Raw genomic sequence first — 144179 nt, 5'->3', positions numbered from 1 at the left:
TCACGCACCTATCAATTAACACGTAATCCAATAATGCTCTTTGGGTATCTCTTTTTCTTAAACACGTATAATCATGTATATCTCTCTTTTTGAACCAGGTATTCCCAATCACCAGTCTTTTTTTAGCGCACAGATCTACAAGCTCTTCACCATTTCCATTTACAACACTGAACACTCCATGTACACCAGTTATACCCTCAACTGCCACATTACTCACCTTTGCACTCAAATCACTCATCCCTATAACCCGGTCTCGTGCATCAAAGCTGCTAACATACTCACTCAGCGCTTCTCACAAAACATTTGCCTCTCATGATCTTTCTCCTCATCACCGGGTGCATTGGCAACAATAATCTCTCATCTCTCTCCATCCTTTCTAATTGGAGGGACTTGAACTTGGGAGCTTTGATCGGCTATGATCGCCCCAAGTAGGGAAATGACTATTTACTAGTAATCGAATACTATTTGCCTTCACATCCACGAAGAACTTGGTCTAGACCAGTCAAATCCCATCAGGCTCACATTACAAGTATTAAGCAATTTTACTGAACATGCTGTCAAACGTGGAGGTAAATGAACACGAATATAGTGCATATGAACGCGCTCTTTTCACAGAACATATAATGCACTCCAAAAGAAAGGATTCGAATCTTTGAAAGCAATTCTGTAAAATTGCTAATTACTGGTGATGTGAGCCTGAGGGGATTTGACCAGTCTAGACTCTCATCTCGGTGGGGATAATGTGGACTTTAGTCTCACGCGGCTCCGATGGTGTGACAAATATGTCGATGGACAGACATATGCATATACACCAACAGAGGGATACGAACTCTGGGTAGGGCGCTTGACTGCCTTAGCCATATGGACGTTATAAGGCAAATGCACCAGATTTCAAGTATTTTTACGTGTATCCTAACCTCATCTCTGTAGGAGTAGAATGGACATTGACCTCACCGCGATGGAGTTGGGACACACGTGAAAACGCTAGAAATATAGTGTGTTTATCTTTTAACCTCAGTGTGGCCAGGACAGCTAAGAGCACTACCTAGGGTTCGTATCCCTCTGTTTGCGTCTATATATTTGTCTGTCCATCAACATATTTGAAGTTCCGGGTACCCCAGCCGAGATGAGGTTGGGACACACGTAAAAACACTAGAAATTCTGTTATGTGTGTCTTTTAACCACTGTGTGGCCGAGGCAACTAGGCGCTCTATATCTCATCCCTAGGACCAGGGGAGAAAGAAACACTGTCCACGTATTCCCTACTTATCGTAGAAAGCTACTAAAATGGGTGGGAGCAGGTTGGAATTCCTCCCCTTCAGTTTTTGCTTTTTCGAAAGAAGAAACAGAGAAGGCGGCCAAGTGAGGATTTTTCCCTCAAGGGCTTAGTTATCTGTTCTTTACGCAAGAGTTCTAATTGTTTATTAAAACTTTTCAAGCTGCTACATGTTTGGCGGAAGAAATCTGCCTCATCACTTATGTACCACCCACAAAGCTTCAACAACCAACACAAACACACATACCTGTAGACCCTCTTGCCACCGTTACTGGGTAGAAATTGAGATATTCATGACATCTTTATAGAGAGTAGGGGATGGGGTGCTAGTGTAAGGTCACGAGGTGATGGGCTGATTTTGTGGGAAGTAGTTGACCTGGGTAGCAAGGTGGGTGTTCATTTAACTTCCTTATGCTCTCCTGTTGGGATTGTTCATTTACAATGATTTAGCTGATGATAGTGTGAGGTTTAATTGCCAATATTGGTATGATGTGTATCAAAGGGTGAGGGAAAGACAGAATTATCATTGATGGAGTTAGAGGAGACAAGAAAACCGAAACGAGTGAGTATGTGAAAGGGACAGCTATCGTTTGGTCAGAAGGGAAAACAAAGGAAAGGTAGAACACCAGAAATTGTTAGAGATACGTTCGGATAAAAACCAAAAAGACAATTGCAAATGATGAGGAGAGGCTGTCCCACTTCCTTTAGATGAAGGAAGATTTTGCTATACAGATACAATGATTTCGAGGAGAAATCAAAGTTGAATATAGATTAGAGAAGGTAGAGTTATTGCAGATTGATGAGCCAAGTCTCGCGCCCAGACAACCTCAGAAAAGTGATGGTTGAACAGCGGATGAGAAAAAAGGTGCTCTTGGAGGAGGGCAGGATATATGTTTCCATCCCGGCATCTGTACCTTTTATTAAACGTTCAGCAGAGATAGATACATCACATGTGGAAAGGCAGTAATCTACACATGGAAAATAACATAGAACGAATTTTCGAAAGTTAATCCGGTCAGTGCTACTAAAGTTCCAATACATAGTATGTTTAAAAAGGTCAACAGGAGGTAAGTGTGTGGTTGGTAAGGAGTTGTTTACGGAAATGCCGTAATGTGAATCTATTGGGGGCGGGACTGCTCAGTTACAACACAAAGGATTCGAGGGTGAAAGCAGATTCATTGTGTCAGAAGAGTGTTTGTGACAGTTTCAAGTGTAGGTAGGGTGAATGATTATTTTCTTTAGATTTTTAAGAATATAGAATAGGAGGGCTTCATTCCCCCACCATCAGTATGAGAGAGTTCAACCATTCATTGTGGGGTGTTCCTTTGAAGTCACCTAAACAAATGTATCACAGATTGAGGATGAGCGGATGTTATGGCTTCCTGGCAGAAATTTATATATCTGAAGAAGGATATAAGTTTTGTAGAGTTAGGAGAGCAATTGGTACAACAAAAGGAAATAGTGTTAGTTAGGACACAAACCAAGGTCTTCGAAGCGTGGAAATGGTGTGATGGGATTCGTGAGAAAACAGTTCGACAGAAGTGTCTCGGAAAGGAATAAAGATAGCAAAAGAAATACTAATCAGATATTGTTATACATAATAGAATATACTTGAGGGACGATAAGCGATAGGAAATGAAGGGGAAATGAGTGAGGTCTATTACAAGGGCAACGGTCCTTTGGGTGGCCGGCAATGCTATTACCTCTGCCCTCTCTCTCACTTGAATACCGTTTGAAATAAGAGGAAAAAAAAAAGACATCGGACGATGTTGGCATTTAGCGAGAGACAGGTGGAAATAAGATAGCGGTACAATTAGTATGTGAATAAAGAACAAACGATGTAAAGGATAGGTGTATGGTGGATTAGGGAGAAATCATTAAGTTTAGCCCGATAGTTTTCTCTACTGAGAGAGAAAGCAAGACCAACAACTCAAATATGTATGATCTCGGGCTCTACTAAAACAATCACAGTGAACTGGACTAAAGGAGAACTAGGTTCCTTCCCTGCAGCTGACGACAACATAGGAAAATATAGACAGGCTCTTGTAATGTGGTATTCTTCATTTCACGTTTGCTTCACATTGTCCCTTTGTCTCTTTCACCCTAAAAGCGTTTCTTGTGCAGGAACAATGCACCTGTCCCACTCAATTGATGTTTTGTGAATGTAGTTGTCTGTTCTGATTTGCTCTCTTTGTGTTCCCTTCTCTTGTATCGCCGACAACCTTTTACAGTATGTACGACAATTACGTGCATGCATGTGTATATGTAGCGCAAGAAAACAGACGAAAGAATGGCCCAACCCACCCACATATAAATGTATATATATATATATATATATATATATATATATATATATATATATATATATATACATACATATATATATATATATATATATATATATATATATATATATATATATATATATATATATATATATATATATATATATATATATATATATATATATATATGTATGTGTGTAAATATGTGTATTTATTTACTTATTTATTTATTTTGCTTTGTCGCTGTCTCCCGCGTTTGCGAGGTATATATGGAGTGAAAAAGATTTTGAGTGATCGGGGCCTGAACATGCAAGAGGGTGAAAGGCGGGCAAGGAATAGATTGAATTGGATCGATGTGGTATACCGGGGTTGACGTGCTGTCAGTGGATTGAATCAGGGCATGTGAAGCGTCTGGAGTAAACCATGGAAAGCTGTGTGGGGCCTGGATGTGGAAGGGGACCTGTGGTTTCGGGCATTATTGCATGACAGCTGGAGACTGAGTGTGAACGAATGAGGCCTTTGTTGTCTTTTCCTAGCGCTACCCCGCACACATGAGGGGGGAGGGGGATGGTATTCCATGTGTGGCGAGGTGGCGATGGGAATGAATAAAGGCAGACAGTGTGAATTGTGTGCATGGATATATATGTATGTGTCTGTGTGTGTATATATATGTGTACATTGAGATGTATAGGTATGTATATTTGCGTGTGTGGACGTGTGTGTATATACATGTGTATGGGGGTGGGTTGCGCCATTTCTTTCGTCTGTTTCCTAGCGCTACCTCGCAAACGCGGGAGACAGCGACAAAGCAAAAAAAAAAAAAATTTTTGTTAGATATCATATACACGTGTGTGGCGGGGTGGCTATGGGAATGAATAGAGGCAGACAGTGTGAATTGTGTGCATGGGTATATATGTATGTGTCTGTGTGTGTATATATATGTGTACATTGAGATGTATAGGTATGTATATTTGCGTGTGTGGACGTGTATGTATATACATGTGTATGGGAGTGGGTTGGGCCATTTCTTTCGTCTGATTCCTTGTGCTACCTCGCAAGCGCGGGAGACAGCGACAAAGCAAAATAAAATAATAATATAACAAATAATATATATATATATATATATATATATATATATATATATATATATATATATATATATATATATATATATATGTATATATATATATATATATATATATATATATATATATATATATATATATATATATATATATATATATACATATATATATATATATATATATATATATATATATATATATATATATATATATATATATATATATATATATATATATATATATATATATATATATATATATATATATATATATATATATATTGAGTATATATATATAGAGTATATGTTGAGTATTCCTGGTAAATTATATGGGAGGGTATTGATTGAGAGGGTGAAGGCATGTACAGAGCATCAGATTGGGGAAGAGCAGTGTGGTTTCAGAAGTGGTAGACGATGTGTGGATCACGTGTTTGCTTTGAAGAATGTATTTGAGAAATACTTAGAAAAGCAAATGGATTTGTATGTAGCATTTATGGATCTGGAGAAGGCATATGATAGAGTTGATAGAGATGCTCTGTGGAAGGTATTAAGAATATATGGTGTGGGAGGCAAGTTGTTAGAAGCAGTGAAAAGTTTTTATCGAGGATGTAAGGCATGTGTACGTGTAGGAAGAGAGGAAAGTGATTGGTTCTCAGTGAATGTAGGTTTGCGGCAGGGGTGTGTGATGTCTCCATGGTTGTTTAATTTGTTTATGGATGGGGTTGTTAGGGAGGTGAATGCAAGAGTTTTGGAAAGAGGGGCAAGTATGAAGACTGTTGTGGATGAGAGAACTTAGGAAGTGAGTCATTTGTTGTTCGCTGATGATACAGCGCTGGTGGCTGATTCATGTGGGAAACTGCAGAAGCTGGTGACTGAGTTTGGTAAAGTGTGTGAAAGAAGAAAGTTAAGAGTAAATTTGAATAAGAGCAAGGTTATTAGGTACAGTAGGGTTGAGGGTCAAGTCAATTGGTAGGTAAGTTTGAATGGAGAAAAACTGGAGGAAGTAAAGTGTTTTAGATATCTGGGAGTGGATCTGGCAGCGGATGGAACCATGGAAGCGGAAGTGGATCATAGGGTGGGGGAGGGGGCGAAAATTCTGGGAGCCTTGAAGAATGTGTGGAAGTCGAGAACATTATCTCGAAAAGCAAAAATGGGTATGTTTGAAGGAATAGTGGTTCCAACAATGTTGTATGGTTGCGAGGCGTGGGCTATGGGTAGAGTTGTGCGCAGGAGGATGGATGTGCTGGAAATGAGATGTTTGAGGACAATGTGTGGTGTGAGGTGGTTTGATCGAGTAAGTAACGTAAGGGTAAGAGAGATGTGTGGAAATAAAAAGAGCGTGGTTGAGAGAGCAGAAGAGGGTGTTTTGAAATGGTTCGGGCACATGGAGAGAATGAGTGAGAAAAGATTGACCAAGAGAATATATGTGTCGGAGGTGGAGGGAACGAGGAGAAGAGGGAGACCAAATTGGAGGTGGAAAGATGAAGTGAAAAAGATTTTGTGTGATCGGGGCCTGAACATGCAGGAGGGTGAAAGGAGGGCAAGGAATAGAGTGAATTGGATCGATGTGGTATACCGGAGTTGACGTGCTGTCAGTGGATTGAATCAAGGCATGTGAAGCGTCTGGGGTAAACCATGGAAAGCTGTGTAGGTATGTATATTTGCGTGTGTGGACGTATGTATATACATTTGTATGGGGGTGGGTTGGGCCATTTCTTTCGTCTGTTTCCTTGCGATACCTCGCAAACGCGGGAGACAGCGACAAAGTATAAAAAAAAAAAAAAAAAAATATATATATATATATATATATATATATATATATATATATATATATATATATATATATATATATATATATATATATATATATATATATATATATATATATATATATACATATATATATATATATATATATATATATATATATATATGTATATATATATATATATATATATATATATATATATATATATATATATATATATATATATATATATACATAATATCCCTGGGGATAGGGGACAAAGAATACTTCCCACGTATTCCCTGCGTGTCGTAGAAGGCGACTAAAAGGGGAGGGAGCGGGGGGCTGGTAATCCTCCCCTCTCAATTTTTTTTTTTTTTTTTTTTCCAAAAGAAGGAACAGGGAACGAGGCCAGGTGAGGATATTCCCTCAGAGGCCCAGTCCTCTGTTCTTAACGCTACCTTGCTAACGCGGGAAATGGTGAATAGTATGAAAAAAAAGAAAGAAAGATATATATATATATTTTTTCTTTCAAACTATTCGCCATTTCCCGCATTAGCGAGGTAGCGTTAAGAACAGAGGACTGGGCCTTTGAGGGAATACCCTCACCTGGCCCAATTCTCTGTTCCTTCTTTTGGAAAAAAAAAAAAAAAAAAAAAAAAAAACGAGAGGGAAGGATTTCCAGCCCCCCGCTCCCTCCCCTTTTAGTCGCCTTCTACGACACGCAGGGAATACGTGGGAAGTATTCTTAATCCCCTATCCCCAGGGATAATACATATATATATATATATATATATATATATATATATATATATATATATATATATATATATATATATATATATATATATATATATATCTTATCCCTGGGGATAGGGGAGAAAGAATACTTCCCACGTATTCCCTGCGTGTCGTAGAAGGCGACTAAAAGGGGAGGGAGTGGGTGGCTGGAAATCCTCCCCTCTCGTTTTTTTTTAATTTTCCAAAAGAAGGAACAGAGAAGGGGGCCAGGTGAGGATTTTCCCTCTAAGGCCCAGTCCTCTGTTCTTAACGCTACCTTGCTAACGCGGGAAATGGCGAATAGTATGAAAAAAAGAAAGAAAGATATTATATATATATATATATATATATATATATATATATATATATATATATATATATATATATATATATATATATATATATATATATATATATATATATATATTATATATATATATATATATATATATATATATATATATATATATATATATATATATATATATATATATATATATATATATGTATATATATATATACGATGACCAAACTTGTCCGTGAATGTGAAATCGCCCATTAGTAGGAGTTCATACAACTTTATTCAAAATTTAATTTTTGTTATACATGCGGCACATGTTTCTAGAGATATTCCACTTCATCAGGTGCCAGTACTTAACAAAGTTATTTGAATATCAGCATCATACTACAATCTCGCTTTTCAACACCAATCCATATAGATCGAGCACCGTCTGCTTTGTCTGACCATAACCGTTGTAAGGGAGAGTGATTAAAGCGGGTCACGTCTCGAGTGTTGACCTGTGTAACTGGGTGTGTCTTGAACACCTTTTTATTATTAGCTAGGTGTGTCTTGAACAACTTTTTTATGATTAGCTGGGTGTGTCTTGAACAACTTTTTTTGATGTTTTCGTACTCTGTCAATTCTCTCATAATGATTTAGTCAATGCTAATATGCGCTTTAAAATTGCCTGGAGACATATAAAAGTTCTTGATATTAGCAATTACGACAGATTTAATGACTTTGCGTGTAGCATAACCAGCAGAGTAGTAAGCAATAACGGGTTTTTCAAGATCCATTGCTTGGTCATTTTATAACAATGTTTAACGATCCCAATTTTGTGGTCATCCCTTTGCACTGAATGTCGGTGCCAGTAACGCCTTTCCGTTACAGTTTTACCTGTCTGGCCAATATGAATATATCTACATACCTTGGATTTGATGGCGTAAACACTTCCAATTGTGTGCATGATTTGGCCAACTATTCATTAAGGTCTTACTGTAGGTGTTATTGTACTGAAAAGCTACATTACAAGCACTCTTTTTCAGAACATGTCCTCAATTAGCTAAATTGGGAGAATAGGGCAACACTAAACATTTAGACATATCCTTATTTGTCACATTTTTGGTACAAGGTGTATACCTTCATCCATTTCTGGCACTACCCTGCCCCACAGGAAACAGCATCGTTATCCCCTGATTCAGCGAGGTAGCGCCAAAAAAACATACAAAATAGCCACATTCATTCACACATTCTCTAGCTGTCATGTGTAATGCACCGAAACCACAGCTCCCTATCCACAACCAGGCACCACAGACCTTTCCATGGTTTACCCCAGACGTTTCGTATGCCCTGGTTCAGTCCATTACTCCAATTCACTCTATTCCTAGCACGCCTATCACCCTCCTTTATGTTCAAGCCCCAATCAATCAAAATCTTTTTCACTGCATCCCTCCATTTCCAATTTGGTCTCCTGCTTCTCCTTGTTTCCTCCACCTCCGCCACATGTATCCTCTTTGTCAACCTTTCCTTACTCATTCTTTCTATATGTCCAAACCACTTTAACACACTTTTCTTATTTTCACACATCTCTCTTACCCTTTCATTACTTACTCGATCAAACCACCTCACACCACATTATCCTCAAACATCTCATTTCCAACACATCCACTCTCCTCCGTACAACCCGTACAACCTTATGTATAGCCTTCGCCCCGCAACGATATATCATTGTTGGAACTACTATTCGAGTGACAAACTGTTTATGACCTAGAACTAACCAAGTTTGTTTAAACAGATTAAATTTACATGTCGGTTTTGTGGAAATCCTTCCTATAATTGTTTTAAAAAGGAACGCATTATCTCTGTTCTGTTCTTGTTAAGAATGATTCGACAAATCTAACGTTTTGATGGAGAATGTTCATAGATTTTCGATGATCGGTAGGTTGTCTTATTAGCAGCTTCAATGCATCATCTATCACCGCTGCGTTAGCATCAGGATCATTAACGCAACCACAGTATAATGGGTGACGCCTTTAGTTACCTCCAGAGGGATATTTGGGGCGTCTTCAAGTCGGGCAATCAGTCGTTACCAGGTATGATTATGCGGCAAGATTTGCAAGCGGATTATCTTGCTGCTCTCTCTCTCTCTCTCTCTCTCTCTCTCTCTCTCTCTCTCTCTCTCTCTCTCTCTCTCTCTCTCTCTCTCTTGCAAAGCTTATACAGAACTGCCTAACGTAAATAATTCACGGTTTAAGCCTTAGGTAATCCATCGCCAACTAATTGTTTATTTAGTCAGCGCAAGGATTCCAATCATGCCGAGAGTTTTGAATTCTAAATCCATGTGGTGATTTGGAAATAATATGTCAGAGCTACCATATATCAACGAAGGAACGATATGAGATTAAGACAGAAAAAATAACACCAGAGACAAAATACTATCATGCAAAAGAAGAATAACATGAGCATGTCGGAGCAAAACTATTTCAAATGATTGATGCTAGGAAGGTCATTTTCCACCTGGTTTCATACCAGGCTGATCCCAGAGGAAACTCAGTTTAACTGCTTTATATCACGAAAAAGAATTAAACTTGGGTATAACGCCAGGACCTTGGTTCACACAGGAATGATTCTTGTGCACTGCAGTATCTCCTTTGAGCATCCAGGCGAAATCCATGATGGGGATCTGAAAGAATGAAATGGAATTTTGAGTGCTTGAGAAAGTGAAAGTTTATGAGAGGGTGAAAGACATAAGAGATAGCAGATATGAAAGCAGTTGGCGATAGTTGGAGGGGTTTGAAGCGGTCTCCTTTGTTAGGAATATGGTGAACCAGGATTTGCTTTCAGGTGGAAGGGAAATTCTTTGTTATTAGAGGTGAAACAGTATAACAAGAATTGGGAGCAGCACTGAGGTACGTGAGCTGGGGATTAAAAACCCTCCCCTTCTTGTATTCTAACTTTCTATAAGGGGAAACAGAAGGAGTCACGCGGTGAGTGCTCATCCTCCTCAAAGGCTTGATGTAACCGAGAGGAGAAAGGTAGTATGTTTGAGGAAAGGAGCCTGCATGTTTTGGCTCTGAGTTAAACGAAGCTCAAGGGCAAAGGGGAAGAGCGGTTAGGGAATGCTTTGGAAGTGAAGTCAGGGGTTGGTGAGAGGACAAGAGCAAAGGAAGGAGTAGCACTACTCCTGAAATAGAAGTTGTGGGAGTATGTGATAGAGTGTAAGAAAGTAAACTCTAGATTGATATGGGTAAAACTGAAAGTGGATGGAGAGAGAGGGTTGATATGGTTGAGTGTTCAAATTAGAGAGGTATATGTTTGCTGAGGTATTGATTGAGAGGGTGAAGGCGTGTACATAGGATAAGGTTAGGGAAGAGCAGTGTGGTTTCAAAAGTGGTAGAGGATGTATCGATCAGGTGTTTGCTTTGAAGAATGTATGTGAGAATTTCTTAGAAAAACAAATGGATTTGTATGTAGCATTTATGGATCTGGAGAAATGCTTATGATAGAGTTGATAGAGATGCTCTGTGGAAGGTATTAAGAATATATGGTGTGGGACACAAGTAGTTGGAAGAAGTGAAGAGTTTTTATCGAGGATGTGAGGCATGTGTCCACGGGGAAAATGAAACACGATAAGTCCCCACGTGGTCAACTAAAGTACTGTTAGAGTTAAGATCACAAATGTTAGAGAAAGTCATGCATAAAGAGCCTTTTTAACTTGAGGTTCTTTCATAGACAGAAGTCTACATCGGTGTAGGCCCATAACTGTAATATAAAAAGATTTGATGAAGGGGAAGAGGAAAGACAAGGGAAAATATCTGTGAATTTAGGTAGAAATGAAAAACCTGTCTTTTTAAACTGGGAAAGACATTTTAGGGTAAAGAGTTCTAAAGCACTGAGGTGTAGGGAAGGAAACAGTTATCAAATTGGCCCATACTTGAAATGCCAACGGCATTATGACGGTCTAGTGGAACCATGGATCCACCCAGCTCCTCGACTGGTGGCACCGTTCCGAATTGGCCCAAGAGTTCTGATATGGTTGTTTTGTTATGAATTATAGAGTTTACAAAGTAACAAATAATCAAAAAGAAGCTAAAGATGTGTATGTGAATTATATGTTGTCAAGCGTTGTGTATGAGAGAAAGAGTCTGTAGGATTAGGGTTGTATGACAGGAAAAAATATATGGTTGAGGTCAGAAAGATGGTAGGTAACAAACGTTGCGGTGCTAGCTCACTGTACCACAGCCACAATCCTTTCCGAAACCCAGGCGTTAATACCTCCATGGTCAAGAGATGCCTGCCATCCATTACTACAACAGTGGATGCAACTCAATACACCTATTACATATGAGTTTACTATAAAAAAAAGTTGTCGGATACTTCCAAATGACACCACAAAATGTTATTACTGTTCTTCAAAACTATACTTAATTCCCACATATATCTTATAATTCTGTCAAATGTCCTCATTGAATGTCTCACCATCATTGTAAATAAGTCCTCATTGTGTAACCTAAGGTATCCATGAAACTTATTGATGACCCAAGCAGGTGGTTATAGCAATTATCAGTAGACAAGTGGTGCATATTTTAGAACGAAATGTTTAACGGAATCATCCTCTGGCTACAGTTGTGACCTGGACGCATTCTTTCTACACTGAATGAATGTTATGTACAACCTCACATTCCTAACGCTGACATTTTCCATCGTATCATTTCAGGAATGTTGTCTTTGGCATGCGTTAACCAATATCCATTATAAAAATATCATGAAATACTGACGATCCATAATACGTTTTCAGATAAGCAAATTTAGATTAATATTCATGAGGATATTGGGACATAATAAATCTTAGGCTAACGGAGGCAACAGGCTTTTGAAAATTACTCATAAATCTCAAAAAAAATATATTTGTTTTACGTTGAAATATCTGAATAAACAAAGTCCTGACTGTATAATGTCAACTGATATCCAAATAGGTATAAAAGAGTTCCTTATGAATCATTGATACGTCAACATATTCCTATTTGCCTGAATGCTAGAGAGTTAGAGCAAGTGTGGGGTTTCATTTCCTCTTCCTGACACATGACATGGTGTCCGGTGAAATATGGAAGAATTTCGCTAAAGTTATTTACCCATGATTCGTACACACTCAGAGAGAGAGAGAGAGAGAGAGAGAGAGAGAGAGAGAGAGAGAGAGAGAGAGAGAGAGAGAGAGAGAGAGAGAGAGAGAGAGAGAGAGAGAGAGAGAGCTCTGGTTCACGTCTCGGTCGTCTATTCATGGACTGAATCCTAAATCTACATGTGCCTATACTAAGTAGATGAAGTAATGATGTAAGAGTTAGAAGGCTTTCTCATCACTCTCCACTGCCTCTGTCAACAACAACCGGTTGGCAGGGAAAGAGAATGAACAAAATATTCATTCTCTTTCATAGATCCTTAGGGTTTAGAAAGAGAAAAAAATGAGTGTATGGGTATGTATATACCTATTATGTTTCCTGTGTTCTTTTAAGTGATAACTGAATCGATGAAACACACATCTAACCAGTTTTTGAGGTTATTACTTTCGTTGCATTTGCAAAGTTTGATGTAACTTAAATGTAGTGTTCATCGCATCTACATGTAAAGAAACTTTTGCCACATAGAATTACATATATAGCTTAAAACCTCATTCCATTTGTCTAAGTAATTATTCTCATGTTTCGAGTAATTACTATGATATGAGTTGTCGAATCTATTCAAAATTCTAAGAAATGGTGTTAAGTCTCCACGATACCTATACATTTCAATAAAGAAGAGATTTCATCTTCTTAGGTTCTCTACATACGCCAGTTTTTTTTTTTTTTTTAAAGATTACATCAGTTTTGTCGCCCGTCTTTGTACGTTATCCAGTTTTTCTTTATCTTCTTGTTGTTTGGGGACCAGAATGAGACTACTTAATCAAAATAGCTCAAAACTTTTTCTGGTGTTTTGTAGCTGATAGATTCCAAACTATGAATTCTCATATTCATTTGTTGATAGATAATATTAAGTATACTTCAGATTATCGCTAATAACAATTCCAAGATCCTTTTCTTCATTTATTTTAATTAGCAGGTATCTTGATATTAGCAAGTCATAATTTGCATTTTCATTTTCAAGATACGTAACCTTGCATTAGACTACATTAAATCTCTCATTTGTCTGACGACTCTGATATTTTGCTGAGATCTTTTTGAATTATCTCACAATCCTGCATCTTTACAGCTCTGCATCCTATCTATGTATCATCTGCACATCTGGAAGGCTTAGATAAGGGACCAAATTGTAGATCATTAATGTGTATAATGAAAAAAAAAAAAACTCTGGTCGAAGATCGACCCTTGTGGCACAACACTCGTCATTTTCATCCAGTCTGAGGCTTTGCCCTTTAAGACTACACATTCAATTTTGTTAGTGAGCCAATCTCACTAATCCATGTACATTGATCATCCACTATTCCACGTGATTTTAATCTACATAGCAATATTTGTTGCCGAAGCCATTGTTGGTTGTCTAATATCATTTCGTAGTCTGTTAGGAATGTCAAAAATTTTGTCTCATTTTTTCCATCGCTTTATACAGAACTGACAAGAGGCTAATTGGGCTATTATTACGATTTCATTCTTTATTTCCTTTCTTACAAATAGAGGCGACATTCGCCAGTCTCTAGTCTTTTAGCATCTTACCTTTCATTAGCAATTTGCTCAAAATTTTACTAATGTCTGTATAATCAGCTCGTTCCGAATTCATACAAAAACGAAAACATCACAAAATTAATATCATATATTTTCTAGTACGTTTCAGACTATCAGTAATGAGTAATAGAATCATAACGACGAGAAGTATTCAATAAAATGATAAGATGATTAGATCAAATCTAGGAAACCTTGACACTTTCCACCCGGACTCTGGCAATTACCCTCTAGTCAGTCATACCCATCATCTTCCATAAGGACACAGGTAATTATGCGATTTGGGTTCTATTGTTATTTGGGCACAATTGCCATCCAGATACATCTGTCATTTTGAACAATTCTGCTGAATCTAAAAGAAAATTACTCGGATATATTTCCCAGTTCAGGATAATTGTGATTAAAAGATATCCATTGTAAGGAAAGATTTGTTTTACAGAAACACTTGCTGTTGGGACATATAGGGCATAAAGATTTATCCTACCGTTAAGACATATCTGTCGTCCGTAACTCCCTACTTAAAGGAGTGAAATAGCTATATAACTCTCCTGACAGTGCCTAGGAAGGGGTTCAGTTGTTGTTGGTGGCACAGCACTGGTGATGGATTCGTGTGAGAAATTGCAGAAGTTGCTGAGTCAGTGTGTAAGGAGAAATTGAAAGTAAATGTTCCATGTTCCATGGAACATTTCTGTGTTTCATGCGGTGCACCATACTTACTGGGAGTGAAATGAGAATGGATGAACATGTTGATCTGAAAATATTAAAAACCCCTTTACTATATTCTATCGCCAATTTATCGTCCAGTGTGAATCTCTCTACGTATAGACGTCAGGCAATTTCGAAACAAGATATAGGGATTTTAGGCCAATGAATTTCAAGTTATAATTACAGTGTGACTTCCGACGAAGAACGGACGAACGGACGACAACATTTGGTAAAGCGGACCCAGCACCGAAATAGAAAAAAAAAACGAAATGTAACGACAACACGGCCTTTGCTCATTTTGCAGGTATATTCCCTCCAAATTTCTAGGATGAGCTGGCGTCTAAAACCCCCCTCAGTCCCAAGTGAGACCCTCTCTCCGTTTCCGGGAATTAACTAGCTTTTACCCATCATCGTCCAGACCCATCTGGCCTTCGCCCTCCACCACCACATTCATCTAGTCCTTCAAACGTATCTTTGCACCCACTCATTCAGCACAGGAAAGGGGATTTCCTCGGTGTTCCCTCCCCGGTGAATCTGGAGCCTTCAGAATCTTAGGCCAACTTTCCCAAGAAAAAGTTCTTTTTGTGTAAGAGGAGAGAGGAGAGGCGAACCCTTGTTTCCTTGAAAATGGATATATACTTTTCGACTTTAGGGAGTTTCCTCTTCCTCTTTGATGCGTCCTGTGGAGGTGGCCTTCGATGGTGAGTTTCTTTTGTGTGAGTTTATCCGCCTCAGTAATTACTTTCCTACACACAGTGATTCTATATATCTCCCAAACTGACAATAGAAAACTCACAATCAAAATATTCGTTTAGAATTAAAAGAATGTAGCAGAGAAATCATTGACCCCACAAAAACACACGCAGATATATATATATATATATATATATATATATATATATATATATATATATATATATATATATATATATATATATATATATATATATATATATATATATGTACATATATATATATATATATATATATATATATATATATATATATATATATATATATATATATATATATATATATATATATATATATATATATATATATATATATTTTTTTTTTTATACTTTGTCGCTGTCTCCCGCGTTTGCGAGGTAGCGCAAGGAAACAGACGAAAGAAATGGCCCAACCCCCCCCATACACATGTATATACATACGTCCACACACGCAAATATACATACCTACACAGCTTTCCATGGTTTACCCCGGACGCTTCAAATGCCTTGATTCAATCCACTGACAGCACGTCAACCCCGGTATACCACATCGCTCCAATTCACTCTATTCCTTGCCCTCCTTTCACCCTCCTGCATGTTCAGGCCCCGATCACACAAAATCTTTTTCACTCCATCTTTCCACCTCCAATTTGGTCTCCCTCTTCTCCTTGCTCCCTCCACCTCCGACACATATATCCTCTTGGTCAATCTTTCCTCACTAATCCTCTCCATGTGCCCAAACCACTTCAAAACACCCTCTTCTGCTCTCTCAACCACGCTCTTTTTATTTCCACACATCTCTCTTACCCTTACGTTACTCACTCGATCAAACCACCTCACACCACACATTGTCCTCAAACATCTCATTTCCAGCACATCCATCCTCCTGCGCACAACTCTATCCATAGCCCACGCCTCGCAACCATACAACATTGTTGGAACCACTATTCCTTCAAACATACCCATTTTTGCTTTCCGAGATAATGTTCTCGACTTCCACACATTCCTCAAGGCCCCCAGAATTTTCGCCCCCTCCCCCACCCTATGATCCACTTCCGCTTCCATGGTTCCATCCGCTGCCAGATCCACTCCCAGATATCTAAAACACTTCACTTCTTCCAGTTTTTCTCCATTCAAACTCACCTCCCAATTGACTTGACCCTCAACCCTACTGTACCTAATAACCTTGCTCTTATTCACATTTACTCTTAACTTTCTTCTTCCACACACTTTACCAAACTCAGTCACCAGCTTCTGCACTTTCTCACATGAATCCGCCACCAGCGCTGTATCATCAGCGAACAACAACCGACTCACTTCCCAAGCTCTCTCATCCCCAACAGACTTAATACTTGCCCCTCTTTCCAAAACTCTTGCATTTACCTCCCTAACAACCCCATCCATAAACAAATTAAACAACCATGGAGACATCACACACCCCTGCCGCAAACCTACATTCACTGAGAACCAATCACTTTCCTCTCTTCCTACACGTACACATGCCTTACATCCTCGATAAAAACTTTTCACTGCTTCTAACAACTTGCCTCCCACACCATATATTCTTAATACCTTCCACAGAGCATCTCTATCAACTCTATCATATGCCTTCTCCAGATCCATAAATGCTACATACAAATCCATTTGCTTTTCTAAGTATTTCTCACATACATTCTTCAAAGCAAACACCTGATCCACACATCCTCTACCACTTCTGAAACCACACTGCTCTTCCTCAATCTGATGCTCTGTACATGCCTTCACCCTCTCAATCAATACCCTCCCATATGATTTACTAGGAATACTCAACAAACTTATACCTCTGTAATTTGAGCACTCACTCTTATCCCCTTTGCCTTTGTACAATGGCACTATGCACGCATTCCGCCAATCCTCAGGCACCTCACCATGAGTCATACATACATTAAATAACCTTACCAACCAGTCAACAATACAGTCACCCCCTTTTTTAATAAATTCCACTGCAATACCATCCAAACCCGCTGCCTTGCCGGCTTTCATCTTCCGCAAAGCTTTCACTACCTCTTCTCTGTTTACCAAATCATTTTCCCTAACCCTCTCATTTTGCACACCACCTCGACCAAAACACCCTATATCTGCCACTCTATCATCAAACACATTCAACAAACCTTCAAAATACTCACTCCATCTCCTTCTCACATCACCACTACTTGTTATCACCTCCCCATTTGCGCCCTTCACTGAAGTTCCCATTTGCTCCCTTGTCTTACGCACTTTATTTACCTCCTTCCAGAACATCTTTTTATTCTCCCTAAAATTTAATGATACTCTCTCACCCCAACTCTCATTTGCCCTTTTTTTTCACCTCTTGCACCTTTCTCTTGACCTCCTGTCTCTTTCTTTTATACATCTCCCACTCAATTGCATTTTTTCCCTGCAAAAATCGTCCAAATGCCTCTCTCTTCTCTTTCACTAATACTCTTACTTCTTCATCCCACCACTCACTACCCTTTCTAATCAACCCACCTCCCACTCTTCTCATGCCACAAGCATCTTTTGCGCAATCCATCACTGATTCCCTAAATACATCCCATTCCTCCCCCACTCCCCTTACTTCCATTGTTCTCACCTTTTTCCATTCTGTACTCAGTCTCTCCTGGTACTTCCTCACACAGTTCTCCTTCACAAGCTCACTTACTCTCACCACCCTCTTCACCCCAACATTCACTCTTCTTTTCTGAAAACCCATACAAATCTTCACCTTAGCCTCCACAAGATAATGATCAGACATCCCTCCAGTTGCACCTCTCAGCACATTAACATCCAAAAGTCTCTCTTTCGCACGCCTGTCAATTAACACGTAATCCAATAACGCTCTCTGGCCATCTCTCCTACTTACATAAGTATACTTATGTATATCTCGCTTTTTAAACCAGGTATTCCTAATCATCAGTCCTTTTTCAGCACATAAATCTACAAGCTCTTCACCATTTCCATTTACAACACTGAACACCCCATGTATACCAATTATTCCCTCAACTGCCACATTACTCACCTTTGCATTCAAATCACCCATCACTATAACCCGGTCTCGTGCATCAAAACCACTAACACACTCATTCAGCTGCTCCCAAAACACTTGCCTCTCTTGATCTTTCTTCTCATGCCCAGGTGCATATGCACCAATAATCACCCACCTCTCTCCATCAACTTTCAGTTTTACCCATATTAATCGAGAATTTACTTTCTTACACTCTATCACATACTCCCACAACTCCTGTTTCAGGAGTATTGCTACTCCTTCTCTTGCTCTTGTCCTCTCACTAACCCCTGACTTTACTCCCCAGACATTCCCAAACCACTCTTCCCCTTTACCCTTGAGCTTCGTTTCACTCAGAGCCAAAACATCCAGGTTCCTTTCCTCAAACATACTACCTATCTCTCCTTTTTTCACATCTTGGTTACATCCACACACATTTAGACACCCCACTCTGAGCCTTCGAGGAGGATGAGCACTCCCCGCGTGACTCCTTCTTCTGTTTCCCATTTTAGAAAGTTAATACAAGGAGGGGAGGATTTCTGGCCCCCCGCTCCCGTCCCCTCTAGTCGCTTTCTACGACACGCGAGGAATACGTGGGAAGTATTCTTTCACCCCTATCCCCAGGGATAATATACATATATATATACATATACACATACACACACATACACATACATACGCACATATACACACACACACACATACATATATATACATATGAAAAATGTAAGAAACAATTTAGAAAACTGAAACTTCTAGCTTGAAATGAATGAAAAAAAATGAAATGTCACAAAATGGTTCAACCTCTGGCTATGGAAAAAGGGAAATGTATAATTTATTTATATATATTTATATATATATATATATATATATATATATATATATATATATATATATATATATTTTTTTTTTTTTTTTCTTTTCTTTCATACTATTCGCTATTTCCCGCGTAAGCGAGGTAGCGTTAAGAATAGAGGACTGGGCCTTTGAGGGAATATCCTCATCTGGCCCCCTCCTCTGATCCTTCTTTTGGAAAATTAAAAAAAAAAAAACCAGAGGGTATGATTTTCAGCCCCCCGCTCCCTTCCCTTTTAGTCGCCTTCTACGACACGCAGGGAATAAGTGGAAAGTATTCTTTCTCCCCTATCCGCAGGGATAGAATAATATCATTAGAAATATCATCATTAAAGGGGGAGAACTAAAAGATTCTTGGTGTCAAATGGGAGGTTTGGGCTCAACTCTACAAAATGATTTCTTTGCTAACTTCAGGGATTTATCAATGAAAGATCTAGAGTAGAATATATCTTCTCACACTTATCAAAAAACTCCGGACGACTAATAATTAATGCCCTAAGGAACATAGATTAAAAAGATGATAATTCAACTCTGTCATGTTGAGATGAGTAATAATAGATATATGAGCATACATTGGTAGGGTTTCTGTATATGCTAAATCTAAACTTGTTTCCTTGCCTAGGGAGAAGAAAAAGATTCTTTTAGTTCTCCCTTTCAATAATAATTTTACTTTACTTCCCATGTTGCTTAAATCCTTTAATGTAAATGTTGCCTTCAGCGACAATAATACTATGAAAAATATCTTAATCAGGAGCTCAACAGAAAATTCTCCTGGGTGCATCTATAAAGTGCCATGTAGAAATTGTGATAAACGTTATGTTGGGCAGACTGGTAAGGATCTTTCTGTTAGACTTAAGCAACATAAATATAGTATAAGATCGGGACAAGAATCAAATGCCTTGTTTTATCACGTTAAAAACTATGATCATTGTATTAACTGGAGTAATGCCATCTCAGTTAATAACTCTAACTCTATACCACAAGAAATATCGTTGAATCTTCTGTTATCAAATACACAAAGAATTATAATCTTAATATTACTGATGGTCTGTATAAAGTAGATAGCTTTGTTGTTGATAAAATTTGTAAAATGATAAGTTTATGATGCGCACGTTGTTTGTCTTGGACAATCGCATGTTTATCATGTGGCGCCCTAGCTACGTCCATTCGTTGTATATCAACTGACTGTTATATTTCTCTCTTGTGTCTCCCCTGATGATGTGATTATAACACGAAAGTAAACTTGAGAACTTATCGTGTTTCATTTTTCCCGTGGACTCATAGGAATATCTTGATCACGCGCAAAATTGTGATCGTTTCCAATATATATATATATATATATATATATATATATATATATATATATATATATTTTTTTTTTTTTTTTTATACTTTGTCGCTGTCTCCCGCGTTTGCGAGGTAGCGCAAGGAAACAGACGAAAGAAATGGCCCAACCCCCCCCATACACATGTACATACACACGTCCACACACGCAAATATACATACCCACACAGCCCTCCACGGCCCACCCCGGACGCTCCACATGCCCTGATTCAATCCACTGACAGCACGTCAACCCCTGTATACCACATCGCTCCAATTCACTCTATTCCTTGCCCTCCTTTCACCCTCCTGCATGTTCAGGCCCCGATCACACAAAATCCTTTTCACTCCATCTTTCCACCTCCAATTTGGTCTCCCTCTTCTCCTCGTTCCCTTCACCTCCGACACATATATCCTCTTGGTCAATCTTTCCTCACTCATTCTCTCCATGTGCCCAAACCATTTCAAAACACCCTCTTCTGCTCTCTCAACCACTCTCTTTTTATTTCCACACATCTCTCTTACCCTTACGTTACTCACTCGATCAAACCACCTCACACCACACATTGTCCTCAAACATCTCATTTCCAGCACATCCATCCTCCTGCGCACAACTCTATCCATAGCCCACGCCTCGCAACCATACAACATTGTTGGAACTACTATTCCTTCAAACATACCCATTTTTGCTTTCCGGGATAATGTTCTCGACTTCCACACATTTTTCAAGGCTCCCAAAATTTTCGCTCCCTCCCCCACCCTATGATCCACTTCCGCTTCCATGGTTCCATCCGCTGACAGATCCACTCCCAGATATCTAAAACACTTCACTTCCTCCAGTTTTTCTCCATTCAAACTCACCTCCCAATTGACTTGACCCTCAACCCTACTGTACCTAATAACCTTGCTCTTATTCACATTTACTCTTAACTTTCTTCTTCCACACACTTTACCAAACTCAGTCACCAGCTTCTGCAGTTTCTCACATGAATCCGCCACCAGCGCTGTATCATCAGCGAACAACAACTGACTCACTTCCCAAGCTCTCTCATCCCCAACAGACTTCATACTTGCCCCTCTTTCCAAGACTCTTGCATTTACCTCCCTAACAACCCCATCCATAAACAAATTAAACAACCATGGAGACATCACACACCCCTGCCGCAATCCTACATTCACTGAGAACCAATCACTTTCCTCTCTTCCTACACGTACACACGCCTTACATCCTCGATAAAAACTTTTCACTGCTTCTAACAACTTGCCTCCCACACCATATATTCTTAATACCTTCCACAGAGCATCTCTATCAACTCTATCATATGCCTTCTCCAGATCCATAAATGCTACATACAAATCCATTTGCTTTTCTAAGTATTTCTCACATACATTCTTCAAAGCAAACACCTGATCCACACATCCTCTACCACTTCTGAAACCACACTGCTCTTCCCCAATCTGATGCTCTGTACATGCCTTCACCCTCTCAATCAATACCCTCCCATATAATTTACCAGGAATACTCAACAAACTTATACCTCTGTAATTTGAGCACTCACTCTTATCCCCTTTGCCTTTGTACAATGGCACTATGCACGCATTCCGCCAATCCTCAGGCACCTCACCATGAGTCATACATACATTAAACAACCTTACCAACCAGTCAACAATACAGTCACCCCCTTTTTTAATAAATTCCACTGCAATACCATCCAAACCTGCTGCCTTGCCGGCTTTCATCTTCCGCAAAGCTTTTACTACCTCTTCTCTGTTTACCAAATCATTTTCCCTAACCCTCTCACTTTGCACACCACCTCGACCCAAACACCCTATATCTGCCACTCTGTCATCAGACACATTCAACAAACCTTCAAAATACTCATTCCATCTCCTTCTCACATCACCACTACTTGTTATCACCTCCCCATTTACGCCCTTCACTGAAGTTCCCATTTGCTCCCTTGTCTTACGCACCCTATTTACCTCCTTCCAGAACATCTTTTTATTCTCCCTAAAATTTACTGATAGTCTCTCACCCCAACTCTCATTTGCCCTTTTTTTCACCTCTTGCACCTTTCTCTTGACCTCCTGTCTCTTTCTTTTATACTTCTCCCACTCAATTGCATTTTTTCCCTGCAAAAATCGTCCAAATGCCTCTCTCTTCTCTTTCACTAATACTCTTACTTCTTCATCCCACCACTCACTACCCTTTCTAAACAGCCCACCTCCCACTCTTCTCATGCCACAAGCATCTTTTGCGCAATCCATCACTGATTCCCTAAATACATCCCATTCCTCCCCCACTCCCCTTACTTCCATTGTTCTCACCTTTTTCCATTCTGTACACAGTCTCTCCTGATACTTCTTCACACAGGTCTCCTTCCCAAGCTCACTTACTCTCACCACCTTCTTCACCCCAACATTCACTCTTCTTTTCTGAAAACCCATACTAATCTTCACCTTAGCCTCCACAAGATAATGATCAGACATCCCTCCCGTTGCACCTCTCAGCACATTGACATCCAAAAGTCTCTCTTTCGCACGCCTGTCAATCAACACGTAATCCAATAACGCTCTCTGGCCATCTCTCCTACTTACATAAGTATACTTATGTATATCTCGCTTTTTAAACCAGGTATTCCCAATCATCAGTCCTTTTTCAGCACATAAATCTACAAGCTCTTCACCATTTCCATTTACAACACTGAACACCCCATGCATACCAATTATTCCCTCAACTGTCACATTACTCACCTTTGCATTCAAATCACCCATCACTATAACCCGGTCTCGTGCATCAAAACCGCTAACACACTCATTTAGCTGCTCCCAAAACACTTGCCTCTCATGATCTTTCTTCTCATGCCCAGGTGCATATGCACCAATAATCACCCACCTCTCTCCATCAACTTTCAATTTTACCCATATTAATCGAGAATTTACTTTCTTACATTCTATCACATACTCCCACAACTCCTGTTTCAGGAGTATTGCTACTCCTTCCCTTGCTCTTGTCCTCTCACTAACCCCTGACTTCATTCCCCAGACATTTCCAAACCACTCTTCCCCTTTACCCTTGAGCTTCGTTTCACTCAGAGCCAAAATATCCAGGTTCCTTTCCTCAAACATACTACCTATCTCTCCTTTTTTCACATCTTGGTTACATCCACACACATTTCGGCACCCCACTCTGAGCCTTCGAGGAGGATGAGCACTCCCCGCGTGACTCCTTCTTCTGTTTCCCATTTTAGAAAGTTAATACAAGGAGGGGAGGATTTCCGGCCCCCCGCTCCCGTCCCCTCTAGTCGCTTTCTACGACACGCGAGGAATACGTGGGAAGTATTCTTTCACCCCTATCCCCAGGGACAACATACATATACATATATACACACACACACACACACACGCACACACACACACACACACACATACACGCACACACATATATATACATAGGGAAAATGTAAGAAACAATTTAGAAAACAAAATTTTAACTTGAATGAAAAAAATGAACGTCACATAATGGTTCAACCTCTGGCTATATATATATATATATATATATATATATATATATATATATATATATATATATATATATATATATATATATATATATATATATATATATATATATATATATATATATATATATATATATATATATACACACATATATATATATATATATATATATATATATATATATATATATATATATATATATATATATATTATTTTTTTTTATTATACTTTGTCGCTGTCTCCCGCGTTTGCGAGGTAGCGCAAGGAAACAGACGAAAGAAATGGCCCAACTCCCCCCCATACACATGCATATACATACGTCCACACACGCAAATATACATACCTACACAGCTTTCCATGGTTTACCCCAGACGCTTCACATGCCCTGATTCAATCCACTGACAGCACGTCAACCCCGGTATACCACATCGCTCCAATTCACTCTATTCCTTGCCCTCCTTTCACCCTCCTGCATGTTCAGGCCCCGATCACACAAAATCTTTTTCACTCCATCTTTCCACCTCCAATTTGGTCTCCCTCTTCTCCTCGTTCCTTCCACCTCCGACACATATATCCTCTTGGTCAATCTTTCCTCACTCATTCTCTCCATGTGCCCAAACCACTTCAAAACACCCTCTTCTGCTCTCTCAACCACGCTCTTTTTATTTCCACACATCTCTCTTACCCTTGCGTTACTCACTCGATCAAACCACCTCACACCACACATTGTCCTCTAACATCTCATTTCCAGCACATCCATCCTCCTGCGCACAAATCTATCCATAGCCCACGCCTCGCAACCAATAAACATTGTTGGAACCACTATTCCTTCAAACATACCCATTTTTGCTTTCCGAGATAATGTTCTCGACTTCCACACATTCTTCAAGGCTCCCAGAATTTTCGCCCCCTCCCCCACCCTATGATCCACTTCCGCTTCCATGGTTCCATCCGCTGCCAGATCCACTCCCAGATATCTAAAACACTTCACTTCCTCCAGTTTTTCTCCATTCAAACTCAACTCCCAATTGACTTGACCCTCCAGCGTTGAAGGGCGCGCGAGGTAGCGCTAGGAAAGGACAACAAAGGCCACATTCGTCCACACTCAGACTCTAGCTGTCATGTGTAATGCAACGAAATCACAGCTCCCTTTCCACATCCAGGCTCCACAAAACTTTCCATGGTTTACCTCAAACACTTCACATAACCTGGTTTAATCCACTGACAGCAAGGCGACCCAGATATACAACATCGTTCCAATTCACTCTATTCCTTACACGCCTTTCACCCTCCTGTATGTTCCGGCCCAGATGGATCAAAATCTTTTTCATTCCATCTTTCAAACTCCAATTTCGTCTCCTACTTCTCCTCGTTCCCTCCACCTCTGACACATATATACTCTTTGTCAATCTTTCCTCACTCATTCTCTCCATGTGACCAAACCATTTAAATACACCCTCTTCTACTTTCTCAACCACCCTCTTTTTCTTACTACACACTTCTCTTACCCTTTCATTACTCACTCGATCAAACCACCTTACATCACATATTGTCCTAAAATATCTCATTTCCAACACATCCATCCTCCTCCACACAACAACATTTATCGCCATGCCTCACAACCATATAACATTGTTTGAACAACTGTTCCTTCAAACATACCTATTTTTGCTTTCCGAGATAACGTCTTCGCCTTCCACACATTCTTCAACGCTGCCAGAACCTTCGCTCCCTCCCCACCCTGTGACTCATTTTCGCTTCCATGGTTCCAACCACTTCCAAATCAACACCCAGATATCTAAAACTCTTCACTTCCTCCAGTTTTTCTCAATTCAAACTTACCTCCCAATTGACTTGTCCCTCAACCCTACTATACTGAATAAACTTGCTCTTATTCACATTTACTCTCAGCTTTCTTCTTTCACTCACTTTACCAAACTCAGTCACAAACTTCTACAGTCTCTCAAACGAATTAACCACCAGCGATGTATCATCAGCGAACAACAACTGACTCTTTTCCCAAGCCCCCTCATCCACAACAGATTGCACAATTGCCCCTCTCTCCAAAACTCTTACATTCACCTCCCTAACAATCCCAGCCATAAACATATTAAACAACCATGGAGACATTACTCGCCCAGGCTGCAAACCAACATTCATTAGGAACTAATCACTTTCCTCTCCTATTCTTACACATGCCTCGATAAAAACGTTTCACTGCTTTTAGCAACTTACCTCCCACACTATATACTCTTAATACCTTCCATGGAACATCTCTATCAGCTCTATCATATGCGTTCTCCAGATCCATAATGCTACATATAAATCCACTCGTATTTCCAAGTATTTCTCACATACATTCTTCATAGGAAACACCTGATTTGAACACCCTCTACCACTTCTGAAACCACACCGCTCTTCCCCAATCTGATGCTCTGTACATGCTTTCACCCTCTCAATCAATACCTTTCCTTATGATTTCCCAGGAATACTGAAGGAACTTATACATTTGAAATTTGAACACTCACTTTTACCCCTTTGCCTTTGTATAATGGCACTATGCATGCATTCCGCCAATCCTCAAGCACTTCACTATGAAGCATACATAAAAGGAATATCCTCATTACTAACCAGTCAACAAAACAGTCACCTCCAATCTTAATGAATTCCACTGCAATGCCATCCAAACCCATCGCCTTGCCGGCTTTCATCTTCCGTAAACCTTTCACTACATCTTCTCTGTTTACCAAATCATTCTCCCTAACCCTCTCACTTCGCACACCACCACTCTATCATCTAACACATTCAACAGACCTTCAAAATACTCACTCCATCTCCTTCTCACCATCACCACTACTTGTCATTACCTCCCCATTAGCCCCCTTCACCGATGTTCCCATTTGTTCTCTTGTCTAAAGGAACTTATTTATCTCCTTCCAATACATCTTTTTATGCTCCCTAAAATTTAATGATTCTCTCTTATCCCAACTCTCATTTGCCCTCTTTTTCACATCTTGACCTCATGCCTCTTTCTTCTATACATCTCCCAGTCATTTGCCTCTTTCTTCTCTTTCGCTAATAATCTTCCTTCTTCAAACCACCACTCACTACCCTTTCTAATCTACCCACCTCCCACGCTTCTCATGCCACAAGCATCTTTTGCGCAAGCCATTACTGCTTCCCTAAATACATCCCATTTCTCCCCCACTCCCCTTACGTCATCTGCTCTCACCTTTTTTTTTTTTCCACACTCAGCGTCTCCTGGTACTTCCTCACACAAGTCTCCTTCCCAAGCTCACTTACTCTCACCACCCTCTTCACCCCAATATGCACTTTGTTTGTATTCATATACCTCAGCATTGTACGTTAGGTTCGGTAAAATGCTATTTGCTGGCTGAGAGCCTGATGGGAACTGACCGGTGTAGACCCCGTTGCGCACGAACGTGTGATGAAGGGTGTTCGAGTACATAGTATTTGAATAGTCATTTCTCTTTTAGGGGCGATCATAGCTTAGCGGTAGCGCTCCCACCTGTTGCACAAGGGTCTCGGGATCGATCCTGGCTGTTGGAGGTTTGTATTATCTATTTAGATGCGCATTCAAATGCACTTATTCGTATTCATGTACCTCCGCGTTGTACAATTAGGTTCGGTAGAATGTTATCTGCTGGCTGTGTGAGCCTGATGGGAAATGATCAGTGTAGACTCCGTTGCTCACCAACGTGAGACGAAGGGTATTCGAGTACATGGTATTCGAATTGCCATTTCCCTAATAGGGGCGATCATAGGCTGGAGGTAGCGCTCCAGCCTGTTGCACAGGGGTCCCGGGTTCGATCCTGGCTCCTGTAGGTTTGCAAAAAAAAAAAAAAAAAAAAAAAAAAGTATATATATATATATATATATATATATATATATATAGATATAGATATAGTAATGGCGTGCAGAAAATACGCCTGTGGCATGAGGAAGGTGGGAGGTGAGAAGATCAGAAAGTGAGAGTGTTAGTAAGAAACAGATGAGAGAGAGGCATTTGGAACATCGGTGAACGGGGCAAAAGGGGAGGTGATAACAAGTATTGGTAAAGTGAGATGGAGATGCAGTGAGTATTTTGAAGGTTTCTTGAATTGTTTGATGATATAGTTGCAGATATAGGGTGTTTCTGTAGAGGTGGTGTGCGAAGTGAGAGGGTAAGGGAGAATGGGTTGCTAAAAAGAGAAGAGGTAGTGAAAGCTTTGCGGAAGATTAAAGCCGACAAGGCGAGGGGGTTGGATGGTATTGGAGTGAAAATTTACAAAAAAGGTGACTGTGTTGTTGACTAGTTGGTGAGGATATTCAATGTATGTATGCTACATGGTGAAGTGCCTGAGGATTGGCGGAATGAATGCATAGTGCCATTGTACAAAAGCAAAGGAGATGAAGGTGAGTATTCAAATTACAGAGGTATAATTTTGTTGAGTATTCCTGGGAAATTATAAGGGAGGGTATTGACTGAAAGGGTGAAGGCATGTAGAGAGCATCAGATCGGGGAAGAGCAGTGTAGTCTCAGAAGTGGTAAAGGATGTGTGGATCAGGTGCTTGCATTGAAAAATGTATGTTAGAAATACTTAGAAAAACAAATGGATTTTTATGTGTCATTTAAGGATCTGGAGAAGGCATATGATAGAGTGTATATATGTATATGTCTGAGTGTATATATATATTTATACGTTGTATATGTGCGTGTGTGAACGTGTATGTATATACATGTGTATATGGTTGGGTTGGGCCATTCTTTCGTCTGTTTCCTTGCGCTACCTCCCTAACCCGGGAGACAACGACAAAGTATAATGAATAAATAAATTTATATATATATCAATATCTATCTATCTATCTATCTATCTATCTATATATATATATATATATATATATATATATATATATATATATATATATATATATATATATATATATATATATATATATATATTATATATATATATATTATACTTTGTCGCTGTCTCCCGCGTTTGCGAGGTAGCGCAAGGAAACAGACGAAAGAAATGGCCCAACCCCCCCCCCATACACATGTATATACATACGTCCACACACACAAATATACATACCTGCACAACCTTCCATGGTTTACCCCAGACGCTTCACATGCCTTGATTCAATCCACTGACAGCACGTCAACCCCGGTATACCACATCGCTCCAATTCACTCTATTCCTTGCCCTCCTCTCACCCTCCTGCATGTTCAGGCCCCGATCACACAAAATCTTTTTCACTCCATCTTTCCACCTCCAATTTGGTCTCCCTCTTCTCCTCGTTCCCTCCACCTCCGACACATATATCCTCTTGGTCAATCTTTCCTCACTCATTCTCTCCATGTGCCCAAACCACTTCAAAACACCCTCTTCTGCTCTCTCAACCACGCTCTTTTTATTTCCACACATCTCTCTTACCCTTACGTTACTCACTCGATCAAACCACCTCACACCACACATTGTCCTCAAACATCTCATTTCCAGCACATCCATCCTCCTGCGCACAACTCTATCCATAGCCCACGCCTCGCAACCATACAACATTGTTGGAACCACTATTCCTTCAAACATACCCATTTTTGCTTTCCGAGATAACGTCTTCGCCTTCCACACATTCTTCAACGCTGCCAGAACCTTCGCTCCCTCCCCACCCTGTGACTCATTTCGCTTCCATGGTTCCAACCGCTTCCAAATCAACACCCAGATATCTAAAACTCTTCACTTCCTCCAGTTTTTCTCAATTCAAACTTACCTCCCAATTGACTTGTCCCTCAACCCTACTATACTGAATAAACTTGCTCTTATTCACATTTACTCTCAGCTTTCTTCTTTCACTCACTTTACCAAACTCAGTCACAAACTTCTACAGTCTCTCAAACGAATTAACCACCAGCGATGTATCATCAGCGAACAACAACTGACTCTTTTCCCAAGCCCCTCATCCACAACAGATTGCACAATTGCCCCTCTCTCCAAAACTCTTACATTCACCTCCCTAACAATCCCAGCCATAAACATATTAAACAACCATGGAGACATTACTCGCCCAGGCTGCAAACCAACATTCATTAGGAACAATCACTTTCCTCTCCTATTCTTACACATGCCTCGATAAAAACGTTTCACTGCTTTAGCAACTTACCTCCCACACTATATACTCTTAATACCTTCCATGGAACATCTCTATCAGCTCTATCATATGCCGTTCTCCAGATCCATAATGCTACATATAAATCCACTCGTATTCCAAGTATTTCTCACATACATTCTTCATAGGAAACACCTGATTGAACACCCTCTACCACTTCTGAAACCACACCGCTCTTCCCCAATCTGATGCTCTGTACATGCTTTCACCCTCTCAATCAATACCTTTCCTTATGATTTCCCAGGAATACTGAAGGAACTTATACATTTGAAATTTGAACACTCACTTTTACCCCTTTGCCTTTGTATAATGGCACTATGCATGCATTCCGCCAATCCTCAAGCACTTCACTATGAAGCATACATAAAAGAATATCCTCATTACTAACCAGTCAACAAAACAGTCACCTCCAATCTTAATGAATTCCACTGCATGCCATCCAAACCCATCGCCTTGCCGGCTTTCACTTCCGTAAACCTTTCACTACATCTTCTCTGTTTACCAAATCATTCTCCCTAACCCTCTCACTTCGCACACCACCACTCTATCATCTAACACATTCAACAGACCTTCAAAATACTCACTCCATCTCCTTCTCACCATCACCACTACTTGTCATTACCTCCCCATTAGCCCCCTTCACCGATGTTCCCATTTGTTCTCTTGTCTAACGGAACTTATTTATCTCCTTCCAAAACATCTTTTTATGCTCCCTAAAATTTAATGATACTCTCTTATCCTAACTCTCATTTGCCCTCTTTTTCACCTCTTGCACCTTTATCTTGACCTCATGCCTCTTTCTTCTATACATCTCCCAGTCATTTGCCTCTTTCTTCTCTTTCGCTAATAATCTTCCTTCTTCACCCCACCACTCACTACCCTTTCTAATCTACCCACCTCCCACGCTTCTCATGCCACAAGCATCTTTTGCGCAAGCCATTACTGCTTCCCTAAATACATCCCATTTCTCCCCCACTCCCCTTACGTTATCTGCTCTCACCTTTTTTTTTTCCACACTCAGTGTCTCCTGGTACTTCCTCACACAAGTCTCCTTCCCAAGCTCACTTACTCTCACCACCCTCTTCACCCAAATATGCACTTTGTTTGTATTCATATACCTCAGCATTGTACGTTAGGTTCGGTAAAATGCTATTTGCTGGCTGAGAGCCTGATGGGAACTGACCGGTGTAGACCCCGTTGCGCACGAACGTGTGATGAAGGGTGTTCGAGTACATAGTATTTGAATAGTCATTTCTCTTTTAGGGGCGATCATAGCTTGGCGGTAGCGCTCCCGCCTGTTGCACAAGGGTCTCGGGATCGATCCTTGCTGTTGGAGGTTTGTGTTATCTATTTAGGTGCGCATTCAAATGCACTTATTCGTATTCATGTACCTCCGCGTTGTACAGTTAGGTTCGGTAGAATGTTATCTGCTGGCTGTGTGAGCCTGATGGGAAATGATCAGTGTAGACTCCGTTGCTCACCAACGTGAGACGAAGGGTATTCGAGTACATGGTATTCGAATAGCCATTTCCCTAATAGGGGCGATCATAGGCTGGAGGTAGCGCTCCCGCCTGTTGCACAGGGGTCCCGGGTTCGATCCCGGCTGGTGTAGGTTTGCATGATATATATATATATATATATATATATATTTTTTTTTTTTTTTTTTTTTTTTTCATACTATTCGCTATTTCCCGCGATAGCGAGGTAGCGTTAAGAACAGAGGACTGGGCCTTTGAGGGAATATCCTCACCTGGACCTCTTCTCTGTTCCTTCTTTTGGAAAATTAAAAAAAAAAAAAAAAAGAGAGGGGAGGATTTCCAGCCCCCCGCTCCCTTCCCTTTTAGTCGCCTTCTACGACACACAGGGAATCCGTGGGAAGTATTCTTTCTCCCCTATCCCCAGGGAATATAAATATATATATATTTTTTTTTTCATACTATTCGTCATTTCCCGCATTAGCGAGGTAGCGCTAAGAACAGAGGACTGGGCCTTTGAGGGAATATCCTCACCTGGCCCCCTTCTCTGTTCCTTCTTTTGGAAAAAAAAAAAAAAAAAAAAAAAAAAAAAAAATAAAAAAAAAAAACGAGAGGGGAGGATTTCCAGCCCCCCGCTCCCTTCCCTTTTAGTCGCCTTCTACGACACGCAGGGAATACGTGGGAAGTATTCTTTCTCCCCTATCCCCAGGGATATATATATATATATAGTAATGGCGTGCAGAAAATACGCCTGTGGCATGAGGAAGGTGGGAGGTGAGAAGATTAGAAAGTGAGAGTGTTGGTAAGAAAGAGATGAGAGAGAGGCATTTGGAACATCGGTGAACGGGGCAAAAGGGGAGGTGATAACAAGTATTGGTAAAGTGAGATGGAGATGCAGTGAGTATTCTGAAGGTTTCTTGAATTGTTTGATGATATAGTTGCAGATATAGGGTGTTTCTGTAGAGGTGGTGTGCGAAGTGAGAGGGTAAGGGAGAATGGGTTGCTAAAAAGAGAAGAGGTAGTGAAAGCTTTGCGGAAGATTAAAGCCGACAAGGCGAGGGGGTTGGATGGTATTGGAGTGAAAATTTACAAAAAAGGTGACTGTGTTGTTGACTAGTTGGTGAGGATATTCAATGTATGTATGCTACATGGTGAAGTGCCTGAGGATTGGCGGAATGAATGCATAGTGCCATTGTACAAAAGCAAAGGGGATGAAGGTGAGTATTCAAATTACAGAGGTATAATTTTGTTGAGTATTCCTGGGAAATTATAAGGGAGGGTATTGACTGAAAGGGTGAAGGCATGTAGAGAGCATCAGATTGGGGAAGAGCAGTGTAGTCTCAGAAGTGGTAAAGGATGTGTGGATCAGGTGCTTGCATTGAAAAATGTATGTTAGAAATACTTAGAAAAACAAATGGATTTTCATATGTCATTTAAGGATCTGGAGAAGGCATATGATAGAGTGTATATATGTATATGTCTGAGTGTATATATATATTTATACGTTGTATATGTGCGTGTGTGGACGTGTATGTATATACATGTGTATATGGTTGGGTTGGGCCATTCTTTCGTCTGTTTCCTTGCGCTACCTCGCAAACGCGGGAGACAGCGACAAAGTATTAAAAAAAAAAAAAAAAAAAAAAAAAAAAAATATATATTATATATATATTATACTTTGTCGCTGTCTCCCGCGTTTGCGAGGTAGCGCAAGGAAACAGACGAAAGAAATGGCCCAACCCCCCCCCCCCCATACACATGTATATACATACGTCCACACACGCAAATATACATACCTGCACAGCCTTCCATGGTTTACCCCAGACGCTTCACATGCCTTGATTCAATCCACTGACAGCACGTCAACCCTGGTATACCACATCGCTCCAATTCACTCTATTCCTTGCCCTCCTCTCACCCTCCTGCATGTTCAGGCCCCGATCACACAAAATCTTTTTCACTCCATCTTTCCACCTCCAATTTGGTCTCCCTCTTCTCCTCGTTCCCTCCACCTCCGACACATATATCCTCTTGGTCAATCTTTCCTCACTCATTCTCTCCATGTGCCCAAACCACTTCAAAACACCCTCTTCTGCTCTCTCAACCACGCTCTTTTTATTTCCACACATCTCTCTTACCCTTACGTTACTCACTCGATCAAACCACCTCACACCACACATTGTCCTCAAACATCTCATTTCCAGCACATCCATCCTCCTGCGCACAACTCTATCCATAGCCCACGCCTCGCAACCATACAACATTGTTGGAACCACTATTCCTTCAAACATACCCATTTTTGCTTTCCGAGATAATGTTCTCGACTTCCACACATTCAATCTCGTTTTTTTTTAATTTTCCAAAAGAAGGAACAGAGGGGGCCAGGTGAGGATATTCCAAAAAAGGCCCAGTCCTCTGTTCTTAACGCTACCTCGCTAACGCGGGAAATGGCGAATAGTTTAAAAGAAAAAGAAAGAAATATATATGTATGTATTGGAAAGAATCCTAATTTTGTTCATGATTAAGAATATTCCAAGGAGTCACGGGGTAAATTATATGCGATAAGTTCCCAAGTGCACTTTCGTCTTATAATCACGTCATCAGGGGAGACACAAGAGAGAAATATAACAGTGACTTGATGAACAACCAACTGACGTACCTAGGAAGCCATTTAGTAAATATGCAATTATATCCAAGACAGACAACGAGCGTATCATAGATTTATTATTTTACAAATTTTATCATCAATAAAGATTTCCACTTTGTATAGACCTTTACTAATATGAAGATTATAATTCTTTGTTATTTAATAATTGAAGATTCAATGACATTTCTCGTGGTAATAAAGTTTGAGTTGATAACTAAGATGGCGTTACTTCAGACAATACAATGATCATACTTTAAAGTGTTTAAACAAGGCCTTTGATTCTTTTTCCGATCTTATACTATACTTATGTTGCTTAAGTCTAACAGAAAGATCTTTCCAGTCTGCCCAACATAAAACTAAATATCTGTAAGGGTTTAGCGTATGCCAATTTGTCAAAACCAGTGTAACCTAATTGCCCAAAAAATTTATACGAGCTATTATCACCTTGAAAATAGACAATGATGTACTTGATACTCCAGCTGATAAGCCTAACACTGTTGTGATCACGGACAAAAGTAACTATTTATCTAAATTGAATGATCTTTTAAATGATGACACAACAGATTTTAAACTCAGTATGAATCCCCTAGAAGCAGTTAATTTCCATTGCAATAAAGAACTGAAGTTTTTGATGAAAGGTAATGATTATCTTATCAAAAGCATGGGCTTATCAAAACACATAAACAAAACTTTCCAGCAGGACGTATAGTGAGTGCAGTAGGCTCCATCACATATAAATTGTCATTATGGTTAGTTCCTTTATTAAGCCCTTTAGTGGGTAAGACATCAAAATCTAATATCATGAACATTGTAGATTTAGTTAACAAGTTTAACAATATCAGTGTTGATTATGATTTCAAACTTGTTAGCTTTAGCTTTGATGTTTCCTCACTTTTCACAAAAGTTCCAGTTGATGACCTTTTAGAATATCTATTTGATGTCTTCGATGATATTCATTTACCTGTTTCAAAGTCTGTTTTAAATAAACTGATAAAATTGTGTATGAAATACTGGTATTTCAATTCAATGGAGATTATTATGCTCAAAAATTTGATATGGCAATGGGTAACCCTCTTTCACCTGTACTAAGTAATCTTTATATGGAATTTTTTGAAACAAAATTACTAAAGGATGTCTTACCTTCTAATGCAACTTGGTTTAGGTATGTAGATGATGTTCTTTGTGTTTGGCCAACAAATGAAAATTTACAAATATTTCTCCACTTACTTAACAGTTTAGTACCTTCCATCAAATTTACAGTAGAAAATGAAAGTAATGGCATGTTACCATTTCTAGATTGTATGATCCATAGGCAAGGAAACAAGTTTAAGTTTAGCATATACTGAAACCCTACCAATGTATGCTCATATATCCATTATCATTCATCTCAACATGACAGAGTTAAATCATCATCATTTCAATCTAAGTTCCTCAGAGTATTACGTATTTGCAGTCCAGAGTTTATTGATGATGAGTCTAAGAAGATGTATTCTATTGGATCTAAGTTAAAGTACCCCAGATCTTTCATTGATAAATCCCTGAAGTTAGCAAAGAGATCAGTTTATAGAGTGAGCTCAAACCTTCTATTGACACCAAGAATCTTTTAGTTCTCCTTTTTAATAATGATTTTATTTTACCTACTATGTTCCTTAAATCCTTAGATGTAAATGTTGCCTTCAGCAACAACAATACTAGAAAGAATATCTTAATCAGGAATTCACCAGAAAATTATCCTGGATGCATCTATAAAGTGCCATGTGGAAATTGTGATAAATTCTATGTTGGGCAGACTGGTAAGGATCTTTCTGTTAGACTTAAGCAACGTGAATATAGTATAAGAACGGGACAAGACTGAAATGCCTTGTTTAATCACGTTAAAAACTATGATCATTGTATTGACTGGAGTAATACCATCAAACTCTATTACCACGAGAAATATCATTGAATCTTCTATCATTAGATATACAAAGAATTATAATCTTAATATTAGTAATGGTCTATGCAAACTAGATAACTTTATTGTTGATAACATTTGTAAAATGATAAGTTTATGAACGCTCGTTTTCTGTCTTGGACAATTGCATGTTTACCAATTGGCGTCCTGGCTTCGTCTCTTCGATTTATATGAGCTGACTGTTATATTTCTCTCTTGTGTCTCCCTGATGATGTGGTTATTACACGAAAGTGCCCTTGGGAACTTATCGTGTATCATTTTCCCCGTGGACTCATAGGAATATCTTGATCACGCGTAAAATTGTGATCCTTTCCATATATATATATATATATATATATATATATATATATATATATATATATATATATATATATATATATATTATCCCTGGGAATAGGGGATTAAGAATACATCCCACGTATTCCCTGCGTGTCGTAGAAAGCGGCTCAAAGGGGAGGGAGCGGGGGGCTGGATATCCTCCCCTCTCGTTTTTTTTTTTCTTTAATTTTCCAAAAGAAGGAACAGAGGGGGCCAGGCGAGGATATTCCAAAACAGGCCCGGTCCTCTGTTCTTGGCGCTACCTCGCTGACGCGGGAAATGGCGAATAGTTTAAAAGAAAAAAAGAAATATATATAATATATATATATATATATATATATATATATATATATATATATATATATATATATTCTCGTAAGCTTTACAATTTTATCTCCCGTCTTGCAAATTTACGTGTTTCTTAAATATGATAATGTTTATTGGAGCTTATAATGTTTCAATGTGTTAAAAAGAAGTGGCAAGGAACAGAGAGAGTCGTTTTTTGTCTATATTATCAGAGCATGAGAAAAAAGAAAGCTTTTGTGACGAAAATAACAGTTTTCTGTTACCACTGTATGATTTCATGCAAGTGTCTGAGATTCTTCTTGTTTACGGTTTGGATATTTTCTTGTACCTTTCAAACCAATATCTTACTTTTAGTCTGTTCCTTCCAACTTATTCACGGGATACAGATAAAAACATTTCTTTTTATTTGTATCATCAGATGACTGGAGCTAAGTTTAGTGTCTTTGTCTACTCTGTTAGATGTCTTTATAATTTCACTTTTAGTTAAACAGTTAATGGAGTTAGTCTTTGAGGTAAGCGACTGAAGTCTATGGTTCATGATAGAGAAGGGATAAACGTTACACATCTTTTCCCTTCACATTAAACTAGATATGATGTTAAAGTGAGTATTTAAAGAATAGAGATGATTCACAAAGAAAACTCAGATTCAACTTTAAGAAACTGTCCGCTGGCTTCCGGCATCGGATCCTGCAACATTTCAAGAATTTTTCTTATTGCAGATGGCGCCGTGCCTTCCGAATTCTTATACGGTTGGTCTCGTCCTTCATTATATGCTTTGTCTCCTTAACTTCTCCCACTGGCTCACCTGAAATCGTTCACGTCAGACGATCGACCTTTGGGAAATTCTTGGAAAAGCTAAATTGTTATTCGTAAAGAAAGAAAACAGAATCCAAGATTCTATCTTAGAGTATCCTCGTTGGGTTGACTTCCTTGTTAATAGTGATAGCATGAAGGAGATTGAATATTTGGTAGCTTATAATCTTTTGCTGGTGTATTTGCATGTTTAGTACATCCACAAGGCGTACTGGTCAGAGTTGTGCCTGAAATAGCATAAAGTAGCAGATCTGTAGATTGAGTAAGATACATCTTGACATCGCCTCAGGTGGTAAACGTACCCAGGTAGCCATTGGATGGATCAATGCGTTTATGGAAGTTTTTAAAATTAGTTCAAATATTCTTGTTAATCTTTTATCTATGTCTAGATACTTATTACAAAAATAGATTTTCATCGTTCTTTACCCGTCGCTTTCTTAACTTTTATTACGAAGCGGATGTACGTGCTTAACAACTGTTCGTATATTGTATACTTTTTCTTTCTAGAAACTTAATTCAGGAGAGTTAATTCTAAGAAGAAAACTCGCTTCTGTCCATGGATAACTATCACAATTATCACAAATATCACAATTTGTTTTTGAAAAAAACATGTAATAGGAAAAATTATTCTGTCCAGTTACAAAAGTTGCATACATGTGTTTAACAACTGTTACTAAATTGTATTTTTTTTTCTTTTCAGAAACTTAATGCAAAAAAGTTAGTACCACAGAGAAAATTACCAGTACTTGTTGAATTGAACGTTTCGCAATGTTTCTGAAGCCATTTATGATAGGAAGCATGTTCCTTTCTAATTCATGGCTAGTAAAGCAAAGGTCGGCTTTCCTGCTGTGTAGAATACGTTAAGAACTGAAGATACCTGTTTCATTACGAAGACTTTTCACACTTGTCCAAAAAAAAAAGGTGATCAGACATCCAAAGTCTTAGTTATATGATTATGCTAAAACGATATCGTAAATATTCAGAAGCTAATAAGGGAACCTCTTACTGTGTAATGTAGGGCGGCAACAGATAGGCCGGAATTTATGACTTCGCTTGATAAAGAACCTGAAGGCATCATACAGCTGTGCCTTTTTAATGGCTGCTATTTATCCGGAAATCTGCTTGCCTTAGAAAACAATCATTCTCAAACCCGAGGTAAACGAAGATTTGATAGTCTCGACAAAAAAAAAAAAAAGTCACAGGTTCATTGTTTCACGATATATGGATTTTGAAAGCTTCAGGCACTCATGACGCTGACGGCCATGATAGACTCAGACAGTGACTCAAACAGCCTCTAATAACGAAAATGTTTAACAGCTTCAGCTGATAAACAACTGACAATGCCAGGAAATAATGACTTTAATAGACTTTAATAAAGACATTAAAAGCACCTGTTAGAAAGACGGAAGAGGTATAGATAATCAAGCGTTTGAAGGCTTCACTTCATCAGCTGTGCGGAAAGTTCAGCAGCTGCAACAGTGAGCTGCAGGAGAGCTACAGAGTGTCACATCTCACTTTAACTCTCCCGCACACTCGCTCTTACCTGCAGCAGAGAGAGGAGGAACCTAAAGGAGGAAAATAAGATTAAAGAAAACAAATGGAAAGAGGGAAGAATTGAGAATCATATGATAAAAGGAAGATGAGTTAGTGAAGGGAAAGAGTTATTAAAGACTATGAGGAAAAAGGTATCGATAGGGCTGAGAAGTGGTAGTTGATGAGTTCAAGGGAAATGATTAAAGAAGGGAACAAACAACTAAAGGAAAAGAAGAGCAATAAATGTGTTAAGTGGAGGATGCATATAAAGGGGTAAAGAAGGAAAGCGGATATTACCAGGTGTCAGGTTTGAGCTATTTTCCCTTTTACAAACATACCAACTGAAACTAGGAGCATATCAACCCTTAGGCTCATGACTTTTACTTGAAAATACATCAACAGATCCATCGTATATCAATCAAACATCATAACTTATCTTGCACAACCGTCCTAATCATATATTGTTTCAGGATGTATAATGTAACAAAGTAAGTGAAATGTTACGTTATAAATGTCATCTCATATGCCTGCATGCCAGTAAATTAAAGTTAAGGCATTACAAGTAAGTTTAGTAAAAGTCAAACGAAGTAAAAGTACTATACAGTAAGATAAACTATATATATATATATATATATATATATATATATATATATATATATATATATATATATATATATATATATATATATATATATATATATATATATATATATATATATAGGGGATAGGGGTGAAAGAATACTTCCCACGCATTCCTCGCGTGTCGTAGAAGGCGACTAGAGGTGACGGGATCGGGGGGCCAGAAATCCTCCCCTCCTTGTATTTTTCTAACTTTCTAAAATGGGAAACAGAAGAAGGAGTCACGCTGGGAGTGCTCATCCTCCTCGAAGGCTCAGACTGGGGTGTCTAAATGTGTGTGGATGTAACCAAGATGTGAAAGAAGGAGAGATAGGTAGTATGTTTGAGGAAAGGAACCTGGATGTTTTGGCTCTTAGTGAAACGAAGCTCAAGGGTAAAGGGGAAGTGTTGTTTGGGAATGTCTTGGGAGTAAAGTCAGGGGTTAGTGAGAGGACAAGAGCAAGGGAAGGAGTAGCAGTACTCCTGAAACAGGAGTTGTGGGAGTATGTGATAGAATGTAAGAAAGTAAATTCTCGATTGATATGGGTAAAACTGAAAGTTGATGGAGAGAGATGGGTGATTATTGGTGCATATGCACCTGGGCATGAGAAGAAAGATCATGAGAGGCAAGTGTTTTGGGAGCAGCTGAATGAGTGTGTTAGTGGTTTTGATGCACGAGACCGGGTTATAGTGATGGGTGATTTGAATGCAAAGGTGAGTAATGTGGCAGTTGAGGGAATAATTGGTATACATGGGGTGTTCAGTGTTGTAAATGGAAATGGTGAAGAGCTTGTAGATTTATGTGCTGAAAAAGGACTGGTGATTGGGAATACCTGGTTTAAAAAGCGAGATATACATAAGTATACGCGTAAGTAGGAGAGATGGCCAGAGAGCGTTATTATATTACGTGTTAATTGACAGGCGTGCGAAAGAGAGACTTTTGGATGTTAATGTGCTGAGAGGTGCAACTGGAGGGATGTCTGATCATTATCTTGTGGAGGCTAAGGTGAAGATTTGTATGGGTTTTCAGAAAAGAAGAGTGAATGTTGGGGTGAAGAGGGTGGTGAGAGTAAGTGAGCTTGGGAAGGAGACTTGTGTGAGGAAGTACCAGGAGAGACTGAGTACAGAATGGAAAAAGGTGAGAACAATGGAAGTAAGGGGAGTGGGGGAGGAATGGGATGTATTTAGGGAATCAGTGATGGATTGCGCAAAAGATGCTTGTGGCATGAGAAGAGTGGGAGGTGGGTTGATTAGAAAGGGTAGTGAGTGGTGGGATGAAGAAGTAAGATTATTAGTGAAAGAGAAGAGAGAGGCATTTGGACGATTTTTCAAGGGAAAAAATGCAATTGAGTAGGAGATGTATAAAAGAAAGAGACAGGAGGTCAAGAGAAAGGTGCAAGAGGTGAAAAAGAGGGCAACTGAGAGTTGGGGTGAGAGAGTATCATTAAATTTTAGGGAGAATAAAAAGATGTTTTGGAAGGAGGTAAATAAAGTGCGTAAGACAAGGGAGCAAATGGGAACTTCAGTGAAGGGCGCAAATGGGGAGGTGATAATAAGTAGTGGTGATGTGAGGAGATGGAGTGAGTATTTTGAAGGTCTGTTGAATGTGTTTGATGATAGAGTGGCAGATATAGGGTGTTTTGATCGAGGTGGTGTGCAAAGTGAGAGGGTTAGGGAAAATGATTTGGTAAACACAGAAGAGGTAGTAAAAGCTTTGCGGAAGATGAAAGCCAGCAAGGCAGCAGGTTTGGATGGTATTGCAGTGGAACTTATTAAAAAAGGGGGTGACTGTATTATTGACTGGTTGGTAACGTTATTTAATGTATGTATGACTCATGGTGAGGTGCATGAGGATTGGCGGAATGGGTGCATAGCGCCATTGTACAAAGGCAAAGGGGATAAGAGTGAGTGCTCAAATTACAGAGGTATAAGTTTGTTGAGTATTCCTGGTAAATTATATGGGTGGGTATTGATTGAGAGGGTGAAGGCATGTACAGAGCATCAGATTGGGGAAGAGCAGTGTGGTTTCAGAAGTGGTAGAGGATGTGTGGATCAGGTGTTTACTTTGATGAATGTATGTGAGAAATACTTAGAAAAGCAAATGGATTTGTATGTAGCATTTATGGATCTGGAGAGGGCATATGATAGAGTTGATAGAGATGCTCTGTGGAAGGTATTAAGAATACATGGTGTGGGGGGCAAGTTGTTAGAAGCAGTGAAAAGTTTTTACCGAAGACGTAAGGCATGTGTACGTGTAGGAAGAGAGGAAAGTGATTGGTTTTCAGTGAATGTAGGTTTGCGGCAAGGGTTTGTGATGTTTCCATGGTTGTTTGATTTGTTTATGGATGGGGTTGTTGGGGAGATGAATGCAAGAGTCTGGAAAGAGGGTCAAGTATGCACTCTGTTGTTTATGAGAGAGCTTGGGAAGTGAGTCAGTTGTTGTTCGCTGATGATACATCGCTGGTGGCTGATTCATGTGAGAAACTGCAGAAGCTGATGACTGAGTTTGGTAAAGTGTGTGAGAGAAGAAAGTTGCGAGCAAATATGAATAAGAGCAAGGTTAGTAGGTACAGTAGGGTTGAGGGCGAAGTCAACTGGGAGGTAAGTTTGAATGGAGAAAAACTGTAGGAAGTGAAGTATTTTAGATATCTGGGAGTGTATTTGGCAGCAGATGGAACCATGGAAGCGGAAGTGCATTATTGGGTGGGGGAAGGGGCGAAAATTCTGGGAGCGTTGAAGAATGTGTGGAAGTCGAGAACATTATCTTAGAAATCAAGAATGGGTATGTTTGAAGGAATAGTGGTTCCAACAATGTTGTATGGTTGCGAGGCGTGGGCTATGGATAGTGTTGTGCGGAGGAGGGTGGATGTGCTAGAAATGAGATGTTTGAGGAGAATATGTGGTGTGAGGTGGTTTGATCGAGTAAGTAATGTAAGGGTAAGAGAGATGTGTGATAATAAAAAGAGTGTGGTTGAGCGAGCAGAAGAGGGTGTTTTGAAATGGTTCGGTCACATGGAGAGAATGATTGAGGAAAGATTGACCAAGAGGATATATGTGTCAGAGGTAGAGGGAACGAGGAGAAGTGGGAGACCAAATTGGAGGTGGAAAGATGAGTGAAAAAGATATTGAGTGATCGGTGCCAGAACATGCAGTCTCTCAGTCTCTAGCTGTCACGTAATAATGCACCGAAACCACGGCTCCCTTTCCACATCCAGGCCCCAGAGAACTTTCCATGGTTTACCCCAGACGCTTCACATACCCTGGTTCAATCCATTGACAGAACATCGGCCCCGGTATACCACATCGTTCCAATTCACTCTATTCCTTGCACGCCTTTCACCCTCCTGCATGTTCAGGCACCGATCACTCAAAATCTTTTTCATACCATCCTTCCACCTCCAATTTGGCCTCCCACTTCTCGTTCCCTCCACCTCTGACACATATATCCCCTTGGACAATCTTTCCTCACTCATTCCCTCTATGTGAACAAACCATTTCAAAACACCCTCTTCTGATCTATCAACCACACTATTTTAATTACCATACATTTCTCTTACTCTTTCATTACTTACTCGTTGAAACCACCCCACACCACATATTGTCTTCAAACATTTATTTCCAGCACTTCCACCCTCCTCCGCACAACTCTATCTATAGCCCACGCCTCGCGACCATATAACATTGTCGGAACCACTAGTCATTCAAAGATACCCATTTTTGCTTTTCACGATAACCTTCTCGTCTCCCACACATTTTTTCAACGCCTCATAACTTACGCCCCTTCCATTACCCTATGACTGACTTCCGCTTCCATGGTTCCATCCGCTGCCAAATCCACTCCCAGACATCTAAAACACTTCACTTTCTCCAGTTTTTTCTCCATTCAAACTTATTTCCCAATCGACTTGTCTCTCAAACCTACTCTACAAAATAACCTTGCTTTTATTCACACTTACTCTCAGCTTTCTTCTTTCACACGCTTTACCACACTCAGTCACCAGCTTCTGCAGTGTCTCACCCGAATGAGCCACGAGCGCTCTATCATCAGCGAACAACAGCTGACTCACTTCCCAAGCTCTCTCATCCGCAACAGACTGCCTACTTGCCCCTCTTTCCAATACTCTTGCATTCATCTCCCTAACAACCCCATCCATAATCAAATTAAACAACCATGGAGTCATCACGCCCCCCTGCCGCAAACCGACATTCACTGAGAATCAATCACTTTCCTCTCTTCCTACTGCTAAACATGCCTTACATCCTTGATAAAAACTTTTCACTGCTTCTAACAACTTGCCTCCCACAAAATATATTTTTAATACCTTCCACAGTGCATCTCTTTCTACTCTATCATATGTCTTCTCTAGATCCATAAATGCTATATGTAAATCCATTTGCTTTTCTAAGTATTTCTCACATACATTCTTCAAAGCAAACACCTGATCCACACATCCTCTACCACTTCTGAAGCCACACTGCTCTTCCCCAACCTGATTCTCTGTACATGTCTTCACCCTCTCAATCAATACCCTCCAACATAATTTCCTAGGAATACTCAACAAATTTTTTTTTTTTTTTTTTTTTGCTTTGTCGCTGTCTCCCGCGTTTGCGAGGTAGCGCAAGGAAACAGACGAAAGAAATGGCCCAACCCACCCCCATACACATGTATATACATGCGTCCACACACGCAAATATACATACCTACACAGCTTTCCATGGTTTACCCGAGACGCTTCACATGCCTTGATTCAATCCACTGACAGCACGTCAACCCCGGTATACCACATCGCTCCAATTCCCTCTATTCCTTGCCCTCCTTTCACCCTCCTGCATGTTCAGGCCCCGATCACACAAAATCTTTTTCACTCCATCTTTCCACCTCCAATTTGGTCTCCCTCTTCTCCTCGTTCCCTCCACCTCCGACACATATATCCTCTTGGTCAATCTTTCCTCACTCATTCTCTCCATGTGACCAAACCATTTCAAAACACCCTCTTCTGCTCTCTCAACCACGCTCTTTTTATTTCCACACATCTCTCTTACCCTTACGTTACTTACTCGATCAAACCACCTCACACCACACATTGTCCTCAAACATCTCATTTCCAGCACATCCATCCTCCTGCGCACAACACTATCCATAGTCCACGCCTCGCAACCATACAACATTGTTGGATCCACTATTCCTTCAAACATACCCATTTTTGCTCTCCGAGATAATGTTCTCGACTTCCACACATTCTTCAAGGCTCCCAGAATTTTCGCCCCTTCCCCCACCCTATGATCCACTTCCGCTTCTATGGTTCCATCCGCTGACAGATCCACTCCCAGATATCTAAAACACTTCACTTCCTCCAGTTTTTCTCCATTCAAACTCACCTCCCAATTGACTTGACCCTCAACCCTACTGTACCTAATAACCTTGCTCTTATTCACATTTACTCTTAACTTTCTTCTTTCACACACTTTACCAAACTCAGTCACCAGCTTCTGTAGTTTCTCACATGAATCAGCCACCAGCGCTGTATCATCAGCGAACAACAACTGACTCACTTCCCAAGCTCTCTCATCCCCAACAGACTTCATACTTGCCCCTCTTTCCAAAACTCTTGCATTCACCTCCCTAACAACCCCATCCATAAACAAATTAAACAACCTTGGAGACATCACACACCCCTGCCGCAAACCTACATTCACCGAGAACGAATCACTTTCCTCTCTTCCTACACGTACACATGCCTTACATCCTCGATAAAAACTTTTCACTGCTTCTAAGAACTTGCCTCCCACACCATATATTCTTAATACCTTCCACAGAGCATCTCTATCAACTCTATCATATGCCTTCTCCAGATCCATAAATGCTACATACAAATCCATTTGCTTTTCTAAGTATTTCTCACATACATTCTTCAAAGCAAACACCTGATCCACACATCCTCTACCACTTCTGAAACCACACTGCTCCTCCCCAATCTGATGCTCTGTACATGCCTTCACCCTCTCAATCAATACCCTCCCATATAATTTGCCAGGAATACTCAACAAACTTATACCTATGTAATTTGAGCACTCACCTTTATCCCCTTTGTCTTTGTACAATGGTACTATGCCATTCATAGAAATCCAAACACACACATATACATACATATACATCACAACTTATACATACATATGCATACATAGACACATACATATGTATACATGCACATATCCATACTTGCAGCCTTCATCCATTCATGTCGACACCCCGATACACACGAACTACCAGTCCCTCCTCTCAAGCGAGGCAGCGGCAGGTGCTGACAAAAAAGGCCACATTCGTTCACACTCATTCTCTATGTAATGCACCGAAACTCCAGCTCCCTTTCCACATCCAGGATCCATAGACCTTTCCATGGTTTACCCCAGACGCTTCACATGCCCTAGTTCAATCCAGTGACAGAGCTTCGACTCCAATATACCACATCGTTTCAATTCACTCTATTCCTTCCTGCATGTTCATTCACCTTCCTGCATGTTCATGCCCCGATCGTTCAAAATCTTTTTCACTCGATCCTTCCACCTCCCAGTTGGTCTCCCGCTTCTTCTTCTTCTTCTTCCCTCCACCACAGACACATATATCCTCTTTGTCAATTTTTCTTCATTCATTCTCTCCATGTGTCCAAAACATTTTAACACACTCCTCTCTCTCATCTACACTCTTTTTAATACTGCACACCTCTCTTACCCTTTCATTACTTGATCAAACCAAATCACACCACATATTGTCCTCGAACATTTCATTTCGAACACATCCACCCTCCTCCACAAAACTCTATGTATAGTCCATGCCACGCAACCATATAACATAATTGAAACCACTATTCCTTCAAACAGCCATTTTTGCTCCCCGAGATAACGTTCCCACCTTCCACACATTCTTCAACTTCCGCTTCCATGGTTCCACCCGCTCCTAAGTCTACTCCTAGATATCTAAAACACTTCACTTCCTCCATTTCTTCTCCATTCAAACTTACCTCTCAGTTGACTTGTCCCTCAACCCTATTGAACATAATAACCTTGCGCTTATTCATATTTACAGTCAACTTTTTTCTTTCAGCCACTTTATCAAACTCAGTCGCCGACTTCTGTAGTTCCGCATCCAAATCAGCCAACAGCGTTAGATCATCATCGAACAACTGACTCACTTCCCAAGCACTCTCACCACCAGCAGACTGCATACTTTTTCCTCTCTCCAAAACTCTTGCATTCTTCTTTCTAGTACCCCATCCATAAAAAAATAAACAACCACGGAGGCATCACTACCCCCGCCGCAAACCGAAATTCACTGGGAAACAATCACTTTCCTCTCTTCCTCTTCGTACACATGCCTTACATCCTCGATAAAATCTTTTCACTGCTTCTAGAAAATGGCCTCCCACACCATATACTCTTAATACCTTCCACAGAGCATCTCCATCAACTATATCGTATGCCTTCCTCAGATGCTTAAATGCTACGTACAAAATCATTTGTTTTTCTAAGTATTTCTCACATATATTCTTCAAAGCAAACGCCTGATCTACACATCCTCTACCACTTCTGAAACCACACTGCTCTTCCCCAGTCTGATGCTCTGTGCATGCCTTCACGCTCTCAATCAATATCCTCCCATATAATTTCCCAGGAATAATCAACAAACTTATACCACAGCAATTTGAAAACTCATCTTTATCCCCTTTGCCTTTGTACAATGGCACTATGCATGCATTCCGCCAATCCTCCGGCACTTCACCATATGCTATATAAAAATGAATATCCTAGCCAACCAATCAAGAGCACAGTCACTCCCTTTTTTAATAAATTCCACTACAATACCATCCAAACCTGCCGCCTTGCTGGCTTTCATCATCCGCAAAGCTTTTAATACCTCCCCTCTATTCACCAACCTATTCCACAAGACCCTATCACTTTGCACACCACCTCGACCAAAACACCCTATATCTGCCACTGTATTCAACAAACCTTCAAAATACTAACTCCATCTGCTTCTCACATCATCATCACTTGTTATTACCTCCGCATTAGACCCCCTCACTAATGCTCCCATTTATTCTCTTGTCTTACGCACTTTATTTACCTCTTTCCAAAACATCTTTTTATTCTCCCTAAAATTTAACGATGCTCTCTCACCCCAACTATCATTTGCCTCTTTTTCAGCTCTTGCACCTTTCTCTTTGCCTCCTACCTCCCAGTCATTTGCACTATTTCCTTGCAAAACTTGTCCAAATGCCTCTCTCTTCTCTTACACCAACAATCTTCGTCATCACACCACTTACTACTCTTTCTAATCTGCCCACCTCGAACCTTTCTCATGCTACAGGCACCTTTTGCGCAAGCCATCACTGCTTTCTTAAATACATCCCATTCCGCCCCCACTCCCCTTACAGCTTTTGCTCTCACCTTTTTCCATTCTGCACACATTCTCTCCTGGTACATCCTCATACAAGTCCCCTTCTCAAGTTCATTTACTCTCACCACTCTCTTCACCTCAAAATTCTCTTTCTTATCTGATTATCTCTACAAATCTTCACCTTCGACTCCAAAAGATAATCATCAGACATCCTTCCAGTTGCCCCTCTCGGCACAGTAACATCCAAAAGTCTCTCTTACACGCGCCTCTCAATTAACACGTAATACAATAACGCTCTCTGGCCATTTCTCCTACTTACTCTCCTACTTGACAATTTATATGTAATAGAGCCTACTGAACTCACTATAGGTCTTCATGGAAAATTTTGTTTATGTTTTAATAAGTTCATACATATATGGCAATGAAGGGGACAAAGATGACAAATTTATGATAAAAGAACATTTACCTTTCAACAAAAAATTCAGTTCTTTATCAAAATGGGTATTAACTGCTTCTAGAAGGCGACTAAAGGGGACGCGAACGGGGGGCTAGAAACCCTCCCCTCCCTGTATTTTAACTTTCTAAACAGGGAAACAGAAGATGGAGTCACGCGGAGAGTGCTCATCCTCCTCGAAGGCTCAGATTAGGGTGTCTAAATGTGTGTGGATGTAACCAAGAAGAAAAAGAAAAAAAAAGGAGAGATAGGTATTATGTGTGACGAAAGGAACCTCGATGTTTTGGCTTTGAGTGAAACGAAGCTCAAGGCTAAAGGGGAAGAGTGGTTTAGGAATGTCTTGGGAGTAAAGTCAGGGGTTATTGAGAGGACAGGAGCAAGGGAAGGAGTAGCACTACTCCTGAAACAGGAGTGGTGGGAGTATGTGATAAAGTGTAAGAAAGTAAACTCTAGATTGATATGGGTAAAACTGAAAGTGGATGGAGAGAGATAGGTGATTATTGGTGCATATGCACCTGGGCATGAGAAGAAAGATCATGAGAGGCAAGTGTTTTGGGAGCAGCTGAATGAGTGTGTTAGTAGTTTTGATGCACGAGACCGGGTTATAGTGATGGGTGATTTGAATGCAAAGGTGAGTAATGTGGCAGTTGAGGGAATAATTGGTATATATGGGGTGTTCAGTGTTGTAAATGGAAATGGTGAAGAGCTTGTAGATTTATGTTCTGAAAAAGGACTGGTGATTGGGAATACCTGGTTTAAAAAAAGAGATATACATAAGTATACGTATGTAAGTAGGAGAGATGGCCAGAGAGCGTTATTGGATTACGTGTTAATTGATAGGCGCGCGAAAGAGAGATTCTTGGATGTTAATGTGCTGAGAGGTGCAACTGGAGGGATGTCTGATCATTATCTTGTAGAGGCAAAGGTGAAGATTTGTAGAGGTTTTCAGAAAAGAAGAGAGAATGTTGGGGTGAAGAGAATGGTGAGAGTTAGTGAGCTTGGGAAGGAGACTTATGTGAGGAAGTACGAGGAGAGACTTAGTACAGAATGGAAAAAATAGAGAACAAAGGAGGAAAGGGGAGTGGGGGAGGAACGGGATGTATTTAGGGAAGCAATGATGGCTTGCGCAAAAGATGCTTGAGGCATGAGAAACGTGGGAGGAGGGCATATTAGAAAGGGTAGTGAGTGGTGGGATGAAGAAGTAAGATTATTAGTGAAAGAGAAGAGAGAGGCATTTGAACGATTTTTGCAGGGAAATAATGCAAATGAGTGGGAGATGTATAAAAGAAAGAGACAGGAGGTCAAGAGAAAGGTGCAAGAGGTGAAAAAGAGGGAAAATAAAAGTTGGGGTGAGAGTATCATTAAACTTTAGGGAGAATAAAAAGATGTTTTGAAGGAGTTAAATAAAGTGCGTAAGACAAGGGAACAAATGGGAACTTCAGTGAAGGGGGCTAATGGGGAGGTGATAACAAGCAGTGGTGATGTGAAAAGGAGATGGAGTGAGTATTTTGAAGGTTTGTTGAATGTGTTTGATGATAGAGTGGCAGATATAGGGTGTTTTGGTCGAGGTAGTGTGCAAAGTGAGAAGGTTAGGGAAAATGATTTGGTAAACAGAGAATAGGTAGTAAAATCTTTGCCGAAGATGAAAGCCGGCAAGGCAGCGGGTTTGGATGGTATTGCAGTGGAATTTATTAAAATAGGGGGTGACTGTATTGTTGACTAGTTGGTAAGGTTATTTAATGTATGTATAATTAATGGTGAGGTACCTGAGGATTGGCGGAATGCTTGTATAGTGCTATTGTACAAAGGGAAAGGGGACAAAGATGAGTGCTCAAATTACAGAGTTATAAGTTTGTTGAGTATTCCTGGGAAATTATATGGGAGGGTATTGATTGAGAGGGTAAAGGCACGTACAGAGCATCAGATTGGGGAAGAGCAGAGTGGCTTCAGAAGTGGTAGTGGATGTGTGGATCAGGTGTTTGCTTTGAAGAAGGTTTGTTAGAAATACTTAGAAAAGCAAATGGATTTGTATGTAGCATTTATGTATCCGGAGAAGGCATATGATAGAGTTGATAGAGATGCTCTGTGGAAGGTATTAAGAATATATGGTGTGGGAGGCAAGTTGTTAGCAGCAGTGAAAAGTTTTTATCGAGGATGTAAGGGATGTGTACGTGTAGGAAGAGAGGAAAGTGATTGGTTCTCAGTGAATGTAGGTTTGCAGCAGGGGTGTATGATGTCTCCATGGTTGTTTAATTTGCATATGGATGGGGTTGTTAGGGAGGTGAATGCAAGTGTTTTGAAAAGGGGGGCAAGTATGCAGTCTGTTGTTGATGAGAGAGCTTGGGAAGTGAGTCAGTTGTTGTTCGCTGATGATACAGCGCTGATGGCTGATTCATGTGAGAAACTGCAGAAGCTGGTGACTGAGTTTGGTAAAGTGTGTGAAAGAAGAAAGTTGAGAGTAAATGTGAATAAAAGCAAGGTTATTAGGTACAGTAGGGTTGAGGGTCAGGTCATTTGGGAGGTAACTTTGAATGGAGAGAAACTGGGGGAAGTGAAGTGTTTTAGATATCTGGGAGTGGATGTAGAAGCGTATGGAACCATGGAAGCGGAAGTGAGTCATAGGGTGGGGGAGGGGGCGAAAATTCTTGGAGCGTTGAAGAATGTATGGAAGTCGAGAACTTTATCTCGGAAAGCAAAAATGGGTATGTTTGACGGAATAGTGGTTCCAACAATGTTGTATGGTTGCGAGGCGTGGGCTATGGATAGAGTTATGTGCAGGAGGGTGGATGTGCTGGAAATGAGATGTTTGAGGACAATATGTGGTGTGAGGTGGTTTGATCGAGTAAGTAATAATAGGGTAAGAGAGATGTGCGGTAATAAATAGAGTGAGGTTGAGAGAGCAGAAGAGGTTGTTTTGAAATGGTTTGGTCACATGGAGAGAATGAGTGAGGTGAGATTGGGAAAGAGGATATATGTGTCAGAGGTGGAGGGAACGAGGAGAAGTGGGAGACCAAATTGGAGGTGGAAGGATGGAGTGAAAAAGATTTTGAATGATCGGGGCCTGGACATGCAGGAGGATGAAAGACATGCAAGGAATAGAGTGAATTGGAACGATGTTGTATACCAGGGTTGACTTGCTGCCAATGGATTGAACCAGGGCATGTGAAGCGTCTGGGGTAAACGATGGAAAGTTCTCTGGGGCCTGGATGTGGAAAGGGAGCTGTGTTTTCGGTGCATTATTTCATGACAGCTAGAGTGTGAACGAATGTGGCCTTTATTGTCTTTTCCTATCGCTACCTCGCACACGAGGGGGAGGGTGCTTTTATTTTATGTTTGGTGTTTTGGCGATGGGAATTAATAAGGGCAGACAGTATGAATTATGTACATGTGTATATATGTATATGTCTGTGTGTGTATATATATGTATACGTTGAGATGTATAGGTATGTATATTTGCGTGGGTGGACGTGCATGTATATACATGTGTACGTGGGTGGGTTGGGCCATTCTTTAGTCTGTTTCCTTGCCCTTGCTCGCTAACGCGGGAGACAGCGACAAAGCAAAATGAAATAAATATAATATATATATATATATATATATATATATATATATATATATATATATATATATATATATATATATATATATATATATATTTTTTTTTTTTTTTTTTTTTTTTTATACTTTGTCGCTGTCTCCCGCGTTTGCGAGGTAGCGCAAGGAAACAGACGAAAGAAATGGCCCAACCCCCCCCCCATACACATGTACATACACACGTCCACACACGCAAATATACATACCTACACAGCTTTCCATGGTTTACCCCAGACGCTTCACATGCCTTGCTTCAATCCACTGACAGCACGTCAACCCCTGTATACCACATGACTCCAATTTACTCTATTTCTTGCCCTCCTTTCACCCTCCTGCATGTTCAGGCCCCGATCACACAAAATCTTTTTCACTCCATCTTTCCACCTCCAATTTGGTCTCCCTCTTCTCCTCGTTCCCTCCACCTCCGACACATATATCCTCTTGGTCAATCTCTCCTCACTCATTCTCTCCATGTGCCCAAACCATTTCAAAACACCCTCTTCTGCTCTCTCAACCATGCTCTTTTTATTTCCACATATCTCTCTTACCCTTACGTTACTTACTCGATCAAACCACCTCACACCACACATTGTCCTCAAACATCTCATTTCCAGCACATCCATCCTCCTGCGCACATCTCTATCCATAGCCCATGCCTCGCAACCATACAACATTGTTGGAACCACTATTCCCTCAAACATACCCATTTTTGCTTTCCGAGATAATGTTCTTGACTTCCACACATTTTTCAAGGCTCCCAAAATTTTCGCCCCCTCCCCCACCCTATGATCCACTTCCGCTTCCATGGTTCCATCCGCTGACAGATCCACTCCCAGATATCTAAAACACTTCACTTCCTCCAGTTTTTCTCCATTCAAACTCACCTCCCAATTGACTTGACCCTCACCCCTACTGTACCTAATAACCTTGCTCTTATTCACATTTACTCTCAACTTTCTTCTTCCACACACTTTACCAAACTCAGTCACCAGCTTCTGCAGTTTCTCACATGAATCAGCCACCAGCGCTGTATCATCAGCGAACAACAACTGACTCACTTCCCAAGCTCTCTCATCCCCAACAGACTTCATACTTGCCCCTCTTTCCAGGACTCTTGCATTTACCTCCCTTACAACCCCATCCATAAACAAATTAAACAACCATGGAGACATCACACACCCCTGCCGCAAACCTACATTCACTGAGAACCAATCACTTTCCTCTCTTCCTACACGTACACATGCCTTACATCCTCGATAAAAACTTTTCACTGCTTCTAACAACTTGCCTCCCACACCATATATTCTTAATACCTTCCACAGAGCATCTCTATCAACTCTATCATATGCCTTCTCCAGATCCATAAATGCTACATACAAATCCATTTGCTTTTCTAAGTATTTCTCACATACATTCTTCAAAGCAAACACCTGATCCACACATCCTCTATATATATGGAAAGGATCACAACTCTGCGCGTGATCGCGTGATCAAGTAAAGTCTTAAAAGTCTACAGTGAAAATAAAACACGATTTGTTCCCAAATACACTTTCTTGTTATAATCACATCATCAGGGGAGATACAAGAGAGAAATATAACAGTCAGTTGATATACAACGAAGAGACGTAGCTAGGACGTCTTTGCTAAACATGTGGTTGTCCAAGACAGACAACAAGCGTATCATAAACTTATTGTTTTCCAAATTTTATCGACAATAAAGTTATCCAATTTGTATAAACAATCACTAATATTAAGAATATAATTCTTTGTGTATAATAGAAGATTCAATGATATTTCTCGTTGTAACAGAGTTAGAGTTAATGACTGAGATGTCATTACTCCAGTCAATACAATGATCATAGTTTTTAACGTGATTAAACAAGGTATTTGATTCTTGTCCCGTTTTATACGATATCTATGTTGCTTAAGGCTAACAGAAAGATCCTTACCAGTCTGCCCAACATAAAACTTATCACAGTTTCTACATGGCACTTTATAGATGCACTCAGGAGAATTTTCTGGTGGGTTCCTGATTAAGATATTCTTTTTAGTATTATTGTTGCTGAAGGCAAGATTTGCATTAAAGGGTTTAAGCAACATGGGAAGAAAAGTAATATTATTATCAAAAGGGAGTACTAAAAGGTTCTTGGTGTCAATGAGATGTTTGGTAAAGCGTGTGAAAGAAGAAAGCTAAGAGTAAATGTGAAGATTATTAGGTACAGTAATGTTGAGGGACAAGTCAATTGGGAGGTAAGTTTGAATGGAGTTAAACTGGACGAAGTGAAGTGTTTTAGATATCTGGGATTGGATTTGTCAGCGGATGGAACCATGGAAGCGGAATTGAGTCACAGGGTGTGGGAGGGGGCGAAAGTTCTGGGATCGTTGAAGAATGTGTGGTAGGCGAGACCATTATCTCGGAAAGCAAAAATGGGTACGTTAGAAGGAATTGTGGTTCCAACAATGTTATATGGTTAGGATGCGTGGGCTATATATATATATATATATATATATATATATATATATATATATATATATATATATATATATATATATATATACATATATATATATATATATATATATATATATATATATGTATATATATATATATATATATATATATATATATATATATATATATATTTTTTTTTTTTTTTTTTTGCTTTGTCGCTGCCTCCCGCGTTTGCGAGGTAGCGCAAGGAAACAGACGAAAGAAATGGCCCAACCCACCCCCATACACATGTATATACATACGTCCACACACGCAAATATACATACCTACACAGCTTTCCATGGTTTACCCCAGACGCTTCACATGCCTTGATTCAATCCACTGACAGCACGTCAACCCCGGTATACCACATCGCTCCAATTCACTCTATCTCTTGCCCTCCTTTCACCCTCCTGCATGTTCAGGCCCCGATCACACAAAATCTTTTTCACTCCATCTTTCCACCTCCAATTTGGTCTCCCTCTTCTCCTCGTTCCCTCCACCTCCGACACATATATCCTCTTGGTCAATCTTTCCTCACTCATTCTCTCCATGTGCCCAAACCATTTCAAAACACCCTCTTCTGCTCTCTCAACCACGCTCTTTTTATTTCCACACATCTCTCTTACCCTTACGTTACTTACTCGATCAAACCACCTCACACCACACATTGTCCTCAAACATCTCATTTCCAGCACATCCATCCTCCTGCGCACAACTCTATCCATAGCCCACGCCTCGCAACCATACAACATTGTTGGAACCACTATTCCTTCAAACATACAAACATATATATATATATATATATATATATATATATATATATATATATATATATATATATATATATATATATATATATATATACGTGTGTGTGTTTTTGTGAATGCTGTAACATTACATCACTTTCAGTAAACAAGATTAATCAACATTTTTCTCAGGAAACATATACGATATTTTGCAGTGGTTGTGGAGTTATATCTTACCTTTCGTTGTCTGTACGTCGATGTGCTTCTGTTTGTTTGTAGAGTGCGTTCGTCAGTGCCTCAACTCATGGTTGATTGGTTGTTTGGACTTTAGGCCTATCAACTGTCAGGGTTATTAAGGCCGTCACCACCAGAGAAATATTTTACGCATTCTTCAGATGTTAAAGATAATGCTAACACCACATACACTCTCATTATGCATGTGGCCCATGATCAGCTCATAACCTGTGGAAGAAATATTTACCCTACCTCCCAACATCCACCTCAAGTTACCATTATATTACTTGTAACAGACAGTTTACCCACTTCCTGGTTATTAAATGAGTATAGCCTCCATATATAACAGACATGGTCTGTATATCCTTTTATCTTAGGAAAGTAAACAAATCAGTATAAGCACCTCGCTCTGTCTTCCATTCCGATGTTGATTATGTGATAATTAGTTCTACACTCTCTGCTACTCGGGGGAGAGAGTGTTGCAGGGAGCGGGTTAGCACCTTGTCATTGCTGCTAACTCTTCTTACACGTTATAGTCTTGTTTCATGTTGATGATACATGATAATACTATAGATGTTAAATCATGTGTGATATCACAGTTGGCACCTTTATGTTGCGATTAAAAAACTATTCTACATTATTAACAATAATTACAGCACACACGTCCTCTACTACCCCACCTCCACCAAATCCACTAACCATCCCTCTACACCGTATGGTCCTTGTCAGCCCATGCCCAACTGACAGTTACCAACCATCGCAAAACTATCCCTGTTGCTTCGACCTACCTGCCCGAATATTCATGGGGTTCGGAATGCTGACACGACTTTCTTGTCTGGCATTACATATTTTGGGATTAAGGTTTAAGAGATTATTTCTACGAAATACTTTGGTTGCCGCATCCATATCTTTTTCATTTAACATAAGGAACTAATAAGATATGGTTGGGTTTAATGTTTGCTTCCATTACCCTTTCATTCTGGTAATAACAGGGCACTGGATGACCGTCCGCGAAATTCTTGGGTGTGAAACTGGGAATAATAACGAGATTAATTATGAAAATGAAAGAACGTAAATAATTTAGAAGAAAAAGGTTTAAGTTTGAGCTTAAAGTGTATAAGAAGAGAGAGAGAGAGAGAGAGAGAGAGAGAGAGAGAGAGAGAGAGAGAGAGAGAGAGAGAGAGAGAGAGAGAGAGAGAGAGAGTTGCAGAGATATAATAGGTGCACATACCACACAAAACCAAGGTCCAAGCGAGGTTGGGCCGGCCTGAACACTACAGAAAAGTATGTAGTTCCCTTGAAAATTATAGCAGAAAAGATAGCGAAGCAATGGCAACATGCCGGACGTGAAACGCAGAAAAAATACCCTGCTAAAGTATAGTGCCTGAAGAATATTTGTATGGTAAAGTCAGAAGGTAGGATGGACGTGAATACTTCATGTACTTCATCACCAAAGACATACACCCTTTCACTTTTTTTTTTTATAAAACAGTACTGAGGTGGGGATAAACTTTGAGTTCCAGCCTCGCGACTTAATCAATATTTGTAAGTTAATGCAACAGGGCCGATGCAAGGTCACAACTGGCTAAGAGAATAATTCAATACCGGTGACTGACAGGTGTTGATCAATCAAACTTTGAACACACTAGCAGTGTTGCTCTGAACAACATGTTTTGATTATTTTAAAGTATCCTATCAACTTGCCTCGTACCCGCATTTTGCTTAAAGAAAACAAATCAAATTTTCTCTGTCTTCATATTCGTAAGGAATGAATTCCTTGAGTTGCTCTTTCTGCTTCCAATTTAAAATTTCATTACTTTGTAGTGGGGCCCAGAACTGCACTGCATATTCGAGGTGGGGTCTAACTAGACTTAGGTGCAGTGGGGGTATCACATCCCTACTCGTGTATGTAAGTTTTCTGTTGATACACCCTAACATCCTATTTACTCATTTTGGCAGCTTCGTTACAATGCTGAGGGGACTTGAAACTGTTAAGAGGCAATGATCCCTAGACCCCTAACATAAGGGGTGTCCTTTATCTTGTGGCACAACAGTTCATAATCGAATTTCTTGTTGAGGTTTCACACTTTATTGATCTTAAATGCCATTTGTCGCTTTCTAAACCATTCAGCTCTTTCATCTAGATCCTCTTGTAATCTTAGCCTTTCTTCCTCATTGGGTATGGCAGTGACAATCTTTATGTTATCTGGATCCTTGGACACTGAATTGTTCAGCCTTACATCAATATTATTAATACAAATGAAGAAAAGTAAAGGCCCAGGACGGACCCCTGGGAGGCACCGCTAGCAACGGGTGACCATGGTAATAATTGACCGATCATTACAACTCTTTGCTTCCTGTTATGCAACCAGGATAATACCCAATTTCCTATGCAGCCAGTAATCTCCAAAGCCCTGACTTTATATATAACTTTGAAATGGGATCTTTGTCGAATGCTTTTTGGAATTCAAGAAATACGGTATCTATAGATTTAGTCTTGTCGTGGGTAATGAATGATTTATGATAGAATTCTGTAACCATGCCGTGCATTATTGATCAGACCTTGTTGTTCAAAGTAAGATAAGATTCTGCCTGATGATGGACTCCAAAAGTTTCCATGTAACTCTTGTGAGACTAATAAAAGGGTAATTGCCAATCATATCATGCCTTCCTTTTTCCAATAGAGGCGTAACGTCTGCTGGTCTCCATTCCTGTGGTGCTATTCAGTCCTTGAGAGATTTATTGAAAATATATGTTAATGGTTTGGCAATTTCACATTTGACGTTTCTGATAACTCGTGAATAGAAAAACAAGATATGGACTATTAGTAATATTTAGCTTACTTATATGTGTTAGTTCTTCTCTGACTGTGACGGTAGATTTTGGTATCGTGTGTTTGCCATTTATCACTCAAAATTCGTGCCGTTGAGATTCTTGGTAAGATTGGTGCTATACTTTTATCATCAATAACTGGTTCCCCATTCTCGTTTACTAAGGGTCCTATCCCACTCCTTATATGTTTCTCATTAATGATATTGCAATGAAATCTTCAGGGATATTTGATGCTATCTCGTGCAATACTCAGTTATTATAGTATATTCGCTTGCTTAATAAGTCCTTTTATCTCCCACCTAACTGTGTCATGCTGTGTTGCAAGATCTGGGTCATTGCATTTCTTAAGCTTGTAGAGTTTGTTACGGCGCCATATACAAAGCACTTGCAATATGCAGGGAGTAACATATAGCTCTTCTATTTATTTTTTCACGCATAGGAGCCCCTGTGTCTTGTGATGCATAAGGTGATGTTTAAAACATGTGGCAAATTCATCTGGGCATGAATCAACAAGGGTGAGACTCCTGTATGCGTCGTGCAACCCATTACGATCCGTTCTTATAAAGTTACAGGGAAAAGTATTGGTTTTAGAAGAGTCGATTTTGATATTGATATCGAACTGAACAATGTTTTGGTCACAAGTATCTAAATATTCACCGACATGGTATTATATACCATGAGTTCCTGGGATGCGAGAACTAAATCAAGTATGTTAGCTTTCCTCGTTGGCACTGTGACGTTTTGGTAGAAAACACTGTCTTCAACAATGGTGATAAGTCTACCAGATTCACTTTCTACATCTGAGGTTGTTCGCCACTTGATTTCTAGAAGATTCTATCCAACAAAATTATCGAATCTTTACACTTTTTTTGCTTTTTCTAAACTTTCGTACATGACAATGTCAGTATCTGTTGACTGACTAGGGTGTCTATGTACGATATTCATGTAAAGTTTGGAAAATTGTGTCCCAATATGAACGGTACAAATGTTTAACAGCAGCAAATGTTGTAGCCTGAATTTCAGCGGCATTTATGTATGATTGTACGCACTATGTAGGTGGCTTTCTCGGCTACTAAATTTCCTCGTGCGATTTCCGTACGAAATTTTGATATCATTTAGAAGGAAAACGAGATGTAGGGGCACAGGTCGGGGGAGAAGTATGAAGTAATTAGAGGGATGTCTCGAGATATTTGTATGTTTACTACTCTTATCCCAAAATATTATGAAATCTATCATAATTGAACCATCTGCGATGAAGAAAGAAACAGGAAGTACATAAGACATTTTTAAGTATCAATTAGTCGTTCGGGATGGAAAGAACAGACAACTGCCTTTAGCGTATTCACATCAGCGTAGTAGGGTAGCATGTAAGGGCCCGGGTGACTCAAAAGAGGAAAAAAAGCCACATTAAACGAGAGGCAGACTATTTTCTCATAAGCTCTCCAAGGTACCTGGGAGATCCCTCAGGACCTCTCCAGACCAGACTCATATGCAGGAAGCACCTCGGTAGTAGCGGAGTGCTCCTTCAGCCTTAATGTTTAATTTGGATGTAATTTGTCTCTACAATTTTAGGACAACCTGATCGTCTCGTGGAACATATTCGAATAATGTCTATCTAACAAGCAATAAAGTTCCAGTCCTGCGCACTATATCGGTAAACGAGAGGACATATTAACTGAAGGCCTGTCAACCTGCTAAGTCAAACACAATTGTTTCAAAGAGGGAGCAATTAGAAATCACAAAGATTTATTAAAAGGTTATACTTTCTGTTAGATTTTGAGATAAGGGAGGAATGGTTGGAGTAGGGATGTTGAGGTAGCGAGGGCTGAACTAGGAATGGTATCCGCGCTATAAACAAAGGGATCGAATTTTGTACAATTGGACCAATATAATTAGTAGAGTAGGATATTGTCAGGTCTTAGAGTATTATCATACTTCGGTCATAATAACATAACATGCAGTCCAGCTTATCATCCAAGAGAGGATGTATTGTTCGGAACTTATCATAACGCACAATGGACGTGCTTTCACTCAGGCAAGCCTTCCCGTCCAGAGGATAATGATGGCATGGCCGATCACTCAAGGACGGGAGGCAAAGTTCGTTTCATATCACATCGTCCTGGAAAGAATATCTATCTATCCCAGTCTACAGCACTTGATATTAGGAATCGTATTCCCAAGCTGTACTTCCGGATAAGATATCATCTATCCCAGGCTATAATGCATATATATATATATATATATATATATATATATATATATATATATATATATATATATATATATATATATATATATATATATATATTTTGCTTTGTCGCTGTCTCCCGCGTTAGCGAGGTAGCGCAAGGAAACAGACGAAAGAATGGCCCAACCCACCCCCATACACATGTATATACATACACGTCCACACACAGCACATATACACTCCTATACATCTCAATGTATACATATATACACACACACAGACATATACATATATACCCATGTTTATAATTCATACTGTCTGACTTTATTCATTCCCATCGCTACCTCGCCACACATGGAATAACAACACCCTCCCCCCTCATGTGTGCGAGGTAGCGCTAAGAAAAGACAACAAAGGCCCCATTCGTTCACACTCAGTCTCTAGCTGTCATGTAATAATGTACCGAAACCACAGCTCCCTTTCCACATCCAGGCCCCACAGAACTTTCCATGGTTTACCCCAAACGCTTCACATGCCCTGGTTCAATCCATTGACAGCACGTCGACCCCGGTATACCACATCGTTCCAATTCACTCTATTCCCTGCACGCCTTTCACCATCCTGCATGTTCAAGCTCCGATCACTCAAATTCTTTTTCACTCCATCTTATATATATATATATATATATATATATATATATATATATATATATATATATATATATATATATATATATATATATATATATATATATATATATATATATATATATATATATATATATATATATATATATATATATATATATATATATATATATATATTTTTTTTTTTTTTTCTTTTTTTTTTTTTTCATTTTTTTTTATACTTTGTCGCTGTCTCCCGCGTTTGCGAGGTAGCGCAAGGAAACAGACGAAAGAAATCCCCCCCCCCCCACACACATGTACATACACACGTCCACACACGCAAATATACATACCTACACAGCTTTCCATGGTTTACCCCAGACGCTTCACATGCCTTGATTCAATCCACTGACAGCACGTCAACCCCTGTATACCACATCGCTCCAATTCACTCTATTCCTTGCCCTCCTTTCACCCTCCTGCATGTTCAGGCCCCGATCACACAAAATCTTTTTCACTCCATCTTTCCACCTCCAATTTGGTCTCCCTCTTCTCCTCGTTCCCTCCACCTCCGACACATATATCCTCTTGGTCAATCTTTCCTCACTCATTCTCTCCATGTGCCCAAACCATTTCAAAACTCCCTCTTCTGCTCTCTCAACCACGCTCTTTTTATTTCCACACATCTCTCTTACCCTTACGTTACTTATTCGATCAAACCACCTCACACCACACATTGTCCTCAAACATCTCATTTCCAGCACATCCATCCTCCTGCGCACAACTCTATCCATAGCCCACGCCTCGCAACCATACAGCATTGTTGGAACCACTATTCCTTCAAACATACCCATTTTTGCTTTCCGAGATAATGTTCTCGACTTCCACACATTTTTCAAGGCTCCCAAAATTTTCGCCCCCTCCCCCACCCTATGATCCACTTCCGCTTCCATGGTTCCATCCGCTGACAGATCCACTCCCAGATATCTAAAACACTTCACTTCCTCCAGTTTTTCTCCATTCAAACTCACCTCTCAATTGACTTGACCCTCAACCCTACTGTACCTAATAACCTTGCTCTTATTCACATTTACTCTTAACTTTCTTCTTCCACACACTTTACCAAACTCAGTCACCAGCTTCTGCAGTTTCTCACATGAATCAGCCACCAGCGCTGTATCATCAGCGAACAACAACTGACTCACTTCCCAAGCTCTCTCATCCCCCACAGACTTCATACTTGCCCCTCTTTCCAGGACTCTTGCATTTACCTCCCTAACAACCCCATCCATAAACAAATTAAACAACCATGGAGACATCACACACCCCTGCCGCAAACCTACATTCACTGAGAACCAATCACTTTCCTCTCTTCCTACACGTACACATGCCTTACATCCTCGATAAAAACTTTTCACTGCTTCTAACAACTTGCCTCCCACACCATATATTCTTAATACCTTCCACAGAGCATCTCTATCAACTCTATCATATGCCTTCTCCAGATCCATAAATGCTACATACAAATCCATTTGCTTTTCTAAGTATTTCTCACATACATTCTTCAAAGCAAACACCTGATCCACACATCCTCTACCACTTCTGAAACCGCACTGCTCTTCCCCAATCTGATGCTCTGTACATGCCTTCACCCTCTCAATCAATACCCTCCCATATAATTTACCAGGAATACTCAACAAACTTATACCTCTGTAATTTGAGCACTCACTCTTATCCCCTTTGCCTTTGTACAATGGCACTATGCACGCATTCCGCCAATCCTCAGGCACCTCACCATGAGTCATACATACATTAAATAACCTTACCAACCAGTCAACAATACAGTCACCCCCTTTTTTAATAAATTCCACTGCAATACCATCCAATCCTGCTGCCTTGCCGGCTTTCATCTTCCGCAAAGCTTTTACTATCTCTTCTCTGTTTACTAAATCATTTTCCCTAACCCTCTCACTTTGCACACCACCTCGACCAAAACACCCTATATCTGCCACTCTGTCATCAGACACATTCAACAAACCTTCAAAATACTCATTCCATCTCCTTCTTACATCACCACTACTTGTTATCACCTCCCCATTTACGCCCTTCACTGAAGTTCCCATTTGTTCCCTTGTCTTACGCACCCTATTTACCTCCTTCCAGAACATCTTTTTATTCTCCCTAAAATTTACTGATAGTCTCTCACCCCAACTCTCATTTGCCCTTTTTTTCACCTCTTGCACCTTTCTCTTGACCTCCTGTCTCTTTCTTTTATACTTCTCCCACTCAATTGCATTTTTTCCCTGCAAAAATCGTCCAAATGCCAAATATATATATATATATATATATATATATATATATATATATATATATATATATATATATATATATATATATATATATTTCTTTCTTTTTCTTTCAAACTATTCGCCATTTCCCGCATTAGCGAGGTAGCGTTAAGAACAGAGGACTGGGCCTTTGAGGGAATACCCTCACCTGGCCCAATTCTCTGTTCCTTCTTTTGGAAAATTTAAAAAAACGAGAGGGGAGGATTTCCAGCCCCCCGCTCCCTCCCCTTTTAGTCGCCTTCTACGACACGCAGGGAATACGTGGGAAGTATTCTTTCTCCCCTATCCCCGGATCTTTTGCGTGGTAGCTGGAAACACTTACCGTTCGGCTATGAACACCCATGATAAGAAAATGACTATTCGATAGCTAGTAATCAAATACCATTCGTCTTACATCCTCATCCAAGTACTGTTGGTACTTGGGTGAGGATGTTTAATAAATGGAAGAGGACGTGCACGTAGTGCTGTGCTCAGGGCTCTTTGTAACGTGATGCTCTTGTGCGCAACTGGAGTATTGTCTTCGCCTTTGTTTTGGTTGCTGGGTTATGGCTGTTATTTGATGATTAGTGCTTCGGCGATATATGTGTGTCTTGTGTTTTGCTCACGGCGGTGTATCCTTGTAGATGTAAGAATTGTCTCTCGTTTGAGGGCAGCGTTTTGCTTATTGATGACTTGTAATTTGATAAAACCTTCTTCTAGGTGTAGGATGGGCTATCTGGATAGTATACAGGTTGTGCTTCCTACGTACATCATGTAATTAAGGAGCTTGCACTGTCCTTGTTGACATTTGACTTTATGAAAAAAAGGTTGGATTCTCATAGTGTGTATTTCTTGTTGCACAGCTTGTTGCTTATGACGAAGCTGCTTTTTTTTTCTTTCTTTCTGTGGTAGATGACTAGCTTGACTTTGTTATCCTGTGGATGATGCTATTGAAGACGATATCTCGTTGACATCTGGTTGCAGTAATATTCTCTATGTGTTGTACTTTTGTAGTTTTTGCCGTTGTGCTCTTGTGTTGTATGACGTCAGAGATATTGTATCCATTGTTGATAACGGTTTGCTCAATACATTGTGTTCCTTTGTCGATGATATGCCAGTTTGATGTAGTCTTGATGCTCCACGTTACATGGCGTTAATGGCCTGTTTTGTAGCCTTGGGGACATTTACTAATTACATGTAAACATGGGCCAAGGTCTGTAAGACTCTTGTTAATGGAGGTTATGTAACCATCAGTATTACCACGACGTTTGAGAGAGGCATCTTGTTTTTGACGCTCAGAATTTCAAAACTGAGTTCTCTTCTCTTGCTGTCTTAAGGTAGATTATTTGTGCTAACTGCGTTCTCTTCCATTGCTGTCTGAAGTTGGTTGTAGTCTGTTTCACCTCTGACGACTATGTAAATGCTATCAAAGCATCTGCAGTATGTAGATGAGTGTACCGAGTCTTCATGTACAACATTGTTTTCAAGGTGACCCATGTAGAGTGCGGCAAAGGTGCCCCCGAGTGGTGGACCCATGGCTGCTCCTATTGGGTAGTGCAGGGTGCTATGTGTCTGTTTGATGCACGTTTTCAAAAGTTGCTGTTGGTTGCTGCGTGGAATGCTTGATGGATATAGTTCTGGTTGGTGATCTATGTTTTCGCAGTTGATGTCGATGGTGATGTCTATGGAAACTTGGTGAATAGGTTCTCAGCATCAAGAGATGCTATGAGCTCATCTGGAGTAGTGGAGCCGAGAATCTGGAGGAATTCGTGTTTAAGTTGTTAATTTATTTTTGCTGTAAGGCACTTAGTGATGATGTTAAATTCTTTGGCCGTGTTGTACGTTGGAGTGGTGGCCTGAGAAATGATGAGGCGTGAAGGATTGTTTGGTTTATACGTTTTGACGTTTCCGTAAGTATATGCAGGTGCGTGATGACCTGTCACGCGTGTGAACCGTTGTTCACTTCTGACTGTGTTGGCGGTGCGGATGAGTTTGCTCTGTTTCGGTGGGGTTTCGTAGGATTTTATTAGATTTTATATTACAAAGAGTTTTACATGCATGACATTTAAGATTTTCAAGCTAATGGAATTTATGAAAGAATTTACATGAAAACACCTGCTGTTGTGGTAAACATAATCATATTTATTGTATGATTTCATCTTTTCGAGACTACTTCATAGGTTGTCTAGTAGGTGATAATTTCTCCCTTGGCTGTGTAATATGGAACTCTTAATTGGAGAGATTCAATGTGACTTTGTGAGGGTGTACTGGCCGATCAGGAAGCTGTTTGGCTGAGTTTAAATTAGAATTTAGCCAATAATGTATTAATCAATCAATGTCGAGAATTCCTTAAATGAAGATACGAAATCGAGAGCTGGACTTCAATAGCCGAACCAATCAGAGATTAATGGCTCTTCACTTAATTACGTGTTTCCCAATTCATGCATAATATAACAGCTGAGATAAGTTATGGATGAACCAATACATTATAGAGTAATTTTGATGTTTCATGCACTTTTGTTGGTATTTTCAACTGCAGTCTTCTAATTCTGAATTTTCTATTAGCTACTATTTTTCAGCGTAAGCTGAATGATTATAAAATTTGAGGTAGGTCGCCAAAGGCACTGGAAGATGATTAGTAAATGTGAAGCCAGAGACACTGTCAATTATAAACCTAATATCACAAACACGCACACACACACACACACACACACACACACACACACACACACACACACACACACACACACACAAACACACACACACTTTTATCCTTAATTGAAAACTACTTAGATAACCAAAATGTAAGAGATGAAAAATGATAAAAGAGGAGAGAGAGAGAGAGAGAGAGAGAGAGAGAGAGAGAGAGAGAGAGAGAGAGAGAGAGAGAGAGAGAGAGAGAGAGAGAGAGAGAGAGAGAGAGAGAGAGAGAGAGTAACCTGGCAGAGGCATCAGGCTTTCAAATGCAAATAATCAAACGGGTTATTCACACCTAATAGAATTGGGAGAGTCAAGAATTGTTTACCTCCGCGAATCACTTACAGATGGGCTTCTTGTGGAATCCTGTCTTATAGTTTAAGGAGTGTATGGTCCTCCGTGGTGTAACCATTAGACCATGACGCACTTATGGGCTGCCTAAGGTAGGGCGCATAGGTTTGAAGAAAAGCACGTGAATGTTCCAGCTCTGAGTGAAACAAAGATCAAGGGTATGGGGGAAGAACTGTTTGGGTACGTCTAATGGGTGAAGTCAGGGGTTAGCATGAGAGGGAGGGGATTTCTGTGGTTTCCTCTTTCAGGGCAATTAGCCGAAGCGAGATTTCCAGAGATGAGGTCGTTGATGTAATTACAGCTGGCGCACCGCCCCCAAAAATGTCTTTTAGCTCATGCATGCAAGCCATGCTGGTCAGCCTCTCTACCGCTGCAGATAGCCTTGTATTCAGAGTACAAGGGGCGGTAAAGCGAAAGGCTACACAGATATGTAGAGGATGTCGGTCAAGACAGATGCTAAGACAGATCAGGGCAACATGCAAGAAGTCCCTTTACAGCCAGCACTTGAACCTTCCTAACTGAAACTTTGGATATGTCCAGCGTAGCAAGCGTTAGATTGGTATGGGCATAGTTCATGTCCGGCTCTCCGCTAGAGGTTTATCCCAGCTGCTTTACATGTGTCCATGGAGGGATGAGTTTGGGTAACATACCCTGTCATGCTTTACTTGTGTTGTTACGGAGGTCTTCTGGTGCCGTTTTGGACACCGTTCATTCGAGGTTGTAGTGGTAGACAAAAATCATAAAGCCACCTTGTCTGTGAGGGAGGGTTACTCGTTGCAACTGCGGATTGTCTTAGCGAAAGTTCTGAGTCGTCTCGTATATACATTTGAACGTATTCTCATGTCACTAAAGTCTGTTACTGATGAAGAATGGTGAGGTCCTGAGAAAGTAGTTTGATCTAGGTACGGTTAAACACACTAATAAGGCAAAGGGCTCCAGAGCATCTATGTTTTGGAATCTGATCTCCAGCCTTCTTAAATCTTCCACATTTTTAGGTAAAATAACATCAGTGGCCTTGGAGCTTAAGGAAGCACCGAGCAAAATATTTTCATCCGGGTTGATGGTTGATGGTTCTCGTGCGAGAACAAAGGATAGTCCATTGGCAACGTCTAGAATTGGCGTAATGATTTCACGGTTGGAAGGGTTTGGAGAGAGACCTCACGATTCGCCATTCTCTATCTCAAAAGCCAGTCTGATAATCAGATATTTAGCTCTCACGACAGTCCGTTTATAGTTGTTACAGAGGTTACGCAAAATAGGAGAGGGGAAAGAGGATCATTGTTGGACCGCTTCAGCTGACACGATCTTATGCTCTCCAAAATGCAGAGTCGAAGAAGCGACACAGCTTGTATGAACGAAAAGGGGAAGGGTTGAAAGGACTGATGAACTTCTCTGATGACATTTTCTTTCACATGACTGAGGGAGTTCTTGAAGTCCAGTTTGACGAGGCTACGAACATTCGTTCGAATAACGTCGGCTGTTGCTTCACATCCCAAAGGGATGCCAAAGCCAACCTGTTTTGGGCTCAGTAGGGTTGCATTCTGAACACTGACGTGTTTGAGGGCAGCCGTGACTACCCGACAGAGTAAGTTGTTGCCAACAGCAATGAGCCGAATGACAACATCTCCTTTTTTATATTATTTCTAGATATGTCCAAAGAGAAGGGGCTTTATTGGTTGGTGAATATTACCAGTGAGACATTGACTAATCAGTTTGGTAACCTCGGCCAGGAGGTTTATGATGAGTGGGCATAGGAACGGGTTAACCATCTCTTTATATGCTGGGGTTTTATGTCAATGAAACCTGTTAAACCCGAATAGAAGGACAAGACCATTTCATGGACTTCCCAGTCCCTAAGAGCTGATGACTGGTTTCGAGAGGAGTCTGTAAAGAGGTTGTTACAGTCGCTGTTTGCAGGCATTAGATATTCTTCTTGCAGGGCTTGGGCTGTAGTGCATCTTTTGGTGACGATTATAATCACAACGATTGATATGCTGTCCTCTGTCTTACAACTTAGCAGGGCTCTAATGCAGGGGGTTTACGGGTGCTGACTTTGCGACTGAGCAACGCTGGTGTTGGATGCGAATTTGTTTGTCATTTATGGGAAATCTGTTTAATGTTTACTAACGTATAAAGTGTCACCAGACTCCACCTGGATGAGGTTACACCACGAATATAAAGTCTCCTTTAGCGAGGCTGTATAGCTGGGAGTACCATTTAGTCAAAGAACTTTTCACTCCCAAGAATACCATCATTATCTTGCTACCGGAAATAGGAAAGCCTTGTTCGCAGGAACCCCTGGAAAGGTCCTGGAAGACACCAACACCCTTTTCTTAAAAACGAGACCCAGGATAATTGTATATAGATTTATGAATGGTATATGAGTCAGGTGACCTGCCACCTTTGGATGGGACAACGAGGCAAAAGAGGGGTTCATTCCATCATGGTTAGTTGGCTTCCATGGTGTTTGTAGAGGTGACGTTGAGTTTTTCAGGAGACCTGAAGTGATATTACTTCCTTCCTGCTGCTTCTCGCCACAGGGGTTCTTCGGAACAAGGATAAGCTCGCGAATCATGATCGTGCCTGCGAGCCAGGCCACCATGTTCATTGTAGGGATAGATATTGCCAAGAGCACATCTACCTCTCTTGTGAGACTCTCCGGCTCCCCATAAAGTAGGAGAATGTTGACTGCTTTGAGGGAATACCTCAGCTATGATGCTTCTCTTCTAACTGAAAAATCAGCATAGCCCACGATGCTTTAAACTTTCCTGCGATAAACAGCAAGGGAATGGGAGGCGGGTATTGTACTGAGGATAAGGAGTTTAAGAACCGGATGCAACTTCCCACGCCGGCCTCATAACGTCTGGATTTAGCTGGCCTTCGGAAATGGATGTATCACTTACTGATCTAGATTTAGGTAGGAGTTTGACTTGCCATACCTGTGACACCCACACTGCTCAGGAAAATCAAATTGTTGAATGATTGGAGCTACTGGGGAGGTTGACGGCCCTCGTTGAGCAGGTGGTGTATGGATAACTGCTGACTAGGACATATATTCTTCTATGCGTACGAGGATCATTCTGCCTCGTGGATCAGAGGTATCGAGGCGTCGACACTGCCGCGTCCAAAGTGGCTGTTCATCCTAGTCTCAGCTGGTGACCGAATTTGAAATCTATCCTCTATCAGCTGATGATTTGGGCACTTGATCCCATAAAGTAGTGATGTGGAAGTCATAGTGTTCATCGTGGGCGAAGCACATTCGCGAACCTGGCTGATCCAATATTCTCATTCAAACTAAGTGAAAAGAACGGATCGAACACCAAGTGATCCTAAATCCCCAAAAGCTTCATCATAACCTAACTACCGAGGCTTTAGACAGGCAATTGTCACGTACTTAACGCAACATCAACTCGGATGGGAAATTTGGATATGTTTAAAGAGTTGATGCTGAATTATAGTTTAGGATAAAAGAAGTTAAAAACTTTTGTCGAGAGCAATTTATCAGTGTTGATGGAACCGACAAGCTCAAGTTTTCTCATTAATGTCCGAGACAAATTTACCAGACTCTTAAACAAGACATGAATGTAACTGTGACTTATAATTACCTCTATGCACCATCCTGGGTGAGAATTTGATGTCCTTGAACATTTCATATCATCATACAACGTTCTTAACCTCTTTATACTGTCAGCATTCACAGTGTCCTAACACAGTTTATCACAGTCATCCACTATTCCGATGCTATAAAAGTACATCTAACAAATATTCTACCTAGTTCAGTGTTGTGAGACTTGGTTCGTCTGTCTCTGTATCTTTCGAAGAACTGTTTACTGTTGACGTAATTGAGGTGGTATATAAACTCATTGGTTGTGTTCAGGTCTACGCTTACGTGTCTCTCCACCATGGTGGACCTCTCGATCCAAATCATCTTTTTTAATTCCGATATCATCTTTGTTACCCTCCTCTAAGCATTTTCTCTTAGATGTATGTGCTTTTTGAAATGCGGTGACCATACTTGGGAAGCGTTTACTAGTTTTTGCCTAATATATGATATGATTATAATTAATTGCTGAATATTTCCTCATCCATGTAACTGAATGCAATCGTAGAATTTGCAAGCAGACAGTTTGTCTCCTTTATTTTTTCCTTAAGTAAGGCTCTGGCGACAAGCTAGGTACAATGTCAGCTCCAAAACCTCTTTTGCACCTATTCCTGTAGCTTATTATTAGCTAGATAGTATTCATATCCAGGTATTCTTCATTATATGCCATCCATATTACGTTGCATGACTTGGAGTGAATTTAGTCAACCTTATGAATTTGTGCAGCTCCCATGCTAGTTGATGTAATCCTCATACGCTTTACTTCCCTCACGATCTTGGCATCTTCTGCAAGCATAATCATGTAAGAGTTCAACTGTTCCGGAGATTCAATTACGTAGGTCAGAAAAAAGCAATGGCCACAGGACTGAACCTAGCGGCACACAAGTGGTGACCCCAGTCCATTTGAAGACAACGCTTCTGTTGTGGGTCCTTTGTTCTCTTCTAGGAACTAACATAATCTACTATGAATCAAAGGTCTCCCCATTATTCTGGCTTGAAAATTTAACTTCTTGACAAACCTCTCATGCGGTATAATGCCAAGATATGCACAGTCCGCCCAACTCACCCTTTTCTCTAAAATGGGTGTCACTCTCTTATAGAAATCAAACCTGTTCATTGCATATGAAACTCCTTTCCCTGAATCCATGTTTCCTCTGAGCTGGGTGGCATCTCGTTTACAGGTAATCATCAATTTATTTTCTGGTGATCTTTTCCAGTATTATAGGGACCTCTCTCGCCAGGGAGGCTGGCCTGTCCAACTTCCCAGTCTCCTTTCCCTTGGCACTTTTACCTTTCTCCAGCGAGATCTAGGACAACATTCTAAGTGATTTATCAAGTCATCTGTATTCTTATTTAGAATATATGAGAAAGTTCATCAGGACAATGATCTTTATATGGTATCGACTATCGCATATTTTTGACATGTTGGCCACTAAAAGAAAAATTGAATCAGTATGCTTTTGATAGGTCGGCATGAAGGCAGTTCATTCGGAGTTGATGATATTCTTACGCTATTGTGTTGCTGCATAAATGACATTGTTGAATTTGCTATAGAGCTTTTACATCAGTCTGAGCCAGAAAATGAATATATGTAAGACTTTAGTAACAGAAAGTCCCAAGTTAACATTTTCAAATTTCTTTCCCAGTTCACACGATATAAGTGATATCACTGAAAAAAAGAAAAATTCTTTGAGAAAGTAAGCTGGAGCATTAGAGGAAAGGCGTGAATTCGGGAAACGCGGTCTGAGCTGCTTTGAAACACCGGGAATTGTTCTTGTGTACATCCCAAGCTATAAACAAGATTTATCCACCAGCGGCGTCGACACCACAAAGCCAACAATTCATCTTCAAGTCGAGCAGGATAGCCCCTGGATTTTATTTTGCTTGGATTTATGATGCAAAATCTCTATGTTTGCTTGAGTTGTTTTCATACAAAGGAATGCAGAGAGCAACGTACCACTGAACCCTACAAGGCTGGCTGCAGCAGTATAAGCGATCAGAAACACGAAGTTCTAACATGGAAATGACTGAAGATGCTGTGCTTGTGAACCTTAGGTATACGGGGACATAAAGAATTCAGTCGTAAACTTGTAGCGTGGTGCTCGTCAAGTCTATTTTTAAGTGCATTTTTTGTGTTGCTTTCATGTACCCTTACTAGAAAATCGGTCCATATGTTAACAATCGTGTTGAAGAAAAAAAGAATGAGTATATCGCATCATTCGAAGTAAAACGTCAGCCCAAGAGATTTTTAACATTGCTACGATTAAAGATAGAATGATTTAGTTTAACGCTTTTTATAATCAGGACCGTCGCACATCCTTTTCCTCAGTTAAATCATATGAGGACGTGTAAACGACTTTCATAAAGTACTTGGGTGTTCGCCGCTCTACACTATTTCCTATCTCTTTTCAAGTAGGGAGCCCACAACAAAACGTAGTATTCACTAAACTGCAAAGACTGAAGACTAGACTAAAATTCACTTGAATTTGAAGATCATGCTTTAGGAGTGTGAAATTTTGTTCGAATCTTGCTGCTTATTTCACCAACTTCCTTACCTCATCTACATTATATATGTCATTGAAGTTCACACAGTATATATATCTTCGCTCTCATTGTCACTGCGTGAAATTCTGAACTTATATAAAGCTTATTCACCACTTAAGAGTAACTTCATCAGCTTATCACTTTGCAGCTGCAGTCATTCAATTTTTGCTGTGACTCTATCTCTGAAAAATTATCATGTAAACTTTATGTATGATCATTTCTCCAATATTCCATCAACCCGTTTACAACAAGCAATCTCAAATAACATGAATGCTGGTCATCTATGTCGAGGTTATCTACTGGAAAAGAGTTGTGCTATAAGATAATTATGGCTGTGATAGAGACAGCAGATGGTATTTCCCCAGCTGCTACTCCTTCAGGCAGGTAAGAGTTGAGGAGGAACACCATGTAATATGGAAAGAGTATACTGCCAGGAAAATTTTGTTAGAAAGTGTAAACGAGAAAAAGTTCTTATCCTGATGTCACTGAATCATTTGACCAACCTTGGTTTTGTGGCATTTATATTTTTTGCACTGATAAGATCTAGTGGTAATCTATTACATTGTCTGACAAATTTACAGCTGAAACTTTTGAAGACATTGGTATCACATCTCTTTCCTTAAAATCATAAGAGATTACAAATCTAGCAGTTAAATCTCTCTCAAATATGAAACTTTTACATGTGGCAGAAAATATTTTGTAGAGTGAAATCTTCCTTTCTGGGAGTCATCCTTCTGGAAAGAGAATGAGCATAAGTCTCTGTTTTCCATAAGTTCTGTTGCTGTCCTCGAAATTCATTTCATATATTTTCTTTTCTATCGTTGATAAAGTTTGGTGACCAGAATTTTACAGCGTAATCCTGGGGTTTATAAAGAGAAAATATTTACCCTTCTCAATTTTTTAGCGAATACTTCTGACTATGAGAACAAGTGTTGTATAGGCAATTATATTATGTGCAGCTAAGCATTGTGCTTTGTTTTTATGTTTTATGTACTTACTGATAATCACTCTGTGGTCTTTATCCCCATTCACTTCTCATATTGCATTCATGACAAGTATTTGTTGCATCAAGAGGCATTTGCAACGTCTCTAGCCACTCCATCAAGTCATCTAATTCACTTTGAATCTTTAGGATGCTTACCTCTGACTGAGCTATATATACCTATTTTTGGATCATCGACAAAGTCTGGAATTCTGATACTTCTATCCACACGCAGATGGGATATCCTATAGCATAAACGTTAATTCCGGTTAGCTGTGTTTCTTTTGTTTTTTTTGTCAAATGATTTTGGAAAATTAAGCACATAACATCTGAGGGTATTTTGGGATTCCATTATATCAAGAACATGGTAAAAGAATTCTATTTCATTTATTGAATGTACTTTACCAGTTCGAAACCTGTTGATAACTGCTTATTGATTTATAATCTTTTAAATCTTAAACGATTTAATCTAATTATTATATCTAACAATATATCTAGAATCCAAGTAAGGCTCACAGGATGGTTTTTCGGAGTGCGATTCTCATTTTTCTTTATCTCTGTTGCAGGAAACTATCATATTAGCAAGCTAAAGTGATATCTCACTTTCTCTCCTTATCGTGATTTGGTGGAGGTCGAAAACGTTATACACTGTCTTGCTCTCAGTGTTTTGAGTGAGATACTATTGATGAATTAATCTTTCTGAAAAATGAAATACCTCAAAGCACCTAATATTTTGTATGTATACCTTTTTAGGTTCAGTAGGGTTAAGGGACAGGTAAATTAGGAGGTAAGTTTGAATGGAGAAAAACTGGAGGAAGTGGAGTGTTTTAGATATCTAGGAGTCGATTTAGCAGCGGATGGAACCGTGGAAGTGTAAGTGAGTCACCGGGTGGGGGGAGGGGGTGAAGGTTCTGGGAGCATTTAAGAATGTAGGAGAGGCGAGAACGTTATCTCGGAAAGCAAAAATGGGTATGTTTGAAGGAATTGTGGTTCCAATAATGTTATATGGTTGCGAGGCGTAGGCGTAGGCTATAGATAGGGTTGTGCGGAGGAGGGTGGATGTGTTGGAAATGAGATGTTTGAGGACATCATGTGGTGTGAGGTGGTTTGATCGAGTAAGTAATGAAAGGGCAAGAGAGATGTGTGGTAATAAAAAAAGTGTGGTTGAGAGAGCAGAAGAGGCTTATCAAAATGGTTTGGTCACATGGAGAGACTGAGTGAGAAAAGATTGACAAAGAGGATATATGTGTCAGAGGTGGAGGGAACGAAGGTAAGTGGGAGACCAAATTGGAGGTGGATGGATGGTGTGAAAAAGATTCTGAGCGATCGGGGCCTGAACATGCAGGAGGGTGAAAGGCGTGCAAGGAATAGGGTGAATTTGAATGATGTGGAATACCGAGGTCGGCGTGCTGTCAATGGACTGAATCAGGGCATGCGAAGCGTCTAGGGTAAACCATGGAAAGTTTTGTGGGGCCTGGATGTGAAAAGGGAGCTGTGGTTTAGGTGCATTACACATGACAGCTAGAGACTGAGTGTGAACGAATGTAGACTTTTTGTCTTTTTCTAGCGCTATCTCGCGCGCGCGCTGGGAAGAGGGATGCCATTTCATGTGTGGTGGGGTGGCGACTAGAATGGATGAAAGCAGCAAGTATGGATATGTACATGTGTATATATGTATATATCTGTGTATGTATATGCATGTATACGTTGAAATGTATAGGTATGTATATGTGCGTGTGTGGGTGTTCATGTATATACATGTGTATGTGGGTCGGTTGGGACATTCTTTCGTCTGTTTCCTTGTGTTACCTCGCTAACGTGGGAAACAACGACTAAGTATAATAAAAAAGAATTACTTTTTTGTGTACTTGAGATGATGTTTTGCGCTTTTTGATGAAATAATAGCAGTCTATGAAACTAAGTTGAATAAACAAAGTCTCCCATCCTCACTTCTCATAGGGAGCTACCTGACATGTCAATCACGCACTCAGCAAAGGACCAGGCTGATACAAAGGTATTCAAGATAATATCAAGAGTAAACACTGCATGAACGATCAAAATACAATTAAGGGTACTTCTTGCGGTAATCTATTGGTAACAGAAGATGTAGAAATAGTCTAATGAAAAAAAAGCTGCGTCTTAGAATACATAATATTCATATTACAGAAAATATACAGTAGCTGGACATTCAGTGAACATATTATTGCTTTAGGTGAAGTGAAACCCCACTTTATGGTAACACTTGCTTCATCCCATATTCAGGAACAGACCACTGCTTATAGAGTCTGATTTGTGCTGTTACAGCAGTGAATTCAGTACTCAATATTCAGAGATAACTTACTTAAGCGTTCATCCACTACATCATTTCTCTTCGTGTTGTGTAGGTTTGAAGCTGCAAGTGCCCCATAAAAAGTGTTCTGGGGTTGTCTAATGATATTCATAAAGATAGAGTACTATACTGGAATACTATACCTAAAGATTTTCCTAGTAACTTCAAGTGAAATGGCTGATCGGGACATCACAAGCAGAAAAGTCTGACTGTTGAACTGGTTCTTTTTCCTTTCTTTCCTATAACAGCCTACATGACTTCAAATATCATATCTCAATCATAGCAATGTGAGATGAAAGATAAGGCAATAGATATCAGAAAAAGTGAGAGAGGTAGGAGTAATTTAAGCTCCTCGGGTGTGATTGTATACCCGATTCTTATAGTTGTAAAGTTTTAAAGAGAGAGAGAGAGAGAGAGAGAGAGAGAGAGAGAGAGAGAGAGAGAGAGAGAGAGAGAGAGAGAGAGAGAGAGAGAGAGAGAGAGAGAGAGAGAGAGAGAGAGAGAGAGAGAGAGAGAGAGAGAGAGAGAGAGAGAGAGAGAGAGAGAGAGAGAGAGAGAGAGAGACGATAACTTCACAGTATTGTTGTATGGTAAAAGAAAGAGATTTTATAACGGTCACTCATCGTTTGTCTGGTCTCTACACAAAAACTATGGTAAGCAGAAATCAGCTAAATGCTGCATGTCCGGGCCACAGGAGATTGTTCACAAGCAGACGGCTCATAGGATAAGTGAATGCTATAATAGCTGAAAAACAGAGATGAAAAAAAAAAAGATTCCCGAAGAACGGAATGCAATGTTTGAAAAGTTAACAAAGCAAAAGGCTTTTGATACCACTTTGGCAAAGCAAGAGGATGAAGGAGAGCTCTTCTGATATGTGGGTAGTAGTACTACATGTTGAGGAAAATGACACCCCATGAGGACATGATATAACTGCAGTACTAATGCAAAATTCCCAGTTTTAGGGAGACAGATTTAGATGACGTTCATTATCTCTAGTTTTCAGAATACACGAGAAAGAATATGATTATGTGCAACTTGTTTATGCCACTGCAGGGTTGAATTGGCATGCTTGGGAACAGAATTGTAGGAAACAAATAATACTCGTAGAGAGATGTTAATAAAGATTGCATTTTTGCCCTGTCGAATTTAGCCAGGTAACTGCTTCCCCCATCTGCAACGTGACACAAGTCCAAATAAGGCAAAGAAATATTTTCATCCTGAGAGAGAGAACGAGCATCGGAGTGAGGAGGGAAGGGAAAGCGGTGGAAGAGTGTAGAACATAACTAGCGTTAGCATTTTTGTTTAGAAAACTGCATTTTTTCCAATAATGAAGCAGTGTTGCTAAATTACTATGATGATATTGCCACAGTCATCCTGCAACTTTCGCACCAGCTCTTGCCCAGCTTTACTAATGCTTTTTATCATTTCAAATCCCTCTTGTTTCTTTAATGTACAGTGTCCACAGTGCAGTGCTTCCTCAGTGATTAATCTTTTCCATCTGGTGCTGCCGTACGTTTTCTTGTTAATTGTGCCTCTCTCTCTCTCTCTCTCTCTCTCTCTCTCTCTCTCTCTCTCTCTCTCTCTCTCTCTCTCTCTCTCTCTCTCTCTCTCTCTCTCTCTCTCTCTCTCTCTCTCTCTCTGTTTTACTATCTCACTCTCATTTTCTTACTTGTTTATTACATTGTCTTCGTGTTATTCATGTTATTCAGTGGTCTCTGTTTAGATTTCGGTTCTTTCTGAGCTATTATATGCATGGTCACTAACCCACGTCTTTTACGGCAACGTCCTGCAATTGTTGTCGTGCTGTTTTCAAAGACAAAGGAAGTTTGACTTTAAAACCCTTGAGCACGACGGAGCGAGCTATGATGACAGCACGACCCTTGGGTATGATGATGTGGTCTTCAACTTGACCCTGAAGGGCCAGGTTAAAGGTCGCTGTCATCATATCTATAGATTGTACGTTATACTCAATGGCTGAAGAGTTATGATCATGAGGCTAAAGGGTGACAGCTAGTAAAGTTAAAGAAAAAGTGTTAGTCACCTCACATAAACCGCAGGTGTTACTAGGTGTCACAGAACAAGCAAGAACAGAGCAAGAACAGTTCCAGAGGCAGGCATATGCTGTCAGCTCGCCATATGCTTGATCCTGCCACCTAATAGCAATGGCGAGGTATTGATCTCGGGAGATACGTGTTGGTGGTGGTAGTGGTTGAGTATCAGTTTGAGGGGAGTGGAGAGGAATCATCAGCGTACAAGTACATTGACTTGAAATAAAAAAAAAAAACACATTCTATGATGAACTGAAGAAAGAGATAAGGGAAAAGGATAAAACAATGAGGGACACTAGTGTTGATAGAATAAGTGGGAATTACCTTTCCGTTATCGATTACTGCAACAGACTGACTAGAACGGAGGATATGCATCAGAGAACAAAGAAAATCAGAAAAGTCAAAGAAAAAAATTTGAAATCAAAGATTTCTGGCACTCCATATGAAATATTTTAGAGATGAAGATTGCCACGACAAGAGATTACTCAAAGTTTCTGAAAAAGCAGAACCAGTAGCGAGTCATGTAGGAGGAAGGGCTTTATAAATGGTTGCAATGATATCAACGAGTCGGTATCTGGAAGGGTTAGAAAAGATTACTTTCCTAGGAATGGCCTGCACAAAAGGATATTTCAGGTAGGAAAAGTTTGAACTTTCAGGCAAACAAAACTGACTAGTAAGGACTGAAGCTAGTTCAAAGGTACACCTCCTTAGGACACGAGGAGGTATATTCTCTGGATCATAGGCCTCACCTGCAAGTAACTGGGAGAATACTTGAAAGACCTTGAACAAAAAAAATATAGAAGAAAACATAAGTTGAGTGGGAGGCATTGGGGCATGAAAACTAGTTATGGAATTCCTCCCAAAAAGAAGAAATTGAGCTACTGCAAAAGAGCGATTTTATCATAGGGAATGCTAGGAGGAGGAACGGTTGAGCTGTACAAATCATTAGTGATACTTTTGATTAAGATCTACATAGATTTCGCCTGTAGACATTTTTCTTTGAAAGTGTGATTGGCTCTACGACTAACAGCTTTGATTCGATTCAAAGCGGAAGGGAAGGCAAGGTGAGGTTCAAAAGTATTAAGAATTTCATGGCCCATACTTTCTATTACTATCGTGCATGATGATATGTAAATAAAGGTTTGGTACGATGGACGTATGATTCTACCACACCTGGAGGCATCCTGGGCATCGACTCTCAAAGGGAGTCGGTATAGTTGCTGCTCAAGGATGACTACCAAGTACTTCCAAAATTACTGTAGTTGGTTCCGGATTGAAACTGATAGAGGTAGCATTGCCTCTAGAAGACATTTAGAAGCCATAGATAGTTCGTGTATGTGTGGGAAGGAGAAAGTTCGGAAGTGAAAAAGAGTATGTTGAAAGAGCGAAGTTGTTATGGCGGTCGGGTACTTATGTTGGCAGTTTGATTATTTATTCCCTATCATTAAAGCGGGGGGAAAAAATGGCCTCAACTCCACAAGGATCATCCCAAGGAGAGCCTAACCAATCTTTGAGATCTACATTAGAATCTCCTACATAGAGGATATCGGTATATGGGTACGAAGAGAGCAGTGCTTCATGGCAGGAGGTCAAGTGATAAGAAAAAAAAAGATACATATTTCGGGATATAGGAGGTGAAATAAGAAAATGTGAAAGCCAATTTATATAGGTAGGAAAAATAGATGTGAGCTGGATGGCCTCTCTCTTAGGAGATTCAAGATTCATGAAATAAGTACAAACACTGCCTTTGGAGCGGAAACGATGGTAGAGATTACAGTAGAAATCATGGTATGAAATTTGAGTGTAGAGGGGAGGTAGCCCTGAACAGGTGAATCTTAGAGAAAAGAAGCAGATGGAAGGTAGCATTTGAAACTGTGTTCCCAGTCGCTTATTAATAGTTAAAGGAGTTCTGAAAGCCAGCCAATTATCTTCGACTGTTTACATGATTCTATATGAGAAAGACAACAGGAGGCCTTATTGGCCAACAACTGGGTTGTCTGGTGAAGAAAAGAATGCTTCAAACTTAACAAGAAAATGTATTTCTGCTCAGCAGTTTTTTAAGCTATCACCGACTCCCTGCTACTGTACTTGCTCTAATTTTTCCTCGTCTCTTTTATAGTTTGGGGACCAAAACTGGACTGCATATTCAAGGTGTGGTCTTACTAGAGAAACATAAAAAGTGAGAATTGTTTCTGGTGTCTTGTAATCTATGTTCCTGGCTATGAAACCTAGCATTTCGTTCTCATTTTACATTTGCTGCTTGACATAGTTTATTGTACTTCAGATTGTTGCTAATGACAACTCCAAGGTCCTTTCCTTCATTTGATTTGGTTAGAAAGCTTCCGAATAGTTATAGTCGTAACGCATATTTTTGTCTCGAAAGTGCATAACTTTACACTTGCTTATATTAAACTACATTTGCCATCTGTCTGACCACTCAACTCTTTTTCATCCGATCCTTTAGATATTCCAGATGTTTCTTCAATAGTGAATACGGAAATAAAGAATAATTCAATATGGTAGCCATTTCCTTGTCGTCAGTAGTTGGTGTTTCATGTTCGTTTCGTAATGGTACATTTCCTTCTTTTACTGTTTTCCTTTGTCTTATATATTTGAAGAATTCCCTAAGATTATTCATAACTTTCAAGAACATTCTTTTTTCTTCCTCGTGCTCACTCCGTCTTATGGTCATCTTACACTCTCTTTGGAATTTGATTAATTACTGGTAATTTTCATCGGTTTCCATTTATTTGAATTTCTTTTATGTTTTCTTCTTTTGGCAAATTAGTCCTTCTAATCTCCTATTCTTCCATGATGGTTTTGAATTATTGCAAGTTCTCTTTGCAATTCGTGGAATTTGTTTATTCTCAATCTCGAGTAGTGTGATTTCAAAATAATTCCACAATTCCTCTACTGTGTAAATGTCAGGAAGTTTTTTCAATTGGTACTGCGAAATTTCGTGTCTAATGTTTTCAAAATTTGCTCGCCTGTAATCTGGGGTCGAGTTTGTCATTTACTTCAAAATCTAAATTCCTCTCTAATCAAGCTGTAAGTTAAGATCTTTTTCAAGATTTCGCAGTCCCGCATGTTTACAGCTCTACCTCCTACTTTAGTCTCGTCAGCAGATTTAGAGATCTTAGATATGAGGCCGAGTTCTAGGTCATTAATGCATATAATGAAAAGAGTTCGCCGTTTGATACTACCCACTGCTTTCTTGCAGTAAACCAGTCTCTGATCCATGCACAAAGTTCTTCACCGATTCCATGTACTTTTAGTTTCTGTGAAAGTCTCTTTAGAGGTATTTTGTTGAAAGCCACTTGGAAATTCTGATAAATGACATTAAAAAATTCCAGCAAATTCGTCAGGCAAGATCTTCTATTGCGGACACCTTGTTGGTTGTCCGATATAGTTTTTTTTTCTAGAAACGAGACAACCATATCTCGCAGTATTTTCACCATTGTTTTACCTGACACTGACGTAAGTCTAATTGGACAGTAATTTAAGGTACACTTTTTGTCCAGTTTCTTTATACATAGGAGTAACTTTTTTTCTTTTTTTTTTGCAGTCAGTTGGCATCTGACTATCTGATACAGATTTTTTGTTAGGGTTATAACAGTTGTTTCCTGACCTTTAAAGATCATGGAGCTAAGTCATCTGGGCCGTTGGATTTGTTAGGATTTAATTGGTTCAGGTATTTTAATACTTCAGAGCTTTGTACTTCTCTAACCCTCAACTCTTTTTCATCAGATCCTTTAGATATTCCAGATGTTTCTTCAGTAGTGAATACGGAAATAAAGAATAATTTGATATGGTAGCCATTTCCTTGTCGTCAGTAGTTGGTGTTTCATGTTCGTTTCGTAATGGTACAATTCCTTCTTTTACTGTTTTCCTTTGTCTTATATATTTGAAGAATTCCCTAAGATTATTCATAACTTTCAAGAACATTCTTTTTTCTTCCTCGTGCTCACTCCGTCTTATGGTCATCTTACACTCTCTTTGGAATTTGATTAATTACTGGTAATTTTCATCGGTTTCCATTTATTTGAATTTCTTTTATGTTTTCTTCTTTTGGCAAATTAGTCCTTCTAATCTCCTATTCTTCCATGATGGTTTTGAATTATTGCAAGTTCTCTTTGCAATTCGTGGAATTTGTTTATTCTCAATCTCGAGTAGTGTGATTTCAAAATAATTCCACAATTCCTCTACTGTGTAAATGTAAGGAAGTTTTTTCAATTGGTACTGCGAAATTTCGTGTCTAATGTTTTCAAAATTTGCTCGCCTGTAATCTGGGGTCGAGTTTGTCATTTACTTCAAAATCTAAATTCCTCTCTAATCAAGCTGTAAGTTAAGATCTTTTTCAAGATTTCGCAGTCCCGCATGTTTACAGCTCTACCTCCTACTTTAGTCTCGTCAGCAGATTTAGAGATCTTAGATATGAGGCCGAGTTCTAGGTCATTAATGCATATAATGAAAAGAGTTCGCCGTTTGATACTACCCGCTGCTTTCTTGCAGTAAACCAGTCTCTGATCCATGCACAAAGTTCTTCACCGATTCCATGTACTTTTAGTTTCTGTGAAAGTCTCTTTAGAGGTATTTTGTTGAAAGCCACTTGGAAATTCTGATAAATGACATTAAAAAATTCCAGCAAATTCGTCAGGCAAGATCTTCTATTGCGGACACCTTGTTGGTTGTCCGATATAGTTTTTTTTTTTTCTAGAAACGAGACAACCATATCTCGCAGTATTTTCACCATTGTTTTACCTGACACTGACGTAAGTCTAATTGGACAGTAATTTAAGGTACACTTTTTGTCCAGTTTCTTCATACATAGGAGTAACTTTTTTTCTTTTTTTTTTGCAGTCAGTTGGCATCTGACTATCTGATACAGATTTTTTGTTAGGGTTATAACAGTTGTTTCCTGACCTTTAAAGATCATGGAGCTAAGTCATCTGGGCCGTTGGATTTGTTAGGATTTAATTGGTTCAGGTATTTTAATACTTCAGAGCTTTGTACTTCTCTAACCCTCAACTCTTTTTCATCAGATCCTTTAGATATTCCAGATGTTTCTTCAATAGTGAATACGGAAATAAAGAATAATTTAATATGGTAGCCATTTCCTTGTCGTCAGTAGTTGGTGTTTCATGTTCGTTTCGTAATGGTACAATTCCTTCTTTTACTGTTTTCCTTTGTCTTATATATTTGAAGAATTCCCTAAGATTATTCATTACTTTCAAGAACATTCTTTTTTCTTCCTCGTGCTCACTCCGTCTTATGGTCATCTTACACTCTCTTTGGAATTTGATTAATTACTGGTAATTTTCATCGGTTTCCATTTATTTGAATTTCTTTTATGTTTTCTTCTTTTGGCAAATTAGTCCTTCTAATCTCCTATTCTTCCATGATGGTTTTGAATTATTGCAAGTTCTCTTTGCAATTCGTGGAATTTGTTTATTCTCAATCTCGAGTAGTGTGATTTCAAAATAATTCCACAATTCCTCTACTGTGAAAATGTCAGGAAGTTTTTTCAATTGGTACTGCGAAATTTCGTGTCTAATGTTTTCAAAATTTGCTCGCCTGTAATCTGGGGTCGAGTTTGTCATTTACTTCAAAATCTAAATTCCTCTCTAATCAAGCTGTGATCGCTGTTTGACAGACTCTCGCCTGCTTTTCAAGAGTTAATTAAATATGTGTCACTGGTGAGGACAAGATCAACAATGATTTTGCCTCAAGTTGGTTTTTCAATTAACTGTTCCAGAAAAGCGTCTTCAATCAGTTCCGTTTGTCTCGTTTCCTTTATTACCATGTTCTAGTTTATGCTTGGACTGTTGAAGTCTACTATTATAACCTCTTTACCGTTTACTATAGTTTTCATTTCACTGTATAACAATTTATCGTTGTCTTCTTTTTTTGCTAAAGAGGTCTACGAATAACGCCGAGACGTAGTTTACTTTTGAACTTGTCAGTAATGTCAATGTAGAGTCATAAGTGTGTGTTTCTACTTTGCCTATCTTAATAGCACTTAGACTGTTATCAACGCAGATCAAAACTCCACCACTTGCCCAGAACAAGTGTTCTTTCACAGATAGTTTGTATCCGGGTATTGCTAACTCGGCGATTAAGTGTTATTCTTAGAGTTTACCTACGTTTCTGAGATTGCAATAATGTTTGATTTTTGAATATCCGCATAAGTTATATTTTCATCGAGTTTCGTATTGATGATCCGGGCATTTGTGTATATCAAACTTATTTTCTTTGGAGTTAATTTCTGGACTGAACTTGCCTTTTTTTGTGCGTTGTTTATTTTTCTAATGTTAATGTCTACGTGTGCAGTAGCGGGAGAGAGATGGTTCTCCATCTGTTCTAGGTTCGTCGCATTACTCTGACCCTACTGGACACTACCAGCCTTGGTCCTAAAAGTTAACTTTAGCTGGAGTTGTTGTTATCGGCTTTGCTGGTGGTTGTATTCATGGTTGCCGTTTTGTGATTGTTAGTGTAGTTATATCTGGTTTGCGGTTGTGATTGTCGTGACTGAAATTTTTTAATTGATTTTGTTTAATCTGTAAAGCATTATGATCTCACTTTTACTCTGGGCTTTTTAGCAAGTAAGCGATATATAGAAAATCAAAAGTATTCAAATGAAATCGTATGTATATTAGTAGTCTTTGAAATATATCAAGTTCTAAAATTCTTATATGAGACTATATGTTTTGGCTTCCTATAGTATATTGTCTAAAATCTATCTAGGATTCTTCCTTCTGTTGTTGTTATGTAACTGAGAGTTGCCGTTGAAACTCAAATTCTTGGGATTCCATTAGTATATGTTTAAAAGTAACATTTAAATATTACATATTGAGGCAGATCTCCTTTCTAGTAAGACTTTTTCTCAAAATGGAGATTCCCGTTTAAGCTTAAGGAATGCCGTCCCTCAACATACTTCTGTAGTTCTTATTATATTTTTTCACTTTATGCTCCTTTTAACTTGCTGTTTATAGTATGTCTAACGCATCCTTTTATTTCACTTACAAAATCATTGTGATATAATAGTTTCAAATATCTGTTGCCAGATATATTTGCAGCAAGCTCAGCGTCTTTTATTTCATCAATGTTCATACATACCAACAGAGTTGTACGATCTTATGCTATGAGTGGATTCTGACAGTCCAATCTTCTGTTTTTGAGAGCTATGGAAGGAACTAGAGTTTAGTATGATATGGCTTGAGGTGCACTATGGGCATCAGAAAAGACTAGTTTTTTTCTTTTAGATGTTCAGTTAATTTGAACTTCAGCCTGAATACAGTCGTACAGTAAACATAGATTATTCTGGTAGCTTTCCTTTATGAGATTATGTGTTCAATAACTACGGCAAATCTTATACCTTCATTACATTTTGAACAATTAGTAAACATATCTTCTTCTGCTTACGTGAACAAAATCAAGTTGAAGAAGTTTACTTTTTATGAACAATGAACTGTGTTGTCTTTACCTCTTGAATTGTAATTCGAAACGGTTACTCTAGTACATTAACAACATGTTTTCTTCGTTACATCAAGAGGCTTTAGGAATTTTGGATAATGATAAAATAGGTCAGTATCTTCATCGACGAGAACCCACTTAATTGCTCAGGTGGAATAGTGTACGTTTGAGCTTGAAGAGACACTTTAAGCCAAGCTCTGAGTGTCATAAATTCACAGAGAGCTCGCCAGAATCTACATACAGGTTTTCAACTCGAAAGGATCTGAATGCTTCTGTGCTTACTCTGATACCAAGATAAGTTGTCCTTATTGCTATTCTTCTTGTTAAACTTTTTGTTCTTGTTTTTTTTTTTTTGTTCCCATGGTAGTTGTTACATTATCATGACGGTGGTGACAGAGATATTTGATTTATGCAGCACCACGTCTTCCATAGGAAGGAACTACTATCATTATTCTGTATTTTCATTACTTTCTGTTTTTTTTTGGTTCAGAAAATGTTGCTAGCGTCAAATAGTTCTGCTCAAAGATCATTAAGCACAAGACGATACAAAACAATAACCAAAATTTTGGAAAATGGATTGAGAGTAAGCTAAAAGGCAGTACATATCTATTTTGATCAAACTTTGTCTATTCCACATCTTGTTTCTGATCCGTGTGTTTACCTTGTTCTTCTCTGTTCTCTTATGCTCCTTCTGCATTTATCATTCTATTTTCCTTTTTCATTCTTCTCTTCGCTGTCTTGTACCCTCGACATGTGAGCTACGTAATTCATTCCCTAAATGTAAAGAAAAAAGGAAAAAATCAGAGAATAGTCGGAAAATGACTCGGCTGTTGACAATGTCCAAGGAAAGTACCGCTGCACGGCCCCCAATCAGCATTGGGATCGCAGCCATAGTGATTAGATTCTATTGTTGTAATTAGACATCTTACCACAGTGCCACGAGACACGAGGAAAGGCGTCACTGTCATCCGGACACATTCACGAAACTTCACTGTTACTTGTGCTCACCTTAATACGTTTGTGGCACGTCTAACTATTAGGTAGATATTTGAAATCGTTCCATATGTTAACAATCCTGTTGGAAAAGTACTTCGCCTCATTCGAGGCTCAACGTTTGCCCACGAGTTTGTATCCAACAAAAGAATTAAGTTCTAAGTAACTTGATAGATCAAGATAATCAAAGCCTTTGATGATTTTGAATACTTGTGTTAGATCACCTCTTAACCTTCTCTTTTCTAAAGTAAAAACAGATTCAAGCCGTTCACTCTGCTCTCGTAGGATTCATTTCTCAGTTTGGGAATCATCTTGGTAAGTCAACGCTATATTCTCTCCATTTTATGTATTCTCTTAGGTAGGGTGACGAAAAAGTGAACATGATATTCTATATGTGGACGAACCAATAAATTGTTTGGAGTAAAGATGATTTCCTTGGATTTAAATTTGAAGGCCCTACCGTTGAATCAAAGAACTTTTTCCCATCTTTTCACTGCTTTTGTGCCCTGCTTAATTGGTTTTACGTCAACAGAGATTATTACGCCTAAGTATTTTTCGTCATTTACATTTTGCAGTTCAACAGAATTCATATCGTAGGTTGCTTTTTCTGTTTTGTTTTCTGCCGATATGTAAAACTTTGCACTTAATTAGATATCAAAATTAGTTTGCCGCTTATGAGCCCAGGTCATCGGTTTGTCTATGTCAGCTTGAAGCTGTAGACGCTCAGGTTTATATGTAGGTTCATTTCCCAGTTTAATATCATCAGCGAATATTCATATCTAGCAATGCATCCAATGATCAATATCACTAATGTATATGAGAAAGAGAACCTGTCTCAAGATATATTTTTTGGTACTCCACTAGTTACGTCGAAACATTCTGAGTCTTAACTATTAATCACTATTCTTTGTTTACGGTCAGTCAATCAATTTCCTATCCAATGAAGTACAACCCCATAAATGTGACTTAATTTTTTACAAGTTACCTTCGATACGGAACCTTGCCGAATTCTCTTTTTGAAAATCTAGATAGATAACGTAAACTGCTTTACTTTCGTTATGTATTATGATCATACCATAAAAGGAATCAAAAAGAATTGTCACACATGAGTTATTTCGTCGAAAACCATACTGAAAATCATTTAATAAGTGGTGGTCCTTTAAACTGTTTACAGTTCCATCTCGATTGATGGTTTCCATATGGTTTTTAACTACAGACTTTATCCTAATAAGACGATAATTTCTGGGCAGTGACTTGTTCCCTTTGTTGAATATAGGAATTACTCTGGCAGACTTCCATTCATCTAAAACTTTTCCCAAGTGACTTATTGAAGAGGGTAGTCATGGGCTTAACTATTTCATATTTCGCCTCTTTCATTGTTCTCGGATATAACTTATCGGGGCTTGCTGTTTTATTCATACTTATTCCATTTATTGCTGAAAGAGTGTCTTCAGCTTTTTGGTCTATTTGTTGAAGAACGTTCGCCTCTATGATCAATGAAACCGGATTTAGGAGATGGGTTTCTTCGGTCGTAATTACAAATGCAAAAAAGTCATTTAGGTTTTTGCCATGGCTCTATTATCTTGGACCAAATCTCCGTTTTCCGTAATTAATGAACCTATTGACCGGATAATGACTTTCTTGCTTGTAACATAATTGTAAAAGTCATAAGAATTCTTTTTGCTATTTTCAGCAATACACGCTTCATATCGACGGTTACTTTACTATAACTCTTCTGTTTTCTCTGCGCATAATTACATAACTTTTGGATTCTCTGACTTTCTTATGAGCTACCTTCCTAAAAGACAGGTACTTTTTCATTTCACCAGTCCACCACTTTGGTATCGTTTCACAAATAGACGATCAACTACGCATTGCCATTCATGTTCCTTTTTGCTGCTATGAAGGTTTTAAAGAAGGCCAACTGTCTGACTGAAAATACTGAAATGACATTCAAGATCATGGATAAGGAAATATTTAGAAAGCTGTTTACATTCTTCATAAAGCCAAAACTAAAATATGTTTCTCATGTTCGTCAGCGCATCTAAAGACGCACAGAGAGCTTATATGGAAGATACAAACGAAGACAACAAAGATGATACTAGAAGTAGGGAAGGTAAGTGATAGCTAAAGGTTGGAGGTCTTGAATTTGCCTTAATCGAAGGCAAATGAGAGAAGGGTGAACTAATCACAGCCTTTAAGTTTGAAAACCAGACTCATGACGTAGAACCTTAACATTTCTATGAAAGAAGTAGATAGAGAAAATCAAAGGAAATGGTGAATGCATGCAAGACTGAATGATGAATTAGTAAAACCTGACGGCATGCAGAACTTTGAAATTTTCCTTGAATTGGAAGGGATTCAAGTAATGTGGCCCATCGAATGTAAAACTCCGTCTCAGTACAGTGCTAATGGGTAATTACACGCAAAACACAAAAATAGTAAGCAATGAAGAACACAAACACTTATGCATAGCGTCAAACAGGAACTTTTCATTTCACATCCATAGATAAGCGTATGTATTCTTCAGATAAAAACATAAATTTTGGTGATTTGAAAGCATAAGGCTGCTAAAAGTTCAGTACCAAACTGGCATTAGTGTGAAGTTCTTTACTTTTAAGCGATCTTATAATTATTGGAAAGTGTATCTGGATGTACTGTATGCTGGAGATCATTATATGATAGTCTGTGGTAAGATTGAGATAATTTCATGTTGTGGTACATCGCAGACTTTGATGGAAAATAGTTACAGCGGTACCGCTTGGTCAGAACCCCTCGAAGAGCTTTCCCGGCTGAGACAAAGTAGGTGATGAGCCGCTAATGCTCACCTCCCCAGGGATTGTCTCCGGTGGGGTAGGTGGACCGCCGTCAAAGCCCGTTTCCACATGGGGTGACCCGGGTGAGATGGGTAGTGCACTGTCAAAAGCCCGCCACTCTAATAGTTCTTCCCAGTAATAGTGGTAGTTTGCTTTAAAGGGCCTCCCCTCCAGGATTGTCCAGGGGGTAGTGAGTGGTGTGCCTTCAAAGGCCACCCCTCCAGGGTTGCCCCGGGGAGGTGGATGATGTGGCTTCAACCTCCATCCACCCTTCTAGGTGTTGTCCCGGGTGGAGTGGATGATATGCTCCTCCAGGGGTTATTCCGAGGAAGGTGGATCATATGCTTTCAAGGCTCGCCTCTCCGTAGGTTGTCCCGTGTGGGATGAGTGGTGTGCCTTCAATGCCCACCCCTCTAGGGGCTCTCCCGGGTAAGGTGGATCGTGCGCCGTCGAAACTTGCCTCTGAAATAATCTCAGAATCTGGTTCACATATAACGTCATCAAGTTTATCTTCATGAATCATGGATGTATCGCAAACATACTGCATAATTGAAGTTAGTTGTTACGTGGCCTCTTTACTCATGTTTTGCAGTATCAAAAGTCTTCATATATTATTCAGTTCTACTTGGTGAAAATAATTCATAACCGATTTAAAGTCCCAAGGATACACGCAGTCTTGTTTGTGGAAAATATACTTTTAACGAAGCTCTCTTTCAATTTAAGTAATCAGAGGTAAACTTTATATCAATTTACGAATATAAAATGTATAAATGGAGCTTATTCTACGATTAACTATAGTTTTTATTGATGTCTGTCGATTTGACAGGGGATTACGGTAAGATATATATATCAGTCTTTAAATCTTCACAAGTGGCTGCTGCAGAGATTGATATCAACAAATCTAAAGAAACTGAAAATCAATCATATGAGCTTGCAAGCGAAATACAAAAATGAAGATATTCACAAAACCATTTTCAATAAAACCAGATTATATGTATTGTATATGAAGAATCAGATGAATAGCTGAATGAAAATTCTGTGTAACTGTTAAGTTAAACATTTCTCATCACATAGACACTCGTCATTTTTTTAAGTTATATGTCTTTCACTCTTTTAAGCACACGAAAACCTGAGAGGTACGTGGAACTAAATGTTTTTGGTACGAATCATTGTTGTGTGTATCAGATATACCGGATTATTTTTGCTCGGAACAGACAGAGGTAACGTGTTAACAGGAGAGTTACAGTACTGCACGTATGTATGTCATCGAAGCAAATACGTATTCACAGTGTCAGTGTCACAGTGTCGCAACTGAAGGATACGCAGTGTTGTGTTGCATGGTTGTGGAAGGAACGCCATTACCAAATGGTTCTGAGTTACCTCAGACGTTGCATTTCCTATCCCCCCCCCACACACACACATACACATACACACACACACACACACACACACACAAATACGCACACACACACACACACAAGTTGTGGCGCTTTGGTAAACGGGTTTGGGTAACACAGCCGCAGGTGTTACGCAAGGTGACTAAACTCTTAAGGTAACAGAATTTATCCTCTGGGACGCACAATTACCAGAATGTCTATTGTCCCACAACGAGGCGATCTGCAAGTATTTACGCAAAACAGTCTAAGTTAAGTTAAAACAGTTCCTTCCGGTAGCGGTCATAAAAAAGAATAAGAAAGTTATGCACTATTGAGATAAAGAATGCAAGGATTTTTAGAAGAAAGAGTAAAACGGAATTCTTATCTCTGTTATCTTACAACAGTCTGGTATGCTACACTTCTCTCCGGCAGAGTTTTAGTTGGGGCATTGTTCTTCACGGCTGGAAAAAGAAAAGTTTTCAGTTTTTTTTTACAAAGTGAATACCTGAGTCGAAGGAATATTCAACAGTGGTTTCAGTTAGGGGCGCCGTTATTTCAGGTTGGAGAGACAGAAAAGTTATATTATTCTATTCACCAGGTGAATACCCGAGTGAGTGAATATTTTGCTGACCAGTTTATGAATGTTTTCATAGCCTTTGCACTGACAGTATACAGTGGTAGCTCGCTCAAGTGTTTAGTGGTTCATTTAGCAAAGAAAGTACTCTCCACTTAATCATTACATCCTTTAGCTTTGAATTTCACTCTGTTTATTCTAGTAGGTGGTTTTCCGAGTACTTCAAAACCATATTCATGATTTATATTGTGGAACCTATCCTGAATTTTGAAAACTTAAATCAAGTTCCTGCAAGTATATGTTTCCTAAGAGGAAGGGGATTTAATGTGCTTAGCCTCAATACATACGATGGATTTCTTGTAGCTCTAAATAAATTTGTAATCCTTTTTTATACAAGTTCAGGGATTTCTTCATTCTTTTCGTAATTTAGTAAACTTACTGACATCTGCCTTATTCCTTTCATTTTCTTTTATTTTTTCTGTAATTTCATAAACTCTTGGTGATGTTGATCAGTCATTCTGAGTTTTCTTTGGACAACTCATTTCTATTTTCCCGGTCAGTCAGACTTGTTGGAAGGGATTCTTTCCATTCCTCTTGGTACGCTCTTCATTATCTGATTACTTCAAGAATTGTATCACATCTCTACAATTGTATGAATTTCAAGGAGATCTATTCTTACTCTTAGCAATGCAATTCCCTTATTTTCCCAAACTTTTCCTTTCCCGTAATTTCAATCAGAGTTTGTTGTTACTACAAACTAAACCTTATGTTCATATCCAGCCTAATGATATTGTAGTCACTATTTGCCGTGCCCTCACCTACCTTGAGGAACTTGACTGAGTCGTTAGCAGGGATGAGGAATAGGTCAAGAATATTGTTGCCCCTAATTGGCTTATTAACTAATTGTTTTAAAGAGGTGTCTTCAATCAATCTAATCAATATATTTTCAACTTGATCATCTGTTCGGGTACTATAATTTGAGCTAGGTTTGTTGCTTGCAATTGCTTTTATCTCGTTGCACAGAATTATGTTTTCCCATCCACTTTGAAGGCTCACTAAAGTAAAGTTTATTCGTCTTATTGTTGGTTGTATTCATGTACAGGGTCATTCATATCTTTTTATTTTAACTAGACCAAGAGTGTTATCCATATAGATCATGACACCTCCTCCTGCCATTTTCAAACTATTCTTAATGAACAGTTTATATCTAGTTACTGTTAATTCTGTGTGTAGATATTTGCGTCTGGATCTATCCATGATTCTGAGAATATGATAATGCCTTGTGATTCATAACGTCATTGGGGATCAAAAGTTCGTGACCAGTTCATAACTTTGTTTCATTTGTGGTATGTGAATATGTGGTGGGATGAAGAATCCTCCCTCTATCTGGCCCAAGTTACAGACGTCAGAATGACCCGGTTCACCTATGCCGGGCCAAGTTGTGTAACGTCCCTCCCCCTAAAAAAAAGAAAAAGAACACTCCATCCCTGCAACCACCACCACCACCATCCCGGCTCGTGTCCAGAATGTGGATGGGCGGGAGATTACGTTTATTTGGACCCCGTCAGTGACTTCTGTTTTCCCCAACCAGTTTCCACTGGGGAAGGCGGCGTTAACTGACAACCTCTTCACCTGATTTCCTGTGTCGGTTTTCTCTTACATATACATCTACATTTTTTTTTTTTTTTTTTTTTTTTTTTACTTTGTCGCTGTCTCCCGCGTTTGCGAGGTAGCGGAAGGAAACAGACGAAAGAAATGGCCCCCCCCCCCCCCCCCATACACATGTACATACACACGTCCACACACACAAATATACATACCTACACAGCTTTCCATGGTTTACCCCGGACGCTTCACATGCCTTGATTCAATCCACTGACAGCACGTCAACCCCTGTATACCACATCGCTCCAATTCACTCTATTCCTTGCCCTCCTTTCACCCTCCTGCATGTTCAGGCCCCGATCACACAAAATCTTTTTCACTCCATCTTTCCACCTCCAATTTGGTCTCCCTCTTCTCCTCGTTCCCTCCACCTCCGACACATATATCCTCTTGGTCAATCTTTCCTCACTCATTCTCTCCATGTGCCCAAACCATTTTAAAACACCCTCTTCTGCTCTCTCAACCACGCTCTTTTTATTTCCACACATCTCTCTTACCCTTACGTTACTTACTCGATCAAACCACCTCACACCACACATTGTCCTCAAACATCTCATTTCCAGCACATCCATCCTCCTGCGCACAACTCTATCCATAGCCCACGCCTCGCAACCATACAACATTGTTGGAACTACTATTCCTTCAAACATACCCATTTTTGCTTTCCGGGATAATGTTCTCGACTTCCACACATTTTTCAAGGCTCCCAAAATTTTCGCCCCCTCCCCCACCCTATGATCCACTTCCGCTTCCATGGTTCCATCCGCTGACAGATCCACTCCCAGATATCTAAAACACTTCACTTCCTCCAGTTTTTCACCATTCAAACTCACCTCCCAATTGACTTGACCCTCAACCCTACTGTACCTAATAACCTTGCTCTTATTCACATTTACTCTTAACTTTCTTCTTCCACACACTTTACCAAACTCCGTCACCAGCTTCTGCAGTTTCTCACATGAATCCGCCACCAGCGCTGTATCATCAGCGAACAACAACTGACTCACTTCCCAAGCTCTCTCATCCCCAACAGACTTCATACTTGCCCCTCTTTCCAAGACTCTTGCATTTACCTCCCTAACAACCCCATCCATAAACAAATTAAACAACCATGGAGACATCACACACCCCTGCCGCAAACCTACATTCACTACTACATACTTCTAGTATTTTCTTCTCAGATTCTGCGAATGTGAACTTTTCCTATTTTCTTCAGATGGAAGTTGTTCTGACCACAGAGGCTTCCCAGACATGAATATGATACATTCTTTTCTTTCTTAGAAAGAGGCTCAATTCAGCTGTTCAAATGCATCCATCTACTCAGAGTGCATGAATCTACGTCGTATCTGAGCAAAAATATTGTGATATAGCTTCCTGCAGCTCTCTCTCTCTCTCTCTCTCTCTCTCTCTCTCTCTCTCTCTCTCTCTCTCTCTCTCTCTCTCTCTCTCTCTCTCTCTCTCTCTCTCTCTCTCTCTCTCAAGTGTAAAAAAGAGCATGGAACGCCAGTGCGTAGACGCTAACATTGGCTTTATAGGCCCTTGGTTCGACTTCATGAGAGATGGGTGATTATACAGCAGAGACGGAATTCACCTTAACAATATGCGAATCATAGATTAAATTGCCTTACAACTACAGGTAAAAAAAATATAGTTAAGGCCGAGCAAAGGTAGGTGTGTTAACCACATCAAACGGGCCGTTGAGACTAGGTTGGGTCATATTACATGTCACACGAGGAAGGTAAGATCAAGTCCCCTCCACACCCTATCAGACAGCCATGACAGAGAGGCGGATCATGGGGACTTGTCACACCTTGGTCTGAAAATACCCGGTCCCCAAACCGTGCCATCAGCCTTGTACAGAAATCACTCGAAGAAATGAAAGGGAGTTTCCATGAAGATAAGATCAATCCAAAAGTAAATAGCGAATGGTCTTGTTTGATGAATAGTGACAACATTGGTATCGCTGACTTAACAGAAACTTTTCTGAACACGACAAACGACCCGGTTAGCAAGTACAATCTGACAGACTACACATCATTTGTAAGGGAGACAGATGATCGAGAGGCGGAACTGCTCTGTAAGTAAAATTTTACCTAAATCCAATCGAAATTCAGACTACAGCATCTACCTCTGCTGAACGCTTGTGCTCAGATAAACAATAAACCTTACATGAATGTTGCATGTAGATGCACCAATTAGCCAACAGATATTGACACTCGTTCATTTGGGGTGACTTTAATCTTCTGGTAAGCGATCTGAGGTATAGAAAATTAATCTGCTAGACTAGACTAGACTTTGTCGAAGACAATTTTCTCCGCCAAACCGTCACTGAATCGACGAGGTAAGTTAATATAATTGATTTAGTTCCTGCATCCCGGGATTTCCGAGTAACAAATACACGTACGTGCTTGAGAATATCTAAGCACTTTTGACATTACATGGTTAAATTCGACGAACATATCAAAACCAGCTCCCCGAAAACCAGTAATATTACACCTATCTTTTAAAAGGGCACATTGTAATGGGATGCAGGACGCATTAAAGAAACTCACCCTTGTTGGTTCATGCCTACAGGAATTATGGGCCACTTTCAAGCGTCAGATTATGTACATACAAGACACATTCATTCCCATGCACAACAGAAACAACAAAACCAACAAGAAATCTAAACGCGACTCCCCAGATATTGCAAGAGCTATACAGAGCAGGAATAAACCCGAAACGCTTACTGGTCAACAACTGGTCAACAAAACAGAACTTTTTTTCTCTCATCAAGGATGCGGTGTAACTTTTCTAGACCTATTTACGAATTTTTGGTCTGTTTCAGTACTACGCGTCCCATTTTCTTTCAACAGATACATACTTTTTCGGTTCAGTTGGAGCTACATGATGCATAAGCGAAGTAAGAATGATAAGATTTGTACCAGTTCAAAATTTTCATTACAGAAATTCAATATTCCTGGGTAGTAAGTATACAGAAAAGATACTGTCCAGAAAGACAAGCTAAAGATGCTAAGCTTTTAACCTTCTTTGGAGCTCTTCAAAAGCTAAAGTCGTAGAGCTTTGGACCTCCTATGGTTCCCTGACTCAGATTCGTCCCTGTACAACATCCAACAGTAATCTGCAAGCATTCCTTCAATCCAGAAACCCTGGTATCGAGGCTCCATCGCGCTGACGCACTACCGGAAGCGCTCTTCTTGTTCGTCAGACACTGCTCCAAGGTTCTCTACAAATACATCCAGATGTGAATGGAGGAAATGCTCCTTGAGCGACATCCTACATCCAATAGCAACATAGGAATTCAGAAGTCTTTTCACACCGCCTTCAAAACCCGGAGATCTTATGTTTCCCCACAAATTTTCACAGTCAACCGAAAGAGTTCCAGGCCTCCAGCTCCAAGTCATCAAGATGTTTGAAGAAATTGTGGTCTTTCAGGAATTCCTTTGTCTGCTGACCGACGAAGATGCCTTCTTTCAACTTGAAAAACAAAGCGTCCAGATTTGCAGAAGGACACAAAGATCGACAATGCAATATTAAGTTAAGGATAGGATAAGGTTACAAGAGGATCTAGATAAAATTGCTACATGTGTAGAGAATGGTGGATAACATTTGACGTCAATAAATGTCTGCTACTGCGAGTAAGAAAACCTCAATAAGATATTCGGTCATGTACTGATGGGCCACAAGATAATGAACACCTCAGATGTGAAGAATCTAGGTGTTACTGTCTCCAACAACTTAAAAAACAAATAGGATGTTAGGATTCATTAATAAAATCTTTTCATACAAAAGCAAGGATGTGATTTTGTCACCATACCCTAAATGTAGTTAAATTCTACCTCAAATATGTAATGCAGCTGTGGGTCCCCCACTTAAGCAAGGATATTCTTAAACTGGAAGCAGTGCAGCGAAGAGAAACTAAGATTGATTTCTTTCTTCTGTAACAAGCCAAATGAAGAAAGGTTGAGAGAATTAAACTTGTTTTCCCTAAGCTGAGGGCGTCTATAAGGCAAATTAATAGAATGCTTTAAAGTGCTTATAGAATTCATCAGCTTCGATATCGAGAATTTCTGACTGGTAGCGCCAGCAATACCAGCGAGAGAATTAAAACTTACGGGTCACCGAGTTATGTGTACGAAATATTTCTTTACCAAAGGCATCGTTGATGCGTGGAATAACCTCACAGAAATGTTATTCAAAGTAACACCCTTGATATCATTAAAGTCAAACATAATCATCTCTTGTCATCATCCGGTATTAAATCATTCATTTGATCAGTCATCATAACGTACTGACATATGCTTCCCTCTCAGCCACTGGTCTCTTTCCCGGCCATGATGCGGTAACATACCATGTCATCTGCTATGAGAGAGTGAGAATTATTATATCATTCTCCCATGTCACCTGTATCATTCTTAAACAACAGAAATGATATATACATGGTAAGATGAGAGGCTGGAGCTGAAATTCATCCTTAATCTTGTCTTTATAACAAAAAGTAAAGGGATTCATGTGATTGGTAATGAGATGCATGATATATTCACATTCCGTATACCTTTATGACTTTCCGACAAAAATTTCTTTAAGGTATGCTATTAGTACAAGGTATCTTTTCTATCTCTTTTCCGTCCTGTGTGTTCCCGGAGGAATTGTAGAGGTGGGTGGGGAGGGAGCCTTGCTTTGCTATTCTTTTACTCTATTGCTTTTAAGGGGACTGTTTTTCTTTCCCTTTTTTTTCCTTAGGTAGTAAACGTTTGTCAGACCACCTCGCACGTCCTTTGGGTCTGTATGGCCTGTGAATTTGTAGATGACAAAGAGGAGGAGAAACTGCACTGTATTCAAAATCTTACCTAAAACCCAATGAAATTCAAACTAAAACATCTGCTTTTGAAAACTTGTGCGTTCAGATTAGCAGAGAAGCTTCCAGACTTTACATAAATGTCGTATATAGACGCCCTAATCAGCCAGCAGATACTGACACTGTCATGTACGAGAGTTTACAACTAGCAGTGCAGGATAAAGACTCGATCATTCTCGCATACTCTAATCTGCCAAAAATGAACTGGCATACTATCTCAGGTGTAGAGAGTAAACCTGCTTGACTTATCAGCTTCATCGAGGACAATTTTTTTCTATCAAACCGTCACCAAGCCGACGAGGAAAGCTAATATACTTGATTTAGTTCTTGCATCCCAAGAGTTTTTAGTAACTCATACCTGTATTGGAGAACATCTAGGATCTTTTGACCATAACATGGTTATGTTCGACGTAAATATCAAAACCGGATTCCTAAGCCAAGTACTAGTACCCCTAACTTTAAAAGAAGGGACTTTAATAGGCTGGATGACACATTAAAGATTCACCATAATTGATTCACCTAAGGAATTATGGACTTGTTCTGGAAGTAACTTTATGCAGTGATCAGACAACCCACCAGCTGCCCCGCTCAGCATATCAACATCCAAAAGTCTCTCTTTTACACGCCAATCAATTAACAGGTAATCCATCAAATACGTATACTTATGTATATATCTCTTTTCAAACTATGTATTCCCGAACATCAATCTTTCCTCAGTACACAAATCCACAAGCTTTTCATCATTTCCATCCAAATCACCGAATACACCATGTACGCCAATCATACCCACAACTACCATATTACTCACCTTCGCATTGAAATCATCCATCACTAATACCCGGTCCCATGCACCAAACCTACTGAAACACTCACTCAGTTGCTCACAAATACTTACCTCTCAAGACCCATTTTTTTTATGATCAGGTGCACAAGCACAAATAATCACCCATCTTTCTTAATTCACTTTCAGTTTTGCCCATATCAATCTAGAATTTAGTTTCTTACACTCTAGTATATACTATCATAAATCCTGCTTCAGGAGTAGTGCTACTCCTTCCTTAGCTCTTGTCCTCTCACCAACCCCTGGCTTTACTCACAAAACTTTTCCAAACCATTTTGCGCTTTACACTTTAGCTTCGCCTCACTCAGACACAGAACATCCAGGCTTCTTTCCTCAAACACACAACCTATCATTCTATCCTTCTCATCTTGGTCACATCCACACACATAAGGATACCTCAATCTCAGCCTTTCAGGAGGATAAGCAATCACCGCTCGACTTTTGTTTTTCCTTTTACAAAATAATATACAAAAAGGGGGGGTATCCAATTACCCCCTCTCCCGCCTTCTACGAAACGCAGGGAATAAGTGGAAAGTATTCTTTCTCCATTATCCCCAGGGATATATATATATGATGATGATACAGCGCTGGTGGCTGATTCATGTGAGAAACTGCAGAAGCTGGTGACTGAGTTTGGTAAAGTGTGTGAAAGAAGAAAGTTAAGAGTAAATGTGAATAAGAGCAAGGTTATTAGGTACAGTAGGGTTGAGGGTCAAGTCAATTGGGAGGTAAGTTTGAATGGAGAAAAACTGGAGGAAGTAAAGTGTTTTAGATATCTGGGAGTGGATCTGGCAGCGGATGGAACCATGGAAGCGGAAATGAATCATAGGGTGGGGGAGGAGGCGAAAATTCTGGGAGCCTTGAAGAATGTGTGGAAGTCGAGAACATTATCTCGGAAAGCAAAAATGGGTATGTTTGAAGGAATAGTGGTTCCAACAATGCTGTATGGTTGCGAGGCGTGGGCTATGGATAGAGTTGTGCGCAGGAGGGTGGATGTGCTGGAAATGAGATGTTTGAGGACAATGTGTGGTGTGAGGTGGCTTGATCGAGTAAGTAATGTAAGGATAAGAGAGATGTGTGGAAATAAAAAGAGCGTGGTTGAGAGAGCAGAAGAGGGTGTTTTGAAATGGTTTGGGCACATGGAGAGAATGAGTGAGGAAAGATTGACCACGAGGATATATGTGTCGGAGGTGGAGGGAACGAGGAGAAGTGGGAGACCAAACTGGAGGTGGAAAGATGGAGTGAAAAATGATTTTGAGTGATCGGGGCCTGAACATGCAGGAGGGTGAAAGGCGGGCAAGGAATAGAGTGAATTGGATCGATGTGGTATACCGGGGTTGACGTGCTGTCAGTGGATTGAATCAGGGCGTCTGGGGTAAACTATGGAAAGTTGTGTGGGGCCTGGATGTGGAAAGGGAGCTGTGGTTTCGGGCATTATTGCATGACAGCTAGAGACTGTGTGTGAACGAATGGGGCCTTTTTTGTCTTTTCCTAGCGCTACCTCGCACACATGAGGGGGAAGGGGGATGGTATTCCATGTGTGGCGAGGTGGCAATGGAAATGAATAAAAGGCAGACAGTGTGAATTGTGTGCATGGGTATATATGTGTGTCTGTGTGTGTATATATATGTGTACATTGAGATGTATAGGTAGGTATATTTGCGTGTGTGGACGTGTATGTATATACATGTGTATGGGGGTGGGTTGGGCCATTTCTTTCGTCTGTTTCCTTGCGCTACCTCGCAAACGCGGGAGACAGCGACAAATCAAAATAAACAAATAGAATATCTTTCTTTCTTTCAAACTATTCGCCAGTGCATGTGCATATATGTATATAGCTGTGTGTGTATATATATGTATATGTATGTGTATGTACATGTATGTATACGTTAAGGTGTATAGGTATGTATATTTTTGTCTGTGGACGCGTATGTATATACATGTGTATAAAGGTGGGTTGGGCCATTCTTTCGTGTGTTTCTTTGCGCTACCTCGCTAACGCGGGAGACAGCGACAAAGCAAAATGAATATTAATAGATAAATATATATATATATATATATATATATATATATATATATATATATATATATATATATATATATATATATATATGCATATATTTATATATATATATATATATATATATATATATATATATATATATATATATATATATATATATATATATATATATATATATATATATATATATATATATATATATTGCCGGCTTTCATCTTCCGCAAAGCTTTTACTACCTCTTCTCTGTTTACCAACTCATTTTCCCTAACCCTCGCACTTTGCACACCACCTCGACCAAAACACCCTATATTTGCCACTCTATCATCAAACACATTCAACAAACCTTCAAAATACTCACTCCATCTCCTTCTCACATCACCACTACTTGTTATCACCTCCCCATTTGCGCCCTTCACTGAAGTTCCCATTTGCTCCCTTGTCTTACGCACTTTATTTACCTCCTTCCAGAACATCTTTTTATTCTCCCTAAAATTTAATGATACTCTCTCACCCCAACTCTCATTTGCCCTTTTTTTCACCTCTTGCACCTTTCTCTTGACCTCCTGTCTCTTTCTTTTATACGTCTCCCACTCAATTTCATTTTTTCCCTGCAAAAATCGTCCAAATGCCTCTCTCTTCTCTTTCACTAAAACTCTTCTTCTTCATCCCACCACTCACTACCCTTTCTAATCAACCCACCTCCCACTCTTCTCATGCCACAAGCATCTTTTGCGCAATCCATCACTGATTCCCTAAATACATCCCATTCCTCCCCCACTCCCCTTACTTCCATTGTTCTCACCTTTTTCCATTCTGTACTCAGTCTCTCCTGGTACTTCCTCACACAAGTCTCCGGCAAGGCATCAGGTTTGGATGGTATTGCAGTGGAATTTATTAAAAAAGGGGGTGACTGTATTGTTGACTGGTTGGTAAGGTTATTTAATGTATATATGACTCATGGTGAGGTGCCTGAGGATTGGCGGAATGCGTGCATAGTGCCATTGTATAAAGGCAAAGGGGATAAGAGTGAGTGCTCAAATCACAGAGGTATAAGTTTGTTGAGTATTCCTGGCAAATTATATGGGAGGGTATTGATTGAGAGGGTGAAGGCATGTACAGAGCATCAGATTGGGGAAGAGCAGTGTGGTTTCAGAAGTGGTAGAGGATGTGTGGATCAGGTGTTTGCTTTGAAGAATGTATGTGAGAAATACTTAGAAAAGCAAAGGGATTTGTATGTAGCATTTATGGATCTGGAGAAGGCATATGATAGAGTTGATAGAGATGCTCTGTGGAAGGTATTAAGAATATATGGTGTGGGAGGCAAGTTGTTAGAAGCAGTGAAAAGTTTTTATTGAGGATGTAAGGCATGTGTACGTGTAGGAAGAGAGGAAAGTGATTGGTTCTCAGTGAATGTAGGTTTGCGGCAGGGGTGTGTGATGTCTCCATGGTTGTTTAATTTGTTTATGGATGGGGTTGTTAGGGAGGTGAATGCAAGAGTTTTGGGGATGAGAGAGCTTGGGAAGTGAGTCAGTTGTTGTTCGCTGATGATACAGCGCTGGTGGCTGATTCATGTGAGAAACTGCAGAAGCTGGTGACTGAGTTTGGTAAAGTGTGTGAAAGAAGAAAGTTAAGAGTAAATGTGAATAAGAGCAAGGTTATTAGGTACAGTAGGGTTGAGGGTCAATTCAATTGGGAGGTGAGTTTGAATGGAGAAAAACTGGAGGAAGTGAAGTGTTTTAGATATCTGGGAGTGGATCTGGCAGCGGATGGAACCATGGAAGCGGAAGTGGATCATAGGGTGGGGGAGGGGGCGAAAATCCTGGGGGCCTTGAAGAATGTGTGGAAGTCGAGAACATTATCTCGGAAAGCAAAAATGGGTATGTTTGAAGGAATAGTGGTTCCAACAATGTTGTATGGTTGTGAGGCGTGGACTATGGATAGAGTTGTGCGCAGGAGGATGGATGTGCTGGAAATGAGATGTTTGAGGACAATGTGTGGTGTGAGGTGGTTTGATCGAGTAAGTAACGTAAGGGTAAGAGAGATGTGTGGAAATAAAAAGAGCGTGGTTGAGAGAGCAGAAGAGGGTGTTTTGAAATGGTTTGGTCACATGGAGAGAATGAGTGAGGAAAGATTGACAAAGAGGATATATGTGTCGGAGGTGGAGGGAACGAGGAGAAGAGGGAGAGCAAATTGGAGGTGGAAAGATGGAGTGAAAAAGATTTTGTGTGATCGGGGCCTGAACATGCAGGAGGGTGAAAGGAGGGCAAAGAATAGAGTGAATTGGATCGATGGGGTATACCGGGGTTGAAGTGCTGTCAGTGGATTGAATCAAGGCATGTGTATGGGGGTGGGTTGGGCCATTTCTTTCGTCTGTTTCCTTGCGCTACCTCGCAAACGCGGGAGACAGCAACAAAGCAAAAAAAAAAAAAAAAAAAAAAAAAATATATATATATATATATATATATATATATATATATATATATATATATATATATATATATATATATATATATATATATATATATATATATATATATATATATATATATATATATATATATATATATATACATACATATATATATATATATATATATATATATATATATATATATATATATATATATATATATATATATATATATATATATATATATATAGGAAGAGAGGAAAGTGATTGGTTCTCAGTGAAAGTAGCTTTGCGGCAGGGGTGTGTGATGTCTCCATGGTTGTTTATTTTGTTTATGGATGGGGTTGTTAGGGAGGTAAATGCAAGAGTTTTGGAAAGAGGGGCAAGGATGAAGTCTGTTGGGGATGAGAGAGCTTGGGAAGTGAGTCAGTTGTTGTTCGCTGATGATACAGCGCTGGTGGCTGATCCATGTGAGAAATTGCAGAAGCTGGTGACTGAGTTTGGTAAAGTGTGTGGAAGAAGAAAGTTAAGAGTAAATGTGAATAAGAGCAAGGTTATTAGGTACAGTAGGGTTGAGGGTCAAGTCAATTGGGAGGTGAGTTTGAATGGAGAAAAACTGGAGGAAGTGAAGTGTTTTAGATATCTGGGAGTGGATCTGGCAGCGGATGGAACCATGGAAGCGGAAGTGGATCATAGGGTGGGGGAGGGGGCGAAAATCCTGGGGGCCTTGAAGAATGTGTGGAAGTCGAGAACATTATCTCGGAAAGCAAAAATGGGTATGTTTGAAGGAATAGTGGTTCCAACAATGTTGTATGGTTGCGAGGCGTGGGCTATGGATAGAGTTGTGCGTAGGAGGATGGATGTGCTGGAAATGAGATGTTTGAGGACAATGTGTGGTGTGAGGTGGTTTGATCGAGTGAGTAACGTAAGGGTAAGAGAGATGTGTGGAAATAAAAAGAGCGTGGTTGAGAGAGCAGAAGAAGGTGTTTTGAAGTGGTTTGGGCACATGGAGAGAATGAGTGAGGAAAGATTGACCAAGAGGATATATGTGTCGGAGGTGGAGGGAACAAGGAGAAGAGGGAGACCAAATTGGAGGTGGAAAGATGGAGTGAAAAAGATTTTGTGTGATCGGGGCCTGAACATGCAGGAGGGTGAAAGGAGGGCAAGGAATAGAGTGAATTGGAGCGATGCGGTATACCGGGGTTGACGTGCTGTCAGTGGATTGAAGCAGGGCATGTGAAGCGTCTGGGGTAAACCATGGAAAGCTGTGTAGGTATGTATATTTGCGTGTGTGGACGTATGTATATACATGTGTATGGGGGGGGGGTTGGGCCATTTCTTTCGTCTGTTTCCTTGCGCTACCTCGCAAACGCGGGAGACAGCGACAAAGTATAATAAAAAAAAAAATAAATATATATATATATATGCATATATATGCATATATAGCGGTAGGAAAAGACAAAAAACGCCATATTCTTTCACACTCAGTCTCTAGCTGTCATGTATAGTGTACCGAAACCACAGCTCCCTTTTCTCATCCAGGCCCTACAGAACTTTCCATGATTTACAACAGACGCTTCACATGCCCTGGTTCAATCCACTGACAGCACGTCCACCCGGTATACCACACCGTTCCAATTCACTTTATTCCTTACAAGCCTTTCACTCTCCTGCATGTTGAAGCCCCGATCACTCAAAATCTTTTTCACTTGACCTTTCCACCTCCAATTTGGTGTCCCACTTCTCGTTCCCTCCACCTCTGACACATAGATCTTCTTTGTCAATCTTTCTTCACTCATTTTCTCCGTGTGACCAAACCATTTCAAAACACCCTCGTCTGCTCACTCAACCGCACTCTTTTTATTACCACACATATCTCTTACCCTTTCATTACTTACTTGATCAAACCACCTCACACCACATATTGTCCTCAACATGTCATTTCCAGCACATCCATCCTTTTCCGCACAACTCTATCTATAGCCCACGCGTCGCAACCATATAACATTGCTGGAACCACTATTCCTTCAAACATACCCATTTTTGCTTTCCAAGATAACGTTCTCGACTTTCAAATATGCTTCAACGCTCGTAACACTTTTGTTCCCTCCCACATATATATATATATATATATATATATATATATATATATATATATATATATATATATATATATATATATATATATATATATATATATATATATATAAATATATATATATATATATATATATATATATATATATATATATATATATATATATATATATATATATATGTATATATATATATATATATATATATATATATATATATATATATATATATATATATATATATGATGATTGGGAATACCTGGTTTAAAAAGCGAGATATACATAAGTATACTTATGTAAGTAGGAGAGATGGCCAGAGAGCGTTATTGGATTACGTGTTAATTGACAGGCGTGCGAAAGAGAGACTTTTGGATGTTAATGTGCTGAGAGGTGCTACTGGAGGGATGTCTGATCATTATCTTGTGGAGGCTAAGGTGAAGATTAGTGTGGGTTTTCAGAAAAGAGGAGTGAATGTTGGGGTGAAGAAGGTGGTGAGAGTAAGTGAGCTTGGGAAGGAGACCTGTGTGGGGAAGTACCAGGAGAGACTGTGTACAGAATGGAAAAAGGTGAGAACAATGGAAGTAAGGGGAGTGGGGGAGGAATGGGATGTATTTAGGGAATCAGTGATGGATTGCGCAAAAGATGCTTGTGGCATGAGAAGAGTGGGAGGTGGGCTGTTTAGAAAGGGTAGTGAGTGGTGGGATGAAGAAGTAAGAGTATTAGTGAAAGAGAAGAGAGAGGCATTTGGACGATTTTTGCAGGAAAAAAATGCAATTGAGTGGGAGAAGTATAAAAGAAAGAGACAGGAGGTCAAGAGAAAGGTGCAAGAGGTGAAAAAAAGGGCAAATGAGAGTTGGGGTGAGAGACTATCAGTAAATTTTAGGGAGAATAAAAAGATGTTCTGGAAGGAGGTAAATAGGGTGCGTAAGACAAGGGAGCAAATGGGAACTTCAGTGAAGGGCGTAAACGGGGAGGTGATAACAAGTAGCGGTGATGTGAGAAGGAGATGGAAAAGTATTTTGAAGGTTTGTTGAATGTGTCTGATGACAGAGTGGCAGATATAGGGTGTTTTGGTCGAGGTGGTGTGCAAAGTGAGAGGGTTAGGGAAAATGATTTGGTAAACAGAGAAGAGGTAGTAAAAGCTTTGCGGAAGATGAAAGCCGGCAAGGCAGCAGGTTTGGATGGTATTGCAGTGGAATTTATTAAAAAAGGGGGTGACTGTATTGTTGACTGGTTGGTAAGGTTATTTAATGTATGTATGACTCATGGTGAGGTGCCTGAGGATTGGCGGAATGCGTGCATAGTGCCATTGTACAAAGGCAAAGGGGATAAGAGTGAGTGCTCAAATTACAGAGGTATAAGTTTGTTGAGTATTCCTGGTAAATTATATGGGAGGGTATTGATTGAGAGGGTGAAGGCATGTACAGAGCATCAGATTGGGGAAGAGCAGTGCGGTTTCAGAAGTGGTAGAGGATGTGTGGATCAGGTGTTTGCTTTGAAGAATGTATGTGAGAAATACTTAGAAAAGCAAATGGATTTGTATGTAGCATTTATGGATCTGGAGAAGGCATATGATAGAGTTGATAGAGATGCTCTGTGGAAGGTATTAAGAATATATGGTGTGGGAGGCAAGTTGTTAGAAGCAGTGAAAAGTTTTTATCGAGGATGTAAGGCATGTGTACGTGTAGGAAGAGAGGAAAGTGATTGGTTCTCAGTGAATGTAGGTTTGCGGCAGGGATGTGTGATGTCTCCATGGTTGTTTAATTTGTTTATGGATGGGGTTGTAAGGGAGGTAAATGCAAGAGTCCTGGAAAGAGGGGCAAGTATGAAGTCTGTTGGGGATGAGAGAGCTTGGGAAGTGAGTCAGTTGTTGTTCGCTGATGATACAGCGCTGGTGGCTGATTCATGTGAGAAACTGCAGAAGCTGGTGACTGAGTTTGGTAAAGTGTGTGGAAGAAGAAAGTTGAGAGTAAATGTGAATAAGAGCAAGGTTATTAGGTACAGTAGGGGTGAGGGTCAAGTCAATTGGGAGGTGAGTTTGAATGGAGAAAAACTGGAGGAAGTGAAGTGTTTTAGATATCTGGGAGTGGATCTGTCAGCGGATGGAACCATGGAAGCGGAAGTGGATCATAGGGTGGGGGAGGGGGCGAAAATTTTGGGAGCCTTGAAAAATGTGTGGAAGTCGAGAACATTATCTCGGAAAGCAAAAATGGGTATGTTTGAGGGAATAGTGGTTCCAACAATGTTGTATGGTTGCGAGGCGTGGGCTATGGATAGAGATGTGCGCAGGAGGATGGATGTGCTGGAAATGAGATGTTTGAGGACAATGTGTGGTGTGAGGTGGTTTGATCGAGTAAGTAACGTAATGGTGAGAGAGATGTGTGGAAATAAAAAGAGCGTGGTTGAGAGAGCAGAAGAGGGTGTTTTGAAATGGTTTGGGCACATGGAGAGAATGAGTGAGGAGAGATTGACCAAGAGGATATATGTGTCGGAGGTGGAGGGAACGAGGAGAAGAGGGAGACCAAATTGGAGGTGGAAAGATGGAGTGAAAAAGATTTTGTGTGATCGGGGCCTGAACATGCAGGAGGGTGAAAGGAGGGCAAGAAATAGAGTGAATTGGAGTCATGTGGTATACAGGGGTTGACGTGCTGTCAGTGGATTGAAGCAAGGCATGTGAAGCGTCTGGGGTAAACCATGGAAAGCTGTGTAGGTATGTATATTTGCGTGTGTGGACGAGTGTATGTACATGTGTATGGGGGGGGGGGGGTTGGGCCATTTCTTTCGTCTGTTTCCTTGCGCTACCTCGCAAACGCGGGAGACAGCGACAAAGTATAAAAAAAAAAAAAAAAAAAAAAAAAAAAATATATATATATATATATATATATATATATATATATATATATATTTTTTTTTTTTTCTTTCAAACTATTCGCCATTTCCCGCGTTAGCGAGGTAGCGTTAAGAACAGAGAACTGGGCCTTTGAGGGAATACCCTCACCTGGCCCCCTTCTCTGTTCCTTCTTTTGGAAAATGAAAAAAAAATAATGAGAGGGGAGGATTTCCAGCCCCCTGCTCCCCTCCCCCCCTTTTAGTCGCCTTCTACGACACGCAGGGAATACGTGGGAAGTATTCTTTCTCCCCTATCCCCAGGGATATATATATATATATATATATATATATATATATTATATATATATATATATATATTTTTTTTTTTTTTTTTTTTTTGCTTTGTCGCTGTCTCCCGCGTTTGCGAGGTAGCGCAAGGAAACAGACGAAAGAAATGGCCCAACCCACCCCCATACACATGTATATACATACGTCCACACACGCAAATATACATACCTACACAGCTTTCCATGGTTTACCCCAGACGCTTCACATGCATTGATTCAATCCACTGACGGCACGTCAACCCCGGTATACCACATCGCTCCAATTCACTCTATTCCTTGCCCTCCTTTCACCATCCTGCATGTTCAGGCCCCGATCACACAAAATCTTTTTCACTCCATCTTTCCACCTCCAATTTGCTCTCCCTCTTCCCCTCGTTCCCTCCACCTCCGACACATATATCCTCTTGGTCAATCTTTCCTCACTCATTCTCTCCATGTGCCCAAACCATTTCAAAACACCCTCTTCTGCTCTCTCAACCACGCTCTTTTTATTTCCACACATCTCTCTTACCCTTACGTTACTTACTCGATCAAACCTCCTCACACCACACATTGTCCTCAAACATCTCATTTCCAGCACATCCATCCTCCTGCGCACAACTCTATCCATAGCCCACGCCTCGCAACCATACAACATTGTTGGAAGCACTATTCCTTCAAACATACCCATTTTTGCTTTCCGAGATAATGTTCTCGACTTCCACACATTCTTCAAGGCTCCCAGAATTTTCGCCCCCTCCCCCACCCTATGATCCACTTCCGCTTCCATGGTTCCATCCGCTGACAGATCCACTCCCAGATATCTAAAACACTTCACTTCCTCCAGTTTTTCTCCATTCAAACTCACCTCCAACAGCCAGGACTCAAACCACAGCCAGGATCGAACACGGGACCTCTTTGCAAGAGGCGTGAATGCTGACCGTTTGTCTATGGGCACAGCTAATAGGAAATGACTATTCGAATACTAAGTACTCGATTACCTTTCGCCTCACGTTGGTGAGCAACGGGGTCTACACCGGTCATTTCCCAACAGGCGCACATAGCCAGCAGATAGCATTTTACCGAACCTAAATGTACAACGCTGAGGTATATGAATATGAATATGAATATGATTTGGTAAACAGAGAAGAGGTAGTGAGACCTTTGCGGAAAATGTAAGCCAGCAAGGCGGCGGGATTAGATGGTATTGCAGAGGAATATATTAAAAAAGGGGGTGATTGTATTGTGACTGCTTGGTGAGGAAATTCATTGTATGCATGGGTCATGGTGAAGTGCCTGAGAATTAGCGGAGTGCATGCATAGTGCCATTGTACAAAGGCAAAGGGGATAAATGTGAGTGTTCAAATTACTGAGGTATAAGTTTGTTGAGCATTCCTGGAAAATTACATGGGATGGTATTGATTGAGAGGTTGAAGGGATGTACGGAACATCAGAATAAGAAAGATCAGAGTGGTTTCAGAAGTGGTAGAGGATATATGGATGAAGTGTTTGCTTTGACGAAAGTATGCGCGAAATACTTAGCATTTATGGATCTAGAGAAGGCATATGATAGAGTTGATAGAGATGCTCTGTGGAAGGTATTAAGGGTGTATGGTGTGGGAGGCAAGTTGCTTACGCCACCACGCCACACAGGAATGACACGCCTTTCCCTTGCACTTACTTACATTTACTCTCTGCTTTCTTCTTTCACACACAGCAGTGAAAAGTTTTTATCGAGGATCCAAGGCAGGTGTACGAATAGGAAGAGAGGAAAGTGATTGGTTCTCAGTGAATGTCGATTTGCGGCAGGGGTGCATGATGTCTCCATGGTTGTTTAATTTGTTTGTGGATGGGGTTGTTAGTGAGGTGAATTCAAAAGTTTTGGAAAAGGGACAAGCATGCAGTCTGCTGTGGATGAGAGGGCTCGGGAAGTGAGTCTGTTGTTGATCGGTGATTATATGTCGCTGGTGGCTGATTCGGGTGATAATCTGCAGAAGCTGGTGACTGAGTTTGGTAAGTGTGTGAAAGAAGAAAGGAGAGAGTAAATGTAAGTAAGTGCAAGGGAAAGGAGTGTCATTCCTGTGTGGCGTGGTGGCGTAAGCAATGGACAAAGGCAGCATTTCTGAATATATATATATATATATATATATATATATATATATATATATATATATATATATATATATATATATATATATATATATATATATATACTTAGAAAAGCAAATGGATTTGTATGTAGCATTTATGGATCTGGAGAAGGCATATGATAGAGTTGATAGAGATGCTCTGTGGAAGGTATTAAGAATATATGGTGTGGGAGGCAAGTTGTTAGAAGCAGTGAAAAGTTTTTATCGAGGATGTAAGGCATGTGTACGTGTAGGAAGAGAGGAAAGTGATTGGTTCTCAGTGAATGTAGGTTTGCGGCAGGGGTGTGTGATGTCTCCATGGTTGTTTAATTTGTTTATGGATGGGGTTGTAAGGGAGGTAAATGCAAGAGTCCTGGAAAGAGGGGCAAGTATGAAGTCTGTTGGGGATGAGAGAGCTTGGGAAGTGAGTCAGTTGTTGTTCGCTGATGATACAGCGCTGGTGGCTGATTCATGTGAGAAACTGCAGAAGCTGGTGACTGAGTTTGGTAAAGTGTGTGGAAGAAGAAAGTTGAGAGTAAATGTGAATAAGAGCAAGGTTATTAGGTACAGTAGGGGTGAGGGTCAAGTCAATTGGGAGGTGAGTTTGAATGGAGAAAAACTGGAGGAAGTGAAGTGTTTTAGATATCTGGGAGTGGATCTGTCAGCGGATGGAACCATGGAAGCGGAAGTGGATCATAGGGTGGGGGAGGGGGCGAAAATTTTGGGAGCCTTGAAAAATGTGTGGAAGTCGAGAACATTATCTCGGAAAGCAAAAATGGGTATGTTTGAGGGAATAGTGGTTCCAACAATGTTGTATGGTTGCGAGGCGTGGGCTATGGATAGAGATGTGCGCAGGAGGATGGATGTGCTGGAAATGAGATGTTTGAGGACAATGTGTGGTGTGAGGTGGTTTGATCGAGTAAGTAACGTAAGGGTAAGAGAGATGTGGGGAAATAAAAAGAGCGTGGTTGAGAGAGCAGAAGAGGGTGTTTTGAAATGGTTTGGGCACATGGAGAGAATGAGTGAGGAGAGATTGACCAAGATGATATATGTGTCGGAGGTGGAGGGAACGAGAGAAGAGGGAGACCAAATTGGAGGTGGAAAGATGGAGTGAAAAAGATTTTATGTGATCGGGGCCTCAACATGCAGGAGGGTGAAAGGAGGGCAAGAAATAGAGTGATTGGAGTCATGTGGTATACAGGGGTTGACGTGCTGTCAGTGGATTGAAGCAAGCATGTGAAGCGTTGGGGTAAACCATGGAAAGCTGTGTAGGTATGTATATTTGCGTGTGTGGGACGTGTGTATGTACATGTGTATGAAGGGGGGGTTGGGCCATTTCTTTCGTCTGTTTCCTTGCGCTACCTCGCAAACGCGGGAGACAGCGACAAAGTATAAAAAAAAAAAAAAAAAAAAAAAATATATATATATATATATTATATATATATATTATAATTTAATATGTATATATAATATATATATATATATATATTATATATATTATATACTATATATATAATATATATATATATATATATATATTATATAATATATATATATATAATATATATATATATATATATATATATATATTATATATATATTATATATATTTATATATATATATATATATATATATATATATATATATATATATATATGAGAGTTGGGGTGAGAGAGTATCATTAAATTTTAGGGAGAATAAAAAGATGTTCTGGAAGGAGGTAATAAAGTGCGTAAGACATGGCAGCAAATGGGAACTTCAGTGAAGGGCGCAAATGGGGAGGTGATAACAAGTAGTGGTGATGTGGAAGGAGATGGAGTGAGTATTTTGAGGTTTGTTGAATGTGTTTGATGATAGAGTGGCAGATATAGGTGTTTTGGTCGAGGTGGTGTGCAAAGTGGAGAGGGTTAGGGAAAATGATTTGGTAAACAGAGAAGAGGTAGTGAAAGCTTGCGGAAGATGAAAGCCGGCAAGGCAGCAGGTTTGGATGGTATTGCAGTGGAAATTTATTAAAAAAGGGGGTGACTGTATTGTTGACTGGTTGGTAAGGTTATTTAATGTATGTATGACTTATGGTGAGGTGCCTGAGGTTTGGCGGAATGCGTACATAGTGCCATTGTACAAAGGAAAAGGGGATAAGAGTGAGTGCTCAAATTACAGAGGTATAAGTTTGTTGAGTATTCCTGGTAAATTATATGGGAGGGTATTGATTGAGAGGGTGAAGGCATGTACAGAGCATCAGATTGGGGAAGAGCAGTGTGGTTTCAGAAGTGGTAGAGGATGTGTGGATCAGGTGTTTGCTTTGAAGAATGTATGTGAGAAATACTTAGAAAAGCAAATGGATTTGTATGTAGCATTTATGGATCTGGAGAAGGCATATGATAGAGTTGATAGAGATGCTCTGTGGAAGGTATTAAGAATATATGGTGTGGGAGGAAAGTTGTTAGAAGCAGTGAAAAGTTTTTATCGAGGATGTAAGGCATGTGTACGTGTAGGAAGAGAGGAAAGTGATTGGTTCTCAGTGAATGTAGGTTTGCGGCAGGGGTGTGTGATGTCTCCATGGTTGTTTAATTTGTTTATGGATGGGGTTGTTAGGGAGGTAAATCAAGAGTTTTGGAAAGAGGGGCAAGTATGAAGTCTGTTGGGGATGAGAGAGCTTGGGAAGTGAGTCAGTTGTTGTTCGCTGATGATACAGCGCTGGTGGCTGATTCATGTGAGAAACTGCAGAAGCTGGTGACTGAGTTTGGAAAAGTGTGTGGAAGAAGAAAGTTAAGAGTAAATGTGAATAAGAGCAAGGTTATTAGGTACAGTAGGGTTGAGGGTCAAGTCAATTGGGAGGTGAGTTTGAATGGAGAAAAACTGGAGGAAGTGAAGTGTTTTAGATATCTGGGAGTGGATCTGGCAGCGGATGGAACCATGGAAGCGGAAGTGGATCATAGGGTGGGGGAGGGGGCGAAAATCCTGGGGGCCTTGAAGAATGTGTGGAAGTCGAGAACATTATCTCGGAAAGCAAAAATGGGTATGTTTGAAGGAATAGTGGTTCCAACAATGTTGTATGGTTGCGAGGCGTGGGCTATGGATAGAGTTGTGCGCAGGAGGATGGATGTGCTGGAAATGAGATGTTTGAGGACAATGTGTGGTGTGAGGTGGTTTGATCGAGTGAGTAACGTAAGGGTAAGAGAGATGTGTGGAAATAAAAAGAGCGTGGTTGAGAGAGCAGAAGAGGGTGTTTTGAAGTGGTTTGGGCACATGGAGAGGATGAGTGAGGAAAGATTGACCAAGAGGATATATGTGTCGGAGGTGGAGGGAACAAGGAGAAGAGGGAGACCAAATTGGAGGTGGAAAGATGGAGTGAAAAAGATTTTGTGTGATCGGGGCCTGAACATGCAGGATGGTGAAAGGAGGGCAAGGAATAGAGTGAATTGGAGCGATGTGGTATACCGGGGTTGACGTGCTGTCAGTGGATTGAAGCAAGGCATGTGAAGCGTCTGGGGTAAACCATGGAAAGCTGTGTAGGTATGTATATTTGCGTGTGTGGACGTATGTATATACATGTGTATGGGGGGGGGGGTTGGGCCATTTCTTTCGTCTGTTTCCTTGCGCTACCTCGCAAACGCGGGAGACAGCGACAAAGTATAATAAATAAATAAATAAATATATATATATATATATATATATATATATATAATATATATATATATATATATTATATATATATATATACATATATTATATATATAATATATATATATAATATATATGTATATATATATAAAAATATATATATATATATTATATATATATATATATATATATATTTTCTTTTTTTTTTTTTTTTTTTGCTTTGTCGCTGTCTCCCCGTTTGCGAGGTAGCGCAAGGAAACAGACGAAGGAAATGGCCCAACCCACCCCCATGCACATGTATATACATACGTCCACACACGCAATATATACATACCTACAGCTTTCCATGGTTTACCCCAGACGCTTCACATACCTTGATTCAATCCACTGACAGCACGTCAACCCCGGTATACCACATCGCTCCAATTCACTCTATTCCTTGCCCTCCTTTAACCCTCCTGCATGTTCAGGCCCCGATCACACAAAATCTTTTTCACTCCATCTTTCCACCTCCAATTTGGTTTCCCTCTTTTCCTCGTTCCCTCCACCTCCGACATAATATCATCTTGGTCAATCTTTCCTCACTCATTCTCTCCATGTGCCCAAACCATTTCAAAACACCATCTTCTGCTCTCTCAACCGCGCTCTTTTGTTTTCCACCACATCTCTCTTACCCTTACTTTACTTACTCGATTCAAACCAACTCACACCACACTTGTTCCTCAATCATCTCATGTCTAGCACATCATCCGCTGCGCACAACTTTATCCATAGCCCACGCCTCGCAACAATACAATATGGTTGGGATGCACTATTCCTTCAAACATAACCAATTTTTGCTTCGAGATATGTTCTCGATTCCACACTTTCTTACTTCAAGGATCAGAATTTTCGCCCCCTCCCCCACCCTATGATCCACTTCCGCTTCCATGACAGATCCACTCCAGATTTCTAAAACACTTAATTCCTCCAGTTTTTCTCCATTCAAACTCACCTCCAACAGCCAGGAACTCAAACCACAGCCAGGATCGAACCCGGGACCTCTTTGCAGGCGTGAATGCTGACCGTTGTCTATGGCACAGCTAATAGGAAATGACTATTCGAATACTAATTACTCGATTACTTTCGCCTCCGTTGAGTGAGAACGGGGGCTACACCGGTCATTTCCCAACAGGCGCACATAGCCTGCAGATAGCATTTTACGAACCTAAATGTACAACGCTGAGTAATTGGAATATGAATATGATTATGATTGGTAAACAGAGAAGAGCGTAGTGAGACCTTTGCGGAAATGTTAAGCCAGCAAGGCGGCGGGATGTAGATGGTATTGCAGAGGAATATATTAAAAAAGGGGGTGATTGTATTGTGATGCTTGGTGAGGAAATTCATTGTATGATGGGTCATGGTGAAGTGTTGAGAATTAGCGGAGTGCATGCATAGTGCCTTGGTAAAAGGCTAAGCGGATAAATGTGACGTGTTCAAATTACTGACGGTATAAGTTTGTTGAGCATTCCTGGAAATTACATGGGTTGTTATTGATTGAGAGGTTTGAAGGATGTAACGGAAAATCAGAAATAAGAATGGATCAGAGGGTATCAGAAGTGGTAGAGGATATAATGGATGAAGTGTTTGTTTGACGAATGTTATGCGCGAAATACTTAGCATTTATGGATCTAGTGAAGGCATATGATAGAGTTGATAGAGTGCTCTGTGGAATGGTATTAAGGAGTGTTTGGTGTGGAGGACAAGTTGCTTACGCACACACGCCACACAGGAATGACACTCTTTCCTAGCACTTAATTACATTACTCTCTGCTTTCTTCTTTCACAACACAGCAGTGAAATGTTTTTATCGAGGATCAAGGCAGGTGTGACGAATGGAAGGAGGAAAGTGATTGGTTCTCAGTGGAATGTCGATTTGGCGGCATGGGTGCATAATGGTCTCCATGGTTGTTTATATGTTTGTGGATGGGGTTGTTAGTGAGTTAATTCAAAATAGTTTTGGAAAAGGGACAAGCATGCGTCTGTGTGGATGAGAGGGCTCGGGAAGTGAGTTTGTTGTGTTCGGTGATTATAAGCGCTGGTGGGCTGATCTCCGCCCCCCCCCCCCCCCCCCTAGCTAATCTGCAGAAGCTCGGTGACTGCGTTTGGTAAGTAGTTTGTCTTGTGAAAGAAGAGAGGGGGGGGAGGAGGAAAAGGGGTAAGCGTAAATGAAAGTAAGTGCCAGGGATAGGAGTGTCATTCCTGTGTGGCGTAGGTGGCGCAAGCATATGGACAAAGGCAGCATTTCTGTATATTTATATTTATATATATATATATATATATATTTAATATTAATATTCATTATATCTTATATATATATACTATATATATATATATATTTACTTAGAAAGCAATGGATTTGTATGTAGCATTTATGGATCTGGAGAATGGCATATGATAGAGTGTTAGAGATGCTCTGTGGAACGGTATTAGGAATATATGGGTGGGGGAGGCAAGTTGTTAGAAGCAGTGAAAAGTTTTTATGAGGATGTAAGGCATGTGTACGGGTAGGAAGAGAGGAAGTGATGGTTTCAGTGAATGTAGTTGCGGCATAGGGGTGTGTGATGTCTCCATGGGTTGATTAATTTGTTTATGGATGGGTTGTAAGGGATGGTAAATGCAGAGTCCTGGCGCGAAAGAGGGGCAAGTAGGAAGTCTGTTGGGGGGTGAGAGAGTTGGGAATGACGTTTTGTTCGCTGTGTACGCGTGGGCTGTTTTGTGAGAAAACTGCAGAAACTGGGACTGATTTGGAAAGTGTGTGAAGAAAAAAGTTAAAGTAAAGTGAATAAGAGCAAAGGGTTTTTGGTACAGTAGGGTTGAGGGTAATCAATTGGGAGGTGAGTTTGAATGGAGAAAAACTGGGGGAAGTGAAGTTTTTTGATACTGGGGTGGATCTGGAGCGGATGGAACCATGAACGGAATGGATTTTAAAGGGGGGGGGGGGGGGGGAAAAAATTTGGGGGGGTTTTAAAATGTGGGAAGTCGAGAAAAATTATCTCGGAAAGCAAAAAAAGGGTATGTTTGAAAGGGAAAATGGTTCCAAAAATGTTATGGTTGCGAGGGTGGGGGTTGGATAGAGTTGTGGGCCCGGGGGATGGATGTGCTGGAAATAGATGTTTGGGACAAAATGTGGTGGAGGTTTGGTTTATGAGTAAATAACGTAAGGTAGAGGATTTTGGAAAAAAAAAGAGGTGGTTTAGAGAGCAAGAGGGTTTTTGAAATGGTTTGGGCAATGGGGAGGAAAGGGAGGGAAAAATTTACCAAAAGGAATATTTCGGAGGTGGAGGGAAAAAGGAGAAAGGGAGACCAAAAAGGAGGGGGAAAATGAGTGAAAAAAATTTTTTTGTTCGGGGGCCTGAACATGCAGGGGGTGAAAAAGGGGGCAAGGGGTAGAGTGGGAAATTTGGGGAGTGGTTTCGGGGTTCGTCTGTCGGGATTACAAGGCTGTGAAATTGGGGTAAAAACCAAAAAAGGAAACTTTGGGAGGTATGTTATTGGTGTGTGGACGTTGTAATTTCGGTTTGGGGGGGGGGTTGGGGCCCTTTTTTTTGTTGTTTTCCTTCCCCACCTCCAAGCGGGGACACCGTTTTAAAAAAAAAAAAAAAAAAAAATATATATTTTATAAAATATATATTTTTATATTATAATTTTTATATATATATAAAATTTAAAATTATATATAAAAATATATATATATATTATATATTATATTATATAAAATATATTTTAAAATTAATTAATTATATATATATATATTTTTTTTTTTTTTTTTTTTTTTTTTCTTTGCGCTGTCTCCCGCGTTTGCGGGTAGGAAAAACGAAAAAAAGGAAAACCCAACGAAAAAAGTCCCCCCAAAAACCCCCCCCCATTTTCCCCAAACCCCACATCCTTGATTCATCCACTGACAGCACGTAAACCCCCGGTATCCCATCCCCCAAATTCACCTTTCTTGCCCTTTTTTACCCCCGCAGTTCACCCCCATACACAAAATTTTTCACTCCATTTTTCCACCTCCAATTTGGTTCCTCTTTCCTCGTTCCCTCCACTCCGACAAAATATTTTGGTCAATCTTTCCCACCATTTCTCCATGGCCAAAAACCATTTCAAACACCTCTTCTGCTTCTCAACCCGCTTTTTTTTTCCCACCTCTCTCTTCCCCTTTTTACTTACTCGATCAAACCACCTCACACCAACATTGTCCCAAACATCTATTTCCCCCAAATCCATCCTCCTGCGCAAAAACTCTATCCAGCCACCCCTCGAACCATACAACATTTTGGGAACCACTTTTCCTTAAAACAACCCATTTTGTTTCCCCGAGATAATTTTCGCTCCACCATTTTTTAAAGGCCCCCAAAATTTTCGCCCCCCCCCCCCCCTATGACCCATTTCCGTTCCAGGGGCCCATCCCGGGGACTATCCACCCCAGTATCTAAAACATTCCTTCCTCCCTTTTTCTCCCTTCAAACTCCCCCCAATTGTGCCCCCCAACCCCATGTACCCAATAAATTGCTCTTATCACTTTTTTTAAATTTTTTCTTCACACCTTACCAAAATCTCACCCTTCTCGTTTCTCACATGAAACCCCACAGCGCTGTATCATCAGCGAACAACAACTGATCACTTCCCAGCCTCTCTCCCAACGACTTTTTACTTGCCCCTCTTCCCCAAAAATCTTTATTTTCCCCCCCAAACCCCTCCCCAAAAAAAAATTAAACAACCCTGGAGACTCACACACCCCCGCAAAAACATTCACTGGAAAAAAATCCTTTCCCTCTTCCTACCTCCATGCCTTTCACCTGATAAAAACTTTCATGTTTAAAAAATCCCCCACCTATTCTTAAAACCTTCCCCCTTCTAAACCATCTATGCCTTTTCCGATCCATAAATCTCATAAAATCCATTGTTTTTTAATATTTTCACATACATTTTCAAACAAAACCTGATCCACACATCCTCTACACTTCTGAAACCACACTGTATTCCCCAATCTAGCTCTGTTCATCCTTACCCCCTTTAAACAAAACCCCCCATTAATTTCAGGAATTTCAACAAAATTTACTCGTAATTTTAGCACTTCCTTTATTCCCCTTTTCTTTTTACAATGCATATGCACGTTCCCCAAACCTCAGGGGGGGACCTACCCGAGATACATACATTAAAAAACCTTACCCAACCCGTCAAAATACAGTCACCCCCTTTTTTAATATTCCACTGCAATACCATCCAAACCTGCTGCCTTCGGGGTTTCATCTTCCCCAAAGCTTTTTCTACCCTTTTTCTGTTTACAAAACATTTTCCCCAACCCCCCCCTTTTCACCCACCCCGACCAAAAACCCTATATCTGCCACTCTTCATCAAACACATTCAACAAAAATTTAAAATCCATCCATTCCTTCCACATCACCCCTACTTGTTTCCCCCTCCCCCCTTTCGCCCCTTTACTAAGTTTCCCCTTTGCTCCCCTTTTTTAGCACTTTTTTACCTCCTTCCCCGAACATCTTTTTTTTCTCCCCAAAATTTTTGATACTCTCTCACCCCAACTCTCATTTGCCCCTTTTTTTTACCTCTTTTCACCTTTCTTGCCTCCCTTTTCCCTTTCTTTTATACTCTCCCACTCAATTCATTTTTTTTCCTGCAAAAATCGTCCAAATGCCTTCTCTTTTCCTTTTACTAAACCCTTTTCTTCTTTATCCCAAACACCCCACTACCCTTTCTAATCAACCCACCTCCACTCTTCTCATGCCACAAGCATCTTTTTGCGCAATCCATCACGTTTCCCCTAAATACACCCATTCCCCCCCCCACCCCCCTTACTTCCATTTTTTCCTCACCTTTTTCCATTCGGGTACTCATCTCTCCTGGTACTTCCTCACAAAAGGGTTTTCCGGGCAAGGCATCATTTTTAATGGGTATTGCAGGGGAATTTATTAAAAAGGGGGGGACTGTATTGTTAAACTGGTTGGTAAGGTTATTTTATGTATATATGACTCAGGGTGAGGTCCCTGAGGTTTGGGCGGAATGCGTGCATAGTCCCAAATGAATAAAGGCAAAGGGGATAAGAGTGAGTGCTAAAATCCAGATATAAGTTTGTTGAATTTTCCCTTTTTGGCAAATTATATGGGAGGGTATTGATTGAAAGGGTGAAGCATGTACAGAGCATCAGATTGGGGAAGAGAAAGTTTGGTTTCAAAAAGTGGTAGAGGATGGTGGATCAGGTGTTTGCTTGAAGAAATTGTGGAGAAATACTTAGAAAAGCAAAGGGTTTTTGTATGTATTTTTAAATGATCGGGGAGAAGGCATATGATAGAGTGATAGAGATCCCTCTGGGGAAAGGGTATAAAGAATATATGGTGGGGGGAGGCAATTTGTTAGAACCGGTGAAAAGTTTTTTATTGAGGATTAAGGCATGTGTACTGTAGGAAGAGAGGAAAGTGATTGTTTCTCAGTGAATGTAGGTTTGCGGCAGGGGTGGGGGAAATGTCCCCCAAAGGTTGTTTAATTTTTTTTTTTTGGGAAATGGGGTTGTTGGGGAGGTGAATGCAAATTTTGGGGATGAGAGAGTTTGGGAAGTGAGTCCGTTGTTGTTCGCTGATGATACAGCGCTGGTGGCTGATTCATGTAGAAACTGCAGAAGCGGTGATTTGAGTTTGGTAAAGGTGTGAAAGAGAAAGTTAAGAGTAAATGTGAATAAAGCAAGGTTTATAAGGTACAGTGGGTTGAGGGTAAATTTCAATTGGGGAGTGAGTTTAAATGGGGGGAAAAACTGGGGGGAAGTGAATTGTTTTAGAAATCGGGGAAAGTGGATCTGGCAGCGGATGGAACCATGGAAGGGGAAGTGGATCATGGGGTTTGGGGGGGGGGCGAAAAATCCTGGGGGCCTTGAAGAATGTGTGGAAGTCGAAACATTATCTCGGAAAGCAAAAATGGGAAAGTTTGAAGGAATAGTGGTTTCCAACAATGTTGTAGGGGTTTGTGAGGCGTGGAAAAAGGATAGAGTTGTGCCCCAGGAGGATGGATGTGCTGGAAATGAATTTTGAGGACAATGTGTGGTGTGAGGGGGGGTTTGATCGAGTAAGTAACCGTAAGGGTAAGAGAGTTTGGGGGAAAAATAAAAAGAGCGTGGATGAGAAGCAGAAGGGGGGTTTTTTTGAAATGGTTTGGTCCCATGGAGAGAATGAGTGGGAGATTGAAAAGGGGATATATTTGTGGAGGTGGAGGGAACGAGGAGAAGAGGGAGAAAAAACAAATTGGAGGTGAAAGATGGATGAAAAAGATTTTGTGTGGATGGGGGCCTGAACATGCAGGAGGGTGAAAGGAGGGCAAAGAATAGAGTGAATTTATCATGGGGTATACCGGGGTTGAAGTGCTGTCAGTGGATTGAATCAAGCATGTGTATGGGGGGGGGTTGGGCCATTTCTTTCGTCTGTTTCCTTGCGCTACCTCCAAACGCGGGAGAACAGCAACAAAGCAAAAAAAAAAAAAAAAAAAAAAAAAAATATAAATATATTATATATAAATATAAAATATATATATATATAATAAATATATATATATTATATAAAATATATAAATATATATATATAATATATATAAATATAATAATTATATATATATATAATATATACAAACATATATAATATATATATATATATATATATAATATAAATATTATATATATATAAATTATATATATATATATATAATATATATAGGAAGAGAGGGAAAATGAATGGTTCTCCCGTGAAATAGCTTTGGGGGCAGGGGTGTGTGATGTCCCCCATGGGTTTTTTATTTTTTTTATGGATGGGGTTGTAGGGGGGTTTAAAAAAAAACAAGAGTTTTTGGAAAGAGGGCAAGGATGAAGTCCGTTGGGGATGAGAGAGCTTGGAAGTGAGTCAGTTGTTGTTTTGCTGAGATACAGCGCTGGTGGCTGAAACCATGTGAGAAATTGCAGAACTGGTGACTGAGTTTTGGTAAATGTGTGGAAAAGAAAGTTAAGAGTAAATGTGAATAAGAGCAAGGTTATTAGGTACATAGGGTTGAGGGTCAATCAATTGGAGGTGATTTGAAAAGGAGAAAAACTGGAGGAAGTGAAGTGTTTTAGATATCTGGGAGTGGATCTGGCAGCGGGAAAGGAAAACCTGGAGCGGAAGTGGATCTAAGGGGGGGGAGGGGGCGAAAATCCTGGGGGCCTTTAAGAATGTGTGGAAGTCGAGAACATTATCTCGGAAAGCAAAAATGGTATGTTTAAGGAAATTGGGTTTCCCAAAAAGTTTAGGTTTTCGAGCGGGCTATGGGTGAGTTGTGCGTAGGAGGATGGATGTCTGGAAATGAGATTTTAGGACCCAATGTGTGGTGTGAGGTGGTTTGATCGAGTGAGTAACGTAAAGGGGAAGAGAGATTGTGGAAATAAAAAAGCGTGGGTTTAGAGAGCAGAAAAGGTGGTTTTGAAGTGGTTGGGGAAAATGGAGAAATGAGTGAAAGGAAGATTTACCAGAGGATTTTATGTGTCGGAGGTGGAGGGAACAAGGGAAGAAGAGGGAGACCAAATTGGAGGTGGAGATGGGTGAAAAATTTTGGGTGATCGGGGCCTGAACTGCAGGAGGGGGAAAGGAGGGCAAGGTAAGAGTGAATTGGAGCGAGCGGTATACCCGGGTTGACGTGCTGTCAGTGGATTGAAGCAGGGCATGTGAAGCGTCTGGGGGAAACCATGGAAAACTGTGTAGGTATGTATATTTGCGTGTGTGGACGTATGTATATTTCAAAGTGTATGGGGGGGGGTTTGGGCCCTTTCTTTTGTCTGTTTCCCTTGCGCACCTCGCAAACGCGGGAGACAGCCGACAAAGATAATAAAAAAAAAAATAAATATATATATATATATGCATATATATGCATATATAGCGTAGGAAAAGACAAAAAACGCCATATTCTTTCACACTCGTCCTACTGTCATGTATATTTGTACCGAAACCACAGCTCCCTTTTCTCATCCAGGCCCTACAAAAATTTCCATTATTTACAACAACGCTTCACATGCCTGGTCAATCCACTGACAGCACGTCACCCGATACCACACCGTTCCAATTCCATTTTTTTCCTTACAAGCCTTTCACTCTCCTCATGTTGAAGCCCCGTTTCCTCAAATCTTTTTCACTTAAACCTTTCCACCTCCAATTTGGTGTCCCACTTCTCTTTTCCCTCCACCTCTGACACATAGACCCTTCTTTGTCATCTTTCTTCACTCATTTTCTCCGTGTGACCAAACCATTTCAAAACACCCTCGTCTCTCACTAACCGAAACTCTTTTTATTACCCACATATCTCTTACCCTTTCATTACTTACTTGATCAAACCACCTCACACCACATATTTCCTCAAATGTAAATTTCCACACATCCATCCTTTTCCGCACAACCCCTATCTATAGCCCACGCGTCGCAACCATAAACATTGCGGGAAACCCACTATTCCTTCAACATACCCTTTTTTGCTTTCCAAGATAACGTTCTCGACTTTCAAATATGCCCAACGCTCGTAACACTTTTGTTCCCCCCACATATATAATAAAAATATATATATATATATATATAATATATATTTTATATTATAATATATAAAATATATATAATAAATATATATAATATATATAAAAAATAATATAATAATATATATATATATATATATATCATAAATAAATATATAAAAAATATAAAATATATATGTATAAAATATAAAATATATATATATATATATATATATATATATAATATATATAATAATATATGATGATTGGGAATCCCGGGTTTTTAAAAAGCGAGATATACATAAGTATACTTATTAGTAGGAGAGATGGCCAAGAGCGTTTTTTGGATTACGTGTTAATTGACAGGCGTGCGAAAAGAGAGACTTTTGATGTTAATGTGCTGAGAGAAGTGCTACTGGGGGGTTTGTCTAAATAAATATTTTTTGTGGAGGCCCTAAGGGAAGATTAGTGGGGTTTTCAGAAAAGGGGAGGGGAATGTTGGTGAAGAAGGGGGGAAGTAAGTGAGGGGGGAAAGGGAGACCGGGTGTGGGGAAGTACCAGGAGAGACTGGTACAAAATTGGAAAAAGGTGAGAACAATGAAGTAAGGGGAGTGGGGGAGGAATGGGATGATTTAGGGAATCAGTGATGATGCGCAAAAAAATGCTGTGGGATGAGAAGAGTGGAGGTGGGCTGTTTAGAAAGGGTAGTGAGTGGTTTGGGAATGAAGAAGTAAGAGTATTTGTGAAAGGGGAAAAGAGGCATTTGGACGATTTTTGCAGGAAAAAAAAGCAATTGAGTGGGGGAATATAAAAAAAAGAACAGGGTCAGAGAAAGGTGCAAGAGGTGAAAAAAAGGGCAAATGAGAGTTGGGGTGAGAGACATCAGAAATTTAGGGAGAATAAAAAGATGTTCTGGAAGGAGTAAAAAGGTTTCTTTAAAAAAAAACAAGGGGGCAAATGGGAAAATTCAGTGAGGGCGTAAACGGGGAGGTGATAACAAGTCGTGATGTGAAGGGGATGGAAAAGTATTTTGAGGTTGTTGAATGTGTCTAAAAACAGAGTGGGAGATATAGGGGGTTTTTTGGGCGAGGTGGTGTGCAAGTGAAGGGTTTGGGAAATGATTTGGTAAACAGAGAAGAGGTAGTAAAAGCTTTGGCGGAAGAAAGGGAAAACCGGCAAGGGGAGCAGGGTTTTGGGGTGGTATTGCAAATGGAATTTATTAAAAAAGGGGGTGACTGTATTGTTGACTGGTTGGTAAAGGGTTTTTTAATGTATGTATGACTCATGGTGAGGGGCCTGAGGATTGGCGATGCGTGCATAGTGCCATTGTACAAAGGCAAAGGGGGGTAAAGTGAGGGTCCCAAAATTAAAAGAGGTATAATTTGTTGAGTATTCCTGGTAATTTTTATGGGAGGGTATTTATTGAGAGGGTGAAGGCCCTGTACAGAGCATCAGATTGGGGGAAAAGCAATGTGCGGTTTCAGAAGTGGAGAGGGTGTTTGGATCAGGTGTTTGGGTTTGAAGAATAAAGTGAGAAATACTTAGAAAAGCAAATGGATTTGTATGTAGCATTTAGGATCTGGAGAAAGGGATAAGAAAAGAGTTGTAGAGATGCCTGGGAAGGTATTAAGAATATATGGTTGGGGGGCAAGTTGTTAGAAGCAGTGAAAGTTTTTATCGAGGATGTAAGCATGTGTACTGTAGGGAAAAAGAGAAAAATGATTGGTTCCAGTGAAATTAGGTTCGGCAGGAATGTGTGAAAGTCTCCATGGTTGTTTAATTTTTTTAAAGGGTGGGTTGTAAGGGAGGAAAAAAGCAAGAGTCCTGGGAAAGGGGGGGCAAGTATGAATCTGTTTGGGGATGAGAGGGGCTTGGGAAGTGAGTCAGTTTGTTGTTCGCTGATGATACAGCGCTGTGGCTGATTCATTGAGAAACTGCAGAAGCTGGTGACTGAGTTTGGTAAAGTGTGTGGAAGAAGAAAGTTGAGAGTAAATGTGAATAAGAGCAAGGTTATTAGGTACAGTAGGGGTGAGGGTCAAGTCAATTGGGAGGTGAGTTTGAATGGAGAAAAACTGGAGGAAGTGAAGTGTTTTAGATATCTGGGAGTGGATCTGTCAGCGGATGGAACCATGGAAGCGGAAGTGGATCATAGGGTGGGGGAGGGGGCGAAAATTTTGGGAGCCTTGAAAAATGTGTGGAAGTCGAGAACATTATCTCGGAAAGCAAAAATGGGTATGTTTGAGGGAATAGTGGTTCCAACAATGTTGTATGGTTGCGAGGCGTGGGCTATGGATAGAGATGTGCGCAGGAGGATGGATGTGCTGGAAATGAGATGTTTGAGGACAATGTGTGGTGTGAGGTGGTTTGATCGAGTAAGTAACGTAATGGTGAGAGAGATGTGTGGAAATAAAAAGAGCGTGGTTGAGAGAGCAGAAGAGGGTGTTTTGAAATGGTTTGGGCACATGGAGAGAATGAGTGAGGAGAGATTGACCAAGAGGATATATGTGTCGGAGGTGGAGGGAACGAGGAGAAGAGGGAGACCAAATTGGAGGTGGAAAGATGGAGTGAAAAAGATTTTGTGTGATCGGGGCCTGAACATGCAGGAGGGTGAAAGGAGGGCAAGAAATAGAGTGAATTGGAGTCATGTGGTATACAGGGGTTGACGTGCTGTCAGTGGATTGAAGCAAGGCATGTGAAGCGTCTGGGGTAAACCATGGAAAGCTGTGTAGGTATGTATATTTGCGTGTGTGGACGAGTGTATGTACATGTGTATGGGGGGGGGGGGGGTTGGGCCATTTCTTTCGTCTGTTTCCTTGCGCTACCTCGCAAACGCGGGAGACAGCGACAAAGTATAAAAAAAAAAAAAAAAAAAAAAAAAAAATATATATATATATATATATATATATATATATATATATATATATATTTTTTTTTTTTCTTTCAAACTATTCGCCATTTCCCGCGTTAGCGAGGTAGCGTTAAGAACAGAGAACTGGGCCTTTGAGGGAATACCCTCACCTGGCCCCCTTCTCTGTTCCTTCTTTTGGAAAATGAAAAAAAATAATGAGAGGGGAGGATTTCCAGCCCCCTGCTCCCCTCCCCCCCTTTTAGTCGCCTTCTACGACACGCAGGGAATACGTGGGAAGTATTCTTTCTCCCCTATCCCCAGGGATATATATATATATATATATATATATATATATATATATTTATATATATATATATATATATATATTTTTTTTTTTTTTTTTTTTTTGCTTTGTCGCTGTCTCCCGCGTTTGCGAGGTAGCGCAAGGAAACAGACGAAAGAAATGGCCCAACCCACCCCCATACACATGTATATACATACGTCCACACACGCAAATATACATACCTACACAGCTTTCCATGGTTTACCCCAGACGCTTCACATGCATTGATTCAATCCACTGACGGCACGTCAACCCCGGTATACCACATCGCTCCAATTCAATCTATTCCTTGCCCTCCTTTCACCATCCTGCATGTTCAGGCCCCGATCACACAAAATCTTTTTCACTCCATCTTTCCACCTCCAATTTGGTCTCCCTCTTCCCCTCGTTCCCTCCACCTCCGACACATATATCCTCTTGGTCAATCTTTCCTCACTCATTCTCTCCATGTGCCCAAACCATTTCAAAACACCCTCTTCTGCTCTCTCAACCACGCTCTTTTTGTTTCCACACATCTCTCTTACCCTTACGTTACTTACTCGATCAAACCACCTCACACCACACATTGTCCTCAAACATCTCATTTCCAGCACATCCATCCTCCTGCGCACAACTCTATCCATAGCCCACGCCTCGCAACCATACAATATTGTTGGAAGCACTATTCCTTCAAACATACCCATTTTTGCTTTCCGAGATAATGTTCTCGACTTCCACACATTCTTCAAGGCTCCCAGAATTTTCGCCCCCTCCCCCACCCTATGATCCACTTCCGCTTCCATTGACAGATCCACTCCCAGATATCTAAAACACTTCACTTCCTCCAGTTTTTCTCCATTCAAACTCACCTCCAACAGCCAGGACTCAAACCACAGCCAGGATCGAACCCGGGACCTCTTTGCAAGAGGCGTGAATGCTGACCGTTTGTCTATGGGCACAGCTAATAGGAAATGACTATTCGAATACTAAGTACTCGATTACCTTTCGCCTCACGTTGGTGAGCAACGGGGTCTACACCGGTCATTTCCCAACAGGCGCACATAGCCAGCAGATAGCATTTTACCGAACCTAAATGTACAACGCTGAGGTATATGAATATGAATATGAATATGATTTGGTAAACAGAGAAGAGGTAGTGAGACCTTTGCGGAAAATGTAAGCCAGCAAGGCGGCGGGATTAGATGGTATTGCAGAGGAATATATTAAAAAAGGGGGTGATTGTATTGTGACTGCTTGGTGAGGAAATTCATTGTATGCATGGGTCATGGTGAAGTGTCTGAGAATTAGCGGAGTGCATGCATAGTGCCATTGTACAAAGGCAAAGCGGATAAATGTGAGTGTTCAAATTACTGAGGTATAAGTTTGTTGAGCATTCCTGGAAAATTACATGGGATGGTATTGATTGAGAGGTTGAAGGGATGTACGGAACATCAGAATAAGAAAGATCAGAGTGGTTTCAGAAGTGGTAGAGGATATATGGATGAAGTGTTTGCTTTGACGAATGTATGCGCGAAATACTTAGCATTTATGGATCTAGAGAAGGCATATGATAGAGTTGATAGAGATGCTCTGTGGAAGGTATTAAGAGTGTATGGTGTGGGAGGCAAGTTGCTTACGCCACCACGCCACACAGGAATGACACTCCTTTCCCTTGCACTTACTTACATTTACTCTCTGCTTTCTTCTTTCACACACAGCAGTGAAAAGTTTTTATCGAGGATCCAAGGCAGGTGTACGAATAGGAAGAGAGGAAAGTGATTGGTTCTCAGTGAATGTCGATTTGCGGCAGGGGTGCATAATGTCTCCATGGTTGTTTAATTTGTTTGTGGATGGGGTTGTTAGTGAGGTGAATTCAAAAGTTTTGGAAAAGGGACAAGCATGCAGTCTGCTGTGGATGAGAGGGCTCGGGAAGTGAGTCTGTTGTTGATCGGTGATTATATGTCGCTGGTGGCTGATTCGGGTGATAATCTGCAGAAGCTGGTGACTGAGTTTGGTAAGTGTGTGAAAGAAGAGAGGAGAGAGTAAATGAAAGTAAGTGCAAGGGAAAGGAGTGTCATTCCTGTGTGGCGTGGTGGCGCAAGCAATGGACAAAGGCAGCATTTCTGAATATATATATATATATATATATATATATATATATATATATATATATATATATATATATATATATATATATATATATATATATATACTTAGAAAAGCAAATGGATTTGTATGTAGCATTTATGGATCTGGAGAAGGCATATGATAGAGTTGATAGAGATGCTCTGTGGAAGGTATTAAGAATATATGGTGTGGGAGGCAAGTTGTTAGAAGCAGTGAAAAGTTTTATCGAGGATGTAAGGCATGTGTACGTGTAGGAAGAGAGGAAAGTGATTGGTTCTCAGTGAATGTAGGTTTGCGGCAGGGGTGTGTGATGTCTCCATGGTTGTTTAATTTGTTTATGGATGGGGTTGTAAGGGAGGTAAATGCAAGAGTCCTGGAAAGAGGGGCAAGTATGAAGTCTGTTGGGGATGAGAGAGCTTGGGAAGTGAGTCAGTTGTTGTTCGCTGATGATACAGCGCTGGTGGCTGATTCATGTGAGAAACTGCAGAAGCTGGTGACTGAGTTTGGTAAAGTGTGTGGAAGAAGAAAGTTGAGAGTAAATGTGAATAAGAGCAAGGTTATTAGGTACAGTAGGGGTGAGGGTCAAGTCAATTGGGAGGTGAGTTTGAATGGAGAAAAACTGGAGGAAGTGAAGTGTTTTAGATATCTGGGAGTGGATCTGTCAGCGGATGGAACCATGGAAGCGGAAGTGGATCATAGGGTGGGGGAGGGGGCGAAAATTTTGGGAGCCTTGAAAAATGTGTGGAAGTCGAGAACATTATCTCGGAAAGCAAAAATGGGTATGTTTGAGGGAATAGTGGTTCCAACAATGTTGTATGGTTGCGAGGCGTGGGCTATGGATAGAGATGTGCGCAGGAGGATGGATGTGCTGGAAATGAGATGTTTGAGGACAATGTGTGGTGTGAGGTGGTTTGATCGAGTAAGTAACGTAAGGGTAAGAGAGATGTGGGGAAATAAAAAGAGCGTGGTTGAGAGAGCAGAAGAGGGTGTTTTGAAATGGTTTGGGCACATGGAGAGAATGAGTGAGGAGAGATTGACCAAGATGATATATGTGTCGGAGGTGGAGGGAACGAGGAGAAGAGGGAGACCAAATTGGAGGTGGAAAGATGGAGTGAAAAAGATTTTATGTGATCGGGGCCTCAACATGCAGGAGGGTGAAAGGAGGGCAAGAAATAGAGTGAATTGGAGTCATGTGGTATACAGGGGTTGACGTGCTGTCAGTGGATTGAAGCAAGGCATGTGAAGCGTCTGGGGTAAACCATGGAAAGCTGTGTAGGTATGTATATTTGCGTGTGTGGACGTGTGTATGTACATGTGTATGAAGGGGGGGGTTGGGCCATTTCTTTCGTCTGTTTCCTTGCGCTACCTCGCAAACGCGGGAGACAGCGACAAAGTATAAAAAAAAAAAAAAAAAAAAAAAATATATATATATATATATATATATATATATATATATTTATATATGTATATATAATATATATATATATATATATATATATATATATATATATATATATATATATATATATATATATATATATATATATATATATATATATATATATATATATATATATATATATATATATATATATATATATATATATATATATATATATATATATATATATATATATATATATATATATATGAGAGTTGGGGTGAGAGAGTATCATTAAATTTTAGGGAGAATAAAAAGATGTTCTGGAAGGAGGTAAATAAAGTGCGTAAGACATGGCAGCAAATGGGAACTTCAGTGAAGGGCGCAAATGGGGAGGTGATAACAAGTAGTGGTGATGTGAGAAGGAGATGGAGTGAGTATTTTGAAGGTTTGTTGAATGTGTTTGATGATAGAGTGGCAGATATAGGGTGTTTTGGTCGAGGTGGTGTGCAAAGTGAGAGGGTTAGGGAAAATGATTTGGTAAACAGAGAAGAGGTAGTGAAAGCTTTGCGGAAGATGAAAGCCGGCAAGGCAGCAGGTTTGGATGGTATTGCAGTGGAATTTATTAAAAAAGGGGGTGACTGTATTGTTGACTGGTTGGTAAGGTTATTTAATGTATGTATGACTTATGGTGAGGTGCCTGAGGATTGGCGGAATGCGTACATAGTGCCATTGTACAAAGGAAAAGGGGATAAGAGTGAGTGCTCAAATTACAGAGGTATAAGTTTGTTGAGTATTCCTGGTAAATTATATGGGAGGGTATTGATTGAGAGGGTGAAGGCATGTACAGAGCATCAGATTGGGGAAGAGCAGTGTGGTTTCAGAAGTGGTAGAGGATGTGTGGATCAGGTGTTTGCTTTGAAGAATGTATGTGAGAAATACTTAGAAAAGCAAATGGATTTGTATGTAGCATTTATGGATCTGGAGAAGGCATATGATAGAGTTGATAGAGATGCTCTGTGGAAGGTATTAAGAATATATGGTGTGGGAGGAAAGTTGTTAGAAGCAGTGAAAAGTTTTTATCGAGGATGTAAGGCATGTGTACGTGTAGGAAGAGAGGAAAGTGATTGGTTCTCAGTGAATGTAGGTTTGCGGCAGGGGTGTGTGATGTCTCCATGGTTGTTTAATTTGTTTATGGATGGGGTTGTTAGGGAGGTAAATCAAGAGTTTTGGAAAGAGGGGCAAGTATGAAGTCTGTTGGGGATGAGAGAGCTTGGGAAGTGAGTCAGTTGTTGTTCGCTGATGATACAGCGCTGGTGGCTGATTCATGTGAGAAACTGCAGAAGCTGGTGACTGAGTTTGGAAAAGTGTGTGGAAGAAGAAAGTTAAGAGTAAATGTGAATAAGAGCAAGGTTATTAGGTACAGTAGGGTTGAGGGTCAATTCAATTGGGAGGTGAGTTTGAATGGAGAAAAACTGGAGGAAGTGAAGTGTTTTAGATATCTGGGAGTGGATCTGGCAGCGGATGGAACCATGGAAGCGGAAGTGGATCATAGGGTGGGGGAGGGGGCGAAAATCCTGGGGGCCTTGAAGAATGTGTGGAAGTCGAGAACTTTATCTCGGAAAGCAAAAATGGGTATGTTTGAAGGAATAGTGGTTCCAACAATGTTATATGGTTGCGAGGCGTGGGCTATGGATAGAGTTGTGCGCAGGAGGATGGATGTGCTGGAAATGAGATGTTTGAGGACAATGTGTGGTGTGAGGTGGTTTGATCGAGTGAGTAACGTAAGGGTAAGAGAGATGTGTGGAAATAAAAAGAGCGTGGTTGAGAGAGCAGAAGAGGGTGTTTTGAAGTGGTTTGGGCACATGGAGAGGATGAGTGAGGAAAGATTGACCAAGAGGATATATGTGTCGGAGGTGGAGGGAACAAGGAGAAGAGGGAGACCAAATTGGAGGTGGAAAGATTGAGTGAAAAAGATTTTTTGTGATCGGGGCCTGAACATGCAGGATGGTGAAAGGAGGGCAAGGAATAGAGTGAATTGGAGCGATGTGGTATACCAGGGTTAACGTGCTGTCAGTGGATTGAAGCAAGGCATGTGAAGCGTCTGGGGTAAACCATGGAAAGCTTTGTAGGTATGTATATTTGCGTGTGTGGACGTATGTATATACATGTGTATGGGGGGGGGGGTTGGGCCATTTCTTTCGTCTGTTTCCTTGCGCTACCTCGCAAACGCGGGAGACAGCGACAAAGTATAATAAATAAATAAATAAATATATATATATATATATATATATATATATATATATATATATATATATATATATATATATATATACATATATATATATATATATATATATATATATATATGTATATATATATAAAAATATATATATATATATATATATATATATATATATATTTTTCTTTTTTTTTTTTTTTTTGCTTTGTCGCTGTCTCCCGCGTTTGCGAGGTAGCGCAAGGAAACAGACGAAGGAAATGGCCCAACCCACCCCCATGCACATGTATATACATACGTCCACACACGCAAATATACATACCTACACAGCTTTCCATGGTTTACCCCAGACGCTTCACATACCTTGATTCAATCCACTGACAGCACGTCAACCCCGGTATACCACATCGCTCCAATTCACTCTATTCCTTGCCCTCCTTTAACCCTCCTGCATGTTCAGGCCCCGATCACACAAAATCTTTTTCACTCCATCTTTCCACCTCCAATTTGGTTTCCCTCTTTTCCTCGTTCCCTCCACCTCCGACACATATATCATCTTGGTCAATCTTTCCTCACTCATTCTCTCCATGTGCCCAAACCATTTCAAAACACCATCTTCTGCTCTCTCAACCGCGCTCTTTTTATTTCCACACATCTCTCTTACCCTTACGTTACTTACTCGATCAAACCACCTCACACCACACATTGTCCTCAAACATCTCATTTCCAGCACATCCATCCTCCTGCGCACAACTCTATCCATAGCCCACGCCTCGCAACCATACAACATTGTTGGAACCACTATTCCTTCAAACATACCCATTTTTGCTTTCAGAGATAATGTTCTCGACTTCCACATATTCTTCAAGGCTCCCAGAATTTTCGCCCCCTCCCCCACCCTATGATCCACTTCCGCTTCCATGGTTCCATCCACTGCCAGATCCACTCCCAGATATCTAAAACACTTCTCTTCCTCCAGTTTTTCTCCATTCAAACTCACCTCCCAATTGACTTGACCCTCAACCCTACTGTACCTAATAACATTGCTCTTATTCACATTTACTCTTAACTTTCTTCTTTCACACACTTTACCAAACTCAGTCACCAGCTTCTGCAGTTTCTCACATGAATCAGCCACCAGCGCTGTATCATCAGCGAACAACAACTGACTCACTTCCCAAGCTCTCTCATCCCCAACAGACTTCATACTTGCCCCTCTTTCCAAAACTCTTGCATTCACCTCCCTAACAACCCCATCCATAAACAAATTAAACAACCATGGAGACATCACACACCCCTGCCGCAAACCTACATTCACTGAGAACTAATCACTTTCCTCTCTTCCTACACGTACACATGCCTTACATCCTCGATAAAAACTTTTCACTGCTTCTAACAACTTTCCTCCCACACCATATATTCTTAATACCTTCCACAGAGCATCTCTATCAACTCTATCATATGCCTTCTCCAGATCCATAAATGCTACATACAAATCCATTTGTTTTTCTAAGTATTTCTCACATACATTCTTCAAAGCAAACACCTGATCCACACATCCTCTACCACTTCTGAAACCACACTGCTCTTCCCCCAATCTGATGCTCTGTACATGCCTTCACCCTCTCAATCAATATCCTCCCATATAATTTACCAGGAATACTCAACAAACTTATACCTCTGTAATTTGAGCACTCACTCTTATCTCCTTTGCCTTTGTACAATGGCACTATGCACGCATTCCGCCAATCCTCAGGCACCTCACCATGAGTCATACATACATTAAATAACCTTACCAACCAGTCAATAATACAGTCACCCCCTTTTTTAATAAATTCCACTGCAATACCATCCAAACCTGCTGCCTTGCCGGCTTTCATCTTCCGCAAAGCTTTTACTACCTCTTCTCTGTTTACAAATCATTTTCCCTAACCCTCTCACTTTGCACACCACCTCGACCAAAACACCCTATATCTGCCACTCTATCATCAAACACATTCAACAAACCTTCAAAATACTCACTCCATCTCCTTCTCACATCACCACTACTTGGTATCACCTCCCTATTTGCGCCCTTCACTGAAGTTCCCATTTGCTCCCTTGTCTTACGCACTTTATTTACCTCCTTCCATAACATCTTTTTATTCTCCCTAAGATTTAATGATACTCTCTCACCCCAACTCTCATTTGCCCTTTTTTTCACCTCTTGCACCTTTCTCTTGACCTCCTGTCTCTTTCTTTTATACATCTCCCACTCGATTGCATTTTTTCCCTGCAAAAATCGTCCAAATGCCTCTTTCTTCTCTTTCACTAATACTCTTACTTCTTCATCCCACCACTCACTACCCTTTCTAATCAACCCAACTCCCACTCTTCTCATGCCACAAGCATCTTTTGCGCAATCCATCACTGATTCCCTAAATACATCCCATTCCTCCCCCACTCCCCTTACTTCCATTGTTCTCACCTTTTTCCATTTTGTACTCAGTCTCTCCTGGTACTTTCTCACACAAGTCTCCTTCCCAAGCTCACTTACTCTCACCACCCTCTTCACCCCAACATTCACTCTTCATATATATATATATATATATATATATATATATATATATATATATATATATATATATATATATATATATATATATATATATATATATATATATATATATATATATGCTTCATGTACCTATTCATTTGTTCTACCTTGTCGCTGTCTCCCGCGTTAGCGAGGTAGCGCAAGGAAACAGACGAAAGAATGGCTCAGCCCACCCACATACCCATGCATATACATACCTATACATCTCAACGTATACATATATATACACACACAGACATATACATATATACACATGTACATAATTCAAACTGTCTGACCTTATTCATTCCCGTTGCCATCCCGCCACATATGAAATAACAACCCCCTCCCCCCTCATGTGCGCGAGGTAGCGCTAGGAAAAGACAACAAATGCCACATTCGTTCACACTCTGTCTCTAGCTATCATGTATTGAGCACCGAAACCACAGCTCCCTTTACACATCCAGGGCCCACAGAACTTTCCATGGTTTACTCCAGACGCTTCACATGCCCTGGTTCAAGCCATTGAAAGCACGTCGACCCCGGTATACCTCATCATTCCAATTCACTCTATTCCTTGCACGCATTTCATCCTCCAGCATGTTCAGGCCTCATTCACAGAAAATCTTTTTCACTTCACCTTTCCACCTCCAATTTCGTCTCATTTTTCCAAGATAATGTTCTCACCTTTCACACATTTTTTCAATGCTCCCAGAGCTTTCGCCCAGTCCCCCACCCTATGACTCAATTCAGCTTCCATGGTTATATCCACTGCCAAATCTGCTCCCAAATACATAACTATACATCTCAATGTATACATATATATACACACACAGACATATACATATATCACATGTACATAATTCATACTGTCTGCCTTTATTCATTCCCATCGCCACCCCGCCAGACATGAAATAAACCCCCCCTCCCACCTCATGTGTGCGAGGTAGCGCCAGGAAAAGACAACAAAGGCCACATTCGTTCATACTCAGTCTCTATCTGTCATGTAATAATGCACCAAAACCACAGCTTCCTTTCCACATCCAGGCCCCACAGAACTTTCCATGGTTTACCCGAGACGCTTCACATGCAGTGGTTTAATCCATTGACAGCACGTCGAACCCGGTATACCAAATCGTTCCAATTCACTCTATTTCTTGCACGCCTTTCACCTTCCTGCACTTTCAGGCCCCGATCACTCAAAATCTTTTTCACTCCACCTTTTCACCTTTCCACCTCTGACACATATATCCTCTTGGTCAAATCTTCCCTCACTCGTTCTCTCCAAGTGACCAAACCATTTCAAAACACCCTCTTCTACTCTCTCAACCACACTCTTTTTATTACCAAACACCTCTCTTACTCGATCAAACCACCTCATACCACATATTGTCCTCAAACATCTCATTTCCAGCACATCCACCCTCCTACGCACAACTCTATCTATAGCCCACGCCTCGCAACCATAAAACTTTGTTGTAACCACTATTCCTTCAAACATATCCATTTTTGCTTACCAAGATAATGTTCTCGACTTCCACACATTTTTCAACGCTCCCAGAACTTTCGCCCCCTCCCCCACCCTATGATTCACTTCCGCTTCCATGGTTCCATCCGATGCCAAATTCACGCACAGATATCTAAAACACTTCCCTTTCTCCAGCTTTCTCCATTCAAACTTACCTCCCAATTGACTTATCCCTCATCCCTACTGTACCTAATACCCTTCTTCTTATTCACATTTACTCCCTGTTTTCTTCTTTCACACAGTGTACCAAAATCAGTCACCAACTTCTGTAGTTTCTCACACGAATCAGCCACCAGCGCTGTATCATCAGCGAACAACAACTGACTCTCTTCCCAAGCTCTCTCATCCACAACAGACTTCATACTTGCCCCTCTTTCCAAAACTCTTGCATTCACCTCCCTAACAACCCCATCCATAAACAAATTAAACAACCATGGAGACGTCACATACCCCTGCCGCAAAAGTACATTCACTGAGAACCAATCACTTTCCTCTCTTCCCACACGTACACATGCCTTACATCCTCGATGAAAACTTTTCACTGCTTCTAACAACTTGCCTCCCACACCTAAAATTCTTAATACCTGCCACAGAGCATCTCTATCAACTCTATCATATGCCTTTTTCAGATCCATAAATGTTACATACAAATCCATTTGCTTTTCTAAGTATTTCTCACATACATTCTTCAAAGCAAACACCTGATCTACACATCCTCTACCACTTCTGAAACCACACTGCTCTTCCTCAATCTGATGCTCTGTACATGCCTTCACCATCTCATTCAATACCCTCCCATATAATTTCCCAGGAATACTCAACAAACTTATACCTCTGTAATTTGAGCACTCACTTTTATCCCTTTTGCCTTTGTACAATGGCATTATGCAAGCGTTCCGCCAATCCTCAGGGACTTCACCATGAGTAATACATACATTGAATAACCTTACCAGCCAGACAAAAATACAGTCACCCCCCATTTTTAATAGATTCCACTGCAATACCATCCAAACCCGCTGAGTTGCCGGCTTTCATCTTCCGCAAAGCTTTTACTACCTCTTTGTTTACCAAATCATTCTCCCTAACCCTCTCACTTTGCACACCACCTCGACCTAAACACCCTATATCTGCCACTCCATCATCAAACACATTCAACAAACCTTCAAAGTACTCACTCCATCTTCTCACATCACCACTGCTTGTTGCCACCTCCCCATTCGCTCCCTTCACTGAAGTTCCCACTGATTCCTTTCTCTTACGCACTTTATTTACCTCGTTCCAAAACATCTTTTTATCCTCCATAAAATTTAATGATACTCTCACATCCCAACTCTCATTTCCCCTCTTTTTCACATCTTGCACCTTTCTCTTTACCCCCTGCCTCTTTCTTTTACACAACTCCCAGTCATTTGCATTATTTCCTTGCAAAAATCGTCCAAATGCCTCTCTCTTCTCTTTCACTAATAATCTTACTTATTCATCTCATCACTCACTATCCTTTCTAATCTGCCCACCTCCCACGATTTACATGCCACAAGCATCTTTTCCGCAAGCCATCATTGCTTCCCTACATACATCCTATTCCTTCCCGACTCCCTTTATGTCCTTTGTTCTCACCTTTTTCCACTCTGTACTCATTCTCTCCTTGTACTTCCTTACACAGGTCTCCTTCCCAAGCTCACTTACTCTCACCACTCTTTTCACCCCAACATTCTGTCTTCTTTTCTGAAAACCTCTACAATTCTTCACCTTCGCGTCCACAAGATAATGATCAGACATCCCTCCAGTTGCACCTCTCAGTATATTTACATCCAAAAGTCTCTCTTTGGCGCACCTATCAATTAACACGAAATCCAATAACGCTCTGTGGCCATCTCTCTTACCTACATAAGTTTACTTATGTATATCTCTCCTTTTTAACCGGGTATTCCCGATCACCAGTCCTTTTTCAGCAAACAAATCTACAAGCTCTTCACCATTTCCATTTACAACACTGAACACCCCATGTACACCAATTATTCCCTCAACTGCCACATTACTCACTTTTGCATTCAAATCACCCATCACTATAACCCGGTCGCGTGCATCAAAACTACTAACACACTCACTAAGCTGGTCCCAAAACACTTGCCTCTCATGATCTTTCTTCTCATGCCCAGGTGCATATGCACCAATAATCACCCATCTCTCTCCATCCACTTTCAGTTTTACACATATCAATACAGAGTTTACTTTCTTACACTCTAGCACATACTCCCAAGACATTCCTAAACCACTCTTCCCCTTTACCCTTGAGCTTCGTTTCACTCAGAGCCAAAACATCCAGGTTCCTTTCTTCAAACATACTACCTATTTCTTCTTTTTTCTCATCTTTGTTACATCCACACACATTTAGACACCCAAATCTGAGCCTTCGAAGAGGATGAGCACTCCCCGCGTGACTCCTTCTTTTGTTTCCTTTTAGAAAGTTAAAATACATGGAGGGGAGGGTTTCTAGCCCCCCACTCACTTCCCCTTTAGTCGCCTTCTACGACACGTGAGGAATGCGTGAGAAGCATTCTTTCTCCCCTATATATATATATATATATATATATATATATATATATATATATATATATACGTAATCATTATCTTTTGGAGGCGAATTCGAATATTTATAGAGGTTTTCAGAAAAGAAGAGAGAATGTTGGGGTGAAAAGAGTGGTGAGAGTAAGCTTGGGAAGGAGGATTTAGTAAGGAAGTACTATGAGAGACTGAGTGCAGAATGGGAAAAGGTAAGAGCAAAGGACCTAAGGGGAGTGGGGGAGGAATGGGATGTATTTAGGGAGGCAGTGATGGCCTGCGCAAAAGATGTTTGTGGCATGAGAGGCGTGGGAGGTGGGTGGATTAGAAAGTGTAGTGAGTGGTGGGATGAAGAAGTAAGACTATTTTCACAATGAGATGTATAGAAATAAGAGGCATGACGTCAAGAGAAAGGTGCAAGAGGTGAAAAAGAGCGCAAATGAGAGTTGGAGTGAGAGAGTAAAAAGACATTTTGGAAAGAGTTAAATAAAGTGCGTAAGACAAGAGAACAAATGGGAACATCGATGAAGGGGGCTAATGGGGGTATAATAACAAATAGTGGTGATGTGAGAAGGAGATGGAGTGAGTATTTTGAAAGTTTCTTGTATGTGTTTGATAGAGTGCCAGATATAAGGTGTTTTGGTTGAGGTGGTGTGCGAAGTGAAAGGGTTAGGGAGAATGATTTGGTAAACATAGAAGAGGTAGTAAAAGGTTTGCAGAAGATGAAAGCCGGCAATGCAGCGGGTTTCGATGGTATTGCAGTGAGATTTATTAAAAAGGGGGTGACTGTTGTTGACTGGTCGGTAAGAATATTTAACGTATGTATGACTCGTGGTGCCTGAGGACTGGCGGAATGCGTGCATAGTGCGATTGTACAAAGGCGAACGGGATAAGGGTGAGTGCTCAAATTACAGAGGTATAAGTTTGTTGAGTAATCCTTGGAAATCATATGGGAGGGTATCGATTGAGAGGGTGAAAGCATGTACAGAGCACCAGATTGGTGAAGAATAGTGAGGTTTCAGAAGTGGTAGAGGATGTGTGGATCAGGGGTGTGCTTTGAAGAATGTGTGGGAGAAATACTTAGAAACACAAATGGATTTGTATGTAGCACATATAGATTTAGAGAAGGAATATGATAGAGTTGATAGAGATGCTCTGTGGGAGGTACTAAGAATATATGATGTGGGTGGCAAGTTGCTAGAAGCAGTGAAAAGTTTTATTGAGGGTGTAAGGCATGTGTACGAGTAGGAAGTGAGGAGAGTGATTGGTTCTCAGTGAATGTCGGTTTGCGGCATGGGTGTGTGATGTCTCAATGGTTATTTGATTTGTTTATGGATGAGGTTGTTAGGGAGGTGATTGCAAGAGTTTTGAAGAGAGGGTCAAGTATGCAGTCTGTTGTGGATGAGAGAGCTTGGGAAGTGAGTCAGTTATTGTTTGTTGATGATATAGCGCTGGTGGCTGATGAGGGTGAGAAACTCCAGAAACTGGTGACTGAGTTTGGTAAAGTGTGTGAAAGAAGAAAGCTGAGAGTAAATGTGAATAAGAGGAAGGTTATTCGGAACAGTAGGGTTGAGGGACAAGTCAATTGGGAGGTAAGTTTGAATGAAGAAAAACTGGAGGAAGTGAAGTGTTTTAGATATCTTGGAGTGGATTTGGCAGCGAATGGAACCATGGAAGCGGAAGTGAGTCATAAGGTGGGGGAGGGGGCGAAAGTTCTGGGAGAGTTGAAAAATGTATGAAAAGCGAGAACATTATCTCGAAAAGTAAAAATTGGTATATTTGAAGGAATAGTGATACCAACAATGTTATTTGGTAGCGAGGCGTGGGCTATAGTTAGAGTTGTGCGGAGGAGGATGGATGTGCTGGAATTGAGATGTTTGAGGATAATATGTGGTGTGAGGTGGCTTGATCAGGTAAGTAATGAAAGGTTGTAGCTGAAAGAGCAGAAGAGGGTGTTTTGAAATGGTTTGGTCATATGGAGAGAATGAATGATGAAAGATTGTCAAAGAAGATATATGTGTCAGAGGTGGAGGGAAGGAGGAGAAGTGGGAGACCAAATTGGAGGTGGGAAGTTGGAGTGAAAATGATTTTGAGTGATCGGGTCCTGAACATGCAGGAGGGTGAAAGGCATGCAAGGAATAGAGTGAATTGGAACGATGTGGTATACCGGGTTCGACGTGCTGTCAATGGATTGAACCAGGACGTGTGAGCCGTGTGGGTAAACCATGGAAAGTTTTGTGGGGCCTGGATGTGGAAATGGAGCTGTGGTTTCGGTGCATTACAGATGACAGCTAGAGACTGAGTGTGTGTGTGTGTGTGTGTGTGTGTGTGTGTGTGTGTGTGTGTGTGTGTGTGTGTGTGTGTGTGTGAGAGAGTAAATGTCCATAAATGACTCGGTATAATTCACCCTTCTTCGATATATCTTTGGAGAAAAGAATAAGCCGAAAGTCCTTGAGAAAATTTCTATGGAAAACTATTCTATCGAGGAGAGAAGCACTGGCTCACTCTACAAGGGCTTGTATAGCTTCGCGCTTCGAGGAAAACAATTTGGTATATTTTATTTCAATCTTGTTATGGGAGTCGGAAGACCCTCGCTAGACTCAGTACAAAGGTCGGGGATGAACTAAGCTGGAAAGGCAGCTTTTTTCTTGCAGATAAAAGGAAGAGTGTTATGTCTTGGTTTAGCAGCCAGAAAACTTTAAAACGTTCTAGAGCATAAGCGACTTTCGATATATGTCAGATAGAATGTTCGCGTGTTGTAGGACGAATGATGAAAAACATGAAGCCTCGGAGAAGGATCCCGTTGTCCACAAGTTACGGATGTCGCACATATACCCCTTATTCTCCCTTATACTCCTTCTTTTACGTCGTTATCTGTATTAAGTCTACCAGTTAACATCCAAGTCGTCTCTTTTTTGTGCTAAGCACCTGCTCATCTTTAGTTTCCCGCCCTCTGGTAATGATTATTCATACGCCCTTCCGTGCGTGTACACTAATGTAAATATGTACGCATGTATAATGTACATAATTATGTATGTACACAAGCATACCTACTTGTGGACCACGTCAGCGGGAATATGTATGTATTTATATCTACTTACATAGAGGTCTTCTCGACTAGTGATCGTATTAACTTCTAGACGGTCAGGCAAATGATAGGTCGGACATGCTCTCTCTCTCTCTCTCTCTCTCTCTCTCTCTCTCTCTCTCTCTCTCTCTCTCTCTCTCTCTCTCTCTCTCTCTCTCTCTCTCTCTCTCTCTCTCTCTCTCCAACAAAGAGGAATGTTACGTGTACTACCTGCCTTGGTTTCGAGATGGTTAGCGACGGCTATACAGTGAGCCAGCTCTCCAGTCAATATTAAGTGTCATTTCTTTGGTTCAGGTAGTTGTTTGCCTCACCCGCTGTCTTTTAGTCCACAAACATACTTTTTTTTCATACATAACGCTTCATAACACGTACCTCACGCGACGCTTTGTTTGTAATTCTATCGTCCTGTGGAAGGTGCTATGCCCTAAGCCTGCCTTATGGCAAAACCTCGTCGTAAGTGCTCGTAAGTAAGGTAGTAATTCTTCTCTTTCTCTCATCTTTTCACCTTTCACCCACACATTCCTCCCTCGAATTCCTGTTATTCCTCCCTTTCCCTTTCCCCATCTATCATTCACCCCTTCTCTTGCAATTATCTTCCCCTAACTTCGTTTCCCCTGACGCGTCACAGCTGTACACAGAAAATATATGAAGTAATTCAATGAAAATATGCAAAATGTTATCAAGAGTTACTTTGCCCAGGAAAGTCGCGTTAGTGTCTCTCTCTCTCTCTCTCTCTCTCTCTCTCTCTCTCTCTCTCTCTCTCTCTCTCTCTCTCTCTCTCTCTCTCTCTCTCTCTCTCTCTCTCTCTCTCTCTCTCTCCCTCCCTCCTGCAGCGTTTAATCACCTGCAGCTGTGTCGTTCATTTTTGGCAATGGCCCGCCACCGGTGTCTCCCTGAGCGCCAGCACCTGGGGCCCCTCTCACGACCAACCTTCATTTTGGGCACAGTGGTTATTAGCTCCCATCCCCTCCTCCCTTATCCCTTCCCCTCTCCTCGTCACAACTTACGCACACCTTGGAAAAGACAAGTATGAAATTCGCGTACTCTGGGCATGCGCCTTGGAAAATGTGCTCGTGACAGAAGCACGTACACGCGTTTATCAGCTTAGTGGATCATGACGGCCGTGATCTAGGGAGTTGCTCAGTACCCAGAATCTTGAAAATTGACAAGAACGTGCTAACGCAGGTCCAGCGGGCTGAGGAAATGTCAGCTGGACCAAACCGTCTAACACTCAGACTGTGAACGCTGCATCCATAACTAATGTGGAAAAGGGGAAGCGTTAATTGATGTGAGATTACCAGGAGTCAGAG

The sequence above is a fragment of the Panulirus ornatus genome, chromosome 53, assembly GCF_036320965.1.
Source record: "Panulirus ornatus isolate Po-2019 chromosome 53, ASM3632096v1, whole genome shotgun sequence".
Classification (NCBI taxonomy): domain Eukaryota; kingdom Metazoa; phylum Arthropoda; class Malacostraca; order Decapoda; family Palinuridae; genus Panulirus; species Panulirus ornatus.
This window is presented reverse-complemented; position numbering follows the sequence as displayed.